Below are 144179 nucleotides of genomic sequence, written 5' to 3' on the forward strand. Positions count from 1 at the left end.
TAATACCAATTGCTCTGGACAACCATTCATTACCAACACCTCTTCTTGGCAAAATGCCACATATAACAGGGCGCCCCCCCTTCTTCCTAATCATGTCTATAGCTGTCCTGAACTTTCTAACTAAATCCTCACTTCTACGCTTGCCAACATCATTGCCTCCAGCACTGAGGCAAATAATAGGATTGATCCCATTACCGTTCATGATGTTGTCAAGCCGGCTAACAATGTCCTCCATCCCAGCCCCAGGAAAGCATACCCTTTGTCTCCTACTCCTGTCCTTCAAGCAGAATGCCCTATCCATGTATCTAACCTGGCTATCCCCAACAACAACAATATTCTTACCTTCCTTGTTGTCGTTCGTCGTGACGATCCCAGTAGTAGACTCACATTCGTCGGGTAGCACCGAGAATGCGTTGGAGGTTTCCACGGGAGTTTCCACAGCAGTCTCTTTCTTCTTCATCGTTTCTGGCTTTCCATTCGTCTTCTTGATCGTCAACTTATTAATTTAGACATCCTACGCTGAATGTTTTCTAACGAATTTATGTCCATTCTGTAATATGGAGACCAGAATTGAGCTGCATAATCTAGGTGAGGCCTTACTAATGATGTATAAAGCTGCAGTATGACCTCTGGACTTCTGTTGCTTACACTTCTTGATATAAATCCCAGTAATCTATTTGCCTTATTACGTACGCTTAGGCATTGCTGTCTTGAGGAAATGGTATGGTGATACCGACAAGATGTGGAAAAAGACACTTATGTACAGTTCAGGACATTTATTAAAGGAAACGTTTCGCCACGAGTGGCTTCTTCAGTCCTAATACAGAGAAAACTAAGAAAACACACATATATATAGTGGCGGGAGTCAGGTGAGGTGATGCCTGGGTAGAGGTGGTAGTAGTAGTAGTAGTAGTAGTAGTAGTAATGGAACAAAGGAGGTGAGGCAAGAGAGGGACCTGCTGGCATCAAGTAACACCAGTTTTGAAACAGTGTAACTACCGGATTTTTGCTTTATAGTGTTACTGACAGAAATTAGTGCAGCTTCAATGCATTTTCTCCGTCTTAAGTCGTCTTCTTAATAACTATGTTTATGGGCCAACAGGCCTGCTGCAGTGTTCCTCCTTTCTTATGTTCTTATGTTCTTATGTTCTTAGAAAACTGGCTAAAATATCTACCAGCTCTTCAACTACTATTAGGAACCTGATACAAAAACCCAAGCATGATTCTAGCACAAGTGCAGGAATCTACACTATACCATGTGGGGGGTGTGACAAAGTATATGTAGGGGAAACAGCCAGAACTCTGGACATTAGGATAGCAGAACACAAAAATGCTTGCAGAAATGATGACCGCAAAAACGCATGTGTTCAACATAGAGACGATGTTGGACACCTCATAAAGTTCAATGAAGCTAAACTAGTTACTAAAGAAGACGACTTAAGACGGAGAAAATGCATTGAAGCTGCACTAATTTCTGTCAGTAACACTATAAAGCAAAAATCCGGTAGTTAGACTGTTTCAAAATTACTAAGCAAGAGGATATTACCCATCCTGGGAACTGGTGTTACTTGATGCCAGCAGGTCCCTCTCTTGCCTCACCTCCTTTGTTCCATTACTACTACTACTACTACTACTACTACTACTACTACTACTACTACTACCACCTCTACCCAGGCATCACCTCACCTGACTCCCGCCACTATATATATGTGTGTTTTCTTAGTTTTCTCTGTATTAGGACTGAAGAAGCCACTCGTGGCGAAACGTTTCCTTTAATAAATGTCCTGAACTGTACATAAGTGTCTTTTTCCACATTGCTGTCTTGGTTTAAGGTTGCTGCTCACCATAAACCCCAAGTCCTTTTCGCAATCTGTATGGCTAAGTTCTACATTATTTAACTTATAAGTGCTAGGGTTATGGACACTCCCGAGCTTCAGAACCTTGCATTTATCTACATTGAACTGCATCTGCCACTTTTCTGACCAAGAGTAGAACATAAGAACATAAGAAAGGAGGAACACTGCAGCAGGCCTGTTGGCCCATACTAGGCAGGTCCTTTACAATTCATCCCACTAACAAAACATTTGCCCAACCCAATTTTCAATACCACCCAAGAAACAAGCTCCGATGTGCAAGTCCCACTCAAATCCAACCCCTCCCACTCATGTACTTATCCAACCTAAATTTGAAACTACCCAAAGTCCTAACCTCAATAACCCAACTAGGTAGACTGTTCCACTCATCAACTACCCTATTTCCAAACCAATACTTTCCTATGTCCTTTCTAAATCTAAACTTATCTAATTTAAATCCATTACTGCGGGTTCTCTCTTGGAGAGATATCCTCAAGACCTTGTTAATATCCCCTTTATTAATACCTATCTTCCACTTATACACTTCGATCAGGTCTCCCCTCATTCTTCGTCTAACAAGTGAATGTAACTTAAGAGTCTTCAATCTTTCTTCATAAGGAAGATTTCTAATGCTATGTATTAATTTAGTCATCCTACGCTGAATGTTTTCTAACGAATTTATGTCCATTCTGTAATATGGAGACCAGAATTGAGCTGCATAATCTAGGTGAGGCCTTACTAATGATGTATAAAGCTGCAGTATGACCTCTGGACTTCTGTTGCTTACACTTCTTGATATAAATCCCAGTAATCTATTTGCCTTATTACGTACGCTTAGGCATTGCTGTCTTGGTTTAAGGTTGCTGCTTACCATAACCCCCAAGTCCTTTTCGCAATCTGTGTGGCTAAGTTCTACATTATTTAACTTATAAGTGCTAGGGTTATGGACACTCCCGAGCTTCAGAACCTTGCATTTATCTACATTGAACTGCATCTGCCACTTTTCTGACCAAGAGTAGAGTTTGTCTAAATCCTCCTGAAGTTCCCTAACATCTACGTTTTAATCAATTATCATACCTATCTTCGTGTCATCGGCGAATTTGCTCATATCACTAGCAATTCCTTCATCAAGATCATTGATATATATATTATAAACAACAACGGGCCCAAGACTGATCCCTGTGGAACGCCACTTGTTACTGATCCCCACTCGGATTTAACCCCATTTATGGACACTCTCTGCTTCCTGTCTGTGAGCCATGACTCGATCCACGAGAGCACCCTTTCCCCAATGCCATGAGCTGCTACTTTCTTCAACAGTCTTTGGTGCGGAACTCTATCAAATGCCTTACTAAAATCTAAGTAAACAATATCAAATTCTTTATCGTGGTCAACAGCCTCAAAAGCTTTACTGAAGAAAGTTAATAAATTAGTTAGACAAGACCGGCCTCTTGTGAATCCATGCTGAGTATCATTAATCAAGCTATGCTTATCGAGATGGCTTCTTATAATCTCAGCTATAATTGACTCTAGCAACTTGCCTACAATTGAGGTCAGGCTTATTGGGCGGTAATTTGACGGTAACGACTTGTCCCCTGTTTTAAAAATAGGAATTACATTAGCCATCTTCCACATATCAGACACTACACCTGTTTGAAGAGATAAATTAAAAATATTAGTTAATGGTTCACAGACTTCCATTTTGCATTCCTTAAGAACCCTTGAAAAAACCTCATCAGGACCCGGTGACTTATTTTGCTTCAGTCGGTCTATCTGCTTCACAACCATTTCACTAGTGACTGTGATGTTACATAATTTATCTTCTTCTGATCCACTATAAAAATTAATTACCGGAATATTATTAGTGTCTTCCTGTGTAAAAACCGAGAGAAAATAATTATTTAAAATCGAGCACATTTCATTCTCTTTGTCAGTAAGATGCCCATAGTTATTTTTAAGGGGACCTATCTTATCTCTGACTTTTGTTCTATATACCTGGAAAAAACTTTTTGGATTAGTTTTAGAATCCCTAGCAACTTTAATTTCATAGTCCCTTTTAGCTTTTCTTATCCCCTTTTTAATGTCCCTCTTAATGTCAATATACTGATTCATAAGATGACCCTCGCCTCTTTTGATACGCCTATAAATTCCTTTCTTATGCCCTAGTAGATATTTCAGCCTATTATTCATCCATTTAGGGTCATTTCTATTTGATCTAATTTCCTTATAAGGGATAAACGTTCTTTGAGCAGCATGTATTGTGTTCAGAAAACTGTCATATTGATAGCTCTCTTTGTTACCCCAGTCAACAGATGATAAGTGTTCTCTAAGCCCATCGTAATCTGCTAAGCAAAAATCTGGGACTGTTACTGAGTTATCCCTACTATCATACTTCCATTCAATTCTAAATGTAATTGATTTGTGGTCGCTAGCACCCAGTTCCTCTGAAACTTCTAAATTATTAACAAGGGATTCATTGTTTGCCAGAACTAAGTCAAGCAGGTTATTTCCTCTTGTAGGTTCTGTCACAAACTGCTTCAAAAAATAATCCTGAACTACTTCTAAGAAATCGTATGATTCTAAATTCCCAGTCAAGAAATTCCAATCAATATGACTAAAGTTAAAGTCTCCTAGAATTACTACATTATCGTGCCTTGTGGCCCTAACAATTTCCTCCCATAGTAGTCTCCCTTGGTCCCTATCTAAATGTGGGGGACGGTATATCACACCTAAAATTAATTTTTCATGCCCCTCTGAAAATTCTATCCAAGCAGACTCTGTATGTGTTACTTCAGACTTCAAACAGAATGCCCTATCCAAGTACCTAATCTGGCTATCCCCAACAACAACAATGTTTTTACCTTCCTTGGCGTCGTCCGTCGTGATGCTCCGAGTAGTCGACTCACATTCGCCAGGTAGCATTACACCACTTGTAGAATTCGTCAAGACGTTCTCGATGGTCTTCGTTGGGGTTTCTAGGGATGTCTTACTCACGTCTGCCAATGCTTCTTTGGTGCTCGTTGTGGCATTCCCAGTAGAACACTCACATTCGTTAGGTAGCACCGAGAATGAGTTGGAAGTTTCCACGGTAGTCTTCTGGTTTCTCGTTGTTTCTGCCTCTCCAACCGTTTTCTTGATCTTCAGCTTGGTTCCATGTTGCCCGGCCACTGTCCAAGCTCCCCTCTTAACCTGGGGACTCACAACAGAAGGATTACTACGAATCCTCTTGTTCTCCTCCGTTAATCGCCGTATCTCCATCTTAGCAACTCTGAGCTCTTCTCTCAGCTGCTGGTAAAGTTGCTCAAGAGAGGGCATCCTGGTACAGATTCACAGAGAGCACACAAACAGGTCTTCACAGAGCTAAGTACACGTCACCACTGGTATTATAAGAAATCACTCTCCATGATAAGTACAATACCTAAAAGATGTGGTGATTATTACAACAGTCAACTTAGAGCAGGACTGAAATGACTAAGTTTATTATTGGTCAAAAGTGAAGCTTTCAACAAATAAATCCACTAGAATACAAGGCAGGCATGTACTTACAGTAGTGCTGGGAGCTGTGAGTCTAGTGATTACTGTTGGGACCGGAGCCCCACACGTCACCTTTCGGGGGGGGGGGGTTAAGGGATAGCGGGAGCTAGACTGACCCTACCTTAACAAGCAGCCGGCAATCAAACTATCACTTTTGGGGTGGGGGGAAAAAAGGCTGGAATAGAGGGAGCTAGACTTACATTACCTTAACAAGTAGCCGGCAAGCAAACTATCACTTTTGGGGAGGGGAAAAAGGGGGGGGTGATAGTGGGAGCTGGACTTGCCCTACCTTAACAAGTAGCCGGTAATGAAACTATTGTTACTGTATCGCTACTCCTGTCTATTAAACTTTTCCCTCACACTCCCCCATACCAAGACTTATAGTCAAGGAGTATAAGAAGAATAGGAGAGGAAAAATTTCTAACATTTGGAAGTCGCGTAAGGCAACAAATCTTCTACTGACTGTCACGACTTAACCAGTCAGAGAAATAATTGGGTGAACCATTGATATACACAATATGGAACTTAAAAACCTGGAGTGCCAATGTCCACCGCAAGAGGCAACTGTTGGTTCCCTTAAAAGTTTCTAGGTATATCAAAGGTTTGTGGTCCATTTCTAAAATGAATTATTTTCCCAGCAAATAAAATTTAAGTTTGGAGATACCCCACACAAGGGCTAAACATTCCTTTTCTATTGTTGAGTATCTCGTTTCTGCGGGAAGGAGTTTCCGGCTTAGGAAGCATACAGGGAAGGGAGTACCATCATGGTATTGTAGTAACACCGCACCTAAGCCAGTGTTGGAGGCATCAGTTCTTAAGCAAAATGTTTTATTAATATCTGGCATCTTAAGTATAGGGTCTTTCGAAAAGATACTTTTAATCTCATTAAACTTTTCCCGAGGTACGTCGGAAAGTTCAAGAGGTTCCTTCACAGACTTTTTAAGGAAGTCGGATAAGATGCCTGTAAGATCAGTAAGGTTTGGGATAAACCGTGCATAAAAATTTACAGAACCAAGAAAGCTACGCATGAGCTTCTTGGTTTTGGGGAATTTAAATTCTAATAAAGCTTTGATCTTACTGGGGAGAGGCTGCAGAGAGTTATTAGAAAGTATCAGTCCAAGATATCTAATCTTGTTATACCCAAGGAAGCATTTCTTCGGCTTCGCAGTGAGGCCATGTGAGCGTAACCTACGAAAAACTGATGTTAATATTTGGATATGTTCTCCCCACGTGGATGCCATTGCGTAAATGTTATCAAAATAAACTGAAACATTTGGCATATTACCCAAGACCTTTCTCATCAGTCTCACGTAGGTAGCACAGACAGTTACCAAACAGAAGGGCATAGTTCTATATTGCATCAGTCCTTGGTGTGTAGGAAAAGCAGTGTACTACTTAGAAGAAGGATCTAACATTACTTGATGATATGCCTGCGCAATATCAATCTCTGAAAAGAAGGAAGTCAAAAAATTTGTGTAGATGGCTATCTATTAAGGTCATAGGCTCAGCATCCCACCGAGTTATAGCATTAAGGCCTCTGAAGTCAATAGCAAGTCTATATGAATTATCCTCCTTAACCATGACTACTGGTGAGTAATATGCAGATACTGAAGGTTCAATGATCTTTACTTTTAATAATTTGTCTACCTCTCGGTCAAATGCATCCCTAAGGTGAATTGGAATTGGGTATAATTTTCGTTTGATAGGATTGTCCATCACTAAGTCAATCTTATGGACTACCGTGGAGGTAACACCTGGAATATCATTAAAGACTTCTGAAAAGTGACTCACACATTGAAGTAGTTCATGTCACTTATGGTCATCCAAAGATTCATTAATATTAACGTTGGTTGCGCCCGAGTGGTCAAGAGTCACCAAGTCATGTAGTTCTTCATCATAGTCTAAGTTAGAGGTGTCAATTAAGCACACCTTACATTCTTCAGTTGTCGTATCAAGTTCGTGTGGAAAAACTAAGTCAAAGTTATTAAGGCAGTTAACCGAATTTCTTCGGTAATATTTCTTAAGGATGTTGATGTGATATAGCTTAGGTTTCCCCTTGACTTCTATGAGGTAGTCAACTTTCTCACAAATTTTTAATACTTTATATGGACCTTTCCATGCTACTAATAATTTATTTGACTTGATAGACAAAAGTACCAGAACTTCATCTCCTACTTTAAAACTTCTCCTCTGACTTTTGGAATCAAAATAGGTTTTGTGCTGGTCCATTGACAAGCTTAAGTCAGATGTGATTTGTGTTCCACGGTCAGACAAAATTTCTCTAGGGATGCCCACTCTGGAGAAGATGGACAAAAGGGCTTCAGCCACCTCTGTAGTAGTTATGATCTTTAAGGGAACGGCTTCAGGGAAACTCGAAGCATAATCAACTAATGTTAATATATATCTGTGTCCCACAGATGAAAGTGGAGATAAAGGACCAACGATGTCAATAGCTACTCTTTCAAAAGGTACCGTAAAGACTGGCATTTTGACCATAGGTACTCGCCTGGTACCTCGGGAGGATGACAGTTGGCAAACTTTGTACGATCTACAATAGGTAGTGACATCTGAGGACATTTTTGGCCAAAAATAGGTTTCCCTAATTTTATTTAAGGTTTTACGATGCGAGAAATGTCCGGCCACTGGTAAGGTCATGAGCCATTTTTTAAGAACAGTCTCGCTGCATTGACTTCGAACAACTAAGATGGAATAGTCTATCTCATCTGAATTTAATTTGAATACTGACTTGTACAAGATACCTTTTATATATTCAAATTTATATGAAAAGTTTTTCCTTTGGATAACTTGATTTTGTTTAGCGGCATTATGGCAATTCTGAAAAGAAGGGCAATTACGTTGTAAGTTGACAAAGGAGTCCTTCGATATATCTAAAGGCTTAAAGTCAGGGAAAATCAAAGGATGGACAGTAGGAGAAGCCTGGGCTTTGGTCTGAGCCCTAGTCAAGACATTTATAGTATCGGAGGTGATATCTTCACTTTCATCTAACAAGTGAACCTGTGATCCTACTACCTCGCTTTCGAGAGTAGCATCACTGGTTTTTAATCCCACGTGAATCTCGCAAGACATTGTCTCATCTGAACTTTCGAGGGGCTTCTCTGATTCTACAGGAAGAAGATCTGAAAAGCTTATGTCCACCTTTGGTGATGAAAGGTCAATCTCAGAAGGAAGAATGGAACCTTTTACATTACCTATTAGTACGGAGCAAGAAGTTATGGGAGCTAGTACGGCTTCAGACCAACCTGTGAACCATTTAGACCTAATGTAACAACGGATGGTAGGAAAAGTGTCCGTACGGCCCAAGTAGTTTGAAAGTATAGCAGAGGAATGAGTTTCTTTAAGGTTAGGGAACAGCTTATCAGAAATGACTATACATGTGCATCCAGTGTCTCATTAAATGGTAGATACATTAAGTCCATTAACTGTTCCTGAACAGAAGGGTGCTTGGTCATTACAGTCTTTAAAACATCTTCCAACTTTTTGGACCTTCTTAGAAGGACAATCTGGATGTTTATGTCCCTTAACACCACACAAATGACAAACAGGAATAAAAGAAGTCATTTTACTTTCCACTAGAGGCTTTGATTTCTTAAGGTCTGATGAACCCTTGCCCTTAGGGTTCGATCCCTTTAGGTCTTTATAGGAATTGTGAGCCTCAGCATACAGGTCAGCAGCCTCAGCAACTTCCTCAGCTTTATTCAGGTTACGTTTTCTAATGAATGTTCGTATCTGGTGAGGGAGAGATGTCATGAACTGGTCAGCAACCATGAAGTCTCTAAGAGATTCATAACTGTGATCAATTCCTGAACTCTCTATCCAAAATTCGAACAAACGAAAGAGTGTTTCCTGTAACTGCTGAAAGTTCTGGCCAAGCTGTAAGGTGGCATACCTGAAATCTTTCCTGTAAGAATTAGTGTTTTTTTTATATGCTTTAAGGATTGCCTTCTTCAATAGGTTATAATTACATATAATATCATGCGACAAAGTTGCATAGATATTCAAAGCTGTACCAGAAAATAACATCCAATCTTCTCACCAACAAATCAAGAGTGTCCTATGACAGTTCCCTTGATATAATAAAGAGCTCAATGAAACAAATTGTCACTGGAAAATCTCGGGTCCCTAGAGTCTAATCCTCCAAAGTGTTTCAAGCTCACACAAATAGATGGCAGAATTAACTAGTATTCCTGCCTTGACTTACAATAAATTGAGACTATAACAATCACCAAATCTTTTAAATATCTGTACTGTAGTCCTATCATAGAGAATGATTACTCATGGCTGGTGGTAACCATCTGTGGTATGCGGCGTTGAAGTTCCAATGGTAGATTCGAGATGGAGTTGAATCTTGATTCAGTAGAGTTGATCCTGGCAAGGTCGCCACTTGTGAAGGCTTACTCAGCCCTGTAACCACTTCAGACAGTATTACCAAGGCTGGCTCCTCCTCAGGAAAATTAATGTATAGAAAAAGAATAAAAACTGACAAACATAAACACTTTATTATATAGAAAATAGAAAATATAAAACACTTAAATATGAAGTATTAATCCTACATTAAAGAAAATGAAAAATGAAAAATATAAATGATAACTGAATTCAACGCTAATATAAATGTATATAAAACGTGGGTGTCTGGTGTTGGTGACACTGCGTGTTGTTGAAATCATAGCCATTGCTGATGATGGGGGGGTCGCAGGTGTTGATGACAACCCAATGGCTCGTTCTTCACAGATTTTCTAGCTTTCAATAATCCTTCCAGATGACAGGAAAGCAGGTTTTCTCCACTGCAATGATGAGGGGTTATATCCTGCTACTTGCATACACAAACAGGTAAGTGGATCAAAATTTGGGACATCTCAGAACGTTAGTCCGTCTCCTTCAATTCTACTCGTTGATTGGCAGGTGACCCTCTCTGTCATCCAAGCTGGAAAGATAGACAGGTTTCCCACTGCTTAAGAAATCACTCTCCATGATAAATAAAATACCTAAAAGATGTGGTGATTATTACAACAGTCAACTTAGAGCAAGACTGAAATGACTAAGTTTATTATTAGTCAAAAGTGAAGCTTTCAACCAATAAATCCACTAGAATACAAGGCAGGCATGTACTTACAGTAGTGTTGGGAGCTGTGAGTCGAGTGATTACTGTTTGGACCGGGGCCCCACACGTCACCTTTCGGGAGGGGGGAGAAGGAGGGGAAGGGATAGCGGGAGCTAGACTTACCTTACCTTAACAAGTAGCCGGCAAGCAAACTATCACTTTCGGGGAGGGGAAAAAAAGGGGGGGGGGATAGTGGGAGCTGGACTCACCCTACCTTAACTAGTAGCCGGCAATGAAACTATTGTTACTATATCGCTACTCCTATCTATTGAACTTTTCCCTCACAACTTGGTTCTGACAAACAATGAATCCCTTGTTAATAATTTAGAAATTTCACAGGAACTGGGTGCTAGCGACCACAAATCAATTACATTTAGCATTGAATGGAAGTATGATAGTAGGGATAACTCAGTAACAGTCCCAGTCCCCCCTCTCATTATCTCTGCCCTCTCCCATTTCCCATCTCTCTCTCTCCCCTCTCTCTCTCCCTATCCTCTCTCTCCCCTCTCTCTCTTCCATCTCCCCTCTCTCCCCCTTCTCCCCTGTCTCTCCCCCTGTCTCTCCCCTCTCTTTGCCCCCTCTCTCTCTCCCCTCTCTCTCCCCCTTCTCCCCTCTCTCTCTCCCCTCTCTCTCCCCCAATCATCTCTCTCTCTTCTTTCTCTTCCCTCCCCTCCCTCTTTTCCCTTTCTCCCCTGTCTCTCCCTCTCTCTCTGCCCTCTCTTTGCCCTTTCTCTCTCTCCTCTCTCTCTCTCCTTCTTCCCTCTCTCTCTCCACTCCTATCCTCTCTCTCCCCTCTCGCTCTTCCATCTCCCCCTCTCCCACTCTTCTCCCCTCTCTCTCTCCCCCTGTCTCTCCTCTCTCTCTCTCTCATCTCTCTCTCTCTTCTCTCTCTCTCCTCTCTCTTTTTTTATACAGGGTTTGACAAGGTTAAGGATCCCTAGCTTTATTGACAAGCTATTTACAGGTTAAGGATTCCTAATTTTATTGGCATGCTAAGAGCTGTTACCTACATCAGCTCATTTGAAAGCATTTTTATTGTTATGAGACATACAAGTAGGGAACAGGATGAAGTTGGAGCCATCTGTGGGCCAGAATTTTCATTTGATCAGCTGACTTTATCTCGTTGACATCATTATGCTGTACGAATGTGTTCCATACTCGAGTCATCCTGGGTATATATGATCTCGGATGGAGTGATGTTCTGGAGAAGGGTACAGTCAGAGTGAAGTTGCTGCTTTCTTCCCGTCTTGTGGCATAAAAGCTTGCTTCACGCTGTCCTCGAAGTGGATCCAAGGGTGGTACTTTGACAATATTGGCCTTGTACATAACAGTAAGGCCACCCACATCTCGCAGATCTATCCAGGATGGGTCCAGGCGAGTGATGAGACGTCTTGCTCTGTTCTCTTACTTTGTTAAGCAGTCGCATATGAGAGGGGGGCAGGCAAACCAAGAAAGTGGAGCATAATCAAGGTGTGAGCGTACTTGTGCCTCGTACAGAATCTTGCAACCCCTACTGTCAAGCAGATGCGAGATACGGCGAAGTGCTGTAAGCTTCCTGGCTGCCTTGTTTGCAAGATTTACAACATGGTTCTTCATGGTTAGTTTGGAGTCAAATTTCACCCCAAGCATATCAACTTCTTCTACGGGTGCCAACACCCTCCCATTTACCCTTACTACTGCACCAGCATTATCATCATGGTGCCTGGAGATCATCATTTGCGTTTTCTCAGGTGCAAATGTTACTTGCCATCGATTTCCCCAAGCTGATATAGCTCTAAGCTGGTGATTGATGTAGCTTAGAGCAGCTGGCATTTCTTCTTTTGGAGAAGTGAATGTCAGTGTACAGTCGTCTGCATATGCATGGGGTTCTGGGACGAGATGAAGAAGGTCGTTGAAGTAGACATTCCATAACAATGGTCCCAGCACGCTTTCTTGTAGAACACTTGCCCCAATAGGATGTCTTGCTGATTCTGTTCCATTGAGAACTACCCTTAGAGATCTACCATGAAGGTAATCACTGAGGAGACATAGAGTAGAGCCTGCAATTCCCAGTGTTTGAAGTTTTGCTAAGAGGCCCTGGTGCCACACCCGGTCGAAAGCATCAGAAATGTCCAGCGCTACCACACAGCTGACTTTGGATTCATCCAGTGACTGGTGCCACTTATGGAGAGGTTTAACAACAGATCAGCAGCAGAGTAACCTTTCCTGAAGCCATATTGACGATCACAAAGTAGTGAGTGGTGGTCAAGAAACACTGCCATTTGTCTTGAGATTATTGTCTCAAGGATCTTACCAGTGATTGACAGGAGTGACACTGGTCTGTAGTTGCTGATTTCTGTTCTGCTCTTTTTTTTGTGAACTGGGACTACATTTGCCTCTTTCCATAGAGAGGGCCAATTACACTGTACTAGGCAGTGCTGAAAGATACGAGTTAGAGGTGCTGCTAGCTGGTCTCCACATCTTCTCAGCAATCTTGGGCTCAACTTATCTGGGCCCATAGTCTTTTCTTGGTCAAGCGATTTAAGAAGGAAATGCACCTCCTCATGCCTTATTGTCACCACTGACAGTTTTAATACAGTTTTTGCAGTTAGCCAAGGAGGGTCCCTTGCTGGATAAGGAACTTGCATTTTGGTAGCAAAGTGTTCAGCAAAGAGGTCCACCTTCTCTTGACTACTAGTAGAGGAGGTCCCATCCTGTCGATTTAGAGGTGGAATGAGTTCATCAGGCAGATAACCTTGTCTGTCCTTGATCATGGACCACCAGGTTTTGGAGCCTACCCTACCTGATGCTAGCTTTCTTTTTGTGTCCACCTCCCATTTAGCAATGGCACACTTTTGAACGTCACCCATATGCCTACAGGCTTGCCTGTGCAAGTTCTTGTTATAGTTGGTAGGATGTCACTTATACCTTCGCCATGATTTGTACTTAGCAGTAGCAGCCTCTCTACAACGAAAGCCAAACCAAGGCTGATCTGTAGGCTTCGTCACATATTGCCGGTGAGGAATGTGTTCTTGTTGTAGATTAAGGATGTGTCCAGTGAAGGCTTTCACTTGGTTGTCAACATCCCCTTGGAGAAGAGCATCCCAATCGGTGGTGGCAAGCTCAGAGCAAAGGGCTGGCCAATTACCTCTTTCCCATAGCCAGGTTGTGCGTGTGGACTCCTCATCTCGTTCTGTTGGAATCTTAAGTGTCGTAAAAACAGCCTTGTAGTCAGACGATCCAACGTAGCCGAGGGGTTGACAAGTGACTATACCTTCTGCCAGATCACTCACTGCTGGGTCAAGGGAGGAGCCAGAGATGTGAGTAGGGAAATCAACAAAGTTTCTCATGTCAAACACTGCAAGAAGGTCATCAAAGTCCCTCTGTATAAGGTGCTGGTTGAGGTCACCAACAATTATAATATGTTGACAGTCGTGTTGTAGCAGAAGGGAGTCTCTCTCTCTCTCTCTCTCTCTCTCTCTCTCTCTCTCTCTCTCTCTCTCTCTCTCTCTCTCTCTCTCTCTCTCTCTCTCTCTCTCTCTCTCTCTCTCTCTCTCTCTCTCCCTCTCTCTCTCTCTCTCTCTCTCTCTCTCTATCTCTCCTCCCTTTTCCCTTCTCACTTTTCCTTCTCTCCTACTTTTCCCTTCTCTCTCTTTCCCTCTCTTTCTCTCACGAGGTTTGATAATGCTCATGGATCAGGGAGAGAAAGGACCTAGTAGCATTCAGTGAAGAGGCGGGACCAAGAGATGAGTCTCGACCCCTGCAACCACAATTAGGTGAGTATAATTAGGCGAATGCACACACACACACACACACACACACACACACACACACACACACACACACACACACACACACACACACACACACACACACACACACACACACACACACGCACGCACACACGCATACACACACACACACACACTATCCACTACCCCACCTCTCTATCTCTCTCTCTCTCTCTCTCTCTCTCTCTCTCTCAGTACATATCTCTCTACCTCTACCTATCTCTCTCTCTCTGCCTACCTCTATCACTACCTATCTCTCTCTCTACATATCTCTCTCTACCTATCTCTCTCTTTACATATCTCTCTCTGCCTATCTCTCTCACTATCTATCTCTCTACCTATCTCTCTCTCTCCCCTCTCCCATAACTCCCCTCTAACACCTCCCCCCCTTAACATCTCTCCCCCTCTCATCATCTCTCCCCTCTCCCATTTCCCATCTCTCTCCCCTCTCTCTCCCCTATCCTCTCTCTCTCCCTATCCTCTCTCTCCCCCTATCCTCTCTTTCCCCTCTCCCTCCTCCATCTCTCCCTCTCTCCCCCTTCACCCCTCTCTCTCTCCCCTCTCTCTCTCTCCCCTCTCCCTCACCCCTCTCTCTCTCCCCCCTCTCCTTCTTTCTCCCCTCTCTCTCTCCCCTCTCTCCCTCCCCTCTCTCTCTCCCCTCTCTCTCCCCCTCTCTCTCCCCCAATCCTCTCTCTCCCCTCTCTCTCTTCCATCTCCCCCCTCTTTCCCCTTTCTCCCCTGTCTCTCCCCGTCCCTTTGCCCTCTCTTTGCCCCCTCTCTCTCTCCTCTCTCCCTCCAACTTCTCTCCTCTCTCTCTCCCCTCCTATCCTTTCTATCCCCTCTCGCTCTTCCATCTCCCCCCTCTCTCACTCTTCTCCCCTGTCTCTCCCCCTGTCTCTCCCCCTGTCTCTCCCTACTTGGTCAGAAGCCAGTGATAGTGATTGGGTCGGAAGCTAGTGATAGTGACTGAGTCAGAAGCCAGTGATGGTGACATGGTCAGAGGCAAGTGTTAGTGACTGCGTCAGAAGCCAGTGATAGTGACTTGGTCAGAAGCCAGTGATAGTGTCTGGGTCAAAAGCCAGTGATAGTGGCTGAGTCCGAAGCCAGTGATAGTGACTGGATCAGAAGCCAGTCATAGTGACTGGGTCAGAACCAGTGATAGTGAGTGAGTCAGAAGCCAGTGATAGTGACTGAGTCAGAAGCTAGTGATAGTGACTGAGTCAGAAGCCAGTGATAGTGTCAGCGTCAGAAGTCAGTGATAGTGACTGAGCCAGATGCCAGTGACAGTGACTGGGTCAGAAGTTAATGATAGTGACTGAGTCAGAAGCCATTGATAGTGACTGAATCAGAAGCCAGTGATAGTGACTGAGTCAGAAGCCATTGATAGCGACTGAGTCAGAAGCCATTGATAGTGACTGAGTCAGAAGCCAGTGATAGTGACTGAGTCAGAAGCCATTGATAGTGACTGAGTCAGATGCCATTAATAGTGACTGGGTCAGAAGCTCATGATAGTGACTGAGTCAGAAGCCAGTGATAGTGACTTGGTCCAAAGCCATTGATAGTGACTGGGTCAGAAGCCAGTGATAGTGACTGGGTCAGAAGGAAGTGATAGTGACTGAGTGAGAAGCCAGTGATAGTGTCTGAGTCAGAAGCCAGTGATAGTGACTGACCCAGAACCTAGTGATAGTGACTTTGTCAGAAGCCATTGAGAGTGACTGACTCAGAAGCTAGTGATAGTGACTTTGTCAGAAACCGGTGGTAGTGACTGGGTCAGAAGCCAGTGATAGTGACTTTGTCAGAAGCCAGTGATAGTGACTGGGTGAGAAGCCAGTGACAGTGACTGAGTCAGAAGCCAGTGATAGTGACTGAGTCAGAAGCCAGTGATAGTGACTGAGTCAGAAGCCAATGATAGTGAGTGCGTCAGAAGCCAGTGATAGTGATTGGATCAGAAACCAGTGATAGTGACTGAGTCAGAAGCTAGTGATAGTGACTGGGTCAGAAGCCAGTGATAATGACTGAGTCAGAAGCCAGAGATAGTGACTGAGTCAGTAGCCAGTGATAGTGATTTGGTCAGAAGCCAGTGATAGTGATTGGATCAGAAGCCAGTGATAGTGACTGAGTCAGAAGCCAGTGATAGTGAATGGGTCAGAAGCCAGTGAGGGTGAATTGGTCAGAAGCCAGTGATAGCGTTAGGGTCAGAAGCCAGTGATAGTGATTGAGGCAGAAACCAGTGATATGTGACTGAGTCAGAATCCAGTGATAGTGAATGGGTTAGATTCCAGTGATAGTGAATGGGTCAGAAGCCAGTGATAGTGACTGGTTTAGAAGCCAGTGAAAGTGAATGAGTCAGAAGCCAGTGATAGTGACTGGTTCAGAAGCTAGTGACAGTGACTGGTTCTGAAGCCAGTGATAGTGACTGGGACAGAAGCCAGTGAAAGTGACTGAGTCAGAAGTCAATCATAGTGACTGAGTCAGAAGCCAGTGACAGTAACTGTGTCAGAAGCGAGTGATTGTGCAAGAGTCAGAAGCTAGTGATAGTGACTATGTCAGAAGCCAGTGATAGTGAGTGAGTCAGAAGCCAGTGATAGTGACTGATTTTGAAACCAGTGATAGTGACTGAGTCAGAAGCCAGTAATAGTGAGTGAATCAGTAGCCAATGATAGTGACTGAGTCCGAAGCCAGTGATAGTGACTGGGTCAAAAGCCAGTCATAGTGAGTTGGTCAGAAGCCAGTGATAGTGACTCAGTCAGAAGCCAGTGATAGTGACTGGATTTGAAGCCAGTGATAGTGACTGGGTCAGAAGCCAGTGGTAGTGACTGAATCAGAAGCCAATGATAGTGACTGAGTCAGAAGCCAGTGAGAGTGACTGGGTCCGAAGCCAGTAATAGTGATTGGGTCAGAAGCCAGTGATAGTTACTGGGTCAGAAGTCAGTGATAGTGACTGGGTGAGAAACCAGTGCTAGTGACTTGGTCAGAAGCCAGTGACAGGGTCAGAAGCCAGTGATAGTGAATGAATCAAAAGCCAGTGGTAGTGACTGAGTCAGAAGCCAGTGATAGGGACTGGGTCAGAATCCAGTGATAGTGATTGGGTCAGAAGCCAGTGATAGTGACTGGGTCAGAAACCAGTGACAGGGTCTGGGTCAGAGGCCAGTGTTAGTGACTGATTTAGAAGCCGGTGATAGTGACTGGGTCAGAAGCCATTGATAGTGACTGAGTCAGAAGCCAGTGATAGTGACTTAGTCAGAAGCCAGTGATTGTGATTGAGTCAGATGCTAGTGATAGTGACTGAGTTAGATGCCGGTGATAGTGACTGGGTCAGAAGCCAGAGATAATGACTTTGTCAGAAGGTAGTGACAGTGACTGAGTCAGAAGCCAGTGATAGTGACTGGGTCAGAGGACACTGATAGTGGCTGAATCAGAAGTTAGTGATAGTGACTGAGTCAGAAGCTACTGATAGTGACTGAGTTAGAAGCCGGTGATAGTGACTGAGTCGGAAGCCAGTGACAGTGACTGAGTCAGAAGCCAGTGATTGTGACTGGGTCAGAAGCCAGAGATAGTGACTGGGTCAGTAGCCAGTGAAAGTGAATGAATCAGAAGTCAGTGATAGTGACTGGGTCAGAGGCCAGTGTTAGTGACTGAGTCAGAAGCCAGTGATAGTGACTGGGTCAGAAGCCAGTGATATTGAATGGGTCAGAAGCCCGTGATAGTGACTGAGTCAGAAGCCAGTGATAGTGACTTGGTTTGAAGTCAGTGACAGTGACTGTGTCAGAAGCCAGTGACAGTGACTGAATCATATGCCAGTGATAGTGACTGGGTCAGAAGCCAGTGATAGTGACTGGTTCAGAAACCAGTGGGTCCAACGCAAGTGATAGTGACTGGGTCAGAAGCTAGTGATAGTGACTGGGTCATAAGCCAGTGATAGTGAATGAATCAGAAGCCTGTGATAGTGATTGAGTCAGAAATCAGTGATAGTGACTGGGTCAGAAGCCACTGATAGTGACTTGGTCAGATGCCAGTCATAGAGACTGGGTCAGAAGCCAGTGATAGTAAGTGAGTCAGAAGCCAGTGATAGTGACTGGGTCAGAAGCCAGTGATAGTGACTGGCTCAGATGCCAGTGATAGTGACTGGGTCAGAAGCCAGTGATAGTGAATGAATCAGATGCCAGTGATAATGTCTGAGTCAGAAGCAAGTGATAGTGACTGGGTCAGAAGCCAGTGATAGTGATTGGGTCAGAAGGAAGTGATAGTGACTGAGTCAGAAGCCAGTGATAGTGATTGAGTCGGATGCCAGTGATAGTGAATGGGTCAAAAACCAGTGATAATGACTGTGTCAGAAGTCAGTGATAGTGACTGGGTCAGAAGACAGAGATAGTGACTGAGTCAGAAGCCAGTGATAGTGACTTGGTCTGAAGCCAGTGATAGTGACTGAGTCAGAAGCCAGTGATAGTGATTGGGTCAGGAGCCAGTGATAGTGATTGGGTCAGAAGCCAGTGATAGTGATTGGGTCAGAAGCCAGTGATGCTGAATGTGTCAGAAGCCAGTGATAGTGACTGAGTCAGAAGCCAGTGATAGTGACTGAGTCAGAAGCCAGTGATAGTGACTGGATTTGAAGCCAGTGATAGTGACTGGGTCAGAAGCCAGTGATAGTGACTATGTCAGAAGCTAGTGATAGTGACTGGGTCGGAAGCCAGTGATAATGACTGAGTCAGAATCCAGTGATAGTGACTGGGTCAGTTTCCAGTGATAGTGACTGGGTCAAAAACCAGTGATAGTGACTGGGTTAGAAGCCAATGATGGTGGCTGAGTCAGAAGCCAGTGATAGTGACTGAGTCAGAAGCCTGTGATAGTGACTGAGTCCAACGCAAGTGATAGTGACTGGGTCAGAAGCCAGTGACAGTGACTGTGTCTGAAGCCAGTGATAGTGACTGGGTCAGAAGCCAGTGAAAGTGACCGAGTCGAAGCCCGTGACAGTCACTGGGTCACAAGCCAGTGATAGTGGCTGACTCAGAAGCCAGTGATAGTGATTTGGTCAGAAGCCGATGATTGTGACTGAAACAGAAGCTAGTGATAGTGACTGAGTCAGACGTCAGTGATAGTGACTGGGTCAGAAGCCAGAGATAGTGACTGAGTTAAAAGCCAGTGATAGTGTCTTGGTCAGAAGCCAGTGTTACAAAAAACGCGATTCTGAAAGCTTAGAGATCTCCAGTGAATATTTGAAAGGACTGCTCTTCTAGCATCCAGCCTGTTACTGGGTTTTCGTAACAAGTAGTCAGTATCCTTGTCCAATTATCCATTAGAATTCAGTATGATTCAATAGTGCTTCAGGATTACAACTGGTAGGCTACTAACTATAGAAATTAAAATTTAATAAATTTATTAATAACTAAGTTGTCTAGGCGTATATCAAATTAAATTTAATCAATATCAACTAAATAAGAATAATCACTTCTCTCGTGTACAGTATTTGTGTGCTGAAAGCACATATCACATTTATAAGTCTTAAGTACCATCTGGTACATTAATATTTAATAATACAATATGCAAATAAGTTTGTGTGTATGTGTGTAAGTGCTCTAAGTAGTTCGCTATGTCTCACGACTCGACTAGACTTAATAAACAAGTGACTGACAAAGTCCTCACGTAAACTAAGTTCTTGACCAACTGGCAATCAGAACAGTCTGCTTGAACAATAGAAAGATTGCTAAGCCCAATAGCAATATAACAAGCAACTGCGACACAGAATCAGAAACAAGGAGATAATATGACGACACTAAGTAGGGACCATGAGCAGATCTTCCACAAAAGTCACAAAACTCCCATACTACTGAATCTAAGTTCAGCATAAGAAAATCCCCGATTGTGATAGTACACAGATACCAGTACAAATTAGGTCAGAAGCTACAGCTCAGGACCTGAGTTGCTCAGAGTGTCTATGCGACACAAAACCTCAGTACAACGTCGAAAATCACTGTCTATACAATGTTCTGTGAACAAAGTCTCCAGAACTAACAACAATAATGAGACTGTGAGGGAAAAGTTCAATAGATAGGAGTAGCGAGGGAGTATATAGTAACAATAATTTCATTGCCGGCTACTTGTTAATGTAAGGCAAGTCTAGCTCCCGTTATTCCCGCCTTTTTCCCCCACCCCGAAAGTGATACCACCAGCCTGCACCTACGTCACCTCCTACAGTCGTACATGGCTTCTGTAAAGCCTCCAGTTACATGAACCTCTTGAGGTGTCTCACCCTGGGGTAAACATAAAGTTCCAGCAGCCCGCTTGGTATTCATGGGGCTGCTTGTTAAGGTAGGGTCAGTCTAGCTCCCGCTATCCCATCCCCTCCTTCTTCCCTCCCCCCCACGAAAGGTGACGTGTGGGGCTCCGGTCCAAACAGTAATCACTAGACTCGCAGCTCCCAGCACTACTGTAAGTACATGCCTGCCTTGTATTCTAGTGGATTTATTGGTTGAAAGCTTCACTTTTGACCAATAATGAACTTAGTCCTTTCAGTCATGCTCTGAGTTGAGTGTTGTAATAATCACCACATCTTTTAGGTATTGTACTTATCATGCAGAGTGATTTCTTAAGCAGTGGGTAACCTGTCTATCTTTCCAGCTTGGATGACAGAGAGGGTCACCTGCCAATCAACGAGTAGAATTGATGGAGATGGACTAACGTCCTGAGACTTCCCCTTTTTGGATTTAATTACCTGTGCACTTGTATGAAATTGCAGGACGTAACCCCTCATCATTGCAGCGGTAAAGAACCTGCTTTCCTATCATAAGGATAGAATACTCAAGGCTATACTGTGAAGAACTAGCCAGTGGGTTGTAACAAACACCTGCGACCCCCCCCCCCCATCATCGGCAACGGCTACGATTTCAACAACACAGTGTCACCAACACCAGACAACCAAGTTTTATATTAGCGTTGAATTCAGTTATCATTTATATTTTTCATTTTTCATTTTCTTTAATGTAGGATTAATATTTCATATTTAAGTGTTTTATATTTTATATTCTGTATAATAAAGTGTTTATGTTTGTCTGTTATTATTTCTTTTTCTATTCATGAATTTTCCTGAGGAGGAGCTAGCCTTGGTAATACTTTCTGAAGTTGTTACAGGGCTGAGTAAGCCTTCACAGAGACAGACGATCTTCCAACAAGGGCTAATAAGGAAGAGTTAGGCACTTGTCAGGAATACGTCCAACCACCAAGTGAGTCTAGACCAGAATGACTACTTCAGGCGAGGCGTGATCACCCCCCCCCCTCCATCACGTGATAGCTCCGTGATAGCTGTCCAGCAACAACGAGAAGCCGGCAGAGTAACGAGCCACAAGCGATAATTACAGTAGTTAGGCAATCAAGACTTGAACTATGAGCACATAATATATTACATCCTACCTAACAAAAGTAACTAAGACAAATAATAATATAAAGTCACATATTTACGAATTAGCTATTATCGCAAATATAACCAATATAAAATTATATGAAAAGATAATATACATTATATATATATATACATCATATACATTGTAACCCATTCAGGGGTTGCAACAGCCAGTGATAGTGAATGAGTCAGTAACCAGTGATAGTGAATGGATAGTAAGCCAGTGATAGTAACTGGGTCAGAAGCCGATGATTGTGACTGAGACAGAAGCCATTGAGAGTGACTGAGTCAGAAGTCAGTGATAGTGACTGGGTCAGAATCCAGAGATAGTGACTGAGTCAGAAGCCAGTAATAGTGACTTCTTCAGAAGCCAGAGATAGAGACTGGGTAAGAAGGCAGTCATAGTGACTGAGTCAGAAGCCAGTGATAGTGAATGAGTCAGAAGCCAGTGATAGTGATTGAGTCAGAAGCCAGTGATAGTGACTGAGTCAGAAGTCAGTGATAGTGACTGGGACAGAAACCAGTGATAGTGACTGGGTTAGAAGCCAGTGATAGTGACTGGGTCAGAAGCCAGTGATGGTGAATGGGTCAGAAGTCAGTGAGAGTGATTTGACAAGAAGCAAGTGATAGTGACTGAGTCAAAAGCCAGTGAAAGTGACTTAGTCAGAAGCCAGTGATAGTGACTGAGTCAGAAGCTAGTGATAGTGAGTGAGTTAGAAGCCGGTGATAGTGACTGGGTCAGAAGCCAGTGATGGCGACTGAATCAGAAGCCAGTGATAGTGACTGGGTCAGAAGCTAGTGATAGTGACTGAGTCAGAAGCCAGTGATAGTGACTGGATTTGAAGCCAGTGATAGTGACTGGGTCAGAAACCAGTGATAGTGACTATGTCAGAAGCTAGTGATAGTGACTGGGTCGGAAGCCAGTGACAGTGAATGGGTCAGAGGCCAGTGATAGTGATTTGGTAAGAAGCCAGTGATAGTGAATCAGAATCCAGTAATAGTGACTGGGTCAAAAGCCAGTGATAGTGACTGGGTCAGAAGCCAGTGATAGTGAATGAATTGGAAGCCAGTGATAGTGACTGGGACAGAAGCCAGTGATAGTGACTGGGTCAGAAGCCAGTGATGGTGAATGGGTCAGAAGTCAGTGAGAGTGATTTGACAAGAAGCAAGTGATAGTGACTGAGTCAAAAGCCAGTGAAAGTGACTTAGTCAGAAGCCAGTGATAGTGACTGAGTCAGAAGCTAGTGATAGTGAGTGAGTTAGAAGCCGGTGATAGTGACTGGGTCAGAAGCCAGTGATGGCGACTGAATCAGAAGCCAGTGATAGTGACTGGGTCAGAAGCTAGTGATAGTGACTGAGTCAGAAGCCAGTGATAGTGACTGGATTTGAAGCCAGTGATAGTGACTGGGTCAGAAACCAGTGATAGTGACTATGTCAGAAGCTAGTGATAGTGACTGGGTCGGAAGCCAGTGACAGTGACTGGGTCAGAGGCCAGTGATAGTGATTTGGTAAGAAGCCAGTGATAGTGAATCAGAATCCAGTAATAGTGACTGGGTCAAAAGCCAGTGATAGTGACTGGGTCAGAAGCCAGTGATAGTGAATGAATTGGAAGCCAGTGATAGTGACTGGGACAGAAGCCAGTGATAGTGACTGGGTCAAACACCAGTGATAGTTACTGGGTCAGAAGTCAGTGATAGTGACTGGGTCAGAAGTCATTGCTAGTGACTGGGTCAGAAGCCAGTGATAGTGACTGGGTCAGAAACCAGTGACAGTGACTGGGTCAGAAGCCAGTGATAGTGACTGAGTCAGAAGCCAATGATAGTGACTGGGCCAGAAGCCAATGATAGTGACTGAGACAGAAGCCAGTGATAGTGACTGGGTCAGATGACAGTGATAGTGACTGTGTGAGAAGCCAGTGATAGTGATTTGGTCAGAAGCCAGTGATAGAGACTGGGTCAGAAGCCAGTGATAGTGAATGAATCAGATGCCAGTGACAGTGACTGAGTCAGAAGCCAGTGACTGGGTCAGAGGCCAGTGATACTGACTGAATCAGAAGCCAGTGATAGTGACTGAGACAGAAGCCAGTGATAATGACTCGGCCAGAAGCCGATGATAGTGACTAAGACAGAAGCTAGTGGTAGTGACTGAGTCAGAAGTCAGTGATAGTGACTGTGTGAGAAGCCAGAGATAGTGACTGAGTCAGAAGCCAGTGATAGTGATTTGGTCAGAAGCCAGTGATAGAGACTGGGTCAGAAGGCAGTGATAGTGAGTGAGTCAGAATCCAGTGATTGTGACTGAGTCAGAAGCCAGTGATAGTGACTGGGTCAGAAGCCAGTGACTGGGTCAGAGGCCAGTGATACTGACTGAATCAGAAGCCAGTGATAGTGACTGAGACAGAAGCCAGTGATAGTGACTCGGCCAGAAGCCGATGATAGTGATTAAGACAGAAGCTAGTGGTAGTGACTGAGTCAGATGTCAGTGATAGTGACTGTGTGAGAAGCCAGAGATAGTGACTGAGTCAGAAGCCAGTGATAGTGATTTGGTCAGAAGCCAGTGATAGAGACTGGGTCAGTAGGCAGTGATAGTGAGTGAGTCAGAATCCAGTGATAGTGACTGAGTCAGAAGCCAGTGATAGTGACTGGGTCAGAAGCCAGTAAGAGTGACTGAGTCAGAAGTCAGTGATAGTGACTGGGTCAGAAGCCAGAGATAGTGACTGAGTCAGAAGCCAGTGATAGTGACTTGGTCAAAAGTCAGTGATAGTGAATTGGTCAGAAGCCAGTGATAGTGACTGGGTCAGAAGCCAGTGAAAGTGATTGTGTCAGAAGCCAGTGATAGTGATTTTGTCAGAAATCAGTGATAGTGATTGAGTCAGAAGCCAGTGAGAGTGACTGATTCAAAAGCCAGTGAGAGTGACTTAGTCAGAAGCCAGTGATAGTGTCTGGGTGAGAAGCCAGTGATAGTGACTGAGTCAGAAACCAGTGATAGTGACTGGGTCAGAAGCCAGTGATAGTGACTGGGTCAGAAGCAAATCATGGTGATTGGTTCAGAAGCAAGTGATAGTCACCGGGTCAGAAGCCAGTGATAATGACTGTGTCAGAAGACAGTGATAGTAACTGGGTCAGAAGCCAGTGACAGTGACTGGGTCAGAAGCCAGTGATAGTGAGTGAGTCAGAAGCCAGTGATAGTGACCTAATCAGAAGCCAGTGATAGTGACCTAATCAGAAGCCAGTGATAGTGACCTGATCAGAAGCTAGTGATAGTGACTGGGTCAGATGCAAGTGATGTTGATTGTGTCAGAAGCCTGTCATAGTGACTGAGTCAGAAGCCAGTGATGGTGACTTGGTCAGAAGCCAGTGATTGTGACTGTGTCAGAAGACAGTGATATTGACTGGGTCAAAAGCGAGTGATAGTGATTGAGTCAGAATCCATTGATAGTGACCGAGTCAGAAGTCAGTGATATTGACTGAGTCAGAAGCCAGTGATACTGACTGAGTCAGAAGCCAGTGAGAGTGACTGGGTTAGAGGCCAGTGATAGAGACAGAATCAGAAGCCAGTGATAGAGACTGGGTCAGAAGCCGATGATAGTGATTGAGTCAGATGCCAGTGATAGTGACTTGGTCAGAAACCAGTGATAGTGACTAGGTCAGAAGCCGATGATAGTGACTTAGACAGAAGCCAGTGATAGTGACTTAGTCAGAAGCCAGTGGTACTGACTGGGTCAGAAGCCAGTGTTAGTGTCTGAGTCAAGCCAGTGACAGTAACTGGGTCAGAGGCCAGTGATAGTGACTGAGTCGGAAGCCAGTGATAGTGGCTTAGTCAGAAGCCAGTGATAGTGACTGGGCCAGAAGCCGATGATAGTGACTGAGACAGAAGCCAGTGGTAGTGACTGAGTCAGATGTCAGTGATAGTGACTTGGTCAGAAGCCAGTGATAGAGACTGGGTCAGAAGGCAGTGATAGTGAGTGAGTCAGAATTAAGTGATAGTGACTGGTTCGGAAGCCAGTGATAATGACTGAGTCAGAAGCCAGTGATAGAGACTGGGTCAGAAGCCAGTGACAGTGACTGGGTCAGAAGCCAGTGAGAGTGACTGAGTCAGAAGTCAGTGATAGTGACTGGGTAAGAAGCCAGAGATAGTAACTGAGTCAGAAGTAAGTGATAATGACTTGGTCACAAGCTAGTGATAGTGAATTGGTCAGAAGCCAGTGATAGTGACTGGATCAGAAGCCAGTGAAAGTGATTGTGTCAGAAGCCAGTGAAAGTGATTGTGTCAGAAGCCAGTGATAGTGATTGTGTCAGAAGCTAGTGATAGTGATTGAGTCAGAAGCCAGTCATAGTGACTGAGTCAAAAGCCAGTGAGAGTGACTTAGTCAGAAGCCAGTCATAGTGTCTGGGTCAGAAGCCAGTGATAGTGACTGAGTCAGAAACCAGTGATAGTGACTGGGTCAGAAGCCAGTGATAGTGACTGGGTCAGAAGCAAGCCATGGTGATTGGTTCAGAAGCCAGTGATAGTGACTTGGTCAGAAGCCAGTATTAGTGATTAAGTCAGAAGCCAGTGATAGTGACCGGGTCAGAAGACAGTGATAATGACTGGGTCAGAAGCCAGTGATAGTAACTGGGTCAGAAGCCAGTGACAGTGACTGGGTCAGAGGCCAGTGATAGTGACTGAGTCAGAAGCCAGTGATAGTGGCCTAATCAGAAGCCATTGATAGTGACCTAATCAGAAGCTAGTGATAGTGACTGAGTTAGAAGCCGGTGATAGTAAATGGGTCAGAAGCCAGTGATAGCGACTTTGTCAGAAGCCAGTGAGAGTGACTGGGTCAGAAGCCAGTGATGGTGACTGAGTCAGAAGCCAGTGATAGTGACTGAGTCAGAAGTCATTGAAAGTTGCTGAGTGAGAAGTCAGTGATAGTGACTGGGTCAGAAAACAGTGATATTGACTGAGTAAGAAGCCTGTGATAGTGACTTGGTCCGAAGCCAGTGATTGTGACTGGGTCAGAATCCAGTGATAGTGACTGAGTCAGAAGCCAGTGATAGTGACAGGGTCGGAAGCCAGTGATAGTGACTGAGTCAGAAGCCAGTGATAGTGACTGAGTCAGAATCCAGTGATAGTGACTGGGTCAGAAGCGAGTGATAGTGACTGGGTCAGAAGCAAGTGATGGTGATTGTGTCAGAAGCCGGTGATAGTGAGTGAGTCAGAAGCCACTGATTGTGACTGTCCGAAGACAGCGATATTGACTGGGTCAAAAGCGAGTGATAGTGACTGAGGCAGAATCCAGTGATAGTGACCGAGTCAGAAGCCAGTGATACTGAGTCAGAAGCCAGTGACAGTGACTGGGTCAGAGGCCGGTGATAGTGACAGAGTCAGAAGCCAGTGATAATGTCTGGTCAGAAGCCAGTGATAGTGACTGGGTCAGAGCAAGTCATGGTGACTGGATCAGATCAGAAGCCAGTGATAGTGACTTGGTCTGAAGCCAGTGTTAGTGATTAAGTCAGAAGCCAATGATAGTGATAGGGTCAGAAGCCAGTGATAATGACTGGGTCAGAAGCCAGTGATAGTAACTGGGTCAGAAGACAGTGACAGTGACTGGGTCAGAAGCCAGTGAAAGTGACTGAGTCAGAAGCTAGTGATAGTGACCTAATCAGAAGCCAGTGATAGTGATTTAATCAGAAGCCAGTAATGGTGACCTAATCAGAAGCTAGTGATAGTGACTGAGTTAGAAGCCGGTGATAGTGAATGGGTCAGAAGCCAGTGATAGTGACTTTTTCAGAAGCCAGTGATAGTGACTGGGTCAGAAGCCAGTGATTGTGACTGAGTCAGAAGCCAGTGATAGTGACTAGGTCAGAAGTCATTGAAAGTTGCTGAGTCAGAAGTCAGTGATAGTGACTGGGTCAGAAAACAGTGATAGTGACGGAGTCAGAAGCCAGTGATAGTGACTGGGTTTGAAGCCAGTGATAGTGACTGAGTCAGAAGCCAGTGATAGTGTCTGGGTCAGAAGCGAGTGATAGTGACAGGGTCAGATGCAAGTGATGGTGATTGTGTCAGAAGCCGGTGATACTGACTGGGTCAAAAGCGAGTGATAGTGACAGAGTCAGAATCCAGTGATAGTGACCGAGTCAGAAGCCAGTGATACTGAGTCAGAAGCCAGTGACAGTGACTGGGTCAGAGGCCAGTGATAGTGACAGAGTCAGAAGCCAGTGATAGTGACTGGGTCATAAGCCGATGATAGTGACTGAGACAGAAGCCAGTGATAGTGATTGAGCCATATGCCAGTGATAGTGACTGGGTCAGAAACCAGTGATAGTGACTGAGCCAGAAGACGATGATAGTGACTGAGACAGAAGCCAGTGATAGTGATTGAGTCAGAAGCCAGTGATAGTGACTTAGTCAGAAGCCAGTGATACTGAGTGGGTCAGAAGCCAGTGATAGTGTCTGAGTCAGAAGCCAGTGACAGTGACTGGGTCAGAGGCCAGTGATAGTGACTGAGTCGGAAGCCAGTGATAGTGGCTGAGTCAGAAGCCAGTGATAGTGACTGGGTCAGAAGCCGATGATCGTGATTGAGTCAGATGCCACTGATAATGACTGTGTCAGAAACCAGTGAAAGTGACTGAGTCAGAAGCCAGCGATAGTGACTGGATCAGAAGCCAGTGATAAGGACTTGGTCAGAAGCTAGTGATAGTCATTGAGTCAGAAGCCAGTGATAGTGACTGGGTCAGAAAGCAGTGATAGTGACTGATTCGGAAGCCAGTGATAGTGACTGGTTCAGAAGCCAGTGACAGTGACTGGGTCAGAAGCCAGTGATAGGGACTGGGTCAGAAGCCAGTCATAGTCACTTAGTCAGAAACCAGTGATAGTGACTGAGTCAGAAGCCAGTGATAGAGACTGGGTCAGAAGACAGTGAATATATTGACTGAGTGAGAAGCCAGTGATAGTGACTTGGTCAGATGCAAGTGATGGTGATTGGGTCAGAAGCCAGTGATAGTGACTGAGTCAGAAGCCAGTGATAGTGACTTAGTCAGAAGCCAGTGATAGTGAGTTTGTCAGAAGCCAATGACAGTGACTGGGTCAGAGGCGAGTGATAGTGGCTGACTCTAAATCCAGTGATAGTGCCTGAGTCAGAAGCCAGTAATATTGACTGTGTCAGAAGCCAATGAGAGTGACTGGGTCAGAAGCCAGTGATAGTGACTTAGTCAGAAACCAGTGATAGTGACTGGTTCAGAGGCCAGTGATAGTGACTTAGTCAGAAACCAGTGATAGTGACTGGTTCAGAGGCCAGTGATAGTGACTGGGTCAGAAGCCAGTGACAGTGACTGGGTCAGAAGCCAGTGATAGTGACTGGGTCAGAAGCGAGAGGTAGTGACTGAGTCAGAAGCGAGTGATAGTGACTTGGTCAGAAGCCAGTGATAGTGACTGGGTCAGAAGCCAGTGATAGTTACTGAGTCAGAAGCCAGTGATAGTGATTGTGTCAGAAGCCAGTGATAGTGACTGAGTCAGAAGCCAGTGATAGTGACTGAGTCAAAAGCCAGTGATAGTGACTTAGTAAGAAGCCAGTGATAGTTTGTAGATGAATGGTTCAGAGAACCGACATGTTGATAAATTAGACACATGTGCAACTCTTGGGTATCTTTATTGAGGAAACGTTTCGCCACACAGTGGCTTCATCAGTCCATACAAAGGAGAATCTTGAAGAACAGGAGGAGAATGAGGTAATCAGTCCCTCAACCTTGAGTCGATGTGGTCAGTCCATCAATCTTGAATAGAAGATTGATGGACTGACCACATCGACTCAAGGTTGAGGGACTGATTACCTCATTCTCCTCCTGTTCTTCAAGATTCTCCTTTGTATGGACTGATGAAGCCACTGTGTGGCGAAACGTTTCCTCAATAAAGATACCCAAGAGTTGCACATGTGTCTAATTTATCAGCCAGTGATAGTGTCTGGGTGAGAAGCCAGTGATATTGACTGAGTCAGAAACCAGTGATAGTGACTGGGTCTTGAGCCAGTGATAGTGACTGGGTCAGAAGAAAGTGATGGTGATTGGTTCAGAAGCCAATGATAGTGACTTGGTCCGAAGCCAGTGATAGTGATATAGTCAGAAGCCAATGATAGTGACTGGGTCAGAAACCAGTGATAATGATTGGGTCAGAAGCCAGTGATAGTACTGGGTCAGAAGCCAGTGATAGTGACTGAGTCAGCAGCCAGTGATAGTGACTGAGTCAGAAGCCAGTGATAGTGACTTGGTCAGAAGCGAGTGATAGTGATTGAGTCAGAATCCATTGATAGTGACCGAGTCAGAAGTCAGTGATATTGACTGAGTCAGAAGCCAGTGATACTGACTGAGTCAGAAGCCAGTGATACTGACTGAGTCAGAAGCCAGTGACAGTGACTGGGTTAGAGGCCAGTGATAGAGACAGAATCAGAAGCCAGTGATAGAGACTGGGTCAGAAGCCGATGATAGTGATTGAGTCAGATGCCAGTGATAGTGACTTGGTCAGAAACCAGTGATAGTGACTGGGTCAGAAGCCGACGATAGTGACTTAGACAGAAGCCAGTGATAGTGATTGAGTCAGCAGCCAGTGATAGTGACTTAGTCAGAAGCCAGTGATACTGACTGGGTCAGAAGCCAGTGTTAGTGTCTGAGTCAAGCCAGTGACAGTAACTGGGTCAGAGGCCAGTGATAGTGACTGAGTCGGAAGCCAGTGATAGTGGCTTAGTCAGAAGCCAGTGATAGTGACTGGTCCAGAAGCCGATGATAGTGACTGAGACAGAAGCCAGTGGTAGTGACTGAGTCAGATGTCAGTGATAGTGACTTGGTCAGAAGCCAGTGATAGAGACTGGGTCAGAAGGCAGTGATAGTGAGTGAGTCAGAATTAAGTGATAGTGACTGGTTCGGAAGCCAGTGATAAAGACTGAGTCAGAAGCCAGTGATAGAGACTGGGTCAGAAGCCAGTGACAGTGACTGGGTCAGAAGCCAGTGAGAGTGACTGAGTCAGAAGTCAGTGATAGTGACTGGGTCAGAAGCCAGAGATAGTGACTGAGTCAGAAGTAAGTGATAATGACTTGGTCACAAGCTAGTGATAGTGAATTGGTCAGAAGCCAGTGATAGTGACTGGATCAGAAGCCAGTGAAAGTGATTGTGTCAGAAGCCAGTGAAAGTGATTGTGTCAGTAGCCAGTGATAGTGATTGTGTCAGAAGCTAGTGATAGTGATTGAGTCAGAAGCCAGTCATAGTGACTGAGTCAAAAGCCAGTGAGAGTGACTTAGTCAGAAGCCAGTCATAGTGTCTGGGTCAGAAGCCAGTGATAGTGACTGAGTCAGAAACCAGTGATAGTGACTGGGTCAGAAGCCAGTGATAGTGACTGGGTCAGAAGCAAGTCATGGTGATTGGTTCAGAAGCCAGTGATAGTGACTTGGTCAGAAGCCAGTATTAGTGATTAAGTCAGAAGCCAGTGATAGTGACCGGGTCAGAAGACAGTGATAATGACTGGGTCAGAAGCCAGTGATAGTAACTGGGTCAGAAGCCAGTGACAGTGACTGGGTCAGAGGCCAGTGATAGTGACTGAGTCAGAAGCCAGTGATAGTGGCCTAATCAGAAGCCATTGATAGTGACCTAATCAGAAGCTAGTGATAGTGACTGAGTTAGAAGCCGGTGATAGTGAATGGGTCAGAAGCCAGTGATAGCGACTTTGTCAGAAGCCAGTGAGAGTGACTGGGTCAGAAGCCAGTGATGGTGACTGAGTCAGAAGCCAGTGATAGTGACTGAGTCAGAAGTCATTGAAAGTTGCTGAGTGAGAAGTCAGTGATAGTGACTGGGTCAGAAAACAGTGATATTGACTGAGTAAGAAGCCTGTGATAGTGACTTGGTCCGAAGCCAGTGATTGTGACTGGGTCAGAATCCAGTGATAGTGACTGAGTCAGAAGCCAGTGATAGTGACAGGGTCGGAAGCCAGTGATAGTGACTGAGTCAGAAGCCAGTGATAGTGACTGAGTCAGAATCCAGTGATAGTGACTGGGTCAGAAGCGAGTGATAGTGACTGGGTCATATGCAAGTGATGGTGATTGTGTCAGAAGCCGGTGATAGTGAGTGAGTCAGAAGCCAGTGATTGTGACTGTCCGAAGACAGCGATATTGACTGGGTCAAAAGCGAGTGATAGTGACTGAGCCAGAATCCAGTGATAGTGACCGAGTCAGAAGCCAGTGATACTGAGTCAGAAGCCAGTGACAGTGACTGGGTCAGAGGCCGGTGATAGTGACAGAGTCAGAAGCCAGTGATAATGTCTGGTCAGAAGCCAGTGATAGTGACTGGGTCAGAGCAAGTCATGGTGACTGGATCAGATCAGAAGCCAGTGATAGTGACTTGGTCTGAAGCCAGTGTTAGTGATAGGGTCAGAAGCCAGTGATAATGACTGGGTCAGAAGCCAGTGATAGTAACTGGGTCAGAAGACAGTGACAGTGACTGGGTCAGAAGCCAGTGAAAGTGACTGAATCAGAAGCTAGTGATAGTGACCTAATCAGAAGCCAGTGATAGTGATTTAATCAGAAGCCAGTAATGGTGACCTAATCAGAAGCTAGTGATAGTGACTGAGTTAGAAGCCGGTGATAGTGAATGGGTCAGAAGCCAGTGATAGTGACTTTTTTCAGAAGCCAGTGATAGTGACTGGGTCAGAAGCCAGTGATTGTGACTGAGTCAGAGGCCAGTGATAGTGACTAGGTCAGAAGTCATTGAAAGTTGCTGAGTCAGAAGTCAGTGATAGTGACTGGGTCAGAAAACAGTGATAGTGACGGAGTCAGAAGCCAGTGATAGTGACTGGGTTTGAAGCCAGTGATAGTGACTGAGTCAGAAGCCAGTGATAGTGACTGGGTCAGAAGCGAGTGATAGTGACAGGGTCAGATGCAAGTGATGGTGATTGTGTCAGAAGCCGGTGATACTGACTGGGTCAAAAGCAAGTGATAGTGACAGAGTCAGAATCCAGTGATAGTGACCGAGTCAGAAGCCAGTGATACTGAGTCAGAAGCCAGTGACAGTGACTGGGTCAGAGGCCAGTGATAGTGACAGAGTCAGAAGCCAGTGATAGTGACTGGGTCATAAGCCGATGATAGTGACTGAGACAGAAGCCAGTGATAGTGATTGAGCCATATGCCAGTGACAGTGACTGGGTCAGAAACCAGTGATAGTGACTGAGCCAGAAGACGATGATAGTGACTGAGACAGAAGCCAGTGATAGTGATTGAGTCAGAAGCCAGTGATAGTGACTTAGTCAGAAGCCAGTGATACTGAGTGGGTCAGAAGCCAGTGATAGTGTCTGAGTCAGAAGCCAGTGACAGTGACTGGGTCAGAGGCCAGTGATAGTGACTGAGTCGGAAGCCAGTGATAGTGGCTGAGTCAGAAGCCAGTGATAGTGACTGGGTCAGAAGCCGATGATCGTGATTGAGTCAGATGCCACTGATAATGACTGGGTCAGAAACCAGTGAAAGTGACTGAGTCAGAAGCCAGCGATAGTGACTGGATCAGAAGCCAGTGATAAGGACTTGGTCAGAAGCTAGTGATAGTCATTGAGTCAGAAGCCAGTGATAGTGACTGGGTCAGAAAGCAGTGATAGTGACTGATTCGGAAGCCAGTGATAGTGACTGGGTCAGAAGCCAGTGACAGTGACTGGGTCAGAAGCCAGTGATAGGGACTGGGTCAGAAGCCAGTCATAGTCACTTAGTCAGAAGCCAGTGATAGTGACTGAGTCAGAAACCAGTGATAGAGACTGGGTCAGAAGACAGTGAATATATTGACTGAGTGAGAAGCCAGTGATAGTGACTTGGTCAGATGCAAGTGATGGTGATTGGGTCAGAAGCCAGTGATAGTGACTGAGTCAGAAGCCAGTGATAGTGACTTAGTCAGAAGCCAGTGATAGTGAGTTTGTCAGAAGCCAATGATAGTGACTGGGTCAGAGGCGAGTGATAGTGACTGACTCTAAATCCAGTGATAGTGCCTGAGTCAGAAGCCAGTGATATTGACTGTGTCAGAAGCCAATGAGAGTGACTGGGTCAGAAGCCAGTGATAGTGACTTAGTCAGAAACCAGTGATAGTGACTGGTTCAGAGGCCAGTGATAGTGACTTAGTCAGAAACCAGTGATAGTGACTTGTTCAGAGGCCAGTGATAGTGACTGGGTCAGAAGCCAGTGACAGTGACTGGGTCAGAAGCCAGTAATAGTGACTGAGTCCGAAGCCAGTGAGAGTGACTGAGTCAGAAGTCAGTGATAGTGACTGGGTCAGAAGCGAGAGGTAGTGACTGAGTCAGAAGCGAGTGATAGTGACTTGGTCAGAAGCCAGTGATAGTGACTGGGTCAGAAGCCAGTGATAGTTACTGAGTCAGAAGCCAGTGATAGTGATTGTGTCAGAAGCCAGTGATAGTGACTGAGTCAGAAGCCAGTGATAGTGACTGAGTCAAAAGCCAGTGATAGTGACTTAGTAAGAAGCCAGTGATAGTGTCTGGGTGAGAAGCCAGTGATATTGACTGAGTCAGAAACCAGTGATAGTGACTGGGTCTTGAGCCAGTGATAGTGACTGGGTCAGAAGAAAGTGATGGTGATTGGTTCAGAAGCCAATGATAGTGACTTGGTCCGAAGCCAGTGATAGTGATATAGTCAGAAGCCAATGATAGTGACTGGGTCAGAAACCAGTGATAATGATTGGGTCAGAAGCCAGTGATAGTACTGGGTCAGAAGCCAGTGATAGTGACTGAGTCAGCAGCCAGTGATAGTGACTGAGTCAGAAGCCAGTGATAGTGACTGGGTCAGAAGCCCGAGGTAAGGACTTGGTCAGAAGCCAGTGACAGTGATTGAGTCAGAAGCCAGAGATAGTGACTGGGTCAGAACGCATTGATAGTGACTTAGTCGGAAGCCAGTGATGGTGACTGGGTCAGAAGCCAGTGATAATGACTTGGTCAGAAGCCAGTGATAGTGACTGGGTCAGAAGCCAGTGACAGTGACTGGGTCAGAAGCCAGTGATAGTGACTGGGTCAGAAGCCAGTGATAGTGACTGAGTCAGAAGCCAGTGACAGTGAATGGGTCAGAAGCCAGAGATAGTGACTGAGTCAGAAGCTAGTGATAGTGACTTGGTCAGAAGCCAGTGATAGTAACTGGGTCAGAAGCCATTGATAGTGACTGAGTCAGAAGCCAGTGATAGTGATTGGTCAGAAGCCAGTGATATTGACTGAGTCAGTGTGGGTAGTTTTGTAAAGCACTGCGTACCTTGTTCCAAGGTTCGTAGGTTCGAGTCTGCTTCAGCCAGAGATCAGTGTTTGTGTATATTTCGCCTGCTCTTGCGAATTCCTTTCATTGTTAATATCTCTAGTAAGGCTGATGCATGCAGGGGATGAGATGAAAAGCTGTAAGCCTTCTCCCTTGAAGCTATCTGCCTTGGATCAAAGTCTAGCGCAAGCTGGACTCTAAGGTATTGGTCCAGTGTGGGTAGATTGGTAAAGCACTTCGTACCTTGTTCCAAGGTTCGTAGGTTCGAGTTTCCTTCAACCAGAGAGATATATATCTGGCTGAAGGAGACTCGAACCTACGAACCTTGAAACAAGGTATGCAGTGCTATACCATTCTCACCGCACTGGACAATACCTTGGCGCCTAGCACAATGCTAGACTTTGATCCAAGGCAGCCAGCTTTCAGGGAGCAGGCTTACAGCTTTTCATCTCATCCCCTGCATGCATCATTCTTACTAGAGATTTTAACAATGCAAGGATTTCGCAAGAGCAGGCGAAATGGTACAGCACTGCGTACCTTGTTCCAAGGTTCGTAGGTTCGAGTCTCCTTCAGCCAGAGATCAGTGTTTGTGTATAATTCACCTGCTCTTGCGAATTCCTTGCATTGTTAAAATCTGTAGTAAGGCTGATGCATGCAGGGGATGAGATGAAAAGCTGTAAGCCTTCTCCCTGAAAGCTGGCTGTCTTGGATCAACGTCTAGCGCAAGCTGGACGCCAAGGTATTGGTCCAGTGTGGTGAGAATGGTATAGCACTGCGTACCTTGTTCCAAGGTTCGTATGTTCGAGTCTTCTTCAGCCAGAGATCAGTGTTTGTGTAATTTCGTCTGCTCTTGCGAATTCCTTGCATATATATATATATATATATATATATATATATATATATATATATATATATATATATATATATATATATATATATATATATATATATATATATATATATATATATATATATATATATATATATATATATATATATATATTTATATATATATCAACAACGAGACCACCACTTCTCTGCCAGACGCATGTAATATTCACCTAGTTGGGGTTGCAATAGCACCAGTCTTCGCATGCTGGAAACTAAAGGTCACTCACTCATGAGATACATGTGCAGAGTAAATATTGTACAAGAATGGTATACACTACCGACAAGAAGAAATTAAGATGTGCAACATGTGGGTGTCTTTATTGTAGACGTTTCGCCATCCAGTGGCTTTATCAATATAAATTCCAGGACATAATTTGAAGACAGTAGAACAATATACTGAAGATGAGGTAATCAGTCCCTCAGCCTTGGAGTTGATGTGAAGAGCACTGTACTCGTGGAGGTTCTGGAGCAGAGGCAAGAAGCCTGGCGCTTATATACTAACGTCAGGTGGAAAGGAGACGTGTAGCAGCGAGGGCATAGTCACTGGTAGGCGGGATTCCCCAGTGGAAGTAAGTCAGTCCCAAAGAGATGGGTTAGTTGTAGTAGTAGTTGTCGTAGCCGTGAGGAAGGTTCTATACATGTCCTCAGAATCAAGATTCCATGATGTTGCAGTGTCTGACAAGTTGTACAAGAATGGTATACAATACCGACAAGATGAAATTAAGGCACATGTGCTCAGTTTGAATTCCCTCCTGCACGTGGCGGGAATACACTGATATGCCCCATGAACCGTTGTTTATTAACAGCCCGATAATTAGCAAATTCTTCATTATTTAAACCAGCTGTGAACTCTTGTGCTTTGCCGTACAACGGTGTATACACAAGTGCTGCCAATGTTCCCCAGGTCACATCAGTGCTCGAGCCTGGTTTCCAAATGCCTCGATGAACTATTCGGGCTCAGACTCAACAAAGCGAGGTACTAACGGCATGCTAAAGAAGACACCAACAGTCTGCTTAAATTGCCTTCTCTCCTCTCTATCAAGCTCCTATTCAGCAGTGCTCGCTGCTCTCTCGTTGTTTAGAGATTGAGTTTACCGAATGCAGGTGGCTGACTCGTCCTGAGACAAACCAGGTGCACCACCTGCTTCACGAGACTCTGGTATTAGCCCTCCCACATTACGAAGGAACCTAAGCGGAGATCGGCGATTAATAGCTCCTGCAGTTGGAGATACCTCAGTTTGGTGCACTTTAGTTGCTTTACCCTATAATTTAGTATGAATAATGTCATGAACGTGAGCAGCAGTGAGAGTTCGTTAGTATTCTATGCTAATGAAATGATCAATTTGCCAGCAATGCTGCAGAGAGAGTTTGGGCAGATTTAAGAAATATACTCAGACACCAACCGTCTCACCTGTGTTGGTGGCATAACACACTAAAAAAACATTTGTAATGCACGCAGCAAGCAGCAATAGCAGGATTCACACATAGTATCAAGACTGACAGGCAATACAAAAGGCGACAGCAATGCAATCTGAACTATACCAAGACCAGCTCTAGTTCCAGGTTCCGGGGCAGGCCCCCACATTACGAACACAGGTAATAAATGAGCTGTGAGACCTGGTTGTAATGGGAATTGGAGCAACCAAACTCAGCAGTATAATGTATATTTGCCTTCACCCATGGTGAAGGCAAATGGCAATAGAAGCCAGAGAACCGCAAGTGAACCACGTAGCTTCAGCTTTGGCGGGCTTGCCTGTGATCGGTTAATGAACCAAGGTACTCATTTAATGATGGGTACCCTATCAATCGTTAAACCCTTAGCACCTGGTTTGGTGGTTGGGAGGCAGCCTATATGGGAGTGAGACATTCCCCAAATAAATTGTAACATACTCTTCGCATGCTACAAACATCAGTCATGGACATCCATGTGGCTTGGTGATCTACTTGGCTTAATGATCCATGTGATTTCGAGTGGCTTGGGCACTCTAATACACAGGTCTGGCCAGAAATTTATACAGAATTCACGCAGAGGCACACAGTACACAGAGTACACACAGCCACGTCGAATCCAGGATGAAACTCCACAACCGAGACGAGAAACACCATTCAGCTCACCTCCGTCATGCTTAACTTGGCAGTTATGGCCAGTAGAGCTGAAGCACCAGAGTACAGATGTTACTGAACACGTAACTAAGAATAGCATGGGATGCTAAGAGGAACCCAGTTAAACCTTGTGACTCGGGTTGGGTTATCCGACGCATGCGAGACAAGGCGGACAGCTAGATCTAATCCATAAATAAATGACACCATATATTCTCACCTTTCAACCTTCGGATACCATATCCAGGTGCCTCAAACATCACAAGAAAAAGTGGACAATATATGCCCAGAGTGCTGTCCTCTTACAAATTACCTTCACCTAGGCGACTTACAACAGGAAATGAATTGTCTCAATTGTCAATTACAAGTGTATCTAAATACAACATGGTGACCCTTCTCTCCGACTCTCCAGTGATCTTTCGAAGTGTTGCTGTTTTTCTTCATGGTATACGAGTCATGTCCACCTTTGACTGCATCGTCTTTTACTTCTGCTTCGATTATACTACCTTGAATCCTGCTATGTGCTACGTTCCATCTCAACTCTGGAACAACATGTCATGACTTGTATATATATAGATAGGTTAGCTTTCTTTCACGTAATTATTTTATAAATTAAAATTTTCATGTTTTGCTTCAGAAGGGAAGGAAATGAACTTTCAAATACCCTTCGAGGGTCTGAAGGGCAATTGTACCTTCAGCACTTGTCTATCGATTTTTTCCCCCTCACACCAGTAAAAAGGCCAGGACACTACCGAGACAAGACCGTGTCACTACAATTGTAACGGGACGATTTAGCGCCAACACTCTATTCTCAAGTACATTTTTAAGAAGCTGTGCTCCCTTGAAAATAAGGAATGGCATCGTTATTTACCCTGTTCTCTGTTTGCATTGCGGGAGATTCTCAGTCACACTTCAGGGCTCCCACCTTTGAACTTCTCTAGGGTAAACATGCCCTGGGTCCTGTTTATCATTCATGATTTATGGACTAACGAGAAGAAAGTGCTAAGGTTCAATCATTTTATCAGTTTCTCCTTGTCTTGACGACACATCAAAAATCTTAGAATATTAGTTTAACAGCATAAAATGTATTTTGATGCTGAAGATCAGAGGGGAAGATTTAATGTGGGGTGATAAAGGTCTTATGTTACTTCCAGTAAAATAAAATAAATTATTAATTATATGGAAAGATCAGGTTTTTAGAAAAATTCAGTATCTTGGCCTTATTATTTTAAACAATTCTTCACATCTTCTTCCGGATAAAATTCAGGCTTCACTCGAGTTTTTTTTGTATATTTTATTTAAAAAAGCATATACATAATACATAAAAAAAAAACAAAAGCCAACAAATTAACATAGCAAAAGACCGTGGTAGACAATGTCAGTACACACTCAAAAACAAAATACAATTTAACACATTGATATTACAAAATACTTCTGAATAACCACAACCAGTTTATGGAAAAAACATCCTGACTCCCAAACAAACAGGAGGAGTCATTATAAAACATGTAGGAGTAAGTCCTATAATCATATACATATGTATATATATACACATACATATACACACACATATACACACACATACATATGTATGCACATGTGTGCATTCAGAAAAGACTGAATTATACCTGAAATAATGCGCAAATTCACTTGCCACCATATAACATAAAATATGTATTACATCCACAAATAGAACAATACCTAAGACATTGGTTCCCAAATACACATCTACACACCCAAAAATGAAAGACAGACCCATACAAGGCCATATCCATGACCACTATTACATTCCCAGCCACTTATCAACACACAAAGCTGATGTTGACGGTTAATGTGAAAATTTGTGTGGACTGCCTCCAAGTGAGTCGCCTACCCTGGCAAACTCTGTTGACACCGAGCTCTGAGGTGGGTACCTCAGCCTCACAAGTGGCTTATAGAACAGATTTTCACAAATGATTGATGTTGCAAGAAACTCGCCTGCATGCACATATGAAGGACTAACTTACTTGATCTTGCAGCATATATCCTGAACTTCAACTTCCCTAAGCTTAGCCTTAGCCCCTTTGGACTTCCCCTCAGAAACCACGTGCAACCGGGAGCCTGAATTCCTGCAATATTCAATTGTTATTAGTGACCTGCCTGGACCTCAGAAATTCCTATATCCAAGAGGGTGTGTATCCCCTAGTATAAATATGCAGACACGGACACTAGCTTCCAGACTGACAAGAGACACTGGTACTTACTGGGCATGCACTACCTGCTGCACAAAGGGGCCTACAGATCAACTCACTCACAATTCTCCGCAGACACTGGCCAGAAATCTACGAGATAAAGTGGAGGTCTTGTCTTACTGTATGGGCCTGACGGAGGTCATCTACGGTACATCGAGGTGCCTCTACCAGATTTCCCCAGGTCTCGAATGTGAGGACATGTGGGGGGCGCCGTCTGCTGATCATGGCACGTCTTGTCCAGTTGGTGTCTGTCTTAAGAAGAACGCTATTGTGTCTTTGAGACCCGCACCTCGTAGTTCAAACTAGGGCTGCCAGTTCTCCCTAGCTAACTTATCCTAGTGTTTGCCTACATTATCGGCCTATTACTACCTATGCTAAGGTCTTAGGTCTACATTATTATTATCTACAGTTGCCTTAATAATCCTAATATTAATGTACTAACAGTAAACTACCTACTCCTTCCCTGAAGGGTAAATCTATAAATTAAATAGGTGCCTACCATCAATCCACACCAACTCGGGGAGAACGCTTTTTGTTTGGGTGGGTTTAAGGGCCACTGAATGGTGTGTTTTTTCCCCGTTGGGACTTCTCGAACCGAATAAGTTCCAACAGTTAACATTCAATATATAGTATGACCTACCATGCAAATATAAAGGTATATATATACCCTATAAATAACTTGTATATGCTCGTACAGAGTTCATTAAGTACCCCTTTAATTATACTTTAGAAAACGTATGACAGGATAAAGTTGTCACCAGAAACAAATATATAAAGCATATCCTCTACATATACATATGAATATAAACCCATATACAAAAAGGTTCTTATAATGATAAAAGGAAAACAAAATCTCACATACAACTTTTAACACGGTAGGTTTAAAAAAGTCAACTATGACACCCGTACTTTGCGATTTGCCCAACTTCTCACTAGTTAACATATGATTCAATATCCCAACAAAGCATTGCCTAATACACCCCCAATGTGCTCTATAAAAATAATTTTGTATACCATCTATCCCCAGTGTCTTTCCGGTACTCATCCCTAAAACTGCCTCTTCCACCTCAACGTCACTTATACCACCCTCCATCCCCACTCTTTCCTTCTCACTTAAAACACTATGGAACCCCCCTCCAAAAATCCCCTCCCAGGAACTCCCCCCCTTTCTTACTCCATTTCTCCCTAAACTAACTATCAGCATAAAGACTCATACTTTCCGTGTTGGATAGGACCCGACCCTCTGGGTAACCTCCCACCCCAGGGCTTGTCTCCAATTGCAATATGGTGATTATCATCTGACGTTCTCGAAATTTACGTAATACAAACCCAGACGGCTTTTCACCCCACAATACATCCTCTAACCCTGCCCTAACCCTGATTGCATCAAACCTATCATTGTGTAATTCAGCTATTCTACCCTGAAGACTGTCCATGTCATCTCTCCTACCACCTCTCCCTGTCCCTCCAGATAATTTTGCAACCCATAATGCCACCTCGCCTCTTCCCGTCCCCTAACCTTAAAAAAAATCGCTATCTCAGGCTTAGCCTGCATCTCCCACCAATCTAATAGATCTATCGCCCTATCCCTAGCCGCCCAAAAATGCAACCACCAATCACTGAAAAAAGGCCCCTCCCCCTCCTCCTTAAGAAGCCTTACGTTTAATTTCCAGTACCCAGAATAAATACTCACTATTCCAACCCACATCAGATCCACTATCACCTTCCTGTGATCAGAAAACCCCACATTGAAGGCTCTCACCCTCACCACATCTATGCTCTGCTTAACATAAATTCTATCCAATCGTGCCTCATATCCCTTATGAACGAACGTATGCTCCACTAGGTATCCCCCCCTCCCCACCACATCGACAACCCCAACACCCCGCAATACATCCCTCAGGACACTCAACACACAACCCACCCCTCTCGGTTCTACATCACCACTCCATATCACACATTTCCAATCACCTCCTATTACTGTTATAACAGGCAAACCATACCCCGGCCGGGATTGAACCCGCGGTCAGAGAGTCTCAAAACTCCAGCCCGTCGCGTTAGCCACTAGACCAGCTAGCCACAATATGATTCGTCCAACTAGGTATATTTCTACACCATAGGAAGGTTAGCTCAGGCACCACTGTGACCACAAATGCAAGTTTTTACAGACGAATCTCCAGCTAGCGTGGCCGTGACGAACTCTAGCTCAAGTCCCTTCACTGCCGGCACGCAAGGGGCTGGTCTCCTTTACCGCCACTGCTACCCCACCCTTCAATTGCAAACCACTGCTAACATGCGTCCGATATCCTTTCAACCTCAATTCACTTCCAGACCTGTGATTATGCTCCTGCAAAAAAAAAAAATGTCGACATCAAATCTCCATAAAAACCACACCAACCAAACTTTCTTGACCTCTGTCTTAAGGCCATTAACGTTAAGTGTGACACATCTGAATGTTACAGAAGGGGCGGCTTTCCCCTATGCCACTGGGGTTAACTCACTGCACTTTTCACATTACGTGCACCTGCTTTTTCATTCGTTTTTTCCTGTGCACTCACCCCCCCTCCCTCTCTCACTGTGCAACACAGTGGCACCTCTACCACTACGAGCCATCGGCTCCACCACCACTGCCCACAATTTCTTCCAGGGTGATGACCTCGTCTATCTCTGACGCTCCTGCAGTTCTTTTCCTAGAACTTCCACTTACACACATATCAACATCAGGCGAGGAGCCTGCCTCTGAGGACACTGGGTTGCGATGTGCTCATAGGAGCTACACAAACGACATGTTTTCCTTTGATCAGCATAGTACACAAAAACCTCTGTCCTATAACCGGCCAACATGACGTAGGATGGTATAGGCGTTGCTAAAGACATTTTGAGGGAGTAAGAACCCTCCGGCAGCCCTTCATACGGACCATCCCTCCACACTCCCATGGACCATAGGGCGGTTATTGCGGATCTTGATTTGGAGGGTATGGTCGTGAAGCGGGAGGGGGTGTGTGATGCTTTTGGGGATTGGTGGCACTCTTTTTGAGGATCCAGGGAAGTGGGGCCATGTGTCTTGGAATGGTGGGAGAAGCGAGCTAAGCCGGGTATTACTGGATTCTTTGAAAATAGGGGACGGGAAGAGGCCAGGTGGAGGTATAGGTTACAGAATTATTTGGAATGTCAGATGAACGAGTGTTATGAGGAGGGAGGGGGAGACAGTATGGGACCGTGGAGCAACTTAGAGGTAGATTGGCGGAAATACATAATGACAGATTTGATGCGGTGCATGTGAGGGCGGGATTGGAGGATGTATTGTGGGGGGATAAACCTTCAGGAAGTGTTTTAAGACGTTTTAGGGTAAGGCAGAAGGAGTCAACTATTTTGCAATTAGAGGTGAGTAAGGATATGGGTGGATATCATAAGGGTCAGGTGCTTACTACTACAGAAGGCATGAGTAATTATGCTGATTTCTGGTTTCGAGAGAAATGGAGAAATGGGGGGGGAGGAGGGCGATGCTTTTGAGGAAGTGTTAAGGGGAAGGTGTGGGTTAGGGGAGAAAGGGGAGGAGGGGATAGAGATGGGTGGAGAGATTAGCATGGGGGAAGTTCAGGAGGCAGTGTTCAACATGAGTACTGGCAAAATGCCGGGCATCGATGGGATTTGAAATAATTTTTATAGAGTTCATTGGGAGCATATTAAGACTTGTCTGGTGGGGGCCATGAATTGTATGCTGTAGGAGGGCAAGCTAGGTCAGACACAAAGCATTGGAGTGGTTGTGTTGGTTCGCAAAAAGCAAGTGGGGAGAGTTTTAAGTGCGTATAGAGCTATTTCACTAATGTGTTCCGACTACAAGATTTTTGCAAAGAAATTAGGTAATAGGATGAAGAAGGTGATTGGTGAGGTTATACATTGGGGTCAGATGGGTATACCGGGAAGAAGTATGAGAGTTGGGCATGGGCGCATAAGAGACTTTTTTGGAAGGTTGCGAGGGGGGAGGACTTTTGGGTATTGATTGGGAGAATGCATATGACTGTGTGGATAGAAAATTTTTGAGGGCTTGTTTGTTGTGACTGGGGTTTGGACTGGGAGTGGCGCGGTGGGTCGATATGCTATACTCATCGGCTATGGTGAGGGGCCAAGTTAATGGCAGATTGGGAAGGCTGGTTAAAATGCAGAGGGGATTGAGGCAGGGGTGCCCTCTTTCTCAAATTCTGTTTGCGTACATGCAGCATCCGTTCTATGGGCTCGTTGAGGGGGTGGGGACATTAAATGGGGAAAGGGAGGGGTGCTTAGGCATTGTGGGGTATGTATGACACCACTATCCTGATAGAAGGGGTGGAGGGATTGCGTACAGTGGGGAGGGTGTTGGGGCTTTTTAGGGATACGTCTGGCATGAGAGTAAATAGGGCGAAATCCTCTTTACTGAAGGTAGGTGCTTGGGTAGGGGGGGCCTCTTGGGGTTGGAATTTGGGTGGGCAGTGGTGAATAATTTGAAGATTTGTGGAGTTTTATATATGGCGAACGTGCAGGAGGCTAGACAGGTAAATTCAGAGAGGGTGGTGGAGAAAGCAGTGAGTAGGTTACAGGGTTTATGGGCGGGAGATATCACTTTACAGCAGAGGGCGGTAATAGTTAATTCGCTGGTTTATAGTAAGATTTGGGGTATAGCGGAAGTGTATCCTTTGAGGACACAGGACGTACAAGAAATACAGAGACGAGCTTTACGTTATGTTTGGGGTTTTGGGAGAGCATGGCTGAGCAAGGAGGTGGTGATGTTGAATGTGTGCAGAGGGAGAGTGGGCCTTTTAGCTTTGAGACCGAGGGTGAAAGCCATATATGTAAAACAGAGATTTCTCAGGGCTGGAGGGGAAAGAGGGGTTAGAGTGGGGAAGGTGATGGGGGATGTACGGAGATGGTGGGGAGGTAAAGAGTTAATTGAATGTAAAGATATGCTGAGGGTTTTGTTATTGGTCAGAGATGTGGTGTGACTTAAAGTGGGGTGTTTGGTATCATTGAGTAGGAGGACAGAAATCCTGCAGGGCATATAGGTCTATCCATTGTATGATTGGGGGACGATATGGGAGGATTTCCGAAAGCTCAGGTTAATGCCTAGGCTATGGGAGTTAGTATACAGATTCATGATGGGGATCCTAGCTTCGAAATCAGTTTTGAGTTTAATGGGTTTGGTGTGAGAATCGTCCTGCAGTCAGTGTGGCGAGCTGGAAACAGCATTTCATGTGGTTTATTTTTGTGAAGCATTGAGGGAGGTACGGATGTGGTTGGCGAGGGTTTTTCGGCTGCTGGGTGGGGGTAATGTAGAGACCATGCGAGCTTTAACATTAGAGGTGAAAGGGGTATCAAGGGAGGTAAAAAAGGCGATTATGTATGTGGTAGTGGATTTTCTGTATATTTCCAGGGGAATGAGAGATGCTGGGGGTAGGATTCGAATTAAAGCAATTGCAGCACGTATATACAGGACTGCTGGTAGGAACAAACTTATTTATGGGAGTCAGTGGTGTGAGGGAAAAGTTCAATTGATAGAAGTAGCGATATAGTAACAATAGTTTCATTACCGGCTACTTGCTAAGGTAAGGTAAGTCTAGCTCCCGCTATTCCCGCCTTTTTCCCCCCACCCCGAAAGTGATAGTTTGATTGCCGGCTGCTTGTTAAGGTAGGATCAGCCTAGCTCCCGCTATCCCTTCCCCTCCTCCCCCCCCCCCGGAAGGTGACGTGTGGGGCCCCGGTCCAAACAGTAATCACTAGACTCACAGCTCCCAGCACTACTGTAAGTACATGCCTGCCTTGTATTCTAGTGGATTTATTGGTTGAAAGGTTCACTTTTGACCAATAATAAACTTAGTCCTTTCAGTCTTGCTCTAGGTTGACTGTTGTAATAATCACCACGTCTTTTAGGTATTGTACTTATCATGGAGAGTGATTTCTTAAGCAGTGGGTAACCTGTCTATCTTTCCAGCTTGGATGACAGAGAGGGTCACCTGCCAATCAACGAGTAGAATTGAAGGAGATGGACTAACGTTCTGAGATGTCCCAAATTTTGATCCACTTAACTGTTTGTGTATGAAAGTAGCAGGATATAACCCCTCATCATTGCAGTGGAGAAAACCTGCTTTCTTGTCATCTAGAAGGATTATTGAAAGCTAGAAAATCTGTGAAGAACGAGCCGGTGGGTTGTCATCAACACCTGCGACCCCCCCCCCATCATCAGCAATGGCTACGATTTCAACAACACGCAGTGTCACCAACACCAGACACCCACGTTTTATATACATTTATATTAGCGTTGAATTCAGTTATTTATATTTTTCACTTTTCATTTTCTTTAATGTAGGATCAATATTTCATATTTAAGTGTTTTATATTTTCTAAATAATAAAGTGTTTATGTTTGTCAGTTTTTGTTCTTTTTCTATTCATTAATTTTCCTGAGGAGGAGCCAGCTTTGGTAATACTGTCTGAAGTTCTTACAGAGCTGAGTAAGTCTTCACAGTGGGGAGCTTGTTTTCCAGAAAACTAACGAGAGCTTACAGTCAGTCGTCTGCGATTGGTGCAGTGATAACCATGTAGTTGACTGGTTTCCTTTGGTAGTCGGTTTTTCAAGGGTTTTAGGTGGTGGTGGTGTGTATGGGGACGGTTTTAGCGAACGAGATGGTGGATGGTATGGAGTGTATGGGATTATAGTAGGGTGATAACTTGTCTGATTCTAGTGTGTAAGGTTTTTTCTTCTGGTTATGAATGTATAATTCAAGGATATCTCTGGTTTAATACTGTCATTATTATGTAATGTGTAATGTACGCCGTAAGTGGCAACATTATGGTTAGGAAGCCTTGAGTGGAAGGCATTTGAGGGATGGTCAAGGTGGTGTTTAGTGGTGAATTGTATATAACAGACACAAGTGATGTAAGATAGTTTGGTTAAAAGGTTCATTGAACCTCGTGTATTATCATTCTGTGAGAGTTACGATACAAGGGAAATTTAGTCCAGGTATAAGGATGCATGTTTGCATGGTAATTATATTATTTGTGTATTGATGTTTTCTAATATTATTTTTCCATAATGTTTTAAGTATCATAAAATATGTTCCTAAACAAATATGCTATAGGTCTAGCTATGTGATTATTTAATATCTATTATGGTGGAGGTGATAGTGGTAGATGATTTATTATAGCATGTCTTTTAGTGCATTTTTGTAGTAGGATGACATATGTGGCCACACAGCTCTCATCTGATATTTACTTATGTATGATGAACATCCTAGGTGACTCCAAGTGTATATAGCGACCGTCGGAATGTTGAGCAATTTATATGGTGTACTGTGCTTATGAATTCTATTTTGGATACCTGTTTGTTAAGGAATGGTGGTTTTCTATATATTTATTTTTTATGTTGTAATATTACGTTTTAAATAAAATATAAAAAAAAATTAGAATTCCTGTTGGTGCACGTGCCTTGCAACACCTGCTGATGCGCGTGACTTACAATGCCTGCTGGTACACGTCACTTGAAATACCAGCTGGTGCACGTCACTTGAAATACCAGCTGGTGCACGTCACTTGAAATACCAGCTGGTGCACGTCACTTGAAATACCAGCTGGTGCACGTCACTTGAAATACCAGCTGGTGCACGTCACTTGAAATACCAGCTGGTGCACGTCACTTGAAATACCAGCTGGTGCACGTCACTTGAAATACCAGCTGGTGCACGTCACTTGAAATACCAGCTGGTACACGTCACTTGAAATACCAGCTGGTGCACGTCACTTGAAATACCAGCTGGTACACGTCACTTGAAATACCAGCTGGTGCACGTCACTTGAAATACCAGCTGGTACACGTCACTTGAAATACCAGCTGGTACACGTCACTTGAAATACCAGCTGGTGCACGTCACTTGAAATACCAGCTGGTACACGTCACTTGAAATACCAGCTGGTGCACGTCATTTGAAATACCAGCTGGTGCACGTCACTTGAAATACCAGCTGGTACACGTCACTTGAAATACCAGCTGGTGCACGACACTTGAAATACCAGCTGGTGCACGTCATTTGAAATACCAGCTGGTGCACGTCACTTGAAATACCAGCTGGTGCACGTCACTTGAAATACCAGCTGGTGCACGTCACTTGAAATACCAGCTGGTGCACGTCACTTGAAATACCAGCTGGTGCACGTCACTTGAAATAACAGCTGGTGCATATGTTTCACTACACGTGTTGCTCTGCAACTCCTGACACAGAGCAATACAACTGGGTATGCATGTGAGTCACCAGACAGGTTGTGGTGTATGACACTAATGAACGACACAGTCTAACTTCCCTTCCTTTCCAAGGAATAAAATCAAGAATAAGTCGATCCTAAGAATAATAATTAAAATCTCACTCACTAAGCACTTAAAGAATACACTCGCACTGTATCTTCAAAATATAAATATTACTACAATGTATGTAAATTGACAGTAGAAGCACTTCAAATAAAGGTCACTTTCCACTGCTCTCTCAGCTAGTAGAAGCACTTCAAATAAAGGTCACTTTCCACTGCTCTCTCAGCTAGTAGAAGCACTTCAAATAAAGGTCACTTTCCACTGCTCTCTCAGCTAGTAGAAGCACTTCAAATAAAGGTCACTTTCCACTGCTCTCTCAGCTAGTAGAAGCACTTCAAATAAAGGTCACTTTCCACTGCTCTCTCAGCTAGTAGAAGCACTTCAAATAAAGGTCACTTTCCACTGCTCTCTCAGCTAGTAGAAGCACTTCAAATAAAGGTCACTTTCCACTGCTCTCTCAGCTAGTAGAAGCACTTCAAATAAAGGTCACCTTCCACTGCTCTCTCAGCTAGTAGAAGCACTTCAAATAAAGGTCACTTTCCACTGCTCTCTCAGCTAGTAGAAGCACTTCAAATAAAGGTCACTTTCCACTGCTCTCTCAGCTAGTAGAAGCACTTCAAATAAAGGTCACTTTCCGCTGCTCTCTCAGCTAGTAGAAGCACTTCAAATAAAGGTCACTTTCCACTGCTCTCTCAGCTAGTATGAGGAGACGCGCCGGATGTGTCAGTAATTGGTCTAATTGGATTACCTGGTTTGTGTGTTTTTATTAGTCCATACATGATATTTATGTCTTATACCCATGAATGTAGATATACACCATTTCCTTGGCAAATTAAATAGTTTAGCCCATTCTATAAACTTTACTGTTGAGTTTGAGGAAAATAACTCATTGCCTTTTCTAGATGTTTTAATTATTAAGAGTAATAATGAATTCAAATTTAAAATTTACAGAAAACCTACAAATAACTGTTCCTATGTACACTATTATTCTTCACATCTAGATAAAGTTAAGCTGTGTTTTCTCATCAATGTTTTTGAGAGCTTTACGTATTTGTAGTCCAGAGTTCATAGATGAAGAAATATCCAAAAATTATGAAATAGCCATTGATCTGAAATACCCGAGAAATGTAATTGATAAATCATTTAAAAATGCTATAAATAGTTTTTAAAACCCAAAAATGGACAACCAGCCTTATTCAACTAAAAATATGTTGATTCTCCCTTACCATGAAAACTTGGTTGATATGCCTTCTCTTCTTAAGACTTTTAATATTAAAGTTGTATTTAAAAATCTTGATACAGTCAAAAAACTTTTGATGAAGAATTCCCCCCAAAATGCTGACGGATGTGTCTATAAGATTCCTTGTAAAATTTGCGATAAAGTTTATTACTGTCAAACTGGTAAAAATCTCGAACTTAGATTAAAGCAACATAAATATAGCATTAGAACTGGACAAGATTCCAATGCTCTATTTATTCATGTTAGAGATTTTAACCATCCAATTGATTTTCAAAAAGTTGAGAAAGTTGTATCAAGCAAGTCCATGGTTGACAGAAATATAATTGAATCTTGTTTCATAAAAAAGAGTTTTGGAAATAATATGAATATTTCCTTAGGTTTATAAATTAGACTCAATTATAATTAATAAAATTTGGTTAGAGTTTAATAATACATTACACAAATAATAAACCTTATTTCTTGGGTAGAATATTTTGTTAGTGGGATGTCGTGAGGACCTGTCTAGTTGGACCAGCAGACCTACTGCAGTGTTCGTCTTCTCTTATGAGTCCGGTATTGTCGCACATCAGGTATTTCTTTGTTGTGGGGGTTGAGTGTGAGGAGTAGTCTAAGCCCTTTAATTGCCTTCCTTTGATGTATTACTTTCATAGTTCCTTGACAATGTGAGTAGTCATGAAAGCACTTGGAATTTCACTACTCTTTCACAGTGGTTGTTTTGCATATATATATATATCATATAAGTAGTGTTATTTTCTACAGGGGCGTCCCTTCCGGTTTAGGCCTTCTACAGGGGCGTCCCTTCCGGTTTAGGCCTTCTACAGGGAGGTCCCTTCCGGTCTAGAGTCTCGCGGTCCCCTTCTCACACCTATGTGCTAACGACCTTTTTTCACACCTATGTGCTAATGACATTGACCCCACCCATGACCCCACCCATGACCCCACCCATGACCCCACCCATGACCCCACCCATGATCCCACCCATGACCCCCCCGCCCCCACCACCGCCCTCACCACCGCCCTCCCGCGCCCCCCCGCGCCCCCACCCGCGCCCCCCGACCGTCGCGCCGACCCGCCACCCTCGACGCGCCCGCCCCTCGCGCCCCGCCCGCGCCTTCTGCTGCGCCTTCTGCAGCGTCGTCCGGATCGCCCCCGCGCCCCGAATTTTTTTCCGATTTTTTTCGAATTTTTTTTGAATTTCTTGTGCTCTCCTCGGGTCAAATTTTTGAGGTTCCCCCTCTCACTTTCACCCCCACCCCAAATTTTTCTCGATAATACAAGTTTTGGATTCCCCCCTATGGGGGTTTCGAATTTCATTTGCTCTCCTCGGATCAAGTTTTTGAGGTTCCCCCTCTCACTTTCACCCACCCCCCACCTCAAATTTTTCTCGATATCACAAGTTTTTGGATTCCCCCCTATGGGGGTTTCGAAATTCTTATGATCTCCTCGGATCAAGTTTTCTCGATATCAATATTACAAAGATTTCCCCCACCATCCACTTCTACCCTCTATGTCCAAGTATTTCTCCTCTATCTCCTCGGATCAAGTTTTTTGGATTCGCCCCCCTCTGGGTATAAGCATTCAAAATGGACTCCTCCTATGGGGGCATGGTGCACTCTCTTACTACAGGTCTAAACAAGTGTGACGTCAGTATTCCTCTCATTAATGTTTTTACTCGGCGGTCAGTGACGTCACACACACACATACAAGCTGAATCTTGTCGACCCTTTTAGTTCATTAAAGTTAATAAGGGGACACTTACCTTCTGTCAGTGACGTCACGCGATGACCCCACACACACAGGCTGAATCTTGTCGACTTACCCCTACACACATTTCATATACAACATAGAGAAAACATTTTCACTCTTAACCCAGGATAACCCAATTAATTTCACATTTTTTCGTTAATACCCACATCAATCCACAATTTCTTTACAACACAAGTCTAGACATTTTTCTCGTTTTAACTATTTCATCTCAGGTCACTCCCCACGAAGTAACCTACCTCTTCCCCACCCTCCCGAACCCTCACACTCCCACCAACACCTCACAATTTTCACTCATAACCCCACAATTTTTCTCGTTTTAACTATTTCATCAGAAAGTCACCACAACACTTATAACCACTTTTCGATAAATTCACTAGTCACAATTTTACATATTACGAAGTTAATACGCACACACACTTTGAACACCTTCAAAACACTCTCATAAATCATTTGAATACTCACAAAAATACCTTTAAACATTTCCAAACATCACTGAAACACTTCCAAAATATCATTTTGAATACTCCCAAATAAGATTTGACAGCTCTAATTTATCTACACTTACACATTTCATTAAATTACAACTCATCCCCCCAAACTCCTCCCTCAGTCTCCAGACTTCATCATTATCACAAAAAGTAACTCAAACACTTTACTTTGAACATCACCAAAAAACACCATGAATTGCCTTTAAATACTCCAAAAACATCATTCGAACACCCACAAAATCACCTCTGAATACTCTCAGAACACCTTCATAAGTACTCTTGCACATCATTTGAACACCTTCAAAAAAAAAACACCTTTGAACATTTCCAAACATCACTGAATCACTTCCAAACACCATTTGAGTACTCCCAAATACACCACCGAATACACTCAAAACACCACCAAAATCACCCACTTCCCACATTACCCACAACCCACAACACCCACAATTTTTTCTCGTTTAATCTAATTTCATCAGAAAGTCACAACACCCACACCTCACATTTTTTTTTCTCGTTTTAACTAATTTCATCAGAAAAAGTCACATCAACAACCCACTTATAACGTCTTTTCGGTATCTCTAGTTCGACAACAACACCCACATCCCACAACACCCACAACCCATATCACCCACACCCCACAACACACACAACCCACATCACCCACACCCCACAACACACACAACCCACCCACATCAACCACAATTTTTTTTTCTCGTTTTAACTAATTTCATCAGAAAGTCACAACAACAACAACCCACAACTTATAATCATACCTTTGAATAACCTCAAAACACCATTTGAGTACTCCCAAATACACCACTGAATACTACTAAAACACCACTGAATACACTCAAAACACCACCAAAATCACCATAAACTAAGATCAACACCCACATCCCACAACACCCCACAACCCACAACACCCACATCCCACATCACCCACAACCCACATCACCAACATCCCACAATTTTTTCTCGTTTAACTAATTTCATCAGAAAAAGTCACAAAAACAACCCACTTATATCATCTTTTTTTTGGTATCTCTAGTTCAACTACATTACCCACAACCCTCATCAATTACCAATTTATTCACAATTTTTTTTCCCCTTCTTTTTACTGAATCTTAAATGTAATACACATTCCTCTTTACATTACTAAAATTCTAATAAAATCCTCTCCATACCCATGTCCTTGTATCCACATAAATTGATATTATACTCACATCAACTAATCACACTACCCAACTATTGCGACATGTTTCAACACCCTCCATTCTTTTCCAATATATCATAATTTTCAATTCTATAATTTCTTTTTAAAATATTCACACATTACCTTTATTTTCAGTAAAATCACCCCCCCCATATTTCATTAAATTTCTAATACAACCCTCCCCATACCCCTCTCCATCTCACCCGCATTTCTTCACATCCACTCACCCATCTCCCAACACACCTCTTCTGAACACACACAAAAATCACATTTCACATCCACAAATGCATCTCATCACCCATCTCAAATCCACTAAAATCACTGTAACCAAGATATTCACAAAACTCTATGACCACCTAACACACACACACACACACACACACACACACACACCTAACCTAACCTAACCTAACCTAACATAACCTAACATATCCTATCTTAACCTAACCTAACCTAACCTAACCTAACCTATCCTAACCTATCCTAACCTATCCTAACCTAACCTATCCTAACCTAACCTAACCTAACTTAACCTATCCTAACCTAACCTAACCTATCCTAACCTAACTTATCCTAACCTAACCTAACCTAACTTATCCTAACCTAACCTAACCTAACCTAACCTAACCTAACCTAACCTAACTTATTCTAACCTAACCTAACCTAACCTAACCTAACCTAACCTAACCTATCGTAACCTAACCTAACCTAACCTAACCTAACTTATCCTAACCTAACCTAACCTAACCTAACCTAACCTATCCTAACCTAACCTAACCTAACCTGACCTAACCTAACCTAACCTATCCTAACCTAACCTAACCTAGCCTAACCTAACCGAACCTAACCTAACCTAACCTAACCTATCTTAACCTAACCTAACCTAACCTAACCTAACCTATCCTATCCTAACCTAACCTAACCTAACCTAACCTAACCTAGCCTAACCTAACCTGACCTAACCTAACCTAACCTATCCTAACCTAACCTAGCCTAACCTAACCGAACCTAACCTAACCTAACCTAACCTAACCTAACCTAACCTAACCTAATGCCTTACCCCAAAGTATTTGCGTCATGATTTTTGTACACCCCTTCCCCCCTCCAACGACGCCATGAAATGCGGTTCACATCCAAGGTAGAAAATCACATAGTCATCTCCTTACCGAACACCTGCGTCAACTCAGGTCAGACAGACGCCATGAAATGGTGTTCACACCCAAGGTAGAAAATCACATAATCATCTCTTTCCAGACCATCTGTAACCTAACCTGACCTAACCTAATCTAACCGAACGTAACCTAACCTACCCTAACCTAACCTAACCTAACCTAACATAACCTATCTTAACCTAACCTAACCTAACCTAACCTAACCTATCCTAACCTATCCTAACCTAACCTATCCTAACCGAACCTAACCTAATCTAACCTATCCTAACCTAACCTATCCTAACCTAACTTAACCTAACCTAACCTAACCTAACTTATCCTAACCTAACCTAACCTAACCTAACCTAACCTAACCTAACTTATCCTAACCTAACATAAACCTAAGCCTAATTATCCTAAGCCTTGTAGCCCTGAACCTAGCCTAGGGCCTAAGCCCTAGCTGGACCTTAACCTAGCCTGCAAGCTAACTGTTGTCCTAAGCCTGAACATCCTACTTTCTTCCTTAACCTAAGCCGCCTAACTTGTCTAAGCCTAGAACCTAGCTTATCCTGGCCTAAGCCTCGCCTAAGCCTCAACCTCAAGCACAACTTGTCTCAATCCTGGCCTGGCCTAAGCCTAGCTTGTCCTAAGCCTGGCAACCTAACATAAGCCTAAGCCTTATTCCTGGCCTAACCTAACCTAACCTGGCCTAAGCCTGGCCTAAAATAGGCCTGGCCTAACCTGGCCTGGCCTTCAACTAACCTAAGCCTAACCTAACCTAACCTAACCTTCAAGCCAGAGCTTATCCTAATCTAAGCCTAACCTAACCTTAACTTGTCCTAACTTACTTCTTCGCCTAACCCTTGTCTAAAACCTAACCTAACCTAAGCCTAACCTAACCTCAACTTGTCCTAAGTCTAAGCCTAACCTTAACCTTAACTTGTCTCAACCTAACCTTCAGCCTAACCTAAGCTTGTTCTGGCTTCTTAACCTTAACCTTAACTTAACCTAACCTAAAAATAAGCCTAAGCCTAAGCCTAAGCCTGGCCCTAACCTAACTAACCTAACCAGAAGCTTATCCTAATCTAACCTTCTTCAACCTGTAACCCTAACTTAACCTCTAACCTAACCTAACCCCTGGCCTTGTCCTAAGCCTAACCTAACCTAACCTAACCTAAAATAACCTACCCTAACTTATCCTAACCTGTCACTTTGCTAGAACACCTTCCAAAAACACTCTCATACATCATTTGAGACCACCTTTTCTCAATATCCTCTCTCATCCACAAGCCTTTATCATCTCACTACAGAACAACCCCAAGATTAAGCTTCGAACACTCTCATAAATCATTTGGAATACTCACATACACCTTTTGAACATTTCCAAACTAATACTGAAGCACTTCCAAAATATCATTTTGATTACTCCCCAAATAAGATTTATCATCTCTAATTTATCTACACTTACACATTTCATTAAGCTGAAATTATAACATCCATCCATATCTACTCCTCAGTCTCAGACTTTTACAACATTAACACAAATAAAACTAACTCCTGTACACGACTTATGACCATTGAGACATTACCATATCTAACACACTGACTAACTTTGAACCAACTCCCTGAACATACTAGATCTTCTTCAAAAAATACTCTGCACACATCATTTAGACACCTTTCAAAAAGCACCCATCAAACACCTCCTGAATACTGAACATTAAAATGGTATAAAAAATACCGACTGAGGTTTGTTAGGTAAGGACCACATATGCAACAGTTAGGGGTATCTTTATTATGAAACGTTTCGCCTACACAGTAGGCTTCTTCAAGTCCAAGTACAGAAAAGTTGATAGGAAGCAGAAGATGCCCTTGAAGACGATGTAATCGAGTCCATTACCCTTAAAGAAGTTTTGAAGTGGAATTCCAGTCCCTCAGTCTGGAGAAAGGAGCATTGTTCCATAGTATGGAAACAATAGTATGAGCAATTGTGTGCATGCTATGGAACAATGCTCTACTCCGGACTTGGTTTGTTTCCCATCAGTCAAGCTTTTGCAAGGGATGATTGACTGATTGCATCAGTCTTCAAGTATCTTCCCTTTTATCAAGCTTTCTGTTCTCAGCACTGAAGAAAGAAGCCTACTGTGTAGGCAAGCACCTTTCATCTCGATGCCTAACCTTGTTGCATGCTGTTGTCTTGCCACCTAACAACCTCCAGAACCTCCCTCCCACTACACTGCAATTTACTGCCAAATCCACCTCTGAATACTACCCAGATCACCGTCAAAATCACAGAAACTAAGTTTTAGCATCACCCATCTAACATCCTTTTCACTAGAAATCCCCTCAAATCCACTATAACCAAAGAACTTCCTCCCCATTTGGCGCATAAAAAAACATAGAACACACCAAACCTAATACGCCAAACACTTAGGTACACTTGATCTACCATCAACTGAAAACATATCTTGTAACACACACATAATCTAAGACAACCACCAAGCTACAATCACCCACATGTTCACTTTACCTCAAAAATCCACTAATATCACAGAAAAGCACTCATTTTTATAAACATTTCACAAAAAAAAAAAAATCATATTTGACAATATCTAAGCCGCACTCACCTCACTACCACCAACTTGACGATTAGTCCACACCTCACAGGACCGACAGAGCTCACCTCCAGTTGACGTCCACACTCCCTCATTGTGTTACTTGGTGGTTGGTAACCCCTTATCACACCCAACCCACCTCGTTTTCAACCTGTTTGTACCCTACATTATCTAAGAACACTATATCCAAGACTGATTACCAGATTTTATGATCCCCACCACCAAGATCACAGAAAACACACATTTTCATAATTATTCACACAAAAATCACGATCACCAATTCCATATCATGTTTACCAGTCATCTATCAACACTCATCACCAAGATCACCAAAAATATAAGATCATGCCATCTCAAAACTACTATGATCACTGAAAACACTTATTTTTAAACATTCGCTTACAAAAATAAGACATACACAAAAATATACCAACTTACTTCCCACCAACATCTATAACATGAGCACTGTAACATATCACTATCACAAAAAAATAATACACAGACACCCACATCTTATACATTTCAATTTACAAATTTAAGACATGAGACATACCTCACAAATCTAAGACATTCACCTCAACTAAGACATACACATCATCCCTAAAACATCCTTCCATTATTCATTCCGTATATCTCCTAGAGCTGTTTTAACCCCCGACAGGGACCCATCATGACATTAGGAGGCCAGGAGTGTAGTGTTAGGTGGTGTTGGGAGTAGGTGATAAGTTCCTCTGGCTCCTACGTCGTGATGGGCCGTCGAGGTTAAAACAACTCCTAGGAGATATGCCAGGAATGAATAAGGAAGGATGTCTTAGTTAAGATGTGTATGTCTTAGTTGGAAGTGAATGTCTTAGATTTGGTGTGTATGTCTCATGTGCTTGTTTGTGAGTTGGGAAATGTAATAAGATGTGAGGTGTCTGTGTATTATTTTTATGATAGTGATATGTTTATAGTGCTTCATGTTATAGATGTTGGTGGAAGTGTTGTCAGGTATTTTTGTGTATGTCTTATTTTTGTGCGAATGTTTAAAAAATAAGTGTTTTCAGAAATGATCATAAGTAGTGAATTTGAATGCATGATCTTAAGATTTTTGGTTGATCTTTGGTGATAGTGTTGATGGATGACAGTAAACATGATATGGAATTTAGTGATCGTGATTTTTGTGTGAATAATTATGAAAATGTTGGTTGTTTTTCTGTGATCTTGGTGGTGTGGATCATAAAATCTAGGTGGTAATTGTCTTGGAATATAGTGTTCTTAGATAATGTAAGGTACAACAGGAGTTGAAACAAGGGGTTGGGTGTGATGTTACCTGCCTCCTAAGTAACACAATGGGAGTGTGGACGTCACTGGAGAGTGAAGGCTCGTCAGTCCTGTGAGGGTGTGACATCGTTGTGCTGGTGGTAGTTGAGGTGGAGTGCGCTTAGATATTGTCCAAATATGATTTTTTTGTGTGTGTGTGACATTGTTGAGAATGTTTTATAAAAATGAGTGTTTTCTGTCGATGTTGAAGTGATTTTTGAGGTAAGTGAACATGGGTGATTGTAGTTAGGTGGTTGTCTTAGATTATGTGTGTGTGCAAAATGATATGTTTCAGTTGAGATGGTGATCATGTACTAAGTGTTTGCGTATTAGGTTTGTGTTCATGTTTTTTTATGCATGAAAATGGGAGGGTTCAGTTCCTTGGTTATATGGTGATTTGAGGGATTTCTATAAGAAAAGGATGTTAGATGGTGATGTTAAGTTAAACTTAGTTTCTGGTGATTTTGAAGCAGGTGATTTGGTAGTATTCAGTGGTAGTGAATTTGGTAAGTGAATCCAGTAGTGCTTTGGAGAGGGTTATTCAGAAGGTGTTTGATAGGTTTTTGAAGGTGTTCAAATGATGTGCAGAGTATTTTTGAAGAAGATCAGTATGGTGTTCAAGAGTTGGTTCAAAGGATTAGTCAGTGTGTTTAGATGATATGGTGAATGTACTCATGTCATAAGTGTATGGAGTTAGTTTTTTTTGTGCTAATGTTGTTGTAAAGTCTGGAGAATATGAGGGGAGTAAGTATGGTGGATGTGTTGTAATTTCAGTTAATGAAATGTGTAAGTGTAGATCAAATTCAGAGATGATAAAAACTTGTTTGGAGTAATCAAAATGATGTTTTGGAAGGTGCTTCAGTGTTGTTTGGAAATGTTCAAAGGTGTTTATGTGAGTACTCAAATGCTTTATGAGGAGTGTTCAGAAGTAATCTTGGGGTTGGGTTCTGTAGTGAGATGATAAAGGATTGTGGATGAGAAGATATTGAAAGGTGGTCTCAAAATGATGTATGAGAGTGTTTTGAAGGTGTTCAAAGTAAAAAGTGGAGTAAGGAGTTAGGGATAAGTTAAATTAGGGAATTATTCTGATTAGGTTAGGTTAGGGATAGGATTGGAGATTAAGATGATTAGGGTTAGGTTGGAGATAGAATATGGAATTATTAGGTTAGGTTGGGATTGGAGTAGGAGCTAAGATTAAGGTTGGGAGTTGGGTTAGGACCCAGAATTAGGGAGTTCGAATTAGGTGGGTTGAGATAAAGATTAGGAATTGGAAGGATTTGGAAGATTAGGAATAAGTTCAAGGTTAAGGTTAGGGGTCCAGGATTAGGGAAGTAAAGATTAGGGTTAGGACGAGGTTAGGGAGACAGGTTGGGTTGGAGATTGGAGAGTTATTAACAGGACAGGATTGGAGATTAAGGTTAAGAGTTAAGGTTAGATTGGAACCTTGAGGATTAAGGTTAAGGTTAGGGTTCAGGTTAAATTGGGAATTAGGAATAAGGACAGGTTGGGTTAGGGTTGGGATAGCAAGATTAAATGGATTGAGTTAGGTCAAGGTTAGACAAGACCAAGGTTGGGATGGGATAGGTCAGGGACCAGGAACAAGTAGAATAGGGTTATAGGTTAAGGTTAGGGTCATTCGAATAGGGAATTGGAGATTAGGGTTTGGTTTGAGAATAAGTTAGGATTGGGATTGGGATTTAGAATTATGTTAGGAATTAGGTTAGGTTAGAATAAATTGGGATTGGGTTGGGTTACAATTCTAGTTCAGGTTGGGAATTAGGTTCCAGGTTAGGTTGGGATGAAGATCAGGGCCATTGGTTGGGAGTTGGGTTAGGTTCGGTTCAGGGTTAGGAATGGGAATGAAGTTACGGAGATCAGGTGAGGACCAGGTTAGGGAGCAGGTCAAGGATAGGATTAAGGTTGGGTGGGTTGGAGTTGGGATTGAGTTGAATTGAAGATTAAGTTAGGTTAGGGTTGGGTTCAAATTCAGATCAATTAGGTAGGATAGGCCAGATTAGGAATGGGGATGAGGTTAGATTGGGATGTTAGGTTCAGTTGAGGATAGGTTGGAGTTTAGGATAAGGGTTGGGATGGAATGGGATGGGCCCAGGTTAGGTTAAGTTGGCCAAGTTGGAGGTTAGGTTGGTAAGGTTGGAGTTGGAGGTTATGGGTTCCAGGTTAGGAGTTGGGATATGGAGTTCCAAGGTTGGAGGATTGAGGTCGGAGGTTAGGTTAGGGACTAGGGTTGGGTTGGGTTCCAGGTTGGGATTAGGGTTAGGATGAGGATGAGGTTAGGGTTGGAGGTTAGGGTTCCAGGTTGGTTAAGGATTAAGATGGAGGTTAGGGTTGGAGGTTAGGGTTGAGGTTCGGTTAGGTTGGAAGCTTGGGCTAGGTTACACGTTGGAGGAATGGGATAGGTTAGGTTGGAGATTGGAATCGGGTTCAGGATCCAGGGATGGGATTGGGATTGGGTTAGGGATAAGGTTAGGTTAGGTTAGGATAGGTTAGGTTAGGTTAGTTTAGGCTAGGATAAGTTAGGTTAGGTTAGGTTAGGTTAGGTTAGGTTAGGATAAGTTAGGTTAGGTTAGGTTAGGATAAGTTAGGTTAGGATAGGTTAGGTTAGGTTAGGATAGGTTAAGTTAGGTTAGGTTAGGTTAGGATAGGTTAGATTAGGATAGGTTAGGATAGGTTAGGATAGGTTAGGATAGGTTAGGTTAGGTTAAGATAGGATATGTTAGGTTATGTTAGGTTAGGTTAGGTTAGGTTAGGCTAGGCTAGGTTAGGTTACGTTCGGTTAGGTTAGGTTAGGTTAGGTTAGGTTAGGTGTGTGTGTGTGTGTGTGTGTTAGGTGGTCATAGAGTTTTGTGAATATCTTGGTTACAGTGATTTTAGTGGATTTGAGATGGGTGATGAGATGCATTTGTGGATGTGAAATGTGATTTTTGTGTGTGTTCAGAAGAGGTGTGTTGGGAGATGGGAGAGTGGATGTGAAGAAATGCGGGTGAGATGGAGAGGGGTTTGGGGAGGGTTGTATTAGAAATTTAATGAAATATGGGGGGGGGATTTTACTGAAAATAAAGGTAATGTGTGAATATTTTAAAAAGAAATTATAGAACTGAAAAGTTATGATATATTGGAAAAGAATGGAGGGTGTTGAAATATGTCGCAATAGTTGGGTAGTGAGATTAGTTGATGTGAGTATAATATCAATTTATGTGGATACAAGGACATGGGTATGGAGAGGATTTTATTAGAATTTTAGTAATGTAAAGAGGAATGTGTATTACATTTAAGATTCAGTAAAAAGAAGGGGAAAAAATTTTAAATAAATTGGTAATTGATGAGGGTTGTGGGTAATGTAGTCGAACTAGAGATACCAAAAAAAAGGATGATATAAGTGGGTTGTTTTTGTGACTTTTTCTGATGAAATTAGTTAAACGAGAAAAAATTGTGGGATGTTGGTGATGTGGGTTGTGGGTGATGTGGGATGTGGGTGTTGTGGGTTGTGGGGTGTTGTGGGATGTGGGTGTTGATCTTAGTTTATGGTGATTTTGGTGGTGTTTTGAGTGTATTCAGTGGTGTTTTAGTAGTATTCAGTGGTGTATTTGGGAGTACTCAAATGGTGTTTTGAGGTCATTCAAAGGTGTGATTATAAGTTGTGGGTTGTTGTTGTTGTGACTTTCTGATGAAATTAGTTAAAACGAGAAAAAAAAATTGTGGTTGATGTGGGTGGGTTGTGTGTGTTGTGGGGTGTGGGTGATGTGGGTTGTGTGTGTTGTGGGGTGTGGGTGATGTGGGTTGTGGGTGTTGTGGGATGTGGGTGTTGTTGTCGAACTAGAGATACCGAAAAGACGTTATAAGTGGGTTGTTGATGTGACTTTTTCTGATGAAATTAGTTAAAACGAGAAAAAAAATGTGAGGTGTGGGTGTTGTGACTTTCTGATGAAATTAGATAAAACGAGAAAAAATTGTGGGTGTTGTGGGTTGTGGGTAATGTGGGAAGTGGGTGATTTTGGTGGTGTTTTGAGTGTATTCAGTGGTGTATTTGGGAGTACTCAAAATGGTGTTTTGGAAGTGATTCAGTGATGTTTGGAAATGTTCAAAGGTGTTTTTTTTGAAGGTGTTCAAATGATGTGCAAGAGTACTTATGAAGGTGTTCTGAGAGTATTCAGAGTAGATTTTGTGGGTGTTCGAATGATGTTTTTGGAGTATTTAAAGGCAATTGATGGTGTTTTTTGGTGATGTTCAAAGTAAAGTGTTTGAGTTAGTTTTTGTGATAATGTTGTGAAGTCTGGAGACTGAGGGAGGAGTTTGGGGGGATGAGTTGTAATTTAATGAAATGTGTAAGTGTAGAAAAATTAGAGCTGTCAAATCTTATTTGGGAGTATTCAAAATGATATTTTGGAAGTGTTTCAGTGATGTTTGGAAATGTTTAAAGGTATTTTTGTGAGTATTCAAATGATTTATGAGAGTGTTTTGAAGGTGTTCAAAGTGTGTGTGCGTATTAACTTCGTAATATGTAAAATTGTGACTAGTGAATTTATCGAAAAGTGGTTATAAGTGTTGTGGTGACTTTCTGATGAAATAGTTAAAACGAGAAAAATTGTGGGGTTATGAGTGAAAATTGTGAGGTGTTGGTTGGAGTGTGAGGGTTCGGGAGGGTGGGGAAGAGGTAGGTTACTTCGTGGGGAGTGACCTGAGATGAAATAGTTAAAACGAGAATAATGTCTAGACTTGTGTTGTAAAGAAATTGTGGATTGATGTGGGTATTAACGAAAAAATGTGAAATTAATTGGGTTATCCTGGGTTAAGAGTGAAAATGTTTTCCCTATGTTGTATATGAAATGTGTGTAGGGGTAAGTCGACAAGATTCAGCCTGTGTGTGGGGTCATCGCGTGACGTCACTGACAGAAGGTAAGTGTCCCCTTATTAACTTTAATGAACTAAAAGGGTCGACAAGATTCAGCTTGTATGTGTGTGTGTGATGTCACTGACCGCCGAGTAAACACATTAATGAGAGGAATACTGACGTCACACTTGTTTAGACCTGTAGTAAGAGAGAGCACCATGCCCCCATAGGAGGAGTCCATTTTGAATGCTTATACCCAGAGGGGGGGAATCCAAAAAACTTGATCCGAGGAGATAGAGGAGAAATACTTGGACATAGAGGGTAGAAGTGGATGGTGGGGGAAATCTTTGTAATATTGATATCGAGAAAACTTGATCCGAGGAGATCATAAGAATTCGAAACCCCCATAGGGGGGAATCTAAAAACTTGTATTATCGAGAAAAATTTGAGGTGGGGTTGGGTGAAAGTGAGAGGGGTAATCCAAAAATTTGATCCAAGGTGATGGAGACTTTGATTTCGAAAAAAAATTGGGATGCAAGTGGGAGTCCATTTTGAATGTTTATACGAAGAGGGGGGAATCCAAAAACTTGTATTATCGAGAAAATTTGGGGTGGGGGTGAAAGTGAGAGGGGGAACCTCAAAAACTTGATCTGAGGAGAGCAAATGAAATTCGAAACCCCCATAGGGGGGAATCCAAAACTTGTATTATCGAGAAAAATTGAGGTGGGGGGTGGGTGAAAGTGAGAGGGGGAACCTCAAAAATTTGATCCGAGGAGAGCACAAGAAATTCAAAAAAATTCGAAAAAAATCGGAAAAAATTCCGGGCGAGGGGGCGATCCGGACGACGCTGCAGAAGGCGCAGCAGAAGGCGCGGGCGGGCGCGACGGGCGCGAGGGGCGCGGCGAGGGTGGTGAGTCGGCGCGGCGGGCGGGGGGGGGGGCGCGGGGGATCATGGGCGGGGTCATGGGTGGGGTCATGGGTGGGGTCATGGGTGGGGTCATGGGTGGGGTCAAGGTCATTAGCACATAGGTGTGAGAAAAGGTCATTAGAACATAGGTGTGAAAAGGGGACCGCGAGACTCTAGACCGGAAGGGACCTCCCTGTAGAAGGCCTAAACCGGAAGGGACTCCCCTGTAGAAGGCCTAAACCGGAAGGGACCCCCCTGTAGAAAATAACACTACTTATATATATATATATATATATATATATATATATATATATATATATATATATATATATATATATATATATATATATATATATATATATATATATATATATATATATATATATATATATATATATATATATATATATATATATATATATATATATATATATATATATATATATATATATATATATATATATATGCAATAAGATCACATTAAACAGGTGATTTCAAAATATGCAAAACAACCACTCTGAAAGAATAGAGAAATTCCAAGCGCTTTCGTGACTACTTCATAGTTCCTTGATAATGTGAGTAGTCACGAAAGCGCTTGGAATTTCTCTATTCTTTCAGAGTGGTTGTTTTGCATATATATATATATATATATATATATATGTATATATATGTATATATATGTATATGTATATATATATATGTATATATATATGTATATGTATATATATATATATATGTATATGTATATATATATGTATATATATATATATATATATATATATATATATATGTGTGTGTGTGTGTGTGTGTGTGTGTGTGTGTGTGTGTGTGTGTGTGTGTGTATGTGTGTGTGTGTGTGTATATAAAATATAGGGAAGTACCACCTCTATAGCTGGAATGGGGACCCTCATCCTCAGAGAAGACAATAAACGTACCTCAGGGAAAACTCAAGGTTCTCCCCAGAGCTGTTTGAATATTTTCTTCTCCTGCCACCCCTTATATATTTTAAATTCTATGTGAACATTTATTAATAAACAGAATACATTTACAGAAAAAACAAATATGAATACAATGGCACAATGTATTAAAGATCATGAATTTCCTCTAGCTTCTCATAGGCTGGATGTGAGCCAAGTATGCAGCAAGCATTTCCCCTCTGGATGGTTATGCTGAGGCGCTGGAACATGAAAGCGGCTGCCCTTGGGTCCCTGGTGGTGTCGATGAGTCTGGAACCCAATTCATTAAATAAACGTGTTGCATTTTTTCCCCCTGATCCCAAGGTCTCTGATCCCACTGGGACAAATTGATGCTGTTGGCTTATGTTCCTGTACTTGCTGATCTTGTACTCCTCCCTGTGGTCAGCAGCTCCTCTCTGTCGCCCCACACTGTGATGGATATAGATGTCAGCCAGTGTGGACACACAGGTATAGTCCCATGCTAAGAGCTTGCCATTCTTCCAAGGGTAGATGGTGATCCCGTCGGGGCAGTTTGCTGAGTTGTGGGTATTGTTGGCTGCTAGTGATCAGGGCTCCCTCTCGGCTGGGCATCCAGCTGTAGCAAGGGTTCTCTTAATTAATGATGTCGTTGACCTCATAGTGTCTTGCATGCCATCCCTTGGTTTTGGAACAGTTAAGACCATGTAGACCGTATTGGTCTGCCTGCACTATGCCACAAATACACGTATATTCTGTGTGAATTGGGGGCAGCAAGGCGCAGAGCCACTGCAATACGGACGGTCTTAGGGTAGAGTCGCGTTCCCATTGCCGATATGGGAACTGTTTGGAGGAAGTCCCCGGAGTGATATGCGCTCACAGCCTGGAGATGGGCAATCTCCCTATCTGATGTTGCAGCGCTGAGCATGTTGGCAAGCACCTTTACAGCAATCAGGCCATCCCAGCTTGACTGTTTGTGAGCCAGTGCTGCACTAGGGTTTGGTGCTGGAGCAGCAAGAGTCTCCCATTCATTGATGGCACTGGCATAGCTAGGGTCTTCTATTCCTGCTGAGTCGTTGAGGGTATCAGGAAGAATTTGTCTTATCAACTCGTTTGATGCTATGGAAGAGGATAGGAAAGCTGGTAGAGCAATCTGGGAGGATCTGCGTACTCCTAGCCCTCCAAGCCTGACCGGAAGTGAGGCTTGCAACTACTGTCCATCTTCAAGGGAAAGATTCAGTACACTCTCTAGCATGATCTTAAGGAGAGAGTCTTATTCCTTGAGTTTTGGACTGCTGAAGGCTGGGGAGCATCTCAGAAAGTAGGTAAGTTTTGGGATTGACAGGCACCTGGTGAGTAGGTAGAAGGCATCATGTGTGTCAATGTCTTTCATCCTGCTTTCCATCGTCCGTAGGTCTGAGACTTTTTTTCTAGGATCAGATAGATGGCATTGGACCCAAGAGGAGCACCAAGGAGAGTGCTATTGGCTGGATCAATGGCTCATGCTCCTGGTAAAACGGCGCTGATATTCTGGATCATCTGTTGATTGGTAGAAACTATTTTACTGATGTCCTCTAGGAGAGATTCTGTTGTGCCTGCTAGGGTACCATCGTCCAGGAACCAGATATTGATCTCACTGGAGAGTGCTTCTGTGGCTTCCTTGATGACCAAACAAAATAGAAAGGGGGAGAGAGGGTATCCCTGTTGCACTCCCTCACATGAGTCAATTTCATGGTCCCCAAACAATAGTTTGGAAGTCACACTATAACACGATTCTATGAAGGGATAAAGAAAGGGAAATTTCTATAAACTGCTTGGAGAGCAGCATCCCTTCTGACTGAGTTGAAAGCATTGGCAAAGTCCAATTTGACCAAGGCTTTTTCATCGGACATGTTTTTGATATATACTCGTGCTGCATGGGCAGCTGCTTCACAGCCCTGTTGAACGCCGAAACCGAGCTGAGTTGGTTTCAGCATTGCAGCAGCTTCTTGACTCACCCTTCTTACTGCAGCCTTGGTGACTAGGCGCCGAAAGGTGTTACCCACTGCATTGGGCCTGATTCCGCAATCCTTTTTCCGGAGGGCACACAATGAGGCAGCAAAGAAAAGGGGTCTGATGGCCTCTGGGACACTGCCAGCCAGGCACAGGTTGGAAAATTTGGTGAGTTCAGACAGCAGTCTCTCTGAAATCTCACCAAGTGATGGTCTGAGTATTTGTTTTAAGTGTTGAGCCCTTAAACCGGTGAAACCTCCTGCTGAGCCCTGTGAAAATGACATAGCAGCTTTATACACATCAGCATCCTGTAAGGTTACAGGTTCTTCGCCTGCTGCAATGTCAGGGAGGTCAATGTTGGTACTGGGAGCCCTGGGTGGATGTTTGTCTTTCAGAGCTTGTGCTGTGCTTGCGTCCTTGGGAGCGATGGTATCCTCACTGGTTATAAGCCTCAGAGCTCCAATAGTGTTACCCTCTTCTATTTTTTTGCTAATTTGGGCTCTGATTTTTGAGGCGTCCGGTGTCCTGTTGTTGGCATTTGCCCGGCGGGAGTTTGTCGCCTTAGGGGACAGACGGACGAGGTTGTCATCCCTTGGGAATGCATTTATTGCCCTAATAACATGTGTTGCTAGTGACTTGTCCCTTCTTGGTGGGACAGCCAAACAGGCATTGCCAAAGAGCAGCAAGTTGTGCTAGGATCTGTTTGAAGGAGCATCGTTGACTTTCTTCAAAAGGTAGGTGAATCTGCTAGCAGCTTGAGGGCGAGCTGCTTTGGGGATGTATGTCAGAGTGTGAGGGAAAAGTTCAATAGATAGGAGTAGAGAGGGAATATATATATATATTAACAATAATTTCATTGCCGGCTACTCGTTAAGGTAGGGTCAGTCTAGCTCCCGATATTCCCGCCTTTTCTCCCCAACCCCTAAATTGATAGTTTGTCTGCCAGCTACTAGTTAAGGTAGGGTAAGTCAAGCTCCCGTTTTTCCCGCCTTTTCTCCCCCTCCCTGAAAGTGATAGTTTGACTGCCGGCTGCTTGCTAAGGTAGGGTCAGTCTAGCTCCTACTATCCCTTCCCCTCCCTCTTCCCCCCCCCCCCGAAAGGTGACGTGTGGGGCTCTGGTTAAACAGTAAATCACTAGACTCACAGCTCCCAACTCTACTGTAAGTACATGCCTGCCTTGTATTCTAGTGGATTTATTGTTTAAAAGCTTCACTTTTGATCAATAATAAACTTAGTCTTTTCAGCCTTGCTCTATGTTGACTGTTGTAATAATCACCACATCTTTCAAGTATCAGACTTACCATGGAGAGTGATTATTTAAGCAGTGGGTAACCTGTCTATCTTTCCAGCTTGGATGTCAGAGAGGGTCACCTGGCAATCAACGAGTAGAACAGGAGAAGGACTAACGTCCAGAGATTTCTCCATTTTGGTATTGAGCTACCTGTGCACCTGTAGGAAATTGCAGGACGTAACTCCACAGCATTGCAGCGGTGAAGAACCTGCTTTCCTGTCGTAGGGAGAGATTACTCACTGGTATACTGTGAAGAACTAGCCAGTGGATGGTCACCAACACCTGCGACCCACCCCCCCATCATCAGCAACGGCTACGATTTCAACAAGCAGTGTCACCAACACCAGACACCCAAGTGTTAAATTAGCGTTGAATTCAGTTATCATTTATATTTTTCCTTTTTCATTTTCTTTAATGTAGGATTAATATTTCATATTTAAGTGTTTTATATTTTATATTTTCCACATAATAAAGTGTTTATGTTTGTTATTATTTCTTTTTCTATTCACTAATTTTCCTGAGGAGGAGCCAGCCTGGGTAATACTGTCTGAAGTAGTTACAGGGCTGAGTAAGCCTTCACACAGAGTACTGGTGGATGTTAATTTGATTGCAGATTTGAGGTCCTCTGTAGAGGTGAAGTCGCGGTAGCTGTCAGCCCTGTCTGCTGGGGGAGGCTGTTGGTTGTTCTCATTTGGAGCTCTCCTGGATAGTAGACATCCACTATATGCACGGATGTTGCCAGTTGTGGGATTGAGTGCACATTCCCTTTGGCACACCCGGCAGATGCCTCGTGCACGACAGCTTTGGCTCTGTCGTGAAGATTCCTGGGAACCCGCGACTACTTGTGACATTGCTGATATCGTGGGGGTGGGAGGGCGCCAGCTGTGGGGTGACTGGTGAAGGACTGCATGGATGCATGGGGGATGAGGGTGGGGAGTAGCGAGGGGCGGAACTTGTAATTGGTGGGGCACCAAAAGGCAACACCCTTGGTCAGGAAGTCAGTGGTCCTAGGTTGGGATAAGGGTAGGGGTTCAGGGATGGGGGGGAGGGAGGGGCCCTGTGTGTTCGCTCAAGAAGCACATCACTGACTAACTTTTGCTAATTGTTATACGCTTATTGTTCCATTTAGAAAAAACCCTCGCCATTTGGCACACTAATCACCATGCTCACACTATTAGCCGAGGTGTTCTTCTGTTCACCATCCAATGACCGTGTCGTGGGCGGCCACTTCCTCCCCCAACCCACGACCCCGGCCGGTCACAGATGTAAACAAATCCCCTCACCACCGCTACTCCCCAAATCCCAACATGCACACTGCACTTTCACTGATATAGAAGCAACGGTCTGATGCAAAGGACTGTCACAACTCTGTGATCTCCGGCGGATACTCACGATGATGTCTGCCGAAACTGGCCCGCGTAAACCATGTTGGTTCTTGGTTTACACACAGAATGTATGGAGCACCACACACTGGCTCCCTCCCTCCACACACACACACACACACACACACACACACACACACACACACACACACACACACACACACACACACACACACACACACACACACACACACATATATATACATATATATATATATATATATATATATATATATATATATATATATATATATATATATATATATATATATATATATGCAAAACAACCACTCTGAAAGAATAGAGAAATTCCAAGCGCTTTCGTGACTACTCACATTATCAAGGAACTATAGTTCCTTGATAATGTGAGTAGTCACAAAAGCGCTTGGAATTTCTCTATTCTTTCAGAGTGGTTGTTTTGCATATTTTGAAATCACCTGTTTACTGTGATCTTATTGCATATATATATATATATATATATATATATATATATATATATATATATATATATATATATATATATATATATATATATATATAGGATTGCTGGTTTCTTTTTCTGTCTCATAAACACGCTAAGATAACAGGGATATCTTGCTACTCCTACTTACACTTTGGTCACACTTCACAGACACGCACATGCATATATATATATACATACATCTAGGTTTTTCTCCTTTTTCTAAATAGCTCTTGTTCTTTTTTTATTTCTTCTATTGTCCATGGGGAAGTGGAAAAGAATCTTTCCTCCGTAAGCCATGCGTGTCGTATGAGGCGACTAAAATGCCGGGAGCAATGGGCTAGTAACCCCTTCTCCTGTATACAATTACTAAAAAAGAGAAGAAGAAAAACTTTATAAAACTGGGTTGCTTAAATGTGCGTGGATGTAGTGCGGATGACAAGAAACAGATGATTGCTGATGTTATGAATGAAAAGAAGTTGGATGTCCTGGCCCTAAGCGAAACAAAGCTGAAGGGGGTAGGAGAGTTTCAGTGGGGGGAAATAAATGGGATTAAATCTGGAGTATCTGAGAGAGTTAGAGCAAAGGAAGGGGTAGCAGTAATGTTAAATGATCAGTTATGGAAGGAGAAAAGAGAATATGAATGTGTAAATTCAAGAATTATGTGGATTAAAGCAAAGGTTGGATGCGAGAAGTGGGTCATAATAAGCGTGTATGCACCTGGAGAAGAGAGGAATGCAGAGGAGAGAGAGAGATTTTGGGAGATGTTAAGTGAATGTATAGGAGCCTTTGAACCAAGTGAGAGAGTAATTGTGGTAGGGGACTTGAATACTAAAGTAGGAGAAACTTTTAGAGAGGGTGTGGTAGGTAAGTTTGGGGTGCCAGGTGTAAATGATAATGGGAGTCCTTTGATTGAACTTTGTATAGAAAGGGGTTTAGTTATAGGTAATACATATTTTAAGAAAAAGAGGATAAATAAGTATACACGATATGATGTAGGGCGAAATGACAGTAGTTTGTTGGATTATGTATTGGTAGATAAAAGACTGTTGAGTAGACTTCAGGATGTACATGTTTATAGAGGGGCCACAGATATATCAGATCACTTTCTAGTTGTAGCTACACTGAGAGTAAAAGGTAGATGGGATACAAGGAGAATAGAAGCATCAGGGAAGAGAGAGGTGAAGGTTTATAAACTAAAAGAGGAGGCAGTTAGGGTAAGATATAAACAGCTATTGGAGGATAGATGGGCTAATGAGAGCATAGGCAATGGGGTCGAAGAGGTATGGGGTAGGTTTAAAAATGTAGTGTTAGAGTGTTCAGCAGAAGTTTGTGGTTACAGGAAAGTGGGTGCAGGAGGGAAGAGGAGCGATTGGTGGAATGATGATGTAAAGAGAGTAGTAAGGGAGAAAAAGTTAGCATATGAGAAGTTTTTACAAAGTAGAAGTGATGCAAGGAGGGAAGAGTATATGGAGAAAAAGAGAGAAGTTAAGAGAGTGGTGAAGCAATGTAAAAAGAGAGCAAATGAGAGAGTGGGTGAGATGTTATCAACAAATTTTGTTGAAAATAAGAAAAAGTTTTGGAGTGAGATTAACAAGTTAAGAAAGCCTAGAGAACAAATGGATTTGTCAGTTAAAAATAGGAGAGGAGAGTTATTAAATGGAGAGTTAGAGGTATTGGGAAGATGGAAGGAATATTTTGAGGAATTGTTAAATGTTGATGAAGATAGGGAAGCTGTGATTTCGTGTATAGGGCAAGGAGGAATAACATCTTGTAGGAGTGAGGAAGAGCCAGTTGTGAGTGTGGGGGAAGTTCGTGAGGCAGTAGGTAAAATGAAAGGGGGTAAGGCAGCCGGGATTGATGGGATAAAGATAGAAATGTTAAAAGCAGGTGGGGATATAGTTTTGGAGTGGTTGGTGCAATTATTTAATAAATGTATGGAAGAGGGTAAGGTACCTAGGGATTGGCAGAGAGCATGCATAGTTCCTTTGTATAAAGGCAAAGGGGATAAAAGAGAGTGCAAAAATTATAGGGGGATAAGTCTGTTGAGTGTACCTGGTAAAGTGTATGGTAGAGTTATAATTGAAAGAATTAAGAGTAAGACGGAGAATAGGATAGCAGATGAACAAGGAGGCTTTAGGAAAGGTAGGGGGTGTGTGGACCAGGTGTTTACAGTGAAACATATAAGTGAACAGTATTTAGATAAGGCTAAAGAGGTCTTTGTGGCATTTATGGATTTGGAAAAGGCGTATGACAGGGTGGATAGGGGGGCAATGTGGCAGATGTTGCAAGTGTATGGTGTAGGAGGTAGGTTACTGAAAGCAGTGAAGAGTTTTTACGAGGATAGTGAGGCTCAAGTTAGAGTATGTAGGAAAGAGGGAAATTTTTTCCCAGTAAAAGTAGGCCTTAGACAAGGATGTGTGATGTCACCGTGGTTGTTTAATATATTTATAGATGGGGTTGTATGAGAAGTAAATGCGAGGGTCTTGGCAAGAGGCGTGGAGTTAAAAGATAAAGAATCACACACAAAGTGGGAGTTGTCACAGCTGCTCTTTGCTGATGACACTGTGCTCTTGGGAGATTCTGAAGAGAAGTTGCAGAGATTGGTGGATGAATTTGGTAGGGTGTGCAAAAGAAGAAAATTAAAGGTGAATACAGGAAAGAGTAAGGTTATGAGGATAACAAAAAGATTAGGTGATGAAAGATTGAATATCAGATTGGAGGGAGAGAGTATGGAGGTGGTAAACGTATTCAGATATTTGGGAGTGGACGTGTCAGCGGATGGGTCTATGAAAGATGAGGTGAATCATAGAATTGATGAGGGAAAAAGAGTGAGTGGTGCACTTAGGAGTCTGTGGAGACAAAGAACTTTGTCCTTGGAGGCAAAGAGGGGAATGTATGAGAGTATAGTTTTACCAACGCTCTTATATGGGTGTGAAGCGTGGGTGATGAATGTTGCAGCGAGGAGAAGGCTGGAGGCAGTGGAGATGTCATGTCTGAGGGCAATGTGTGGTGTGAATATAATGCAGAGAATTCGTAGTTTGGAAGTTAGGAGGAGGTGCGGGATTACCAAAACTGTTGTCCAGAGGGCTGAGGAAGGGTTGTTGAGGTGGTTCGGACATGTAGAGAGAATGGAGCGAAACAGAATGACTTCAAGAGTGTATCAGTCTGTAGTGGAAGGAAGGCGGGGTAGGGGTCGGCCTAGGAAGGGTTGGAGGGAGGGGGTAAAGGAGGTTTTGTGTGCGAGGGGCTTGGACTTCCAGCAGGCATGCGTGAGCGTGTTTGATAGGAGTGAATGGAGACAAATGGTTTTTAATACTTGACGTGCTGTTGGAGTGTGAGCAAAGTAACATTTATGAAGGGATTCAGGGAAACCGGCAGGCCGGACTTGAGTCCTGGAGATGGGAAGTACAGTGCCTGCACTCTGAAGGAGGGGTGTTAATGTTGCAGTTTAAAAACTGTAGTGTAAAGCACCCTTCTGGCAAGACAGTGATGGAGTGAATGATGGTGAAAGTTTTTCTTTTTCGGGCCACCCTGCCTTGGTGGGAATCGGCCGGTGTGATAATAAAAAAAAATAATAATAAAATAAATATATATATATATATATATATATATATATATATATATATATATATATATATATATATATATATATATATATATATATATATATATATATATATATATATATATATGCAATAAGATCACAGTAAACATAATATGGCACAGAAGATTTAAGAGATACATTGTTGATATAAAGGTGGCATATACGGTACATGTTGTTACGTGTGTATCACCGATTATAAGGCGAAAATCTCATCCAGCTCCTCAGAGCTGGGGCGTGTGCCCAAAATGCAGCATGCATTACCCCTTTGAACAGCCGCGCTGAGCCGCTGGAACAGAAAACTAGCTGCCCTGGGATCCCTAGTTACCCTGATGAGTCTTTTTCCCAGCTCCTTAAGGAAATTAGATGCACTCTTTCCCCATGAGCCAAGGGTCTCTGAGCCTATGGGAACAAACATATAATGATGGGCAAGTTCTCCATATTTTCTAGACTTTTGGGACTCCCTAAAGCTGGCAGCTGCCCCTCCTTCCTCCCTGGTGTATTGGAGATAGGTATCAGCCAAGGTAGATGCACATGTATAGTCCCACACCACCTGCTTCCCATCTGTCCAGGCTTGAAGGGTGATACCATCTGGACGCTTCTGGCTGCCATCAGATCTGCATAGTTGGGGTGGCTCCCTTACTGCTGGGCATCCAGCTGTTGTGAGGCTCCTCTTGATAATGTTATTAACCTCCTCATGTCTTGCAATCTTTCCCTCGGATTTACGGCACACAAGACCATGGTACCCGAATCGGTCTGCTGCTTCACTGCCACAAATACACCTGTGTTCGGCGAGAATAGGGGCGGCAAGTCGAAGGGCAACACCGATGCGGATGGTCTGTGGGTCGAGGCGTGTGCCAAGGCTGGAGTTGGGAACAGCCAACAGAAAGTCCCCAGCATGAGGGGCTCTCACTGCCAGCAGGCGGGCTCTATCCTTCCCTGACACACTCTGAAGCATCGTTGAGGCTATATTTTCCACTATTGGACCATCCCAGTGCGATTGTTTGTAGTTGTTGGGGGGAGCAGGTCTGGTTTCTGAGCCCGTTAGATTATCCCAGATCATTGCTCCGTCAATGAATTTTTGGTCCTGGGCTCCAATCTTGTCCCTAAGATGTTCAGGGAGAATCGCTGCTACAAGCTCTCTGGATGCAATACACGAGGACAGAAAAGCAGGTAACGCAATCTGTGATGACTTGCGGACACCAATGCCTCCTAGTCTGACTGGAAGTGTAGCTTGGTTCCACTGCCCGTCTTCTAGAGTATATATATAGAGTATATATATATACATATATATATATATATATATATATATATATATATATATATATATATATATATATATATATATATATATATATATTATTATTTTATTATCACACCGGCCGATTCCCACCAAGGCAGGGTGGCCCGAAAAAGAAAAACTTTCACCATCATTCACTCCATCACTGTCTTGCCAGAAGGGTGCTTTACACTACAGTTTTTAAACTGCAACATTAACACCCCTCCTTCAGAGTGCAGGCACTGTACTTCCCATCTCCAGGACTCAAGTCCGGCCTGCCGGTTTCCCTGAATCCCTTCATAAATGTTACTTTGCTCACACTCCAACAGCACGTCAAGTATTAAAAACCATTTGTCTCCATTCACTCCTATCAAACACGCTCATGCATGCCTGCTGGAAGTCCAAGCCCCTCGCACATAAAACCTCCTTTACCCCCTCCCTCCAACCTTTCCTAGGCCGATCCCTACCCCGCCTTCCTTCCACTACAGACTGATACACTCTTGAAGTCATTCTGTTTCGCTCCATTCTCTCTACATGTCCGAACCACCTCAACAACCCTTCCTCAGCCCTCTGGACAACAGTTTTGGTAATCCCGCACCTCCTCCTAACTTCCAAACTACGAATTCTCTGCATTATATTCACACCACACATTGCTCTCAGACATGACATCTCCACTGCCTCCAGCCTTCTCCTCACTGCAACATTCATCACCCACGCTTCACACCCATATAAGAGCGTTGGTAAAACTATACTCTCATACATTCCCCTCTTTGCCTCCAAGGACAAAGTTCTTTGTCTCCACAGACTCCTAAGTGCACCACTCACTCTTTTTCCCTCATCAATTCTATGATTCACCTCATCTTTCATAGACCCATCCGCTGACACGTCCACTCCCAAATATCTGAATACGTTCACCTCCTCCATACTCTCTCCCTCCAATCTGATATTCAATCTTTCATCACCTAATCTTTTTGTTATCCTCATAACCTTACTCTTTCCTGTATTCACCTTTAATTTTCTTCTCCTGCACACCCTACCAAATTCATCCACCAATCTCTGCAACTTCTCTTCAGAATCTCCCAAGAGCATAGTGTCATCAGCAAAGAGCAGCTGTGACAACTCCCACTTTGTGTGTGATTCTTTATCTTTTAACTCCACGCCTCTTGCCAAGACCCTCGCATTTACTTCTCTTACAACCCCATCTATAAATATATTAAACAACCACGGTGACATCACACATCCTTGTCTAAGGCCTACTTTTACTGGGAAAAAATTTCCCTCTTTCCTACATACTCTAACTTGAGCCTCACTATCCTCGTAAAAACTCTTCACTGCTTTCAGTAACCTACCTCCTACACCATACACTTGCAACATCTGCCACATTGCCCCCCTATCCACCCTGTCATACGCCTTTTCCAATTCCATAAATGCCACAAAGACCTCTTTAGCCTTATCTAAATACTGTTCACTTATATGTTTCACTGTAAACACCTGGTCCACACACCCCCTACCTTTCCTAAAGCCTCCTTGTTCATCTGCTATCCTATTCTCCGTCTTACTCTTAATTCTTTCAATTATAACTCTACCATACACTTTACCAGGTACACTCAACAGACTTATCCCCCTATAATTTTTGCACTCACTTTTATCCCCTTTGCCTTTATACAAAGGAACTATGCATGCTCTCTGCCAATCCCTAGGTACCTTACCTCTTCCATACATTTATTAAATAATTGCACCAACCACTCCAAAACTAAATCCCCACCTGCTTTTAACATTTCTATCTTTATCCCATCAATCCCGGCTGCCTTACCCCCTTTCATTTTACCTACTGCCTCACGAACTTCCCCCACACTCACAACTGGCTCTTCCTCACTCCTACAAGATGTTATTCCTCCTTGCCCTATACACGAAATCACAGCTTCCCTATCTTCATCAACATTTAACAATTCCTCAAAATATTCCCTCCATCTTCCCAATACCTCTAACTCTCCATTTAATAACTCTCCTCTCCTATTTTTAACTGACAAATCCATTTGTTCTCTAGGCTTTCTTAACTTGTTAATCTCACTCCAAAACTTTTTCTTATTTTCAACAAAATTTGTTGATAACATCTCACCCACTCTCTCATTTGCTCTCTTTTTACATTGCTTCACCACTCTCTTAACCTCTCTCTTTTTCTCCATATACTCTTCCCTCCTTGCATCACTTCTACTTTGTAAAAACTTCTCATATGCTAACTTTTTCTCCCTTACTACTCTCTTTACATCATCATTCCACCAATCGCTCCTCTTCCCTCCTGCACCCACTTTCCTGTAACCACAAACTTCTGCTGAACACTCTAACACTACATTTTTAATCCTATCCCATACCTCTTCGACCCCATTGCCTATGCTCTCATTAGCCCATCTATCCTCCAATAGCTGTTTATATCTTACCCTAACTGCCTCCTCTTTTAGTTTATAAACCTTCACCTCTCTCTTCCCTGATGCTTCTATTCTCCTTGTATCCCATCTACCTTTTACTCTCAGTGTAGCTACAACTAGAAAGTGATCTGATATATCTGTGGCCCCTCTATAAACATGTACATCCTGAAGTCTACTCAACAGTCTTTTATCTACCAATACATAATCCAACAAACTACTGTCATTTCGCCCTACATCATATCTTGTATACTTATCCTCTTTTTCTTAAAATATGTATTACCTATAACTAAACCCCTTTCTATACAAAGTTCAATCAAAGGGCTCCCATTATCATTTACACCTGGCACTCCAAACTTACCTACCACACCCTCTCTAAAAGTTTCTCCTACTTTAGCATTCAGGTCCCCTACCACAATTACTCTCTCACTTGGTTCAAAGGCTCCTATACATTCACTTAACATCTCCCAAAATCTCTCTCTCTCCTCTGCATTCCTCTCTTCTCCAGGTGCATACACGCTTATTATGACCCACTTCTCGCATCCAACCTTTACTTTAATCCACATAATTCTTGAATTTACACATTCATATTCTCTTTTCTCCTTCCATAACTGATCATTTAACATTACTGCTACCCCTTCCTTTGCTCTAACTCTCTCAGATACTCCAGATTTAATCCCATTTATTTCCCCCCACTGAAACTCTCCTACCCCCTTCAGCTTAGTTTCGCTTAGAGCCAGGACATCCAACTTCTTTTCATTCATAACATCAGCAATCATCTGTTTCTTGTCATCCGCACTACATCCACGCAAATTTAAGCATCCCAGTTTTATAAAGTTTTTCTTCTTCTCTTTTTTAGTAAATGTATACAGGAGAAGGGGTTACTAGCCCATTGCTCCCGGCATTTTAGTCGCCTCATACGACACGCATGGCTTACGGAGGAAAGATTCTTTTCCACTTCCCCATGGACAATAGAAGAAATAAAAAAGAACAAGAGCTATTTAGAAAAAGGAGAAAAACCTAGATGTATGTATATATATATATATATATATGCATGTGTGTGTCTGTGAAGTGTGACCAAAGTGTAAGTAGGAGTAGCAAGATATCCCTGTTATCTAGCGTGTTTATGAGACACTGCTTTCAATTTTGAAAGTAACGACCTTTGTCAGGCGATTCCTGGAAATCAGCAGCAAATTGGGCGTTAGGTCACGGTACGCCTTACTCATACTTTTGATACTATTGACACTTCTGACACGCCTTAGTGACACATCCGGCGCGTCTCCTCATACTAGCTGAGAGAGCAGTGGAAAGTGACCTTTATTTGAAGTGCTTTTACTAGCTGAGAGAGCAGTGGAAAGTGACCTTTATTTGAAGTACTTCTACTAGCTGAGAGAGCAGTGGAAAGTGACCTTTATTTGAAGTGCTTCTACTAGCTGAGAGAGCAGTGGAAAGTGACCTTTATTTGAAGTGCTTCTACTAGCTGAGAGAGCAGTGGAAAGTGACCTTTATTTGAAGTGCTTCTACTAGCTGAGAGAGCAGTGGAAAGTGACCTTTATTTGAAGTGCTTCTACTAGCTGAGAGAGCAGTGGAAAGTGACCTTTATTTGAAGTGCTTCTACTAGCTGAGAGAGCAGTGGAAAGTGACCTTTATTTGAAGTGCTTCTACTGTCAATTTACATACATTGTAGTAATATTTATATTTTGAAGATACAGTGCGAGTGTATTCTTTAAGTGCTTAGTGAGTGAGATTTTAATTATTATTCTTAGGATCGACTTATTCTTGATTTTATTCCTTGGAAAGGAAGGGAAGTTAGACTGTGTCGTTCATTAGTGTCATACACCACAACCTGTCTGGTGACTCACATGCATACCCAGTTGTATTGCTCTGTGTCAGGAGTTGCAGAGCAACACGTGTAGTGAAACATATGCACCAGCTGTTATTTCAAGTGACGTGCACCAGCTGGTATTTCAAATGACGTGCACCAGCTGGTATTTCAAGTGTCGTGCACCAGCTGGTATTTCAAGTGACGTGCACCAGCTGGTATTTCAAGTGACGTGCACCAGCTGGTATTTCAAGTGACGTGCACCAGTTGGTATTTCAAGTGGCGTGCACCAGATGGTATTGTAAGTCACGCGCATCAGCAGATATTGTAAGTCACGTTCACCAGCAGGTGTTGTAAGTCACGAGCATCAGCGGATATTGTAAGTCAAGTACATCAGCAGGTATTGTAAGTCACGGGCATCAGCAGGTATTGTAAGTCACGTGCATCATGCAACGACCAAAATAATAGCTAACCTATCTACATATACAAGACATGACATGTTGTTCCAGAGTTGAGATGGAACGTAGCACATAGCAGGATTCAAGGTAGTATAATCGATGCAGAAGTAAAAGGCGATGCAGTCAAAGGTGGACATGACTCGTATACCATGAAGAAAAACAGCAACACTTCGAAAGATCACTGGAGAGTCGGAGAGAAGGGTCACCATGTTGTATTTAGATACACTTGTAATTGACAATTGAGACAATTCATTTCCTGTTGTAAGTCGCCTAGGTGAAGGTAACTTGTAAGAGGACAGCACTCTGGGCATATATTGTCCACTTTTTCTTGAGATGTTTGAGGCACCTGGATATGGTATCCGAAGGTTGAAAGGTGAGAATATATGGTGTCATTTATTTATGGATTTGATCTAGCTGTCCGCCTTGTCTCGCATGCGTCGGATGACCCAAGCTGAGTCGCAAGGTTTAACTGGATTCTTCTTAGCATCCCATGCTGTTCTTAGTTACGTGTTCAGTAACATCTCTACTCTGGTGCTTCAGCTCTACTGGTCATAACTGCCAAGTTAAGCATGACGGAGGTGAGTTGAATGGTGTTTTTCGTCTCGGTGGCGGAGTTTCATCCTGAATTCGACGTGGCTGTGTGTACTCTGTGTACTGTGTGTGTCTGTGTGAATTCTGTATAAATTTCTGGCCAGACCTGTGTATTAGAGTGCCCAAGCCACTCGAAATCACATGGATCATTAATCAAAGTGGATCACCAAGCCACATGGATGTCCAAGACTGATGTTTGTAGCATGCAAAGAGTATGTTACAATTCATTTGGCATATGTCACACTCCCATATAGGCTGCCTCCCAACCACCAAACCAGGTGCTAATGGTTTAACTATCGATAGTGTGGAGAAATATTCTCCAGGAGGGGGGTGTCAGCCCCCTTCAGCCCTTTCAGCCCCTTCAGCCCCTTTCAACCCTGAGTGGCCAAGCCCTCAGAAGAGGCGAGCGTCTTGTTTACTGCTAGAGTGAGTAATTGATCACAGATGCTATGCCACATAGTCAAGTGACCTCTGCTCCTTGCAGCGGTGTTGCAAAGTGTATTTTTATAAGAGACAGTACATCTCTTACTTAGCAGGACAATTAAGGAAAATCCTGCTCCCACTTTATTACCATAGTAAAAATAGTGTACATTGTTGTCTATGCTTAAGACAGCAAGAAACAAACATTCTGCTTTGCTTCATCGAGGAGGTGACAAGGATGCAAGGTACTAGGTCAGCGTTTTTTTTTTTTTTGTGCTAGGGCAAGCCACCCAAACATTGTTATTCAGACTTACAGGCATTTAGAATCACATTAGACAATAGTCTCATATCTCTAGGTGCTAAATATGACCTAAGACAATGTGATTGGTTTATCAGTGGTATTGTACAAGATAAGTTGTCACCACAAACTATTGAACGATTAAATATTATGTTCAATAAACGCTATTTCACTTGTGAAGAAATTAGCAATGGTTTACAAACAATAGTTTCATGCATGCAAGCAACGAGACAAGATGAAAAATCCACAAATCCAGTGGATAATAAACCTTCAACTCAGTATAAAAAGAGTATACCTACTCCCACTAATGGGAAATCCCATATAGGCATTTATCAAGCTGTGAATACAATAGACAGTAAACAGACTGTCATACATAAACGTACTCCAAAATGTGTACTTTGTGATGGAACACATTGGGCACAGTATTGTAGTCAATACACATCAATGGAGGCACGTAAACAACGTATTCATCAGCTGAAAAGATGCATCAAGTGTTTAGGTGAACACAAGGGAGGAAAATGCTCACTGAAGAAGTGTTTTAAATGCAAGGGTATGCATCATACAGCATTATGCCCAAATACTTTTGCTGAACAGCAGCAGACTTCCACAGAATCAGGAAGTCAACAAGCAACAGCATTAAATGTGAGAGATAAGTTTAAAGCAACTGCTCTCCCGATAGCTCGAGTTGAGTTATCTAATAAATTACACAAAACCAATGTGCTAACACTATTTGATCAAGGCTCACAAAGGTCCTTCATAAGAAGATCAGTGTTGCAGAAACTGAATAAACAACCCTATGCCAAAATACAGTTAGATATAGCTGGTTTTTTTCCACAATTCTGGTAAACAGACATATGACCTAGCCAGAATCACTGTTGGTCTAGGAAACAGGAAAAAGACAGTAGAAGCTGTGGTAGTAGATGATTTGCCTAAGTCTGTGCAGATCCAGGGATTAAAAGAAACAGTTGCAGCACTGAAAGCAGCTAAGGTCAAGTTACCCTGTTCTGACATACAGACGGACACAATTAGTCCAATTGATTTAATCATTGGAAGTGATTATTATCACTGTTTTGTGAAAAATATAGTAAGTAAACATGATGTTCACTTGCTGAAAACAGCAGGAGTCGACATGATATGTGGTCCCATTCCCTCTCAAAGTGGGAAAGAAGCTGATATTGATTCAGTGGAAAATGTACTAGTTACGAGAATAACCGCTGATCATGTACCACAGCAAAAATTATCATTACTGGAAGAAATGAATGAACCAGTTGATAAGTTGTGGGATTTAGATGCGATAGGTATTGATGTAAATAAACCAAGCCCACAAGAGTCTCAGACTTATAACCAATATTTGGACACTGTCAAATATGAAGATGGACAGTATTGGGTTAGGTTACCATGGAAATTAAATCCACCACATCTACCTAGCAATTATCGCATGGCTTTCGGACAGATGAAAGCACAAATACATGAGCTCAGGAAGAATCCAGAGCTACTGACTGTCTATGATAATATCATACAAGAACAGTTGGACAATAAATTCATTGAGGAAATAGTCGAAGATAAGTTGAAGACAAACGCTCATTATCTCCCGCACCATGGAGTCAGAAAAGATTCTGAAACCACTCCACTACGTGTTGTATATAATTGCAGCGCACGTGCAAATAAAGATGTAGCAAGTCTTAATGACTGTCTGATGACCGGACCCTCACTAACTGAGAAGCTTGGAGACGTGCTTATGAAATTTCGCACAAACCCATATGCCTACACGGCTGATATTTCCAAAGCTTTCTTAAGAGTAGGACTACAAGAAATAGATAGAGATTATACTCGATTCTTGTGGCCTGAAAATCCACATGATCCTCAAAGTCCTGTGAAAACTTATCGTTTCAAATCAGTATTATTTGGTGCAACATCCTCTCCATTCTTACTAGAAGCTACTCTAAATACACATTTGAAGAAATCTGAAAGTCCCTTCAAAGAAGTCTTAAAGAAAAGTTTCTATGTGGACAATCTTCAAGGTACTGTGAATAAAGAGGAGGATTTGAAATCCTTATACAGAGAAGCTAACAAGGAGATGAAAGAAGCAAATATGCCTCTAAGGATGTGGAATACAAATTCAAAGCAATTAAGGGAACTTATCAAAGAAGATTTCCCTGAAACTGAAATTCCTGATTGCAACAATATGCTGGGACTTAATTGGAATACACAGGAAGATACTCTGAGTCTCAAAAAGATAAACAATAAATCATGCAGTCCACTCACTAAACGTAGTTTACTGTCAGAGGTATCACAATGTTTTGATCCTCTAGGACTCGTCTCACCAATTACCATAAAGGGTAAAATGCTTATGCAAGATGCATGGAAACTCAAAATTGGATGGGATGAGAACTTGCCTCTAGAAATGAGTCAAGCATGGGATGAAATATCCAAGGAGTTTAAACAACTTCATCAAATTAAATTTCCCAGACAAATAGGTCAAGAGGGAAACAATTACACATTACATGTGTTCTGTGATGCGTCAACCAGAGGTTATGGCGCTGTAGCTTACATGAGTAATGCTGAAGGAAGTACACTAATTACTTCAAAGGCCAGGGTAGCGCCCTTGAAGGTCAGAACAGTACCACAATTGGAACTGACAGCACTCTATGTAGGTTCAAAATTAGCTGTCTATCTCAACAAAGTACTTGATCATCTCACTATTGAGAAAACCGTGATCTGGAGTGATAATGAGGCAGTTCTCCAGTGGTTAAGAAATAATAAGAGTAAGTTGGTCTATGTACAGAACAGAGTAGCAGAAATAAAAGAGATGCAGAGAGATTATCTCTTTCTCCACGTCTCTACCCAAGAGAATCCAGCTGACATGTTGTCACGTGGTGTCCCACTCAAGAAATTTGTGAATAATAAATTATGGCTCCACGGACCGAACTGGCTCTCTAATGAAAATAACTGGCCTCAGCAAAAAGCTCACATTATGCCAGAAGAAACAGTCTGCTCGAACACAGCAGAAATAAGTTGTGTAAATACTGCAGACACAACAGAAATAGTCATTGATGGATCTAATTACTCATCTTTGGGTAAACTCTTAAGAGTTACAGCTCTTGTCTTTAAATTCATTAAAGGAATTAAACCTGATTATGAATGTCTTGAACCCATTAAATACTGGGTGAAACTAATACAGAAAGATGTTTTCTCTACAGAATATAAATTTCTAGAAACACAAGATAAATCCCCAAAGAAACCTGCCATGATTAATTCTTTAGGACTTTATCTCGACTCAGAAAAGATTATAAGATGTCGAGGAAGAATTCATAATTCTTCACTACCTAAAGAAGCCATACATCCAATATTGATCCCCAAGAATCATTGGCTAACAAAACTGATTGTGCAAAACGCCCACAGTAACGTGTTACATGGTGGGGTAGCTGACACACTTTGTCATATACGACAATCCTACTGGATACCTCAAGGTCGACAAAGTGTGAAAAAACAAATAAAGGACTGTATTACTTGTCGTCACTACGATATGCGAGTATGTCAGTATCCAGGTCCACCTCCATATCCCTCTGAAAGAGTTTGTCATATCACTCCATTTGAGGTGACAGGTGTAGATTATACTGGACCAATAATTTTAACCAAAACAGTTGACAAAGTTCCCATCAAGGTGTACATCTGTTTGTTCACTTGTGCTACAACTAGAGCAGTACATCTAGAAGTAGCCACTGACATGTCTGCTGAAACTTTTATCAAATTATTCAGAAGGTTTGCAGCCAGAAGGGCATGTCCCAGACTGATGATTTCAGATAATGCAACGAACTTTGTTGCTGGTGCTGCTTATATAAGCAAGATCTTTGATCAACCAGAAGTACAACAGATGCTGAATCAACGCAGTTGTCGTTGGAGATACATTCCTCCTAAATCTCCATGGCACGGCGGATTTTATGAAAGAATGATCGGCATTGTAAAACGTTGTTTAAGGAAGACTTCATCGTCAGAGAATAGACTTAGAAGAATTCCGTACAGTTGTGACTGAAATAGAAAATAGAGTCAACAACAGACCTCTAACTTATGTTACCGATGATCTGGACAATTTAGAAGTGTTAAGTCCATCTCATTTACTCCATGGCAGAAGGCTCGAACCTGTTCCTCCCAAGAATGATAAAGAAATCATAGAGGATCCTACTTATTTCGAACCTGAGCAACTCAGACGTAAATTCAAACACCTTAATAAAGTGATTGAACGTTGGGAGAAAATTTGGCGAGAAGACTATCTCACCTCATTGAGAGAACACTTCTATGGAGCTGGTGTTCCTGAAAATCATAAGTCCTTAAGACCTGGTGACATAGTGATTATCGACAATGATGGTCCGAGGTCCCAATGGCCACTTGGAAAAATTGTGACCATATATCCTGATGCAAATGGAATCATCAGGACAGTTGATGTTTTGAGCAAAGGTGTAGTGAATAAGCGGACAATAAATAAACTAGTGCCGTTAGAATTACACAGTGTTGAAAACAAAATTAGTGATTCTCCAGAAACCACACCGACTAAAGCTGTTCAGAAAAGACAAGCAGCAGTGGTGGCGAGTGAGAAAATCAAATTAATGTTAAGTGATGAATAGTTCACCTGCAGCGAACCTCCGCCGCCCCCCAGTGTGGAGAAATTTTCTCCAGGAGGGGGGTATCAGCCCCCTTCAGCCCTTTCAGCCCCTTCAGCCCCTTTCAGCCCTGAGTGGCCAAGCCCTCAGAAGAGGCGAGCGTCTTGTTTACTGCTAGAGTGAGTAATTGATCACAGATGCTATGCCACGTAGTCAAGTGACCTCTGCTCCTTGCAGCGGTGTTGCAAAGTGTATTTTTATAAGAGACAGTACATCTCTTACTTAGCAGGACAATTAAGGAAAATCCTGCTCCCACTTTATTACCATAGTAAAAATAGTGTACATTGTTGTCTATGCTTAAGACAGCAAGAAACAAACATTCTGCTTTGCTTCATCGAGGAAGTGACAAGGATGCAAGGTACTAGGTCAGCGTTTTTTTTTTTTTTTGTGCTAGGGCAGTGACGGCTTGGGGCGGTGTGGCAACGCCAGACTATCTTTGACTCTAGGGAGAGTGACACTGACGCCAGGATACTGATCTGTGCGTTAGTGTGAACAAGTGTCTCAAACACAATAAACACTTAAGAGAAGTGTGATCAGCTTCTCTTGTGATACATTGTGAACAATAAAGACAAATCTTGTGGAACATAGTGTACCAGTGTGCGTTTTCTAGACAATGGAAGACGTGGACATCCAAGGACACTTCAGCTTCTATCAAGTCACCGATACCTGTCGAAGGTGTTGAGAACACCATAGCTCACGTTACAAAGAGCAAGGTATGTTACGAATTTCTTGTAGATCTGGGGATTGCGCAATTCTTGAGTCACAAGGAGTTTGTAATCAACCTATAATCGGCAGTAAGGTGTGGACTTTTGAGTCCAAACAAGTAGGTATTTCGTCAGCCATCATCGAATGAAATATGCTGACATAACACCCCCTAGGGGTAATTTATACTTACAAATTGTATCTCTTGACAGCCCAATGTTGTGATGGTTTCGACAGCTTCTAGACCTCGTCTGCAGGGGCGGCTGTGTAGACGATTTGCTGTCATTTATCAGCTAAGTGTTCATTATATATAGTTATAAATTATATCTTAGCTGGTAAGGCCAAAATTCTCAACAGATAGGGTACCTGTCGTTAAATGAGTACCTTGTTTCATTGACCAATCACAGGCAAGCCTGCCAACGCTAAAGCTACGTGATTCACTTGCGGTAAGCTTTGGCAGACTTTCCAACCTGCTGGTTGAATATGATGCACTCTTTCTGGCTTCTGCTTTGTCATCTGTCACCGTGATTTACACTTATTATTATTCGATCTGTACATACTGTAGATAGTGTACATACCAGTATATAGTTGGTGAAGGCAAATATACATTATAGTCTACTGTTGAGTTTGTTTGCTACAATTCCCATTACAGTCAGGTCTTACAGGCCATTTATTACCTGTGTTAGTAATAATGTTCAAGCCACATGGCTCTGCCACTTGAAGCTTCATTCAGCTTCATCCCATTGTTCCTAAGCTACTATAGCCTGAAGTAAGATTTATTGTGCTTTATTGTGTGTTACTGCCTGCCACGTGTTCTCTCAGTAACGCACCAGACTCCAGAGACGGGTCCTGAGTGCAGCTTGCCTGAGCGGCCAACATTGTTCCACGATGTCACCCCAGGCGTCACCTCAGGACGTCACTACGTCAGCGTCAACCCAGGGCATCACGACGTCACCCCGGGGCATCATACCATGACGTCATTTCACGATTTGTCTCCCGATGTCACGTCACACCGCAATTGTTGATTTGTTGTTACATAATGAGACACTTAAATGTTTTACAGAATTCTCTGGAAAGATTGAGAAAGGTAATGTTGAAGTGTTCGGTGTTCCCAGTCAACAGAACAAGAGTTTGACCATGAACCGTACGTCAAGTGTTAAATCCTTTGAGTCAGTGTTGCAGTGTTGTACATATGATACAGCATGCTTAGTTGAGGGTGTGCTAGTTTTCGTATGTTCCGAAGTGTGCTCTGTGCCTTGAGCAACATAAGACATCCCCCACTGGTACAGGTCACACCATGACATAACCACTTGTTCATGACGCTCTACAGTCACAAGACACAACCTGCGTGGGTGTGTCTTGCGCCTTGCCTGTGTGGCTGTGTGTCTCGTGCCTTGCCAGCACTATCCTGAACACTGCTCAAAGTCTATCAGTACTTAACTACAACATCAGGTCCTGAAGCAAACACTATGATGACCTCCTGACACTCCTTGAGTCACTAAAGACACCCTTCTCCTGCATTATTCTTACTGAGACCTGGCTTAAGCAGGACACAACTGATATCTACACACTACCAGGATACACAACAATCCACAACTGCAGGCCATACCAAGTTGGGGGTGGTATTGCAATCTATTACTCCAACCAACTATCTTGTATTAGCACTAATTGCTTTAGTGATGAATATGGGGAATACATTTTTGCTAATTTTACTGTAAAAACCTCAAGACGCCTATAACAATCGGTGCCATATACCGGATACCCCACACAAACATCCCAAACTTCAGTGAGAATCTAAAGTCACTAATAACAAACAGACAAATGAACAAGCACCACCTTCTCTTAGCTGGAGATTTCAATATCAACCTTGGCCTACCAGATGATCAGACTGTAACTGACTTCAACAATATGAACAACACACTTCTCATACCAACAATAACTAAACCAACCAGGCTGACTGAGACAAGTGCAACCATAATAGACCACATATGGACCAATATACTAGCCCCCTTAAATCAGGGATAATCACAGACAGCACTACAGACCACTACCCAACCTTCCTTTTAACAAACATTAGTAAGCCACCACTCGAATACAACAGTTTCATTTAGACTCCATGACGAGGCCTCAATAAGGAATTTCACAGCAGATCTAGAGACTGTTGACTGGCCTACAGAATTCTCCCATGCCAGTGGTATTGACGATCGGACAGACATTTTTCTTAACAAAATACTTAGACTATACAACAAACATTGTCCTATAAAAACGAAACAGATCACGAATAAACGGCTTGGTTGCCCATGGCTAACCAGTAGCATTCTGAAATCCATTGATAAAAAACACCAATATGAAAAGCAATATAGACAGGGCTTAATACACAAAGATATCCTTAAACAATATTCAACAGTTCTCACCAAATTAATAAAGAAAGCCAAACAACTATACTACTCCAGCAGATTCACTGACACAAGAGGAGATATAAAAAAGACCTGGAAAAGACCTTCCCAGATTCTGGGGACTCACAAACTGAAAAAAAAGACACCAAGAATATTGTTCTAACTAAACCTCATGAAACACCACTGCATCCCACTGATACAGCTAACAAGATAAACGACTTCTCAAACATAGGATCTAATCTCGCCAGTAAAATCCCATGTACCAATGCCCGTGCCGGGGACTACCTAGATGGGAATTTCCCAAGTTCCTTCTATCTTATACTAACTGAGCCCACGGAAGTCACCGATCATAAAGTCACTTAAAAATAACTCGGGGTATCTCTCACATCCCACCATTATTGTACAAGCCAGAGGCCCATGTCCTTTCGCATGCTATTACATTACTTTTTAACAAGTCACTAGAAACTAGCACTTTCCCGACACTACTCAAGACAGCAAAGGTTACACCAATACATAAAGGTGGTGACCCTACAGACGTAAACAACTATAGGCCAATATCAAACTTATCATTGCTATCCAAAATCTTGTATGGAATACTGTCTATACCTGACGTGATTGGTCTGAGAGGAATATTGTGTTTATGGGTCTTGGGTAAACCATACATGTGCGCTGGTTTAGGGTTGCTTGGTAACAAGTACAGAAGTTTCTTCCCTTCTCTAGTGCGTTTGAGTATTTGTCTGGTTTTGTATAGAAAATCTTTGGTGAGTGTCTCCCACTGTTGAGTACTGATGGGTTCGTATGTAGACTGATCACTCGAAAGGTCAATAATTTTAGTGTTGTAGTCACTGGTGTTGAGTATGACGACTCCACCTCCTTTGTCGGCGGTGGTGACGATAATGTTGGGGTCGTTGGCGAGGTCCTTAAGGGCAGTGATGTATCTTCTAGGAAGATTAGAAGAAGAAGGTTCACATAAAGCTGCAGTGAGAAGGCCCTGTATATAACCCTTCTGGAAGTTTCTGTCACTGTGTCTATGGTTCCTGGTAACTAGATTGAGTTGATAGTTAGGTTTGCGTATGTTGGTGGTAAATTTGTGTCCCAGACTCAGTGCTTGTTTCTCGTAGTCAGTTAAGGTGCGTGATGATAAGTTGTTTATCAGGGATTCGCGTCCCATTTCCTTCCATCGACTGTTAGTGCAGAGGTACTGAAGTTTGCGATTGAGCTTGATCTTCTGTTGGAGGTTGGCTGTGGTGACTGTGCTGAGAATATGCTCAGCAGTGTGTTGGTCAATCTGAAGATTGGCCCTCATATTCCTTGCAGTTTCAAAGGTTTCCTTAGCGAAGTTAGAAAGTTCTTCGGCACATTCAGTTAAGTAAGCTTGGGTAGCTGGAGAGAAGGGGTGCTTGGAGTTGGAGAGTTGTGCGGGAGTAGACTTAGTGATCACCTTCTCTGCCAGGTAATCTTGTAGGAAGTTGTGTCTGTTGCGATAGCTGTGAACACGAAGACCCATAAACACAATTTTCCTCTCAGACCAATCACGTCAGGTATAGGCAGTGCTCCACACAAACTATCCGGAGTTCTTGCCAAATATACAAAATCTTCGAGAAACTCGTGCACAGGAGACTATATTCATTTATAACGTCACAAAGCATACTCAAACCCTGCCAATTTGGATTCAGGAAAAATAAAAGCACTAATGATGCAATTATAAAAATGCTAGACCTGCTTTACACAGCATTGGAAAATAAGGAATATCCACTAGGAATTTTTATTGACCTAAGAAAAGCGTTTGACACAGTAGACCACGGCATCCTACTCCACAAACTTGACCACTATGGTATAAGAGGCTATGCGCTTGCATATTTTAAATCCTACCTTTCTAAAGGTATCAGTATGTCACCATTAAAGACACAGCCTCATCATTACGGCCACTTGATACTGGAGTTCTGCAGGGAAGTGTCCTTGGACCCCTGCTCTTCCTCATTTACATCAATGAGCTTCCAAATATATCCCAACACCTGAAACCCATTCTCTTTGCTGACGACACGACTTATGTCATCTCCCACCCTAATCTTGCCACCCTCAACACCATTGTTAACGAGGAGCTGCTCAAAATATCGACTTGGATGACAGCCAATAAACTTACACTTAACACTGGTAGCAGAGCTGGTGTTGCGCAACTTAACATTAAGATCGACAACACTCTAATTGCCAGACATAATGAGTGCAAATTCCTTGGCCTATACCTCGACAATAACCTAAATTTCAGCGGTGGTGACGATAACGTTGGGGTCGTTGGCGAGGTCCTTAAGGGCAGTGATGCATCGCCTAGGAAGATTAGAAGAAGAATCACATAAAGCTGCAGTGAGAAGGCCCTGTATATAACCCTTCTGGAAGTTGCTGTCACTGTGTCTATGGTTACTGGTAACTAGATTGAGTTGATAGTTAGGTTTGCGTATGTTGGTGGTAAATTTGTGTCCCAGACTCAGTGCTTGTTTCTCGTAGTCAGTTAAGGTGCGTGACGATAAGTTGTTTATCAGGGATTCGCGTCCCATTTCCTTCCATCGACTGTTAGTGCAGAGGTACTGAAGTTTGCGATTGAGCTTGATCTTCTGTTGGAGGTTGGCTGTGGTGACTGTGCTGAGAATATGCTCAGCAGTGTGTTGGTCAATCTGAAGATTGGCCCTCATATTCCTTGCAGTTTCAAAGGTTTCCTTAGCGAAGTTAGAAAGTTCTTCGGCACATTCAGTTAAGTAAGCTTGGATAGCTGGAGAGAAGGGGTGCTTGGAGTTGGAGAGTTGTGCGGGAGTAGACTTAGTGATCACCTTCTCTGCCAGGTAATCTTGTAGGAAGTTGTGTCTGTTGCGATAGCTGTGAGCACGAAGACCCATAAACACAATATTCCTCTCAGACCAATCACGTCAGGTATAGGCAGTGCTCCACACAAACTAGCCGGAGTTCTTGCCAAATATACAAAATCTTCGAGAAACTCGTGCACAGGAGACTATATTCATTTATAACGTCACAAAACATACTCAACCCCTGCCAATTTGGATTCAGGAAAAATAAAAGCACTAATGATGCAATTATAAAAATGCTGGACCTGCTTTACACAGCATTGGAAAATAAGGAATATCCACTAGGAATTTTTATTGACCTAAGAAAAGCGTTTGACACAGAAGACCACGGCATCCTACTCCACAAACTTGACTACTATGGTATAAGAGGCTATGCGCTTGCATATTTTAAATCCTACCTTTCTAAAGGTATCAGTATGTCACCATTAAAGACACAGCCTCATCATTACGGCCACTTGATACTGGAGTTCTGCAGGGAAGTGTCCTTGGACCCCTGCTCTTCCTCATTTACATCAATGAGCTTCCAAATATATCCCAACACCTGAAACCCATTCTCTTTGCTGACGACACGACTTATGTCATCTCCCACCCTAATCTTGCCACCCTCAACACCATTGTTAACGAGGAGCTGCTCAAAATATCGACTTGGATGACAGCCAATAAACTTACACTTAACACTGGTAGCAGAGCAGGTGTTGCGCAACTTAACATTAAGATCGACAGCACTAATTGCCAGACATAATGAGGGCAAATTCCTTGGCCTTAACCTCGACAATAACCTAAATTTCAGCACCCATATCCAACACATAACAAAAAAAGTATCCAAAACAGTGGGGATCCTCTCCAAGATATGATACTACGTGCTGCAAACTGCCCTTCTCACACTATACCATTCACTTATACATCCATACCTCACCTATGCTATCTGTGCTTGGGGTTCAACTGCAGCAACACACCTAAAGCCAATAATAACCCAACAAAAAGCCGCAGCAAGAATAATCACTAAATCCCATTCCTAGCAACACCCCCCCCCCCACTCTTCACAGATCTAAACTTACTCCCTGTTCAGAACATCCACACTTACTACTGTGCAATCTATATCTACAGGACCTTAAATTCCAATATTAACCTTGACCTAAAACGCTTTCTTGATAGTTGTGACAGGATCCACAGGCATAACACCAGACACAAGCATCTTTATGACATTCCCCGCGTTCGACTAAACCTTTACAAAAATTCAATGTATTTCAAAGGACCTAAAATCTGGAACACCCTACCTGAAAACTCTAGAACTGCAGACACATTCATCACTTTCAAAACTACAGTTAGAAAACATCTTATCTCCTTGATCCAACCTGACAACTAACTACATGATAACCACCTGGTGGTTCACAATTACACTCACTCACCCACTGACTATAAACCCAGAAATATTAATCATAATCTTAAAATAATAAATCCTAACTAATCATTAGTTTGCCTATGGTACTCCAATATAGACACTTTGTACTGTGCCAAAACAAAAGCATTCACATTGCTAAACTCACAAATTATGATGTAGTCACTTATCCTTAATTCCATAATCTGTAAGGATTTAATGTTAAGAATTAATCTAAGTCTGCTCGTAATGCCTAGCCATGCTAGGTGTCCTAGTGGCCCCCTCTGTAATTAGTGTTTTATAACATGTAAACCACACAATACCCAAAACCTGTAAACCCCACATTGTAACCCTTATAGAGAATAAACTTTAAATGAATTGCATTGAATTGCCTGCGTGGGTGTGTCATGTGCCTTGCCTGCGCGGCTGTGTGTCTTATGCTTAGCCTATGTGGGTGTGTGTCTTGTGCCTTGCCTGCCTGTCTGTGTGTCTTGTGCCTTGCCTACCTGTCTGTCTGCTTTGTGCCTTGCCTGCCTGTCTGTGTGTCTTGTGCCTTGCCTGCCTGTCTGTGTGTCTAGTGCCATGCCTGCCTTTCTGTGTGTCTTATGCCTTGCCTGTGCGGGTGTGTGTCTTGTGCCTTGACTGCCTTTCTGTGTGTCTTGTGCCTTGACTGCCTTTCTGTGCATCTTGTGCCTTGCCTGCGTGGGTGTGTGTCTTGTGCCTTGACTGCCTTTCTGTGTGGCTTGTGCCTTGCCTGCCTTTCTTTATGTCTTGTGCCTTGCCTACCTGTCTGTGTGCCTTGTGCCTTGCCTGCCTGTGTGTGTGTCTTGTGTCTTGCCTGCCTGTCTGTGTGTCAGGTGCCTTGCCTGCCTTTCTGTGTGTCTTATGCCTTGCCTGTGCGGATGTGTGTCTTGTGCCTTGACTGCCTTTCTGTGTCTTGTGCCTTGACTGCCTTTCTGCGCATCTTGTGCCTTGCCTGCGTGGGTGTGTGTCTTGTGCCTTGACTGCCTTTCTGTGTGTCTTGTGCCTTGACTGCCTTTCTGTGTGTCTTGTGCCTTCCCTGCCTTTCTGTATGTCTTGTGCCTTGCCTACCTGTCTGTATGTCTTGTACCTTGCCTACCTGTCTGTGTGCCTTGTGCCTTGCCTGCCTGTCTGTGTGTCTTGTGCCTTGCCTGCCTTTCTGTATGTCTTGTGCCTTGCCTGCCTTTCTGTATGTCTTGTGCCTTGCCTGCCTGTCTGTGTGTCTAGTGCCTTGCCTGCCTTTCTGTGTGTCTTGTGCCTTGACTGCCTTTCTGTGTGTCTTGTGCCTTGACTGCCTTTCTGTGCATCTTGTGCCTTGCCTGCGTGGGTGTGTGTCTTGTGCCTTGACTGCCTTTCTGTGTGTCTTGTGTCTTGACTGCCTTTCTGTATGTCTTGTGCCTTGCCTACCTGTCTGTGTGCCTTGTGCCTTGCCTGCGTGGGTGTGTGTCTTGTGCCTTGCCTGTGCGGGTGTGTGTCTTGTGCCTTGACTGCCTTTCTGTGTGTCTTGTGCCTTCCCTGCCTTTCTGTATGTCTTGTGCCTTGCCTACCTGTCTGTGTGCCTTGTGCCTTGGCTGCCTGTCTGTGTGTCTTGTGCCTTGCCTGCCTGTCTGTGTGTCTAGTGCCTTGCCTACCTGTCTGTGTGTCTTGTGCCTTGCCTGCCTTTCTGTATGTCTTGTGCCTTGCCTGCCTGTCTGTGTGTCTAGTGCCTTGCCTGCCTTTCTGTGTGTCTTATGCCTTGCCTGTGCGGGTGTGTGTCTTGTGCCTTGACTGCCTTTCTGTGTGGCTTGTGCCTTGACTGCCTTTCTGTGCATCTTGTGCCTTGCCTGCGTGGGTGTGTGTCTTGTGCCTTGACTGCCTTTCTGTGTGTCTTGTGCCTTGACTGCCTTTCTGTATGTCTTGTGCCTTGCCTACCTGTCTGTGTGCCTTGTGCCTTGCCTGCGTGGGTGTGTGTCTTGTGCCTTGACTGCCTTTCTGTATGTCTTGTGCCTTGACTGCCTTTCTGTGCATCTTGTGCCTTGCCTGCGTGGGTGTGTGTCTTGTGCCTTGACTGCCTTTCTGTGTGACTTGTGCCTTGCCTGCCTGTCTGCGTGTCTTGTGCCTTGCCTACCTGTCTATGTGCCTTGTGCCTTGCCTGACTGTCTGTGTGTCTTGTGCCTTGCCTGCCTGTCTGTGTGTCTAGTGCCTTGCCTGCCTTTCTGTGTGTCTTATGCCTTGCCTGTGCGGGTGTGTGTCTTGTGCCTTGACTGCCTTTCTGTGCATCTTGTGCCTTGCCTGCGTGAGTGTGTGTCTTGTGCCTTGACTGCCTTTCTGACTTAAGAAATCGTAATGACTGCCTTTCTGTGTGTCTTGTGCCTTGCCTGCCTGTCTGTGTGTCTTGTGCCTTGCCTACCTGTCTGTGTGCCTTGTGCCTTGCCTGTCTATCTGTGTGCCTTGTGCCTTGCCTGTCTGTCTGTGTGTCTAGTGCCTTGCCTGTCTGTCTGTGTGTCTAGTGCCTTGCCTGCCTTTCTGTGTGTCTTATGCCTTGCCTGTGCGGGTGTGTGTCTTGTGCCTTGACTGCCTTTCTGTGTGTCTTGTGCCTTGACTGCCTTTCTGTGCATCTTGTGCCTTGCCTGCGTGGGTGTGTGTCTTGTGCCTTGACTGCCTTTCTGTGTGTCTAGTGCCTTGCCTGCCTTTCTGTATGTCTTGTGCCTTGCCTGCCTGTCTGTGTGTCTTGTGCCTTGCCTGCCTGTCTGTGTGTCTTGTACCTTGCCTGCCTGTCTGTGTGTCTTGTGCCTTGCCTGTGCGGGTGTGTGTCTTGTGCCTTGACTGCGTTTCTGTGTGTCTAGTGCCTTGCCTGCCTTTCTGTATGTCTTGTGCCTTGCCTGCCTGTCTGTGTGTCTTGTGCCTTGCCTGCCTGTCTGTGTGTCTTGTACCTTGCCTGCCTTTCTGTATGTCTTGTGCCTTGCCTGCCTGTCTGTGTGTCTTGTGCCTTGCCTGCCTGTCTGTGTGTCTTGTACCTTGCCTGCCTGTCTGTGTGTCTTGTGCCTTGCCTGCCTTTCTGTGTGTCTTATGCCTTGCCTGTGCGGGTGTGTGTCTTGTGCCTTGACTGCCTTTCTGTGCATCTTGTGCCTTGCCTGCCTTTCTGTGTGTCTTGTGCCTTGCCTGCCTTTCTGTTTGTCTTCTGCCTTGCCTGTGTGGGTGTGTGTCTTGCGCCTTGCCTTGCTGGCTGTGTATTGTACCTTGCCTGTGTGGGTGTGAGTCTTGTGCCTTGCCTGTGTGGGTGTGTGTCTTGTGCCTTGCTTGTGTGGGTGTGTGTCTTGTGCCTTGCCTGTGTGGGTGTGTGTCTTGTGCCTTGCTTGTGTGGGTGTGAGTCTTGTGCCTTGCCTGTGTGGGTGTGTGTCTTGTGCCTTGCCTGTGTGGCTGCGTGTCTTGTGCCTTGCCTGTGTGGCTGCGTGTCTTGTGCCTTGCCTGTGTGGGTGTGTGTCTTGTGCCTTGCCTGAGTCGGTGTGTGTCTTGTGCCTTGCCTTGTTGTCTGTGTATTGTACCTTGCCTGTGTGGGTGTGTGTCTTGTGCCTTGCCTGTGTGGGTGTGTGTCTTGTGCCTTGCCTGTGTGGGTGTGTGTCTTGTGCCTTGCCTGTGTGGGTGTGTGTCTTGTGCCTTGCCTGCGTTGGTGTGTGTCTTGTGCCTTGCCTGTGTGGGTGTGTGTCTTGTGCCTTGCCTGTGTGGGTGTGTGTCTTGTGCCTTGCCTGTGTGGGTGTGTGTCTTGTGCCTTGCCTGTGTGGGTGTGTGTCTTGTGCCTTGCCTGTGTGGGTGTGTGTCTTGTGCCTTGCCTGTGTGGGTGTGTGTCTTGTGCCTTGCCTGTGTGGGTGTGTGTCTTGTGCCTTGCCTGTGTGGGTGTGTGTCTTGTGCCTTGCCTGTGTGGGTGTGTGTCTTGTGCCTTGCCTGTGTGGGTGTGTGTCTTGTGCCTTGCCTGTGTGGGTGTGTGTCTTGTGCCTTGCCTGTGTCGGTGTGTGTCTTGTGCCTTGCCTGTGTCGGTGTGTGTCTTGTGCCTTGCCTGTGTCGGTGTGTGTCTTGTGCCTTGCCTGTGTCGGTGTGTGTCTTGTGCCTTGCCTGTGTCGTTGTGTGTCTTGTGCCTTGCCTGTGTGGGTGTATGTCTTGTGCCTTGCCTGTGTGGGTGTGTGTCTTGTGCCTTGCCTGTGTGGGTGTGTGTCTTGTGCCTTGCCTGTGTGGGTGTGTGTCTTGTGCCTTGCCTGTGTGGGTGTGTGTCTTGTGCCTTGCCTGTGTGGGTGTGTGTCTTGTGCCTTGCCTGTGTGGGTGTGTGTCTTGTGCCTTGCCTGTGTCGGTGTGTGTCTTGTGCCTTGCCTGTGTCGGTGTGTGTCTTGTGCCTTGCCTGTGTCGGTGTGTGTCTTGTGCCTTGCCTGCCTGGCTGTGTGTCTTGTGCCTTGCCTGTGTGGCTGTGTGTCTTGTGCCTTGCCTGTGTGGCTGTGTCTTGTGCCTTGCCTGCCTGGCTGTGTGTCTTGTGCCTTGCCTGCCTGGCTGTGTGTCTTGTGCCTTGCCTGCCTGGCTGTGTGTCTTGTGCCTTGCCTGCCTGGCTGTGTGTCTTGTGCCTTGCCTGCCTGGCTGTGTCTTGTGCGTTGCCTGCCTGTCTGTGTGTATTGTGCCTTGCCTGTGTGGGTGTGTCTTGTGTCTTGTCTGCGTAGGGGTTTGTTTGTTGTACCTTGCCTGCTTGGGTGTCTTGTGCCTTGCCTGCCTGGCTGTGTGTCTTGTGCCTTGCCTGCCTGTCTGTGTGTCTTGTGCCTTGCCTGTGTGGGTGTGTCTTGTGCCTTGCCTGCCTGGCTGTGTGTCTTGTGCCTTGCCTGCCTGTCTGTGTGTATTGTGCCTTGCCTGTGTGGGTGTGTCTTGTGTCTTGTCTGCGTGTGGTGTGTATGTTGTACCTTGCCTGCTTGGGTGTCTTGTGCCTTGCCTGCCTGGCTGTGTGTCTTGTGCGTTGCCTGCCTGTCTGTGTGTATTGCGTCTTGCCATTGTGGGTGTGTATTGTGCCTTGCCTGCTTTGGTGTGTGTCTTTGAGTGTATGTGTTCTCACCTGCTCACATATATATCGTTGCAGGGAAAGAGTAACAGCTCCTGGCCCAGCCCCTTCGCTGGTCACTGCTGGGTCCACTCTCTCTTGATTACAAGATCCTTGTCGTACCTCTTAAAGCTGTGCATGGATCCCGCCTCTACCACTTCACGCTTCAGATTGCTCCACTTCCTGATAACTCTAAGGCTGAACAAATACTTCCTAACATCTCTGTTACTCAACTGAGTTTTCAAGTTCAAACTGTGCTTTCCTGTTCTAATTTCCCAACTCTGAACCTTTCTGCCTCAGTGTGTGTATGTGAGACAGAGAGAGAGAGAGAGAGAGAGAGAGAGAAAGAGAGAGAGAGAGAGTGAGAGAATGAGTGTGTGTGTGTTTGTGTATGTTCCTGCCAAGAGTGTTGCGGGGGAGTTAACGCACCCGCGGATCGGTCCATGACTAGACCTCCCGGTAAATCGGGGCCTGATCAACCAGGCTGTTACAGCTGGTCTCACAATCCAACGGACGAGCCACTCCCCGGCTGGTCAGGTACTGTATGTGTACTCATGTAAATGTGGTTGTCGAGTCGAGTCTTATCTCCTGGCCCCTGCTCTTCACTGGTCGTTACTAGGTTCACTCTCCTGGCTTCGAGAGCTTTATCTTACTTCTTCTTAAAGCTATGTAAGGATCCTGCCTCTACCACGTCCTTCCCCAGGTCGTTCCACTTCTGACTGCTCTAAGAGTGAAACATTACGTAATGATATATCTGTGACTCGTGTGTTTTCAACTTCCAACTGTGTCCTCGAATTCCTATTTCCCGTCTCTGAAACATTCTCTCCCTCTCTACCCTCTCAATACCGCTCAGTAATTTGGTAGCTATCATATCACTCTCTAGTTCACATTTCTTCTAGTTTCATCATGTTTTCAGACGTGTAGTGTGTGTGTGTGTGTGTGTGTGTGTGTGTGTGTGCGTACTCATCTATATGTGGTTTCAGGGGTCTATTCACAGTTATTGTCCCCGCCTCTTCGCTGGTCGCTACTAGGTCCACTCTCTCCCGGCAACAATAGCCTTGCTGTGCTTATTTGTAAAGCTATGTATACCATAGCTTTACAAATAGGCACGGCAGTAAGGTAGTAGGTTGGTAGACAGCAACCACCCAGGGAAGTACTACCGTCCTGCCAGATGACTGTGAAACAGAAACCTGTAACTGTTTTGCATGATGGTAGGATTGCTGGATTCTTTTTCTGTCTCATAAACACGCTAGATAACAGGGATATCTTGCTACTCCTACTTACACTTTGGTCACACTTCACAGACACGCACATGCATATATATATACATACATCTAGGTTTTTCTCCTTTTTCTAAATAGCTCTTGTTCTTCATTATTTCTTCTATTGTCCATGGGGAAGTGGAAAAGAATCTTTCCTCCGTAAGCCATGCGTGTCGTATGAGGCGACTAAAATGCCGGGAGCAATGGGCTAGTAACCCCTTCTCCTGTAGACATTTACTAAAAAAGAGAAGAAGAAAAACTTTGTAAAACTGGGATGCTTAAATGTGCGTGGATGTAGTGCGGATGACAAGAAATAAATGGGATTAAATCTGAAGTATCTGAGAGAGTTAGAGCTAAGGAAGGGGTAGCAATAATGTTGAAGGATCAGTTATGGAAGGAGAAAAGAGAATATGAATGTGTAAATTCAAGGATTATGTGGATTAAAGTAAAGGTTGTATGCAGAAAGTGGGTCATAATAAGCGTGATTGCACCTGGAGAAGAGAGGAATGTATAGGAGAGAGAGAGATTTTGGGAGATGTTAAGTGAATGTATAGGAACCTTTAAACCAAGTGAGAGAGTAATTGTGGTAGGGGACCTGAATGCTAAAGTAGGAGAAACTTTTAGAGAGGGTGTGGTAGGTAAGTTTGGGGTGCCAGGTGTAAATGATAATGGGAGCCCTTTGATTGAACTTTGTATAGAAAGGGGTTTAGTTATAGGTAATACATATTTTAAGAAAAAGAGGATAAATTAGTATACAAGATATGATGTAAGGCAAAATGACAGTAGTTTGTTGGATTATGTATTGGTAGATAGAAGACTATTGAGTAGACTCCAGGATGTACATGTTTATAGAGGAGCCACAGACATATTAGATCACTTTCTAGTTGTAGCTACACTGAGAGTAAAAGGTAGATGGGATACAAGGAGAATAGAAGCATCAGGGAAGAGAGAGGTGAAGGTTTATAAACTAAAAGAGGAGGCAGTTAGGGTAAGATATAAACAGCTATTGGAGGATAGATGGGCTAATGAGAGCATAGGCAATGGGGTCGAAGAGGTATGGGGTAGGTTTAAAAATGTAGTGTTAGAGTGTTCAGCAGAAGTTTGTGGTTACAGGAAAGTGGATGTGGGAGGAAAGGAGCGATTGGTGGAATGATGATGTAAAGAGAGTAGTAAGGGGGAAAAAGTTAGCATATGAGAAGTTTTTACAAAGTAGAAGTGATGCAAGGAGGGAAGAGTATATGGAGAAAAAGAGAGAGGTTAAGAGAGTGGTGATGCACGACTCAAGAAATCGTAATGACACGATTGCAAATAAACCATACCCCCGGCCGGGATTGAACCCGCGGTCATAGAGTCTCAAAACTCCAGCCCGTCGCGTTAGCCACTAGACCAGCTAGCCACAATAAGATTCATCCAACTAGGTATATTTCTACACCATAGGAAAGTTAGCACAGGCACCTCTGTGACCACAAATGCAAGTTTTTACAGACGAATCTCCAGCTAGCGTGGCCGTGACGAACTCTAGCTCAAGTCCCTTCACTAACGCGACGGGCTGGAGTTTTGAGACTCTATGACCGCGGGTTCAATCCCGGCCGGGGGTATGGTTTAGTGGTGATGCAATGTAAAAAGAGAGCAAATGAGAGAGTGGGTGAGATGTTATCAACAAATTTTGTTGAAAATAAGAAAACGTTTTGGAGTGAGATTAACAAGTTAAGGAAGCCTACAGAACAAATGGATTTGTCAGTTAAAAATAGGAGAGTAGAGTTATTAAATGGAGAGTTAGAGGTATTGGGAAGATGGAGGGAATATTTTGAGGAATTGTTAAATGTTGATGAAGATAGGGAAGCTGTGATTCCGTGTATAGGGCAAGGAGGAATAACATCTTGTAGGAGTGAGGAAGAGCCAGTTGTGAGTGTGGGCGAAGTTCGAGGCAGTAGGTAAAATGAAAGGGGGTAAAGCAGCTGGGATTGATGGGATAAAGATAGAAATGTTAAAGCAGGTGGTGATATAGTTTTGAAGTGGTTGGTGCTATTATTTAATAAATGTATGGAAGAGGGTAAGGTACCTAGGGATTGGCAGAGAGCATGCATAGTTCCTTTGTATAAAGGCAAAGGGGACAAAAGAGAGTGCAAAAATTATAAGGGGATAAGTCTGTTGAGTATACCTGGTAAAGTGTATGGTACAGTTATTATTGAAAGAATTAAGAGTAAGACGGAGAATAGGATAACAGATGAACAAGGAGGCTTTAGGAAAGGTAGGGGGTGTGTGGACCAGGTGTTTGCAGTGAAACATATAAGTGAACAGTATTTAGACAAGGCTAAAGAGGTTTTTGTGGCATTTATGGATTTGGAAAAGGCGTATGACAGGGTGGATAGGCAGGCAATGTGGCAGATGTTGCAAGTGTATGGTGTAGGAGGTAGTTTACTGAAAGCAGTGAAGAGTTTTTACGAGGATAGTGAGGCTCAAGTTAGAGTATGTAGGAAAGAGGGAGATTATTTCCCAGTAAAAGTAGGCCTTAGACAAGGATGTGTGATGTCACCGTGGTTGTTTAATATATTTATAGATGGGGTTGTAAGATAAGTAAATGCGAGGGTCTTGGCAAGAGGCGTGGAGTTAAAAGATAAAGAATCACACATAAAGTGGGAGCTCTCACAGTTGCTCTTTGCTGATGACACTGTGCTCTTGGGAGATTCTGAAGAGAAGTTGCAGAGGTTGGTGGATGAATTTGGTAGGGTATGTAAAAGAAGAAAATTAAAAGTGAATACAGGAAAGAGTAAGGTTATGAGGGTAACAAAAAGATTAGGTGATGAAAGATTGGATATCAGATTGGAGGGAAAGAGTATGGAGGAGGTGAATGTATTCATATATTTGGGAGCAGACGTGTCAGCGGATAGATCTATGAAAGATGAGGTGAATCATAGAATTGATGAGGGGAAAAGGGTGAACAGTGCACTTAGGAGTCTGTGGAGACAATGAACTTTGTCCTTGGAGGCAAAGAGGAGAATGTATGAGAGTATAGTTTTACCAATGCTCTTATATGGGTGTGAAGCATGGATGATGAATGTTGCAGCGAGGAGAAGGCTGGAGGCAGTGGAGATGTCATGTCTAGGGCAATATGTGGTGTGAATATAATGCAGAGAATTCGTAGTTTAGAAGTTAGGAGGAGGTGCGTGATTGCCAAAACTGTTGTCCAGAGGGCTGAGGAAGGGTTGTTGAGGTGGTTCGGACATGTAGAGAGAATGGAGCGAAACAAAATGACTTCAAGAGTGTATCAGTCTGTAGCGGAAGGAAGGCGGGGTAGGGGTCGGCCTAGGAAAGGTTGGAGGGAGGGGATAAAGGAGGTTTTGTGTGCGAGGGGCTTGGACTTCCAGTGGGCATGCGTGAGCGTGTTTGATAGGAGTGAATGGAGACAAATATTTTTTAATTAATACTTGACGTGCTGTTGGAGTGTGAGCAAAGTAAGATTTATGAAGGGTTCAGGGAAACCGGCAGGCCAGACTTGAGTCCTGGAGATGGGAAGTACAGTGCCTGCACTCTGATGGAGGGGTGTTAATGTTGCAGTTTAAAAACTGTAGTATAAAACACCCTTCTGGCAAGTCAGTGATGGAGTGAATGATTGTGAAAGTTTTTCTTTTTCGGGCCACCCTGCCTTGGTGGGAATCGGCCAGTGTGTTAATAAAATAAATGTATAGTAATACCTATTTACAAGGCAGGTGACAGGTTCTTAGTTTCGAACTATAGACCAATAAGCCTTACCACCATAGTTAGTAAATTTATGTAATCAATAATTGCCGTAACAATTCGTAGCCATCTTGAAAGGCATAAATGAATCTCAGCACGGTTTTACAAAGGGCGCTCCTGTCTTACGAATTCACTAACTTTCTTTACTAAGGTTTCTGAAGAGGCAGATCATGATATTGAATATGATATTGTGTATATGGACATCAGTAAGACTTTCGATAGAGTTCCACATCAGAGGCTATTGAGAAAACTTAAGGTACACGGAATAAGAGAAATTTTTTTCTGGGTAGAGGCATGGTTGATAAATAGGCAGCAGAGAGTTTGCATAAATAGGGAGAAATCACAATGGGAGCAAGTCACAAGCGGTGTTCTACAGGGGTCAGTGTTGAGCACCTTATTGTTCACAATCTACATAAACGACATAGATGAGGGAATAAATAGCGACATAAGTAAATTTGCTGATGACACAAAAATAGGCTGTCCAATTCATTCTAATGAAGATATTAGTGCACTCCAGGATGATTTGAATAGACTGATGCAATGGTCGGAGAAGTGGCAGATGCAGTTTAATAAATAAAAGCAGAGTCTAAATGTTGGACAGGAAAATAACTATGCCACATATAAACTAAATAATGTAGATCTTAATATTACGTATTGCGAAAAGGATTTAAGAGTTCTGGTTAGCAGTAATCTGAAACCAAGGCAACAGTACATAAGTGTTCGCAATAAAGCTAACGGAATTCTTGGCTTCATATCAAGAAGTATAAATAATATAAGTCCTTAGATTGTTCTTCAACTCTATATATCCTTGGTTAGGCCTCATTTAGATTATGCTGCACAGTTCTGGTCACCGTATTACAGAATGGATATAAATGCTCTGGAAAACGTACAGAGGAGGATGACAAAGTTGATCCCATGTATCAGAAATCTTCCCTATGAGAACAGATTGAGAGCCTTGAATCTGCACCCTCTAGAAAGACGTAGAATTAAGGGAGATATGATTGAGGTGTATAAATGGAAAACAGGAATAAATAAAGGGGATGTAAATAGCATGCTAAAAATATCTAACATAGACAAGACTCGCAGCAATGGTTTTAAAATGAAAAAAAAAATGAGATTTAGGAAGGATAGTAGCTTGTGCTACTAGGCCGGATGCCGCGCTCCTCCCTTAAATGACGTGACTGACCTCACTAGGTCAAGGCATAAGCCGGTGGGAGAATTGGACCTGCCTCACATGGGCCAGTAGGCCTGTTGCAGTGTACTTACTTTTTAATGTTCTTATGATCCCGCCTCTACTGCATCACTCTCCAGTTTGTGCCACTTCTTGACAACTCTACGGCTGAAGAAATGCTTCCTAACATCCCTTTGACTCATCTGAGTTTTCAACTTCCGGTTGTGCCTTTTTATCCTATTTCTCATCTCTGAAACATTCTGCCCTTGTTCACCTTGTCAATTTCCCCTCAGTATTCTGCAGTTCGATATCATATACCATATAGTCCTGTTTTCCAGTGTTGTCAAATTGAGTTTACTTATCCTATCCCCATTGTTCAGGGAGTAGCCTTGTTACAAACCTGTTTGTGCAAGTTACATGAGTGTGGTGTTTGTGTGTGCGTGTATTTGTGTGTGTGTGTGTGTGTGTGTGTGTGTGTGTGTGTGTGTGTGTGTGTGTGTGTGTATGTGCATGTGTATGCATGCCTGTCTGTGTCTTGACGTGTATGAGCGCTTGTGTGACTGCCACAATTCGAAACATAACTTCATTAATACCGCTACCGTACAGTCTTCTACAGGCAAATTTAAAACACTAAAAACAGTAGAAGAAGCAGTTTTGACGTTATCAGTCCGTCAGTCTTCATAAGAGGTCATCAGTCTCTTCTTAAACATGTATAAAGTTGGTTGGTTAATTGGGTTCAAAACCTACCCACAAAAATACTTTAATTCCAAAGATTTCATTTGAAATATACTCTTAGTATATTTAAACTGAGAAAAATGCACTGTTACAAGTATATATATCCCCTTGAAGCCTATAGCATAGGTTGGTTGCTTGGAATTTAAAACATATCATCAAGAACTGCAAGAAGCCCCTATCACGAGCCTTTTCCATCCTAAGGAGAGGGAGCATGGACACGGGGGTCGTCCCTCAGTTACTAAAAACAACAGACATAGCCCCACTCCACAAAGGGGGCAGTAAAGCAACAGCAAAGAACTACAGACCAATAGCACTAACATCCCATATCATAAAAATCTTTGAAAGGGTCCTAAGAAGCAAGATCACCACTCATCTAGAAACTCATCAGTTACACAACCCAGGGCAACATAGGTTTAGAACAGGTCGCTCCTGTCTGTCTCAACTATTGGATCACTACGACAAGGTCCTAAATGCACTAGAAGATAAAAAGAATGCAGATGTAATATATACAGACTTTGCAAAAGCCTTCGACAAGTGTGACCATGGCGTAATAGCGCACAAAATGCGTGCTAAAGGGATAACAGGAAAAGTCGGTCGATGGATCTATAATTTCCTCACTAACAGAACACAGAGAGTAGTCGTCAACAGAGTAAAGTCCGAGGCAGCTACGGTGAAAAGCTCTGTTCCACAAGGCACAGTACTCGCTCCCATCTTGTTCCTCATCCTCATATCCGACATAGACAAGGATGTCAGCCACAGCACCGTGTCTTCCTTTGCAGATGACACCCGAATCTGCATGACAGTGTCTTCCATTGCAGACACTGCAAGGCTCCAGGCGGACATCAACCGAATCTTTCAGTGGGCTGCAGAAAGCAATATGAAGTTCAACGATCAGAAATTTCAATTACTCAGATATGGTAAACATGAGGAAATTAAATCTTCATCAGAGTACAAAACAAATTCTGGCCACAAAATAGAGCGAAACACCAACGTCAAAGACCTGGGAGTGATCATGTCAGAGGATCTCACCTTCAAGGACCATAACATTGTATCAATCGCATCTGCTAGAAAAATGACAGGATGGATAATGAGAACCTTCAAAACTAGGGAGGCCAAGCCTATGATGACACTCTTCAGGTCACTTGTTCTATCTAGGCTGGAATATTGCTGCACACTAACAGCACCTTTCAAGGCAGGTGAAATTGCTGACCTAGAAAATGTACAGAGAACCTTCACGGCGTGCATAATGGAGATAAAACACCTCAATTACTGGGAGCGCTTGAGGTTCCTGAACCTGTATTCCCTGGAACGCAGGCGGGAGAGATACATGATTATATACACCTGGAAAATCCTAGAGGGACTAGTACCGAACTTGCACACGAAAATCACTCACTACGAAAGCAAAAGACTTGGCAGACGATGCATCATCCCCCCAATGAAAAGCAGGGGTGTCACTAGCACGTTAAGAGACCATACAATAAGTATCAGGGGCCCGAGACTGTTCAACTGCCTCCCAGCATACATAAAGGGGATTACCAACAGACCCCTGGCAGTCTTCATGCTGGCACTGGACAAGCACCTAAAGTCGGTTCTTGACCAGCCGGGCTGTGGCTCGTACGTTGGTTTGCGTGCAGCCAGCAGCAACAGCCTGGTTGATCAGGCTCTGATCCACCAGGAGGCCTGGTCACAGACCGGCCCGCGGGGGCGTTGACCCCCGGAACTCTCTCCAGGTAAACTCCAGGTAATGCAGGTACACCAGGGTCATAAAGGCTGCTTGGTAAGCTGTCCACTAAAATAAGGAATAAAGTAATGTCTTAGCATGTATACATTCTGGGAGAAATACAACCCTCCAAGTATATATGTTGCGTTTCATAGGCATATAGCCAGAGCTTAAACACTAGATCAGAAGTTAGGTACAACACTTGGAGTTGACGTCACGGGTGACTGCGACTCACTAGTAGAGTCAGACATGAAACTGGTACTTGGTACTTTGGTCAGTGAAGTATTTATGATACCCAGCTATAATTATTTAGAGTAAGATTCATAATATAAATAAAAAAGAACTGTTAATAAGTAAAATATCTTCAAATAAGTTCCAGATATATCTCTTGACCACTAACAGTCTCGTTAAAGGAATATGACAAAACACTTGACAGTGGTTCTGAGAGAGCTGGTTCAGTGGCTCTGTCTCAACCTTGTGAACCACTGTGATCAGTTCAGTGTTGGGTGAGGTAGTGAAGGCATGTGTGTGTTACAGTGTGTAATATTACGTGTTAAGTGTTAGTGATACAGTGCACAATATTACGTGTTAAGTGTTAGTGATACAGTGCACAATATTACGTGTTAAGTGTTAGTGATACAGTGCACAATATTACGTGTTAAGTGTTAGTGATACAGTGCACAATATTACGTGTTAAGTGTTAGTGATACAGTGCACAATATTACGTGTTAAGTGTTAGTGATACAGTGCACAATATTACGTGTTAAGTGTTAGTGATACAGTGCACAATATTACGTGTTAAGTGTTAGTGATACAGAGCACAATATTACGTGTTAAGTGTTAGTGATACAGTGCACAATATTGAGTGTTAAGTGTTAGTGATACAGTACGTAATATTACGTGTTAAGTGTTAGTGATACAGTGCACAATATTGAGTGTTAAGTGTTAGTGATACAGTGCACAATATTACGTGTTAAGTGTTAGTGATACAGAGCACAATATTACGTGTTAAGTGTTAGTGATACAGTGCACAATATTGAGTGTTAAGTGTTAGTGATACAGTACGTAATATTACGTGTTAAGTGTTAGTGATACAGTGCACAATATTACGTGTTAAGTGTTAGTGATACAGTGCACAATATTACGTGTTAAGTGTTAGTGATACAGTGCACAATATTACGTGTTAAGTGTTAGTGATACAGTGCACAATATTACGTGTTAAGTGTTAGTGATACAGTGCACAATATTACGTGTTAAGTGTTAGTGATACAGTGAGTGATATAGTCTGAAATAAAATGCACAACGTGTTATTGATATGTGGATAAAATCAAACGGTAGATACAGTGTTGCAGTGTGTAGGATATCGTAAGATACAGTGTTGCAGTGTGTAGAATGTCGTAAGATAGTGTTGCAGTGTGTAGAATGTCGTAAGATACAGTGTTGCAGTGTGTAGAATGTCGTAAGATACAGTGTTGCAGTGTGTAGAATGTCGTAAGATACAGTGTTGCAGTGTGTAGAATGTCGCAAGATAGTGTTGCAGTGTGTAGAATGTCGTAAGATACAGTGTTGCAGTGTGTAGAATGTCGTAAGATAGTGTTGCAGTGTGTAGGAGGTCGTAAGATACAGTGTTGCAGTGTGTAAAATGTAAGATACAGTGCTGCAGTGTGTAAAATATCGTAAGATAGTGTAGCAGTGTGTAGAATGTCGTAAGATACAGTGTTGCAGTGTGTAGAATGTCGTAAGATAGTGTTGCAGTGTATAGAATGTCGTAAGATAGTGTTGCAGTGTGTAGGATGTCGTAAGATACAGTGTTGCAGTGTGCAGGATGTCGTAAGACAGTGTTGCAGTGTGTAGAATGTCGTAAGATAGTGTTGCAGTGTGTAGGATGTCGTAAGATAGTGTTGCAGTGTGTATGATGTCGTAAGATAGTGTTGCAGTGTGTAGAATGTCGTAAGATAGTGTTGCAGTGTGTAGGATGTCATAAGATACAGTGTTGCAGTGTGTAGAATGTCGTAAGATAGTGTTGCAGTGTGTAGGATGTCGTAAGATACAGTGTTGCAGTGTGTAGGATGTCGTACGATAGTGTTGCAGTGTGTAGAATGTCGTAAGATAGTGTTGCAGTGTGTAGGATGTCGTAAAACACAGTGTTGCCGTGTGTAGAATGTCGTAAGATACAATGTTGCAGTGTGTAGGATGTCGTAAGATAGTGTTGCAGTGTGTAGGATGTAAGATAGTGTTGCAGTGTGTAGGATGTAAGATACAGTGTTGCAGTGTGTAGAATGTCGTAAGATAGTGTTGCAGTGTGTAGGATGTAAGATACAGTGTTGCAGTGTGTAGAATGTCGTAAGATAGTGTTGCAGTGTGTAGCATTTCGTAAGATAGTGTTGCAGTGTGTAGAATGTCGTAAGATAGTGTTGCGGTGTGTAGAAAGTCGTAAGATAGTGTTGCAGTGTGTAGAATGTCGTAAGATAGTGTTGCAGTGTGTAGGATGTAAGATAGTGTTGCAGTGTGTAGGATGTCGTAAGATAGTGTTGCAGTGTGTAAAATGTCGTAAGATAGTGTTGCAGTGTGTAGAATGTCGTAAGATAGTGTTGCAGTGCGTAGAATGTCGTAAGATAGTGTTGCAGTGTGTAGAATGTCGTAAGATAGTGTTGCAGTGTGTATAATGTCGTTAGATAGTGTTGCAGTGTGTAGAATGTCGTAAGATAGTGTTGCAGTGTGTAGGATGTAAGATAGTGTTGCAGTGTGTATGATGTCGTAAGATACAGTGTTGCAGTGTGTAGAATGTCGTAAGATAGTGTTGCAGTGTGTAGGATGTCGTAAGTTAGTGTTGCAGTGTGTAGGATGTCGTAAGTTAGTGTTGCAGTGTGTAGGATGTCGTAAGATAGTGTTGCAGTGTGTAGGATGTCGTAAGATAGTGGTGCAGTGTGTAGAATGTCGTAAGATAGTGTTGCAGTGTGTAGGATGTCATAAGATAGTGTTGCAGTATGTAGGATGTCGTAAGATAGTGTTGCAGTGTGTAGGATGTCGTAAGATAGTGGTGCAGTGTGTAGAATGTCGTAAGATAGTGTTGAAGTGTGTAGGATGTCATAAGATAGTGTTGCAGTATGTAGGATGTCGTAAGATAGTCCTAGTGTTTAATAAGTATCCTCAGAGGGGATTTTTAAGTAATTTTCGTATTTTTCTTTTAAATTCCAACTTTTCGTTTTTTGGCTCATAATGCGAGATGCCTCTTCCGATATTTTTCTAATTTTCATCACTTGTGTAGTGTAGCTAGTCAGATTAATGGAACAATAAACAAGTACACATCGTTACTGACTCAAGCTGTTAAGACCGCTTCCTTCATTCTGGCAGACCGGGCGAGGCCTGGTCACAGACCGGGGCTCAGGGAGGTTATCACCAGCAACACTCCAGATGCACAGCGTCAAACGTTCACACAAGATGCTTCTTAATTCACCGGCGACAGAGAGTGAAATTCAGGTGCGTAGATGTGGAGTTGATCATTTTATATATAATATAATTCAGAAAAACTCACATGAAGATGGAAGCGTTTATGTCTAGATCTTCCGCACTCTCGTGCGTCGACACGAACAATGCAGAGCTGTATGACCCATATGGGTTTAGTGCGTAGTTATGATAATAACAGGAGAAATTCTGTGAGACCAGGCAGAAGGTATCAGTGAAACCTGTCTTGCTACAGAGAATTTCCCTCTTTTATCTGTTGCTATCTTGTATCATTGCACAGCTCCTGGCAACGCAGATGATTGCGAAATATCCGAAGCTTAAGATTTCCATCTTCAAGTGTCTTGTTCGTCATTAAGATAGCCTGTTTGCGCTTGTTAAGATAGTCTGTTATATATATATATATATATATATATATATATATATATATATATATATATATATATATATATATATATATATATATATATATATTTTTCTTTAAAACAGTGCATACAAATATACATAGTCACGTACATAAAAATGATATAAATATATATAAAAAGAGACATTATCAGTGAGTGTTCCAGTGCACAAAGTAACACTGTTCATAATGGTGCTGATATAATGGTGCTGATATAATGGTGCTGATATACACCTGACCACATAACTAACACACTACTGCAAAAAACACAGTGCTTCTATCACTGTTTTTTTATAATGTAGAATGACACAATGCAGCTTACAATGCAGGTGACTCCCCCCCCCCCAACATTTACTTTATTGTTATTAATATACTAAATACAAGATTACACAACAATATACTTCGTATCATTCAAAATATATTACAATATGCTTGTAAATTTTAAATATACTTAGCATGAAATTTACCCAAGAATTAATACAAATAATAACTTCTATATACATTGTACACACAAATATTACATGTAGTTATGATTCCATCGTAATAACTTACAAACTTCCCTTCTTTACCACAGTACAAAAAATAAGACACTTGCACTAGACTTCACAACATCTTACAACTATTCAAAGAACTTATAAAATACTAACAACAACTACACAGTAGGACAATATATAGATAATTACACAACTTTACAACAGTGAACAATGTCAACTAATATAATAACAGTACACTAGATATTGAAACACATACTTGTATTACATATACCCAGATTTATATTAGTAAACACGTATTATCATGTACAACAACATATACATGTTTATTGACAAGTTTCAGAGCAATGTTAGACTTGCTCTTTCACACACTAAGGTTGATAATAGAACATTATAGAACCTTATCGAATTAATAAGTCGCCTCTCACTTCTCAGCAAAACATCACTACAGTTAAACAGTGCTAAAATTATACTTGTTCGAGCAGTTCAAATTCCATCTAATTCATTATACCGGTGAAAACACCACTACAGTGTAATTCATTATACCGGTGAAAACACCACTACAGTGTAATTCATTATACCGATAAAAACACCACTACAGAGTAATTCATTATACCGATGAAAACACCACTACAGTGTATTTCATTATACCGATGAAAACACCACTACAGTGTAATTCATTATACCGATGAAAACACCACTACAGTGTAATTCATTATACCGATGAAAACACCACTACAGTGTATTTCATTATACCGATGAAAACACCACTACAGTGTAATTCATTATACCGATGAAAACACCACTACAGTGTAATTCATTATACCGATGAAAACACCACTACAGTGTAATTCATTATACCGATGAAAACACCACTACAGTGTAATTCATTATACCGATGAAAACACCACTACAGTGTAATTCATTATACCGATGAAAACACCACTACAGTGTAATTCATTATACCGATGAAAACACCACTACAGTGTAATTCATTATACCGATGAAAACACCACTACAGTGTAATTCATTATACCGATGAAAACACCACTACAGTGTAATTCATTATACCGATGAAAACACCACTACAGTGTAATTCATTATACCGATGAAAACACCACTACAGTGTAATTCATTATACCGATGAAAACACCACTACAGTGTAATTCATTATACCGATGAAAACACCACTACAGTGTAATTCATTATACCGATGAAAACACCACTACAGTGTAATTCATTATACCGATGAAAACACCACTACAGTGTAATTCATTATACCGATGAAAACACCACTACAGTATAATCGGTGCTTAAGATTCATGATATTCTAGCAATTCTCTGTCCATGTAATTCATTATCACCACCTTATACAGAGACCAGTCCACCCAACCTTTACAACACTAAATCCAGCAACCCTCTCACAGTCATACCTCTATACGATACCGGAAAATCTATAGCCCATCTACGTCCATACACTACCTCATTTATACACTTTGTTTTATAGAAATGTCCTGCTAATGCCCTTGTTCGTTCCTCCCCCCCACCTCCCCCACCACCCCCCCACCTCCCTCATCGCCCACGATATATAGATATAATCTGCCACTAAATACATGACAGCCCTCCTCACATTCTCTCCCACTCCCTCTATATCCAAACTCAGTGCCCTTAATACCACTAACCTACTCCCACCCACCATATCCAAGACTGCCAAACCATAGACGTGCCCTCTCGATATGCTCACAGAAATACATCACATGATATGCTGTTTCCCCCCCCACACACACACACACACAAAACACAACATTGAGACTGCAAAATTCCCATCTGATACAAACGTACTTCAGTTGGCAAAAAACACCCTGTTTGCGCTTAAGATAGCCAGTTTGCGCTTAAGATAGCCAGTTTGCGCTTGTTAAGATAGCCTGTTTGTGCTTGTTAAGATAGCCTGTTTGCGCTTAAGATAGCCAGTTTGCGCTTGTTAAGATAGCCTGTTTGTGCTTGTTAAGATAGCCTGTTTGCGCTTAAGATAGCCTGTTTGCGCTTGTTAAGATAGCCTGTTTGCGCTTGTTAAGATAGCCTGTTTGCGCTTGTTAAGATAGCCTGTTTTTTATATATATATATTTTTTCTTTAAAACAATGCATACAAATATACATAGATAGTCTGTTTGCGCTTGTTAAGATAGCCTGTTTGCGCTTGTTAAGATAGCCTGTTTGCGCTTGTTAAGATAGCCTGTTTGCGCTTGTTAAGATAGCCTGTTTGCGCTTGTTAAGATAGCCTGTTTGCGCTTGTTTAGATAGCCTGTTTGCACTTGTTTAGATAGCCTGTTTGCACTTGTTTAGATAGCCTGTTTGCGCTTGTTTAGATAGCCTGTTTGCGCTTGCTTAGATAGCCTGTTTGCGCTTGTTAAGATAGCCTGTCTGAGACTGTTAAGATATTAAGTCTGAAGTCTGCGGTTAAGATAGCCTGACTGGGGTTGTTAAGATAGCCTGTCTGAGATTGTTAAGGTACCATAACTCAAGAAATCGTAATGACACGATTGCAAATAAACCATACCCCCGGCCGGGATTGAACCCGCGGTCATAGAGACTCTATGACCGCGGGTTCAATCCCGGCCGGGGGTATGGTTTGATTGTTAAGGTAGCCTGTCTGAGATTGTTAAGGTAGCCTGTCTGAGATTAAGGTAGCCTGTCTGAGATTGTTAAGGTAGCCTGTCTGAGATTAAGGTAGCCTGTCTGAGATTGTTAAGGTAGCCTGTCTGAGATTAAGGTAGCCTGTCTCCGGTTAAGGTAGCCTGTCTGCCGTTAAGGTAGCCTGTCTGCCGTTAAGGTAGCCTGTCTTCGGTTAAAATAGCCTGTCTGCGGTAAAGATAGCCTGTTTGCGGTTAAGATAGCCTATCTGCAGTTGCTACGGTAGCCTGTCTGTGGTTATTAAGGTAGCCTGTCTGTGTTTAAGATAGCCTGTCTGCGGTTAAGATAGCCTGTCTGCGGTTAAGATAGCCTGTCTGCGGTTAAGGTAGGCTGTCTGCGGTTAAGATGGCCTGTCTGCAGTTGGTAAGATAGGCTTTTCTGCGGTTAAGACAGCCTTTCTGCTGCTAAGACATCCTGCCTGTGGTTAAATTGGCGTGTCTGCGGTTAAGGTAGCCTGTCTGCGGTTAAGATAGCCTGTCTGTGGTTAAGGTAGCCTGTCTGTGGTTAAGGTAGCCTGTCAGCGGTTAAGGTAGCCTGTCTGTGGTTGTTAAGGTAGCCTGTCAGCGGTTGTTAAGGTAACCTGTCTGCGGTTGTTACGGTAGTCTGTCTGCGGTTGTTACGGTAGTCTGTCTGCGGTTGTTACGGTAGTCTATCTGCGATTGTTACGGTAGTCTGTCTGCGGTTGTTACGGTAGCCTGTCTGCGGTTGTTACGGCAGCCTGTCTGCGGTTGTTAGGGTAGCCTGCGGTTGTTACGGTAGCCTGTCTGCGGTTGTTACGGCAGCCTGTCTGCGGTTGTTAGGGTAGCCTGTCTTCAGTTAAGGTAGCCTACCTGCGGTTAAGATAGGATGTTTCCGGTTAAGATAGCCTGTCTGCGGCTGTTAAGACAGCCTGTCTGCGGTTAAGATGGCCTGTCTGCAGTTGGTAAGATAGCGTGTCAGCGGTTAAGATATCCTTTCTCCTGTTAAGATAGGCTTTTCTGCGGTTTCTAAGATAGCCTTTCTGCGGCTAAGATATCCTACCTGTGGTTAAGATAGGGTGTCTGCGGTTAAGGTAGCCTGTCTGCGATTGTTAAGATAGCCTGTTTGCGGTTAAAATAGCCTGTCTGCGGTTAAAATAGCCTGTTTGCGATTAAGGAAGCCTGTCTGCGCTTATTAAGGTAGCCTGTTTGCGGTTAAGATAGCCTCTCTGCGGTTGTTACGATAGCCTGTCTGCGATTCTTAAGGTACCCTGTCTGCGGTGAAGATAGGCTTTTTGCGGTTAAGATATCTTGCCTGCTGTTAAGATAGGGTGTTTGCGGTTGTTACGATAGCGTGTTTGCGGCTAAGATATCTTGCCTGCGGTTAATAAAGGGTTTTTGCGGTTAAGATAGCCTGTCTGCGGCTAAGATATCTTGCCTGCTGTTAAGATAGGGTGTTTGCGGTTAAGATAACGTGTTTGCGGTTGTTAAGGTTGCCTGTCTGCTGTTAAGATAGCATGTTTGCGGTTACGATAGGCTGTCTGCAGCTAAGGTAGCCTGTCTGCGGTTAAGGTAGCCTGTCTGCAGGTAAGGTAGCCTGTCTGGGGTTGTTACTGTAGACTGTCTGCGGTTCTTAAGGTAGCCGGTCTGCGGTTAAGATAGGCTTTTTGCGGTTGATAAGTTAGCCTGTCTGTGGCTAATATAGCCTGCCTGCGGTTACGATAGCCTGTCTGCGGTTAAGATAGCCTATCTGCGGCTGTTAAGATGGCCTGTCTGCGGTTAAGATAGCGTGCCTGCGGTTAGGATAGGCTTTTTGCGGTTGATAAGCTAGCCTGTCGGAGGTTAAGGAAGCCTGTCCGCAGTTGTTACGGTAGCCCGTTTGCGGTTAATATAGACTGTCTGCGGTTGTTATGGTAGACTGCCTGCAGTTGCTACGGTAGCCTGTCTGCGGTTCTTAAGGAAGCCTGTCTGCGGTTTAGATAGACTTTTTGCGGTTAAGGTAGCCAGTCTGCGGCTAAGATAGCCCGCCTGCTGTTAAGATAGGCTGTTTGCGGTTGTTACGATAGCATGTTTGCTGCTAAGATATCTTGCCTGCTGTTAAGATAGTCTGTTTGCGGTTAAGATAACGTGTTTGCGGTTGTTAAGGTAGCCTGTCTGCTGTTAAGCTAGCCTGTTTGCGGTTACGATAGGCTTTCTGCGGTGAAGATAGCCTGTCTTCTGTTAAGGTAGCCTGTCTGCGGTAGTTGAGGTACCTGTCTGCGGTTAAGGTAGCCTCTCTGCGGGTAAGGTAGCCTGTCTGATGTTGTTAAGGTAGCCTGTCTGCAGTTGTTACTGTAGACTGCCTGCGGTTCTTAAGGCAGCCGTTCTGCGGTTAAGATAGGCTTTTTGCGGTTGTTAAGTTAGATACCTTGCCTGCAGTTAAGATAGGCTCTTTGGGGTTATGATAGCTTGTCTGCGGCTGTTAAGATGACCTGTCTGCGGTTAAGATGGCCTGTCTGCGGTTAAGATAGCGTGTCTGCTGTTGCAAAGGTAGCTTGTTCGTGGTTGTTAAGGTAGCCTGTTTGCGGTTAAGATAGCCTGTCTGCGGTTGTTATGGTAGCCTGCCTCCGGTTGTTACGGTAGCCTGTCTCCGGTTGTTAAGGTAGCCTGTCTGCGGTTAACATAGGCTTTTTGCGGTTAAGGTAGCCTATTTGCAGATAAGATAGCCTGTCTGCGGTTGTTACGGTAGCCTGTCTACGGTTAACATAGGCTTTTTGCGGTTATGATATCGTGTCTGCGGTTAAGAAAGCCTGTCTCCAGTTATTATAGCCTGTCTGAGGTTAAGATAGCCTGTCTGCGGTTAAGATAACCTGTCTGCAGTTGTTAAGATAGCTTGTCTGCGGTTATTTAGGAAGCCTCTCTGCGATTGTTAAGGTAGCATGTCTGCGGTTGTTAAGATAGCTTGTCTGCGGTTAAGGTAGCCTTGTCTGCGGTTACGTAGCCTGTCTGCGGTTGTTGAGGTAGCCTGTTTGCGGTTAAGATAGCCTGTTTGCGGTTGTAATGGTAGCGTGTCTGCGGCTGTTAAGACAGCGTGTCTGCGGCTTTTAAGACAGCGTGTCTGCGGCTGTTAAGACAGCGTGTCTGCGGCTGTTAAGACAGCGTGTCTGCGGCTGTTAAGACAGCGTGTCTGCGGCTGTTAAGACAGCGTGTCCGCAGCTGTTAAAACAGCCTGTCTGCGGCTGTTAAGACGGCCTGTCTACCGTTGTTAAGATGGGCTGTCTGCAGTTGGTAAGATAGCGTGTCTGCATTTAAGATATCCTGTCTGCGGTTGCTAAGGTAGCCTGTCTGGTTGTTAAGGTAGCCTGTCGTTGTTAAGGTAGCCTGTCTGCGGTTGTTACGGTAGCCTGTCTGCCGTAAAGGTAGCCTGTCTGCCGTAAAGGTAGCCTGTCTGCGGTTAAGGGAGCCTGTCTGTGGTTGTTAAGGTAGCCTGTCTGCGGTTAAGGTAGCCTGTCTGTGGTTCTTAAGGAGGCCTGTCTGCACTTGTAAAGGTAGCCTGTCTGCAGTTGTTAAAGTAGCCTGTCTGCGGTTAAGATAGCGTGTCTGAGGTTGTTAATGTAGCCTGTCTGCGGTTCTTAAGGTACCTTTGTGCAGTTAAGACAGCCTGTCTGCGGTTGTTAAGGTAGCCTGTCTGCGGTTGTTAAGGTAGCCTGTCTGCGGTTGTTAAGAAAGCCTGTCTGCGGTTAAGGTAGCCTGTCTGCGGTTAAGGTAGCCTCTCTGCTGTTTATAAGGTAGCCTATCTGCGATTTTTAAGATAGCCTGTCTGAGGTTAAGATAGCCTGTTTGAGGTTAAGGTAGCCGGTCTGAGGTTAAGATTATCTGCGGTTGTTAAGGTAGCCTGTCTGCAGTTTTTAAGGTAGCCTGTCTGTGGTTGTTAAGGTAGCCTGTCTGCGGTTAAGGTAGCCTGTCTGTGGTTGTTAAGGTAGCCTGTCTGCGGTTAAGGTAGCCTGTCTGCGGTTGTTAAGGTAGCCTGTCTGCGGTAGTTAAGGTAGCCTGTCTGCGGTTAAGACAGCCTGCCTGCGGTTAAGATAGCTTGTCTGAGGTTAAGGTATCCTGTCTGCAGTTAAGGTAGCCTGTTTCCGGTTAAGATAGCAAGTCTGCGGTTGTTACGGTAGCCTGTCTGCGGCTGTTATGGAAGCCTGTCTGTGGTTGTTACGGTAGCCTGTCTGCGGTTAAGATGGGATTTTTGCGGTTAAGATAGCCTGTCTGCGGTAAAGATAGTCTGTTTCCTGTTAAAGCAAGTCTGCGGTTGTTACGGAAGCCTGTCTGCTGTTGTTACTGTAGCCCGTCTGCGGTTGTTACGGTAGCCTGTCTGCCGTTCTTAAGGTAGCCAGTCTGCGGTTAAGATAGGCTGTTTGCAGTTACGATAGCCTGTCTGCGGTTGTTAAGATGGGCTGTCTGCGGTTAAGACGGCGTGTCTGCAGTTGAAATATCCTGTCTGCGGTTAAGATAAACTGTTTGCGGTTAAGACGGCGTGTCTGCAGTTGAAATATCCTGTCTGCGGTTAAGATAAACTGTTTGCGGTTAAGGTGGGCTGTCTGCGGTTGTTATGGTAGCCAGTCTGAGGTTAATGTAGCCTCTCTGCGGTAGTTAAGGTAGCCTGTCTGCGGTTAAGGGACCCTGTCTCCGGTTGTTAAGGTAGCCAGTCTGCAGTTAATGTAGACTCTCTGCGGTAGTTAAGGTAGCCTGTCTGCGGTTAAGGTAGCTTGTCTCTGGTTGTAAGGTAGCCTGTCTGCAGTTAAGGTAGCCTGTCTGAGGTTGTTAATGTAGCCTGTCTGCGGTTCTTAAGGTACCTTTGTGCGGTTAAGATAGCCTGTCTGCGGTAGTTAAGGTAGCCTGTCTGCGGTTAAGGAAGCCTGTCCGCGGTTGTTAAGGAAGCCTGTCTGCGGTTAAGATAGCCTGTCTGCAATTAAGATAGCTTGTGTGATGTTAAGATAGCCTGTTTGAGGTTATGGTAGCCTCTCTGCGGTTGTTAAGATTGTCTGCTTGCGGTTGTTACTGTAGCCTGTCTACCGTTGTTACGGTAGCCTGTCTGCAGTTAAGGTAGCCTGTCTGAGGTTGTTAATGTAGCCTGTCTGCGGTTAAGGGATCCTGTCTGTGGTTGTTAAGGTAGCCTGTGTGCGGTTAAGATAGCCTGTCTGCGGTTAATACAGTAGGTTGTCTACGGTTAAAATATGCTTTTTGCGGTTATGATGTCGTGTCTGCGGTTAAGATAGCCTGTCTGCAGTTAAGATAGCTTGTCTGCGGTTATTTAGGTAGCCTGTCTGCGATTGTTAAGGTAGCATATCTGCGGTTAAGATAGCCTTGCCTGCGGTTATGTAGCCTGTCTGCGGTTGTTAAGGTAGCCTGTTTGCGGTTAAGATAGCCTGTCTGCGGCTGTTAAGACGACCTGTCTGCGGCTGTTAAGACGGCCTGTCTGCGGCTGTTAAGACGGCATGTCTGCGGCTGTTAAGACGGCCTGTCTGCCGTTGTTAAGATGGCCTGTCTGCGGTTAAGATAGCCTGTCTGCGATTAAGATAGCCTGTCTGCGGTTAAGGTAGCTTGTCTGAAGTTAAGATAGCCTGTCTGCAGTTAAGGTAACCTGTATGCGGTTGTTAAGGTTGCCTGCGGTTAAGGTAGCATGTCTGCGGTTGTTATGGTAGCCTCTCTGCGGTTCTTAAGGTAGCCTGTCTGTGGTTAATGTAGCTTGTCTGCCGTGGTTAATGAAGCCTGTCTGCCGTTGTTAAGGTAGCCTGTCTGCGGTTGTTAAGATAGCCTGTCTGTGGTTAAGGTAGCCTCTCTGTGGATAATTTAGCCTGTCTGAGGTTGTTAACACAGCCTCTTTTCGGTTAAAATAGCCTGTCAGCGGTTAAGATAGCCTGTCTGCGGTTAAGATATCCTGTCTATGGTTAAGGTAGCTTTTCTGCGGTTAATATAGCCTGTCTGCGGTTAAAATAGCCTGTTTGCGATTAAGGAAGCCTGTCTGCGCTTATTAAGGTAGCCTGTTTGCGGTTAAGATAGCCTGTCTACGGTTGTTACGATAGCCTGTCTGCGATTCTTAAGGTACCCTGTCTGCGGTGAAGATAGGCTTTTTGCGGTTAAGATATCTTGCCTGCTGTTAAGATAGGGTGTTTGCGGTTGTTACGATAGCGTGTTTGCGGCTAAGATATCTTGCCTGCGGTTAATATAGGGTTTTTGCGGTTAAGATAGCCTGTCTGCGGCTAAGATATCTTGCCTGCTGTTAAGATAGCATGTTTGCGGTTACGATAGGCTGTCTGCAGTTAAGGTAGCCTGTCTGCAGTTAAGGTAGCCTGTCTGCGGTTAAGGTAGCCTGTCTGCGGTTAAGGTAGCCTGTCTGCAGGTAAGGTAGCCTGTCTGGGGTTAAGGTAGCCTGTCTGCGGTTGTTACTGTAGACTGTCTGCGGTTCTTAAGGTAGCCGGTCTGCGGTTAAGATAGGCTTTTTGCGGTTGATAAGTTAGCCTGTCTGTGGCTAATATAGCCTGCCTGCGGTTACGATAGCCTGTCTGCGGTTAAGATAGCCTATCTGCGGCTGTTAAGATGGCCTGTCTGCGGTTAAGATAGCGTGCCTGCGGTTAGGATAGGCTTTTTGCGGTTGATAAGCTAGCCTGTCGGAGGTTAAGGAACCCTGTCTGTGGTTAAGGTAGCCTGTCTGCGGTTGTTACGGTAGCCCGTTTGCGGTTAATATAGACTGTCTGCGGTTGTTATGGTAGACTGCCTGCAGTTGCTACGGTAGCCTGTCTGCGGTTCTTAAGGAAGCCTGTCTGCGATTTAGATAGACTTTTTGCGGTTAAGGTAGCCAGCCTGCGGCTAAGATAGCCCGCCTGCTGTTAAGATAGGCTGTTTGCGGTTGTTACGATAGCATGTTTGCTGCTAAGATATCTTGCCTGCTGTTAAGATAGTCTGTTTGCGGTTAAGATAACGTGTTTGCGGTTAAGGTAGCCTGTCTGCTGTTAAGCTAGCCTGTTTGCGGTTACGATAGGCTTTCTGCGGTTAAGATAGCCTGTCTTCTGTTAAGGTAGCCTGTCTGCGGTAGTTGAGGTAGCCTGTCTGCGGTTAAGGTAGCCTCTCTGCGGGTAAGGTAGCCTGTCTGATGTTGTTAAGGTAGCCTGTCTGCAGTTGTTACTGTAGACTGCCTGCGGTTCTTAAGACAGCCGTTCTGCGGTTAAGATAGGCTTTTTGTGGTTGTTAAGTTAGATACCTTGCCTGCAGTTAAGATAGGCTCTTTGCGGTTATGATAGCTTGTCTGCGGCTGTTAAGATGGCCTGTCTGCGGTTAAGATGGCCTGTCTGCGGTTAAGATAGCGTGTCTGCTGTTACAAAGGTAGCTTGTTCGTGGTTGTTAAGGTAGCCTGTTTGCGGTTAAGATAGCCTGTCTGCGGTTGTTATGGTAGCCTGCCTCCGGTTGTTACGGTAGCCTGCCTCCGGTTGTTACGGTAGCCTGTCTCCGGTTGTTAAGGTAGCCTGTCTGCGGTTAAGATAGGTTTTTGCGGTTAAGGTAGCCTATTTGCGGATAAGATAGCTTGTCTGCGGTTGTTACGGTAGCCTGTCTACGGTTAACATAGGCTTTTTGCGGTTATGATATCGTGTCTGCGGTTAAGAAAGCCTGTCTCCAGTTATTATAGCCTGTCTGAGGTTAAGATAGCCTGTCTGCAGTTAAGATACCCTGTCTGCAGTTGTTAAGATAGCTTGTCTGCGGTTATTTAGGAAGCCTGTCTGCGATTGTTAAGGTAGCATGTCTGCGGTTAAGATAGCTTGTCTGCGGCTGTTAAGACAGCGTGTCTGCGGCTGTTAACACAGCGTGTCTGCGGCTGTTAAGACAGCGTGTCTGCGGCTGTTAAGGTAGCCTGTCTGCGGTTAAGGAAGCCTGTCTGCTCTTAAGGTAGCCTTTCTGCGGTTAAGGTAGCCTTTCTTCGCTTGTTAAGGTAGCCGGTCTGCAGTTAAGATAGCCTGTCTGCGATTGTTACAGTAGCCTGTCTATGGTTAAGATAGGCTTTTTGCTTGTATGATAGCCTGTCTGCGGTTAAGATAGCCTGTCTGCGGTTATGATAGCCTGTCTGCAGTTAAGATAGCTTGTCTGCGGTTATTTAGGTAGCCTGTCTGCGATTGTTAAGGTAGCCTGTCTGCGGTTAAGATAGCCTGTCTGAGGTTGTTAAGGTAGCCTGTCTGAGGTTAAGATAGGCTTTTTGCGGTTAAGGTAGCCTGTCTGCGGTTAAAATAGCCTGTCTGCAGTAAAGATAGCCTTTCTGAGGTTGTTAAAATAGCCTGTCTGAGGTTAAGATAGGCTTTTTGCGGTTAAGGAAGCCTGTCTGCGGTTAAGGTAGCCTGTCTGCGGTTGTTACGGTTGCCTGTTTGCGGTTAAGATAGCTTGTTTGCGGTTATGATAGCCTCTCTGAGGTTAAGATAGCCTGTCTGCGGTTAAAATAGCCTGTCTGCAGTAGTTAAGATAGCTTGTCTGCTGTTATTTAGGTAGCCTGTCTGCAGTTGTTAAGATAGCTTGTCTGCGGTTAAGGTAGCCTGTGTACAGTTAAGATAGGCTTTTTGCGGTTATGATATCCTGTCTGCGGTTAAGATAGCCTGTCTACTGTTATGATAGCCTCTCTGAAGTTAAGATAGCCTGTCTGCGGTTAAGATAGCCTGTCTGCAGTTAAGATAGCTTGTCTGCTGTTATTTAGGTAGCCTGTCTACGGTTGTTAAGGTAGCCTGTCTGCGGTTAAGGTAGCCTCTCTGCGGTTGTTAAGGTAGCCTGTCTGCGGTTATTAAGATAGCCTGTTTGCGGTTAAAGTAGCCTGTCAGCGCTTAAGATAGTCTGCCGTTGTTACAGTAGCCTTTCTGCGGTTAAGAAAGCCTGTTTGCAGTTAAGATAGCCTGTCTGTGGTTGTTATGGTAGCCTGCCTGCAGTTAAGATAGCCTGTCTGCGGTTAAGGTAGCCTGTCTGCGGTTAAGGTAGCCTGTCTGCGGTTAAGGTAGCCTGTCTGCGGTTAAGGTAGCCTGTCTGCGGTTAAGGTTGCCTGTTTGTGGTTAAGATAGCCTGTCTGCGGTTAAGATAGCCTGTCTGCGGTTGTTACGGTAGCCTGTCTGCGGTTAAGGTAGCCTCTCTGCGGTTAAGATAGCCTTTTTGCGGTTAAGATAGCTGTCTGCGGCTAAGATAGCCTGCCTGTGGTTAAGATAGGCTGTTTGCGGTTACAATAGCCTGTCTACGTTAAGATAGCCTGTCTGCGGTTAAGATATCCTGTCTGCGGTTAAGATAGGCTTTTTGCGGTTAAGATAGCGTGTCTGCTGTTAAGATATCCTGCCTGCGGTTAAGATAGGATGTTTGCTGTTAAGATAGCGTGTCTGCGGTTAAGGTAGCCTATCTGCGGTTAAGGTAGCCTGCCTGCGGTTAAGGTTGCCTGTCTGCGGTTGTCAATACAGCCTGTTTGCGGTTGTCTAAACAGCCTGTCTGCGGTTGTCAAGACAGCCTGTCTGTGGTTGTCAAGGCAGCCTGTCTGCGGTTGTCAAGGCAGCCTGTCTGCGGTTGTCAAGGCAGCCTGTCTGCGGTTGTCAAGGCAGCCTGTCTGCGGTTGTCAAGACAGCCTGTCTGCGGTTGTCAAGACAGCCTGTCTGCGGTTGTCAAGGCAGCCTGTCTGCGGTTGTATTGCATGTAATGTATGTTCCTCTTGTGAACGTCTTCAGTATTTAATGCCTGGCGTAGCTGAGTCAGCTGACAACCTTGAAAGTTAACGTTATTTTTTTGTGTGTATGTGGGGGGCGGCGGCGGGGGGGAATTTATCAATATTAAAAAAATGGTTAGTTTAACTTCGGATAATTGTTAACTGCCATAACTGGAGAATTACTTTTCTGATCGGCTTCAAACTGTCACCACTCGTGTGGTCTATTGAAGACAATGTTCGCCTTTTATTGGCTACCAAAAGTCCCGATTTCCTAATAATGATTCTTTCGATCGACCAAAAAATTATAATGAATCATTATGTAAGATTGATGATCATCCTTAAGTTTATTATTAGTAAGTGTAAATTATAATGAATCATTCTATATGAATAATGACAGTACGAAGACTTATTATTAGTGTAAATTTGAAATATTCGTGAAATTGCTACAAAGTTTGGAATCATTCGAATCTGATAATTTACTCGAATGCCTCTTCTGATCGTCTTCAAACTTTCTCCGTTGGTGAATTTTATTAACAGAATGTTTGATGCTGACTTTGAACTATGATGATTTAAATTTGCCAAATTTACTAAATAATTATTCCAGTGTAATAACCATAGAATGTTTTGATGTGAAGTATTTTTTTTTTTTTTGGCTGTCAATTGGATTTTTTAAAGCAGTTTTGGGCACCTCTCTAAACACTGCAGATCTGCGACAGAATGCCCGATCTGCGGTGCAGCAGATCATTCCAGTACGTCTTGTAGTCTTCCCACCTCTTGTCTTAATTGCAAGGAACCTCATCCTTCCTTTTCCCACTGTTGCCAGGTTTATCGTAATGAACGAGAGATCTGTTACTTCAAAGAGTGCAAGGGCCTTACACTATGGCAGTCTCTCAGCTCTGCCTTCAAGGAAAACTTCCTCGTGTCCTGTATGCTTGAGTAGCCTTCAGACCTCCGTCCTCGACAGTGCTCCCGCCTCCCAATCCGTCTGCGTCCATGTCTCCCGGGGTCACCCCAGTTTCTAATGCTTTTGCAGTTCTATCCTCTGACACTCCTACCTCCGTACCACTTTCTACTTCCACTTCTTCATCTCACTCACTTCTCAGTCTACTAGACCTTGCAAACAGAATGTATCTTCTACCTCGGAGACAAATTCTCATTCCCCTTTCCAGCTCTCACATGAAGGTGGCCGTTCACCCCCCTAGTGTAGTACCCTCTTCCCCTGTTCTCCCCCCCCCCCGTCTTCTTCCATAGTTGCCCTCCAACCTTCTTCCTCTCCTGTTACACTGCAGAACTCTTCTCCCACAGCCAATGCATCTCTCTAGGCTCATACTCCCTGCCCTCCTCAGGCCTCTTTTGTGGCATCCATAGTTACTCCGACCTTTACTTGCAATGACATCATGGCATCGTCAGCTTCCTTATCAACTGAGACGTTAGACACTTATCTCCAGCGTATATAGTGGAGACGACACCCCCAGTGGACACCAACGCGCCTCCTCCTACCCGTTCTATTTTGCAACCCATACAACAATCTATTCCTGCGCAATAATCTAATTCTTCCTTGCTTACACGCTTACCATTACCCCCACACGTTAACTTTACTGATCCTAAAAGCCCATAGGTTTTATCGTTTCTTATTGTTATTTTATTTTTGTACATAATGTGTTTTTTACAATGGAATATTCGTGGCCCTAGGGGCAATCGAGGAGAACTCCAATTGTTGCTCTCCCAGTTGCCCCCAGTATGTGTCGGGTTGCAAGAGCCCAAAATTCGTTCTGTCATTCGTCCCGTTTCGGTCTACTTGCTGATACACTCTTCCGATCCTTTACCTGTAGATTCATTTAATGAAAGTGTACTTCTTGTTCGCGTTGATATACCGTATCAACAAGTTTTTATTCATTCCCTGCTGCATTATATTGCAGCTCGTATTTATTTACACCAATGGTTTACAGTTTGCTCTCTTTATCTTTCTCCCTCCCATGCATTCTGTATCTCTGATATTGCAGTTTTAATTCCATCTCTGTTGCTGCCCATATTGTTGTTGGGTTATTTTAATGTTCACCATCACCTGTGGGGAGGGCCCCACTGCGACTCTCGTGGTGATCAGTTGGAGACCCTTCTCGCACCTCATCCTCTTCATGTTTTAAACACGGGTGCTCCTACCCATTTTGACTCTTGTTTGCGGTCTCTCTCCCGCACTGATCTATCTGTTCCTCGCCTGTTGCACTTGATCTCGCATGGTCTGTTCTTCCAGATTTACATGATAGTGATCACTTTCTCATCCTTCTTACTTCTACTACGTGTGCCCGACCGTTTCGTAGCCCTCGTTGGCAATTTGCTCAAGCAGATTGGGACTTATACTCCTATCTTACTACCTGTTGTTAGGACCCACTTTCGTCCTCTATTGGTGAACTGGCACACCACTTTTCGACCTTAGTTCTAACTGCAGCGATGCGTTCTATCCCCCAAGCCTCAGGTAGCATTCTCAGGCATGCGTACCTTGGTGGTCTCCTACATGCACCTGTGCAGTGCATTTAAAATGTGCTGCATGGGGCCGTTATAGATATAATCGTACCACTGAGCATCTGTTGGATTTCAAGAGGACGAGGGCAGTTGCTCACTATGTCATCCGCGATGCTAAACGCACTTGTTGGCGAGACTACGTGTCTACCATTAACTCGTCTTCCCCTATGTGGTGATTTGGAAAAAGGTGCGGAAATTGTGTGGCAAGTACACTCTGGACCCAGCTCCTGTTACGCAGTTGCTGGAGTTGATGTCGCGGAACTCTTAGAAGTTGCAACAGCAATCGGGAACTATCTTGTCCATATCTCCCGAGGGCTTCACCTCTGTCCCTCATTTCTTGCGTTTAAATCTACCAAAGAGCAATTGCCCTTAGATTTCTCCTCAGATGGGTTGGAACTGTATAACGTACTTTTTACTCTTAAAGAACTGGAGTCCACGCTTTCCATTTGCCGTCTGTCGGCACCGGAAACTGATGATATCCACATCAGTATGCTTCAACATCTTCATTCTACGGCCCTTCCCGTTCTTTTACGCCTTTTCAACCTAATTTGGGTGCGAGGGGTTCTCCCTCAACACTGGAAATCGTCTATTATACTACCATTTCGCAAACTGGGCGCCTCAGGACTTGACACCTCTCGCTATCTTCCCATTGTCCTGACTACTGTGGTCTGCAAGGTAATGGAACGATTGGTGAATAGACGTCTGATGTGGTTCTTAGAGACACACGATAGTCTTTCCCCCCGCCAATATGGCTTTCGCAAAGGCCGCTCTACTCTAGACCCTTGCTCCACTTAGATACATATATTCAAAATGTCTTTGCTAACAACCATTCTGTCCTAGCAGTCTCGTTTGATCTAGAGAAGGCATATGACACCACTTGGAGGCATAGCATCCTAACCCAAGCCCACTCATTAGGCTTCCGCGGTAATCTAACAAACTTCATCGCTGCTTTCTTGTCCAATAAACATTTTCGGGTGTGTATTGACACCTTGCTTTACTCGGACTTTGTACAAGCCGAGGGAGTTGCACAAGGTTGTGTCCTCAGCACTATTTTTCTCTTAGCTATAAATGACCTATTGTTACGACTTTGATGTCGTAACTTAAAATGTTCCTGGTTGCTAAAGGCTGCTCACACTGCTGTCTAGGGGCTATAAAATTACTCTGAAAAACACAGCAAACCTTGGACCAGCATGTACTCATATATTAAACAATATTAATTACTATTAGGAAGGAAGGACAAAAACTCGCCTATATAAAAGTAGATTATATTATAGTAACTTACATTCAGCTTATAACTACTACAAAATCCACCACACTCCAAGTCGCATTAGCTCACTAACACACTGCTACTAATGAGTTAAAAAAATGAACATTTATGAACAGGGCAGCTCCATGACATACACCCCCCCCCTCTTCACTTCTTCCTGGTAGACTAATTACCAGCAGGCATAACACCATACAGTACTCTTGCATAAACAGGCCTCTGCATACTAGGGCCTTACAAATAAACATGGGAGAACTTAAACACAAACACCTATAGTATACACTAAAAAAATTACCAAAATTACTTACTCAAACTACCGCCCAAACATTATGACTTTACCCCCGTCACCACCCGTCTCGTACTGAACTAAACACCTCTCGTCTGCTCCTGTCCTGGCCACTGCCTGACTGACAGGAATAAACGAATTCAATTTCAGGGAATAATACACGTCTGCTTTCAGTATACTACACTCAAAATGACATATATGGAGAGTTATATCATATAAATATTGTAATACAGTACTCCGTAATATTTCCTCCCCTAGACCGAAGGTCTCACTAGCTAGGTGAACCCAGTTGGGTGCAACTAGTCATGGCAAGTCACCTTAGGTCTGGGGAAACACAAAATTCTCCAAACAAATAAGAAAACTGCATCAAGCATTTTCATGATGCAATTTACTGGTACGTAGAAAAAAACACAATAAACATTTATTAATGGAAAACTTAGCTTTACAATGGGCACTGCTAATCCACAGTCGTGTGAAACTCGTTTAACGTAAGTGATCAGGTTTTAAGGCAAAAGAGTCAGTTATGCGCCACAGCTGTACCCTGAAACATACTGGAAAATGCACCATTACAACACCGTGTTGGCCAAACACCTACGTTGATGCATTTTCAATACATGACATAAAATTAAAGAGCTGACTGGGATACCTCTGTACATATTATATAAAAAGTTGACACAAGAAATATATACAAGGATACTGATGATAAACTGAGAAAGCTTCTCTTTCTAAACAGCGTAAGTGCTCAGTAGCACAACACTGCTTGCAAAAAAAAACCTGCACTTTAGAAAGATATATATAGTCTTTAGAAATAGTGCAAAAATTAGTGTACATATTAAAACAAAGTAGTGATGCAAGGAAGGAAGAGTATATGGAGAGAAAAAGAGGTTAAGAGAGTGGTGAAGCAATGTAAAAAGAGCAAATGAGAGAGTGGGTGAGATGTTATCAACAAATAATGTTAAAAATAAGAAAAAGTTTTGGAGAGAGATTAATAAGTTGAGGAAGCCTAGAGAACAAATGGATTTGACAGTTAAAAACAGGAGAGGAGAGTTATTAAATGGAGAATTAGCGGTATCGGGAAGGTGGAGGGAATATTTTGAGGAATTGTTAAATGTTGTTGAAGACAGAGAAGCTGTGATTTTGTGTATAGGGAAGGAGGAATAACATCTTGTAGGAGTGAGGAAGAACCAGTTGTGAGTGTGGGTGAAGTTTGTGAGGCAGTAGGTATAATGAAAGGGGGTAAGGCAGCCGGGATTGATGTGATAAAGATAGAAATGTTAAAAGCAGGTGGGGATATAGTTTTGGAGTGGTTGGTGCTATTATTTAATAAATGTATGGAAGAGGGTAAGGTACCTAGGGATTGGCAGAGAGCATGCATAGTTCCTTTGTATAAAGACAAAGGGGATAAAAGAGAGTGCAAAAATTATAGGAGAATAAGTCTGTTGATTATACCTGGTAAAGTGTACGGTAGAGTTATTATTGAAAGAATTAAGAGTAAGACGGAGAGTAGGATAGCAGATGAACAAGGAGGCTTTAGGAAAGGTAGGGGGTGTGTAGACCAAGTGTTTACAGTGAAACATGTAGGTAAACAATACTTAGATAAGGCTAAAGAAGTTTTTGTGGCTTTCCATACCACGGGCGGGGATAGAACCCGCGATCAGAGAGTCTCAAAACTCCAGACCGTCGCGTTAGCCACTGGACCAGCTAGCCACAATAAGATTCGTCCGACTAGGTATATTTCTACACCATAGGAAGGTTAGCATAGGCACCACTGTGACAACAAATGCAAGTTTTTACAGACGAATCTCCGGCTAGCGTGGTAGTGACGAACTCTAGCTCAAGTCCCCTCAAAACCGTTAACATGACTCACGAAATCGTAATGACACAATTGCAAACCATTCCATGGACGGGGATAGAACCCGCGATGTAAATAGCGTGCTGAAAATTTCCAGCCAAGACAGGACTCGCAGCAATGGTTTAAAGTTGGAAAAATTCAGATTCAGAAAGGATATAGGAAAGCACTGGTTTGGTAATAGAGTTGTGGATGAGTGGAACAAACTCCCGAGTACAGTTATTCAGGCTGAAACGTTGTGTAGTTTTAAAAATAGGTTAGATAAATACACGAGTGGGTGTGGGTGGGTGTGAGTTGGGCCTGACTAGCTTGTGCTGCTGGGTCTGGTGCAGTGCTCCATCCTTGAGTGGAGATGATCAGACTGGGTGGGTCATTGGGCTAATCGGGGGGGGGGGTCATTGGTCTAATCCGGGGGGACATGGACCTGCTCCGCATGGGTCAGTAGGCCCGTTGCAGTGTTCCTTCTTTCTTATGTTCTTATCAAAGAGTCTCAAAACTCCAGACCGTCGCGTTAGCCGCGGCTTTGAGGGGACCTGAGCTAGAGTTCGTCACGGCCACGCTAGCTGGAGATTCGTCTGTAAAAACTTGCATTTGTGGTCACAGTGGAGCCTATGCTAACCTTCCTATGGTGTAGAAATATACCTAGTTGGACGAATCTTATTGTGGCTAGCTGGTCCAGTGGCAAACGCGACGGTCTGGAGTTTTGAGACTGTCTGATCGCGGGTTCTATCCTCGCCCATGGTATGGTTTGTTTGCAATGTGGCATTACGATTTCTTGAGTCAAGTTAGCTCTTTGTGGCATTTATGGATTTGGAAAAGGCCTATGACAGGGTGGATAAGGGGGCAATATGGCAGATATTGCAGGTGTATGGTATAGGAGGTAGGTTACTGAAAGCAGTGAAGAGTTTTTACGAGGATATTGAGGCTTAGGTTAGAGTATGTAGGAGAGAGAGAGATTATTTCCCAGTAAAAGTAGGCCTTAGACAAGGATGTGTGATGTCACCATGGTTGTTCAATATATTTATAGATGGGGTTCTAAGAGAAGTGAATGCTAGGGTCTTGACAAGAGGTGTGGAGTTAAAAGATAAAGAATCAAACAAAAAGTGGGAGTTGTCACAGTTGCTCTTTGCTGATGACACTGTGCTTTTGGGAGATTCTGAAGAGAAGTTGCAGAGGTTGGTGGATGAATTTGGTAGGGTATGTAAAAGAAGAAAATAAATAGTGAATATAGGAAAGAGCAAGGTGATGAGGATAAAAAGATTAGATGATGAATGACTGAATATCAGATTGGAGGGAGAGAGTATGGAGGAGGTGAATGTATTCAGATATTTAGGAGTGGAAATGTCAGCAGATGGGTTTATGAAGGATGAGGTGAATCATAGAATTGATGAGGTGAAAAGGGTAAGTGGTGCACTTAGGAGTCTAAGGAGACAAAGAACTTTGTCCATGGAAGCAAAGAGGGAAATGTGTGAGAGTATAGTTATGCCGACACTCTTATATAGATGTGAAGCATGGGTGATGAACGTTGCAGCGAGGAGAAGGCTGGAGGCAGTGGAGATGTCATGTCTGAGGGCAATGTGTGGTGTGAATATAATGCAGAGAATTCGTAGTTTGGAAATTAGGAGGAGGTACGGGATTACCAAAACTATAATCCAGAGGGCTGAGGAGGGGTTGTTGAGGTGGTTCGGATATGTAGAGAGAATGGAACGAAACAGAATTACTTCAAGAGTGTATAAATCTGAAATGGAGGGAAAGCAGGGCAGGGGTCCGCCTAGGAAAGGTTGAAGGGAGGGGGTAAAGAAGGTTTTGTGTGTGAGGGGCTTGGACTTCCAGCAAACATGCAGGAGCGTATTTGATAGGAGTGAAAGGAGACAAATGGTTTTTAATACTTGGCGTGCTGTTGGAGTGTGAGCAAAGTAACATTTATGAAGGGATTCAGGTAAACCGGCTGGCTGGACTTGAGTCCTGGAGATGGGATGTGCAGTGTCTGCACTCTGAAGGAGGGGTGTTAAAGTTACAGTTTTATAACTGTCGTGTAAAGCACTCCTCTGGCAAGACAGTGATGGAGTGAATGATGATGAAAGTTTTTCGGGCCACCCTGCCTTGGTGGGAATCGGCCGATGTGTTAATAAAAAAATATATATATTGAAACAGAGAAAAGACAGCATCAATTTTGCATCTCACAGCAATATACAATAAGCAAAACTAGCCATGCAAAACACACCACTTGTAGAAATTGGAGAACACGGGAGAGAAATTTACCAGACTTCAAAACAGGGTAGTAAGTCACATGTAAAATAAGTCAGTGGGACTGTGACCTTGAAAACACACTGGAGTCATCACTATTGACTCCTCAAAAGGAGCGCCTTCCAGGCCTTCACCTACGCCGTCATTCCAAGGAACAGGAACCCTGGAGTCACCACACTTTTGATCCAAAAAAAAAACAGGTGGGTCCTGGAGAAAACACAATTCTCAAATTACATAGGATCACTATATGATCCAAAAATGGTGAGGCATCACCGCCAACACCGTACCCCTACCTTTGGTTCAAAAGTCCATACATCAACATCACACAGGTGAGGCGTCACCGCCTACACCTTATGTTAGCATACCAAACCTAGGCATGTACTGATGTGACTACTACTAAAAACATACACAACACGGGAAATCTGATACCTCCCTCTACCAGCTTCAGTCCACTAGGTGGTCAAAGCCATCTACTCACCTACTGCAACCACTGCAAAACGAGAGCAGATAAATGTCCACGCTTTGCACAGCACACAAGAGAAAATACATGAGCAACCACATTCACATAACGAATCACCGAAGTGAGCATTTGAGTGTGGTTCCTCGGTACGTGAAAGAACTGTAGGACTGTGATCACTATACTGAAAAAAATTCTAGACTTTCAACACCAAACAAGAGCATCCTTTTCTAGTGGAGCATAAATGGTAAGTTTACTGGTAGTAATTGTTGTGCTGCTTTTCTTTCAAGAAAGCAGCACTAACATCAGCAAAACTGGCGTCAATTTGCAGAGAAAATGACAGTACATCATCATAAGTAGTCATTACAAGAGCACTAAGAATATTATCACTTTGCATACAGGCTGTGTAAAGCAATGTCAACTTACACAAAAATTTAAAGTACTTGTAGAGTACAATTGCATACATAGATATATAACTGGCACACTGGGTCATGAAAAGCAAATAACCCGCCACATACTCACAGCTGTGGTATCTAGTACATCAATGAAATTAATCAAAAGACGAAGCCTTTCTGCATTAGCTATCAAATATACTTTGCGGCAGTCAGTGAACATGCTGAGAGTGTCATTGTGAAGGCCTACTCAGCCCTGTAACAACTTCAGACAGTATTACCAAAGCTGGCTCCTCCTCAGGAAAATTAATGAATAGAAAAAGAAATAATAATTCACAAAGATAAACACTTTATTATTTAGTAATGCAAAGATAAAACATTAAAAAATGAAGGTGTATCCTACTTGAAAGAAAAATGAAAAATGAAATGAAAAATTGCCATTTGAATTCAATGCTAATATGTACAAGTAAACTGGGGTGTCTGGTTGATGTTGACACCGTCTTGTAGAAATTGTAGCCGTTGATGATGATGTGGGGGGTGGGGGTCACAGGTGTTGGTGACAGCCCAACGACTAGTTCTTCACAGAGTCTATAGCCTTGAATAGTTAGTCCAGATGACAGGAACGCAGGTTCTTTCCCACTGCGAAGATGAGGTGTATAATGCTGGCGCTCAATCCTCCCATTACAGCTGGGATGATAGGGTGTGGTGAAGAGAGGCTTCACTCCCAGAAGTTGGTATAGATGTTGCATTAAGTCAGATGTGAATTGTGTCCCACGGTCAGACAAAATTTCACTAGGGATGCCCACTCTGGAGAAGATGGACAAAAGGGCTTCAGCCACCTCTGTAGTAGTTATGTTCTTTAAGGGAACGGCTTCAGGGAAACTCGAAGCATAATCAACTAATGTTAATATATATCTATTCCCCCCAGATGAAAGTGGTGATAAAGGACCAACGATGTCAATAGCTACTCTTTCAAACGATACGGTAAAGATAGGCATTTTGACCATAGGTACTCGCCTGGTACCTCGGGAGGATGACAGTTGGCAAACTTTACACGATCTACAATAGGTAGTGATATCTGAGGACATTTTGGGCCAAAAATAGGTTTCCCTAATTTTATTTAAGGTTTTACGGTGCGAGAAATGTCCGGCCACTGGTAGGTCATTAGCCATTTTAAAAACAGTCTCTGTGCATTGGCTTGGGACAACTAAGATGGAATAGTCTATCTCATCTGAATTTAATTTGAATACTGACTTGTACAAGATACCTTTTATATATTCAAATGTATATGAAAAGTTTTTCCTTTGGATAACTTGATTTTGTCTAGTGGCATTATGGCAATTCTGAAGAGAAGGGTAGTTACATTGTAAATTGACAAAGGAGTCCTTCGATATATCTAAAGGCTTAAAGTCAGGGAAAATCAAAGGATGGACAGTAGGAGAAGCCTGAGCCTTGGTCTGAGCCCTAGTCAAGACATTTATAGTATCGGAGGTGATATCCTCACTTTCGTCTAACAAGTGAACCGGTGATTCTACTATCTTGCTTCCGAGAGTAGTATCACTGGTTTCTAACCCCACATGAATATCCCGAGACATTGCCTCATCTGAACTTTCGAGGGGCTTCTCTGACTCTACAGGAAGAGGATCTGAAAAGCGTATGTCCATCGTTGGTGATGAAAGGTCAACCTCAGAAGGAAGAATGGCACCTTTTACATTACCTATTAGTACGGAGCAAGAAGTGATGGGAGCTAGTACGGCTTCAGGCCAACCTGTGAACCATTTAGACCTAATGTAACAACGGATGGTAGGAAAAGTGTCTGTACGGCCCAAGTAGTCTGAAAGTATAGCAGAGGAATGAGTTTCTTTAAGGTTAGGGAACAGCTTATCGGAAATGACTATACATGTGCATCCAGTGTCTCGTAAAATGGTAGATACATTAAGTCCGTTAACTGTTCCTGAACAAAAGGGTGCTTGGTCATTGCAGTCTTTAAAACATCTTCCAACTTTTTGGACTTTCTTAGAAGGACAATCGGGACGTTTATGTCCCTTAACACCACATAAATGACAAACAGGAATAAAAGAAGTTAGTTTGCTTTCTATTAGAGGCTTTGTTTTCTTTTGATCTGGTGAACCCTTTCCCTTAGGGTTCGATCCCTTTTGGTCTTTATAGGAATTGTGAGCCTCAGCATACAAGTCAGCGGCCTCAGCAACTTCCTCAGCTTTAATCAGGTTACGTTTTCTAATGAATGTTCGTATCTGGTGAGGAAGAGCTGTCAGGAACTGGTCAGCAACCATGAAGTCTCTAAGAGATTCATAACTGTGATCAATTCCTGAACTCTCTATCCAAAAGTCGAACAAACGAAAGTGTTACCTGTAACTGCTGAAAGTTCTGGCCCGGCTGTAAGGTGGCATACCTGAAATCTTTCCTATAAGAATTTGTGTTTTTTTGATATGCTTTAAGGATTGCCTTCTTCAGTAGGTTATAATTACATATGATATCCTGCGACAAAGTTGCATAGATATTCAAAGCGGTACCAGAAAATAACATACCTAACCTGGTAGCCCAGGTGTCAGCAGGCCATTCACAGAGGGTAGCGGTATTGTCAAACCTGATAATGTATGAAGTAATGTCTTCGCCCTCTGTGAAGGGAGGTAAATTAGTTGTTGGAATATGTGCACTAGCTGCATGATGTTCAATTACTCCTTCCTCTAATTGTTGTTGCATAAGAGTTAACTTTTTGTTCTCTAATTCAAGGAGAGTTTTTTCGAGCTCGCGATCTTTTTGTCTCTCTCGCAGTTCATTCTCTCTAGCTTTTTCCTCAACTTCTCTTAACCTAACTTGTTCCTCACATATTTTAGCTTGTTCCTCACGTACTCTAGCTCTCTCCTCCCTATCAAATCTATCATGCTCATTTTTATCCTCTCTTTCTCTAACTGCCTTGGTTCTCTCTTTCAATTAGATCTCTCTCCTTTTTCTCCTCTTTCGATCCTCTCTCCTTTTTCTCCTCTCTTTCTCTTTGTAACTGTCTTTCTTCTCTCTCAATTCTTTCATTCTTTATTCTTTCCTGGATCTTAGCACTAATGAAAGCTTCTAAATTTTTCCCCGTTATTCCAAACTTACTCCCAGTGTTCATCCAAAACTGGTATTCCTCCATACTTGCAAGAATAACTTAAACTACCAGGGGAAAACGGATATATCAAACGGATATATCAAAGAAAACAGAGGGTTCAATTCCTGCTCCGCTCAAACTGTAAATAAATCGGAGGGTTCGACCCGTGCATCGATTAAACAGTATGAGTGAATGAAAACGGAGTGTTCTATGCCGGCTCCGAGCAAACAGTAAGTAGAATGGGGTCCCTTGACCATCCAATCTTCTCACCAACAAATCAAGAGTTTCCTACGACAGTTCCCTTGATATAATAAAGAGCTCAATGAGACAACTTGTCATTGGAAAATCTCGGGTCCCTAGAGTCTATTCCTCCAAATCGTTTCAAGCTAAAAAATAAAGGTGACAGAATTAACTAGCATATCCTGTCTTGACTTACAATAAATTGAGACTATAACAATCACCAAATCTTTTAAATACCTGTATTCTAGTCCTACCATAGAGAATGATTATTCATGGTAACCGTCTGTGGTATGCGGCGTTGAAGTTCCAATGGTAGATTCGAGATGGAATTGAATCTTGATTCAGTAGAGTTGATCCTGGCAAGGTCGCCACTTGTGAAGGCTTACTCAGCCCTGTAACAACTTCAGACAGTATTACCAATGCTTGCTCCTCCTCAGGAAAATTAATGAATAGAAAAAGAAATAATAATTCACAAAGATAAACACTTTATTATTTAGTAAAGCAAAGATAAAACATTAAAAAATGAAGGTGTATCCTACTTGAAAGAAAAATGAAAAATGAAATGAAAAATTGCCATTTGAATTCAATGCTAATATGTACAAGTAAACTGGGGTGTCTGGTTGATGTTGACACAGTCTTGTAGAAATTGTAGCCGTTGATGATGATGTGGGGGGGGGGTCACAGGTGTTGGTGACAACCCAACGACTAGTTCTTCACAGAGTCTATAGCCTTGAATAGTCAGTCCAGATGGCAGGAAAGCAGGTTCTTTACCACTGCGAAGATGAGGTGTAGTCGTCTGTGGTTGACCAAGTAATCAGGTAGGTAGATCATGAATGACGTCTCGTGAGCTGTTTCAGTCCGTCTCCTTCAACACTTCTCGTTGGTTGGCAGGTGACCCGATCTGTCATTCCAAGCTGGGAAGAGAGACAGGTTACTCACTGCTTAAGAAATCACTCTCAATGTGGAGCTTAAAACTGAAAGGACAAAGTTTATTATTGGTCAAAAGTGAAGCTTTCCACCAATATCCACTAGAATAGGAGCAGAGGCTTTTACATACAGTTGTGCTGGGAGCTGTGAGTCGAGTGATTACTGTTTGGCCGGAGCCCCACATATCACCTTTCAGGGTGGGGAAAAAGGGGGGAAGGGGATAGCGGGAGCGAGACTGACCCTAATTTAACAAGCAGCCGGCAATCAAACTATCGTTACCATATACTCGCTCGCTACTCCTGTCTGCTGAACTTTTCCCTCACAGTCATCATGTGTGAGACACTTGGGCAATGTCCATTGACTCTTGCTGAGTACAGTGAAAATATAACAAGTCACATCTTCCACCATACACATCTCTTCCCTCAACAAGCGTCTGTAATGCAAAACATACTGAATGTGCTCAGGCACATTTACCTCATGGGGATTAATGCCCCTTTTCTAACCACAAAAAAACTTATTTACAAAGTTCCATGGTGGCTGAGCCAAGACACCAAGCTTGTCCAGTTCAAAATCAAAAGTAACCTTTTCAAAGTCTTGTACAGATTGCTGAGAAAAGCATGTGCGTTGTTCTGATCATGTGTGTGGGTTTTATTTTCATCAGAGACTTCATCCACCAGCAGTTGAAATGTACAACTAATCACAGCGTTCCTAGGAGCCGGCTTCAGTACCAACACCACCACTCAAGCCTCCAGAGCAAGTAACACCTCCTCATGGTCCCACGTCACCCAGGGCAGACTCGCAGGCTGGCTCACTAGTGCCGCCCACCGTCTTTGAAACTTAGAAAAAACACCGAGGGGGAAGCATCACCATTCTCACCTAGCCCACAACTTAACGATTCCCGAGTGCTTCCCGCACAGTAATGAAAAGGAGGGGAATACCCCTCATCCCAGTCCTTCTGGTACTGGGGAAAACAAACGTGCCTTGTCCTGAGAGACTGGTAAACCCACTCTACTTTTGACACTCAGTGATAGACATTGGTACTAACCGTAAGGAAGTCTCTCAAAACTACATGCCATTTTATAAAATATGACTTCCGGTTGGCTTGTGGAAAGCCTAGCTGAGAAAATTTTACCAGAAATCTCAAAACCACACGAACAAAATTATTAGGAAGGGGCAGGAACTCTGGTAACCTGGTAAAAAGAGAAGTAATTGGTAAACATTTATTATCCAGCTCTCCCTTCACAATACTGAAATATTCTCCATTGGGAATCTGTAAATTCAGAACCTTATCCTCAAAAGGCTCGGACATGACTGCATGGTCACATATTCTGAAAAATTAACATGTGTTAAATTTGGGAACCACTTCCTCTGTAACAACTTCAGGTTGAGGTCCACATCCCTGGACCTCAACCAGCTGCGTCAGTCTGGGTACTCTCTCCAATGCCAGCACCGAGACCCTTCCCCCCCATAAACCGGGTTTGACCCGGGCTGGTTCATCGTTGCCCAGAGTCTCCTGCAGGTCAGACTCAATGAACGGGCTCCTCAGGCCCAAATCGTCACCACAGTCAGGAGAAAGATCATTGCGAGGCACAGAAGTTCTTCCCTTGCTCACCTGGCTACACACAGTATACATGGAAAAATTTTCAGTCGCGGTAGCATTAGTTTTCACCTTAACATCAGGGTCCCTCCAAACCAAACTTTCCTCACTTTTGAGAAGACCCATAACATTGTTGCCTAGTAGTAGGTCAACACCTGGATAAGGTAAATCATCTGTAATACCCATAGGCAGATACCCAGACTGGTAAACAGACTCCACCCACAATCTAAGAAAACACACAGCAAAGCACATAGGTACATAAAATTATTATATTTACGGAGAATTGTTATTATAAACTCACTAAGTCACTAAATGTGCAAACACAAAAATCAGGCAGAAAAATTATTACACCTGAAAAAAGGTTACTACTAATAATCCTTCCCTTAAAGACTCTCCAGGTTTCAATGTGAATTATCATTCTTAACGTGATAATTCTTCACTGCAGGTCCCCCATGTTACGACTTTGATGTCGCAACTTAAATAAAATGTTCCTGGCTCCTGGCGGCTGCTCACACTGCTGTCTAGGAGTTATCAAATTACACTGAAAAACACAACAAACCTTGGGCCAGCATGTATACCTGGAGTTTACCTGGAGAGAGTTCCGGGGGTCAACGCCCCCGCGGCCCGGTCTGTGACCAGGCCTCCTGGTGGATCAGAACCTGATCAACCAGGCTGTTACTGCTGGCATGTACTCATATATTAAACAATATTAATTATTATTAGGAAGGAAGGACAAAAACTCTATATAAAAGTATATCTATATTAATAGTAACTTACATTCAACTTATAACTACTACAAAAAACCACCACACTCCAAGTCGCATTAGCTCACTAGCACACTGCTACTAATGAATTAAACAATAAAATGAACATTTATAAATAGGGCGGCTCCATGACATACACCCCCTCCCCCTCTGCACTTCTTCCTGGTAGTCCGCCAGCAGGCATAACACCATACAGTACTCTTGCATAAACAGGCCTCTGCATACTAGGGCCTTACAAATAAACATGAGAGAACTTAAACACAAACACCTATAGTATACACTAAAAACTTGCCAAAATTGCTTACTCAAACTACCGCCCAAGCATGACGACTTTACCCCCGTCACCATCCGTGTCGTACTGCTCCTGTCCTGGCCACTGCCTGACTGACAGGAATAAAACGCGTTTACTTTCAGGAAATAATACACGTCCACTTTCAGTATACTACACGGAAAATGACATTATATACGAAGCGTTCTTTTATATAAATATTTTAATACAGTACTCCGTAATACCTACCTTCCGTTCTTCCTTCGCATATTTGGTCGTCACTTTATGCTGATGACTTCGCTATAGCTTACTTGGGCGCTGACTGTCGATTAGTAGCAGCCTCCCTTCTGGTTGTGATAGACCGAGTCTCCCATTGGATCACTTCGCACGCTTTAAATTTTCTAGTACAAAAACCTGATTCATTACCTTCACTAGATGTCCTCTTATTTCGGGTACTCCTTTGTACTTACACGGTTCTGGTATTCCGGCATGTGATACGGTCAAGTTTCTGGGCCTGCTCTTTGATAGCCGGCTGACTTGGAGACCACACGTTTCATCAAAGACAACTTGCTATGGTAGGCTAAATCTCCTGAAAGTTCTCGTACATCGTTCATTGGGAACAGATCGTCGCACTCTCCTCCATTTGCATTCCACCCTAGTCTTGGCCAAGCTGGACTATGGTGACCAAATCTATTCGGCGGCCTCTCCCACAACTCTAAGTTAGATCCTGTTCATCACCAAGGTTTCCGTCTGTGCCTTGGTGCCTTTTGTTCATTCCCTGTTGAGAACCTCTATGCAGAAGCGAATATTCCATCATTGTCCGATCGCCGTGATTCATTCTCAATGCCTTCGTTATTATGTTCTATCTCATGATCTCCACAATCCTTCCATATATAGGATGGCTACTGATGTTAGTAGACGTTCTTCATCTGTTCGTCGCCCCTGCTTACTCCGCCCCTTTTCTCTCCGCCTCCATTCGCTTTTGTCTTCTCTTCAGTTACCACCTTTCTATGTACATGTAGCATCTCTAGCTGTTCATGTCTGTTCTTTCCCATTGCCATGTGCGAAAGCCCAACTACCTCCGGTGGCTTCCTGCTCTCTTTTTCTTGGCCACTTCCGCTCTTATTCTCATGCCATTACAGTTTACACCGATGGTTCTATCTTCTGATGGCGTCGGAGTGTTTCCAGTGAGTCGTGCAAGGACATTTATTATCCTCGTCTAGCATTTTTATGGCTGAATTGTATGCCATTCATGTAGCACTTATCCATATAGCATCTATGCCAGTGTCGCCATTTGTGGTCGTTTCAGACTCCCTTAGTGATTTACAGGCTATACGAAAATTTGATACACCTCACCCCCGTAGTTCTTCGTATCCAACTTTGGGTACAACGTGTCTCTAGCAAACACAAAGATAATGTTTTTTGCTGGATCCCTGGTCATGTTGACATACAGGGCAATAAACAGGCAGACACTGCTGTGCGGTCAGCAGTACATGACCTTCCAGTTTCATATAGAGTTGTGCCATTCACTGACTATTTTGCTGGAATTGCTACCCACCTTTGCACCCGTTGGCAACAATGTTGGTCTGATCTGCTCCATAACAAACTTCATTCTATTAAACTGAGTATAGATTTCTGGCCATCTTCTTGTCATCAATGTCAAGGTTGGAAGACTACTCGCTCCCGTTGTCGCATCGGCCACACTCGTCTTACTCACGGATATCTCATGGAGGGGTGCTCTGTTCCTCTCTTTGAGAATTGTCAAGTTCCAGTATCTGTTAGCCACATTCTGTTGGAATGTTCACTCTATCAATGGGCACGCAGAATTTACCTCCAACGTCGTCTCTGCTCTGCTGCCCTTTCTTTAACTTTCCTTCTTGCTGATGGACCCTCCTTTAATCTGGACTCTCGTTGACTTTTTGACAGAAACTGATTTACTACTCAAACTCGGATGATGATGCCTCTAGCACTTTCTTCCGTCCTTTCTACCTTAATCTTTTGCTGCACTCTACCCCTGCACTATCCACTGCCCCGCTACACTCCATACCCTAATAATCATCCCTCTCCCTCTTGCCACCCATTTCCCCTGCATCCTTCCCTGCCCTGCTTCACTGTATAACCCTTGCTGTTTAGCGCTTCTTTTTGTTTTTTATTATAATACAGGCTACAGGGCAACATAGAACATAGCTAGTAGCACAATTTACAGGCTGCTGGGGAACATAGAAGTTAACACCAGAAAATAAGCAAATACTTGAGAAAAATTAAATTTTTTTTGATAAATGAGATACACATCAATCTTCATCCTTATTTCTAGAAAAACTGCCTAAAAAAAAAACTCAAAGCCTCTTTTTCCAATCCATGACCTCGCTGGACAAAAACAAAACAAAAAACTCAGAAGCTGGTGCCTTAAAAAAATTGCATAGAGTGGTTGGGAAGAGATTTACATATTAGAAAGCGCAGGAAGCTTAAGTAAACATCAACCAGACCAAACACGAAGCTTGATAATAGGAACAACGTGTGTCCATCATGTGAAGTTGTTTAATGATCTGGTGAACTTCGATGGTTCAAAACTAAATAAAAGAAGGGGAAAAATTCAAGGTAAATGTTATGTAGTTCCTCTCATCATTGTATCATTATACATTTACACACAACTAAGGCAGATTCCAGTTGACAAAGCCCTTGCTAATACAGATTCTTAATCAGTATGCTACAGACAACTACCAACTGCTACTACAACCATTACCAAAAAAACTACCAGCACTATCTAACATGATACGTCTTTATTGCAAAGGACATCAATAATATTTTTTTTTTATCTTTCAAATCTTAGACACCCATGGGTAGGTTGATAGCACCCTCAGCTGACATACTAAGGGGTTCGATTCCAGACACAGTTGGAAACTTTTGACATGTTTCCTTGCACCTGCTGTCCCTGTTGATCAAGTTGAGTTAGTAGGTACCTGGGTGTCATTGACCGTGGCATCTTGGGGGAGGTAGTATACCTTAGGGCTGGAATTCGAAACGAGATTAGTTAGGATAACATCCTTAAGCCTGTATACCTTTGATAAAACTCAACATCTGTAGCTTGGCAATGATTGTGAGAATTTTATCATAGCCAACAGTGGTATTAGTGTGAACATCTTGTGTGTTATTTGAGATGTCTAAAATATCATCAAGGTTAGCCAGTGACAAACTTAACTTCTCCAAATTTACGGTAGGAAGGTATATATTTCTACCAGATTTACAAATCTCATTAAGCGACCCTGGATTTTAACCTTGAACGTAGTAGCCTCGTTTGCTGTTCTTATTAAGTTCCGACGTCATATTTTGTGGTATATAATTTTGATGACCAGATATTCCTTAAGTTGTAAGGAAAGTCTTTGCTGATGAAGCCTACTGAAGTACGCGATGCAGTGTATTAAAATAGTTGAGGGACGGAGATCCTTCCCTTAAGCTAGTTGACGAGATGCAAGCATAGCCAGAGTTTTGTCAGTGCAAATACCAATCAAGTTCTGGACAAAATAGCATTAACACCTGCTGATTGAACTGCCAAATAACTGAATAATCAATTTAAATGTGTTACAGGTCCCTTTTTGTGCTATCAAAGACGATAATGGACCAGTTCACATCGCTAGAGATGTTCAAAACTGGTATGGATAACATGAGTGAAGGTGAACACTTGGATTGGCCTCCACAATCACCGGATCTAAATATTATCGATCATCTGTGAGGGCCAGTTGGAACTGCAAGTCAGTAACCAGTTTCCTCCACCGTCGTCTTTGGAAGAGTTTCAGCAGGTTTTTCTTGAGTAATGGCTCAAAATTTTCCGGGATACTGTTCAAATGCTATATGACTCATTTTTTCGACGAATTGGCGCTGTTTTAGCTGCAAATGGAGGACTAGCTCCTTATTGAAACTAAAAAAAATGTTAAACAACAATGTGTTCCTATTTATTTGTTCCAGCTCCTGTATTTTTTATTGAATAAGGTTGACATAGCAGTGTAATTAGTCATCAATTGCAAAAGTCTATTCTCCTATAGCTTCCTTCCCTATTGATGGTGAATCAACTAGTTGCCTGGAGCAATGAACAATGCTTGTGGTTTCACTGAAGTATTAGAAAGACTGGAGACAAACATGGCTTCGCGAAGTGAATGTGTAAGTCCAGTGATATTTAACCAGTCTTCTTCTATCATACCCCTCAAGGAAGGTTCCTTGATGTTGGTGAGGGGCTCTTGATTTAAGGAATTGGATCTGTGCTCCAGTTCCCCGAATTAAGCCTGAATGCCTTCCACATCCCCCCCCCCAGGCGCTGTATAATCCTCCGGGTTTAGCGTTTCCCCCTTGATTATAATAATAATAATTCTATCATAAATTGTTGAGCTGCACAGCAGAATTTGTTTATTTTTTCCATAGGTTGGCATATCAGATTGTGAGACTACGCATTCTCGTCTTCGCATTGGGCACACACGTCTCACTCATGGGTATCTCGTTGAGAGGCGCCCAGTTCCACTCTCTGCATATTGTCAGATTCCAATTTCAGTTTGCCATATTCTGCTGGACTGTTCAGTCTATCAACGAGCACACAGAATTAACCTTTCAGGTCGTCACCGTTCTAACGCCCTTACTTTATTTTCCCTCCTCGCTGACGGCCCCACCATTGTCACAGACTCCCTCTTTGACTTGGTGACAGCAACAGATTTATCACACAGCAGTTGGTTATACTTCCTTTAGCACTCTTTACTGACCTTACCACTTCTACCCTGCAGCGCTGTATGACCCTGGTAGTGTAGTGCTTAGTTTTGATAAGAATAATAATCAACCTCGAGCAACACTTGAGTACGAAGCTCTGGTTGCTCCAGCGTGATAAGGTGACCCCTATCCAGGCGGGTGTGTCGAAAGAAATAATTTACAATACTTAATGTAAATTGATTATGATGT

Source organism: Cherax quadricarinatus, chromosome 39, assembly GCF_038502225.1.
Source record: "Cherax quadricarinatus isolate ZL_2023a chromosome 39, ASM3850222v1, whole genome shotgun sequence".
In the NCBI taxonomy this organism is placed as follows: domain Eukaryota; kingdom Metazoa; phylum Arthropoda; class Malacostraca; order Decapoda; family Parastacidae; genus Cherax; species Cherax quadricarinatus.